Source organism: Phocoena sinus, chromosome 1, assembly GCF_008692025.1.
Source record: "Phocoena sinus isolate mPhoSin1 chromosome 1, mPhoSin1.pri, whole genome shotgun sequence".
NCBI lineage: Eukaryota > Metazoa > Chordata > Mammalia > Artiodactyla > Phocoenidae > Phocoena > Phocoena sinus.
Window position 1 is genome coordinate 21,641,767 of NC_045763.1, and position 117,812 is coordinate 21,759,578.

Genomic DNA, 117,812 nt, shown 5'->3' on the forward strand with positions numbered 1-117,812 from the left:
GGCTGGAATTTTGGTCTGTGCGTTCACGGTACCCTTTGTGTCTAGAATAGTGCCCAACACACAGTAGGCACTGAATCACACTTCTCAGCTGAATGATGAGCGAGCGTTGCATGCTCGGCTAGGTGTGAGAAGTGCGTTATATGTCTGAATTGTGTGTGCGTGTATCTGGGTGTGTGAACAGGTACATTTCGTGTTGTCCGGGAGTGTGAGGTTTTAGGCATGAGTGGCACGTGGACCAAGTGTGTGCACAGGTGCATGTGTGTGTCTAGATCCACACATAACTGTGTACCTGAAGCCGTGCCCCTTAGGCGAGCATTGCGAGTGTTGGGGGACGTGGCTGTGTGCGTGCATGTGCAACGGGGGCGGGAAGGCGCTGGCGGCTTCTCCCAGCCTTCAGCACTCACTCAGCTTCACCCCAGGTCGCCTGCTGCGAAATGTCAGTGGCAGAGAAGCTAAAAATACCCGCTCTCCTCCTCCTGCTCACTGCTTGGGCTGACAGGGCTGTGGGGCCCCAGCAGGCCCCTTGGGCCCTGGCGGGAGGAGGAGCTGCTGGGGGAGGGGCGGGTGTGGGGTAAGATAAGGAGGCCCTCCTCAGCACACTCCCTCCCCCTTTCCTCCTGGGCTCCAAAACCAGGCCCCAGGCTCACCTCTGTCAGGAAGCCCTCCAGAACCCCCCAGGAGCTGCCACATGCTGGTGTGTGTGTCTCTGTGTCTGTCTGTAGTGTCCAGAGCTGCCTGGGAGGGAGACACGGCCTCCGTCAGACCGGACCTCATCTGGGCAGGACAGTGCCTCTTCTGTCAGTCCAGGCAGGGACTGGGGAGGACAGAGCTTCAGACAGGGCCTCCTGGGGATGGGCTGTATCTTTCCCCTCAGTCTGAGGGCTCCCAGGGAAAGAGCTGGTGCTGTTTCCTCCCTAGTGCTGAGGGTACAGCCCAGGCTGTATGGGTTCATCTGGAGCTGGTACTGAAGCCACTAGGGCCCTCTGACCTCAAGGCACATCTGCTGCTCCTCGGGGCTTGTGGGCAGGGAGGAGTCTCCGCTCCGCTCACAGCCTAGGCCGGCATGTGTTTGTGCTACGGGTATTTTGTGTGGGTGCGGGTGGGACATGTCAGGGCCCATGGTCCTTCAGGGACTTGTGTCTCTTCACATGTTGGGCTCCTGGGTGTGTCTTTGCTTACATCTGTGCTGTAGCAACTGCCTGCCTTAAGCATTGTGGGCAATCAATAAAAGTTTGGGGAGTTGTGTGTTTCTCAGTGTGCGTGTGGGTGACTCCACACGTGAGGCTGGGTTTCTTTCATAATGCAGACCTGCAAACTCTAGCTGGAATGAACTGCGTTAGTATGATAGCTGCTGGTGTTACCACATGGGGATTTTGGTGTGTCAGTGTTTTGGAGTGTGTGTCTCTTATCAGATGGTCATTGCCTGTTTGTCTTCTGTATCAAGAGGTCTGTGCGTATGTCTGTGTGTTGGGGTTTCAATCACTTGATTACTGCACTTCTGTGTGTCTACCTGGATGTCATTATGTCAATGGGCATCTCTGTGCCTGTGTGTGTGCCTATGTTAGTTTGATTTCGTGGATCTCTGTGTCCATGTGTCCCTGCAAATGCTGGAGGTGTCTGTGTGGGTTGAAATCTGTGCACAAACTGGGCACCCTCATCCCCCAGCCCTTTCTCAGGGAATTTTTTTTTTTCGGCCATGCCACACGGCTTGCAGGATCTCATTTACCCCACCAGGGATTGAACCTGGGCCACAGCAGTGAAAGCCCAGAACCCTAACCACTAGGCCACCAGGGAACTCCCCCAACCCTTTCTTAGTCTCCCACCATTTCTATGTTGAAGGCCTTGGGTTTTGTGTGTGTGTGTGTGTGTGTGTGTGTGTGTGTGTGTGTGTGTATCAACCGTCCCCAGCCCCAAAGCCTCCAGCTCTGCGTTCTGCCCTCCCACTCTCTCTCCAGTTGGACTTGAGGTAGGAGCTGAAGCAAAGAGGGCAGGCGGGCACCAGGCACGAAGCCCACCACAGCCAGGGGCTGGGGCCAGGCTGCCACCAGGGCACTGCCTCAGCTTTCCTCCAAGCAAGCGGGTAAGCCAGAGCCTCGGTTACATGTAAACACCAGCTGTGTCAAGACAGCGCAGCTTCTTCTAGGTCAACAGACAGCTGTGGGGTTGCTAGGCAACCGCCTGGCTCCCCCCCCATTAACCCCCCCCCACTGCCTCTACCTGCAAACCCTCTGCTGGCTCCCCCAACCCTAGAATACCGCCACGCCCCTCCATGCCAATTAAAACAGCGGGCCTGAGTGGGTAGGGGGTCAAGGCTGTGTGAAAGGGGGGCTCAGGGACTGGGATTAAGGTATGGGGAGTTGTAACCCTTCTGGTGCCAATGCCCCCCTGCCCTCAGTCCTCAGTACACTCCTCCACAGCCCCACCTCACCAGTCAGATGAGCAGAACTGGAGTGACGGTAACTGATTCCCCCCCACCCCCACCCCGCCCCACCGCCACACACACACACCATAGGCCAAGCCAGAACTGGAGAGACGCTGGAAGCAGATGGAAAGTGAGGGGTGTAGACTGTATTAGTGATTGGTCAAGTCCCCTCACTCTCCCCAGCCAAGCCTGGCGAAGACTGGCTGGAGGGACCTCTGGCAACAAAAGGGTTAAATTCCCCCTTTATTTTCCCCCCTCCCAGGATTGCCACCCCGGTTTCCAAGACAGCACCTGCGCTCCCAGCTGCCGTGCCCGTTTGGTGCCCGTGCCCAGGCCGGGCAGCGCCCCAGGCCCTCGGCCGCGCAGCCTTTCACCTGGCCTCCTCCGGGGGTCCCGCAGCCCCGGGCTTCCCGACCGCCCCAGGCCCCAGGCCAGCATGGGGGAGCGGGGGGAGGCTCTCGCCCTCTGAGTCGGGTGCGCGGGCCAAGCCGCGGGACGGGGCGACTCGGGCTGAGCTGGAGGAAGGAGTGGGAGGAGGGAGCGGAGCGGACAGGGGGCAGCGCCAGTGGCCGCCCCATTAGTATGCGGCCGCGCTCTGCGCACCATGGCAACCGCTCCCCCAGTGCCGAGCCGGCCAGGCAGCCCCGGGCGCAGCGCGCACCTCTCCTCCCACAGGTGGCGGCGCGCGCGGGGCGGGCACGCTCGCACGGGTACGCACGCGCGGGCACGCACACTCGGGGCGCCTGGGGCCGCCTGGGGGCGAGCCGAGGGCGCCAGGTGCGCTGGGCCGCCCGGGCCCCGCTCCCACCGCCTGTGGGCGTGTCCCCAGGTGCTCCAGAGTGAGCCCCGAGGGGGGGTGTACCTGAGGATGTTCTTCCTGTGCCTGGGTGTGTCCCTCAGTGTGCCTGTTGTGCCTCCGTCTCTGGTTGTCCTTGAGGCTATTTGCCTGTCTGTGCTCACTTGCCTCCTTACTCCTGACTGTATGTGGCTCTGAATGTGACTGTGCCTCTGTATATTTGTGTCTCAGTGTGTGATTGTGTCTCCTATCTTTTTGCCTGTGTGTCTGTATGTTTCTTAGGGTGTGTGTACGGTTGTGTCCGTGTGCGTGCCCATGGCCCTGGGTTTTCCTCTGGAAGAATGCCCCTGGTGCCTGTGACTGTGTATCCCGGTGTGCCTAGATGAGTATTTGTCTGTGTGTGTGTGTGTGTGTGTGTGTGTGTGTGTGTGATTTCTTTGCACGTGACCCTCGGTGTTTAGCATCCGTGTGTGGGGGGTGCAGCTGTGTGTTGAATTGTGTACCTGTGTGTATGTCCCCGAGGACCCACCTCTCCATGTATGACACTGTGCGTTCCTGTGAGCTCCCTGAGTATGTGTCCTGGAGTGTTGGCTGTGTGTCCAGGGGCTCCTGGCTCTGTGCCCTTCTCAACTTCACTCCCTGCTCCCTGAGCACTGGGGCCCCTCCTCCCACCTGGCAAGGACAAGGAAGGACACGGAGACAGAGGCGGACATAGAGGCAGAGACAGACAGACTTGGAAGGGGACACAGAGAGCCAAGTAGGCTGGAGAGGTGGTGACCCAGAGTCATGTGATCAGCCTCAGAGCCCAAGACCCAGAAGAGAGAAACAGATCCAAGATCCAGACATTAGAGAGAGGGCGACCCAGAGTCACAGAGAGACCCAGAGCACTAAGTCCGGAACTGCTGAAACAGACCAGAGATCAAGGATGTGGCTCCCCAGCCTCCCTCCCTGTCTCTCCCTCCCTCCCTCCCACTCTAGAGTTTCCAGCCCCAGCTGTGCCTCCTCCACACACCCAAAGCAGAATTCTCTTGGCCCTGGGAGTTTGTGCCCTGAGACTGGAACTCAGCCTCCTCTCTGCAGCAGCTGGCTGTGTGTGTGCTTGAGTGTGCATGTGCCACCATCTGTGTGCCGTCCTAGGCTGGTGCCTACTTTGCACACAGCCCTCCCCCATCACCCCCTCCTACACACACACACACCGTTGTCCACACTTTCACTGGCCCAGATCATGCACACCTTTATACACATACCACATAGTCAGCCACACTCATTCAAACCCGGAAACATGCCCTGGGTCTCCCTCTCTCAAACACATCTGCACACAGGGCCAGAAGATCCACCCTGCACGCAGCCCCTCCCAGCCAGCCATTCACCCCTTAGCAACCCCCCAGGGGTTCCCAACCCCTGCCACCCACAGGGAAAGACATAAGACCAAACACTATCAGACCATACACACAAAGGCAGGGACCCCATTTGTCTCGTTCACTGGTGTATCCCCAGGTGCCCAGGACAGTGCGTGGCATCTTATAGATGCTTAAGAAATATCAGTTGGATTAACGTGTTCACGCAGTGTCTCCAACCGTCACTGAGAAGAACCCATGGTAATTTACAACCAGCCACTCGGTGATAACCACTGATGGATACCACAGTGTACACACGAGAAAGCATCTTATGCACACCTAGGACAACTCATTAAAGAGAGATGTGTGCACAGGCGGCTGCTTGTACGCACTCAGCACAACAGCTAGATTAGAGGAACCACCTGGGGAGCTTTTAAAAATCCCCATGCCCAGGCCCCACCCAGACCAATAACATCTCTGGATTGAGGACCACTGATCTAGATGAAGGGACGCGAAAATGTTGACACAAGGATTGTTACCAGGAATGGGGGTAGAGTGGGTTTTCCCCTTGAACAGCATAGTGAAACAGACTCCTGAAGGAGATTGCTTGGGTTTCAACCCTGGTGTCATTATTTACTCACTGAGTGGTCTTTGTAAATTACCTCTCTGCACTTGAGTTTCCTGTCTGTAAAATGGGAATGGTAATCATTACAGTAAAGCCTCATGGGATTGTTGTGGGGATGGAATGAGTCTATATATATGGTTTAGAATAGTAACCAGTACATAGTGTTATATAATTATTTCTTACTCTTATTTCTATCATTTAAAAATTTTATTATAGAATAGATGAATTGAGGGATGAATTTTATAAGCAAGATTTTTTTCCCTTTAAATTGTTATGAAAAAGTAAGGGCTCAGAGCCGGACTCTGGGCCAACCTACTTCTGCCACCTCCTGTGGGATCTTGGACAGGTCACTTACTCCGTGTCTCTGAACCTGTCTTCCCATCTGTAAATGGGGTGAATATTTTTCTCTACCTCAAGGATTGTCTTGAGGAATAAAAACCTCAGGGAAGCGTTTAATAAATGGCGGCAAAACCCAAATATCTAGGAGCCACATTGCCTCGATGTATTCCAGGATCAGGTGTGGGATTGTGGCTGCGAAGGCCCTTCCCCCAGAAGCCCCAGGGCCCAAGGGCCAAGAGAAGCTTCCATCCCAAAGGCTGGGCCCTTGGCCATGGCAGATGTCCCTGAGCCTGCTCTTCAAATACACCTCCGCCCCCCTTAGCCCTCTTCAGCCCAGACTAAGCCACAGACCCTAGACTGAGACCCCTCCCCTTCCTGAGCTCCATTCTCTCCAGGAGCCCTTCCTTAACCTTTCAAGGAGCCCCAGTTCTCACCAAGCCTCCCTCCCATCCCGGAAACCACAAGGCCTTCTCTGGGTTCCATCCCTCTCCAGGTGCCCCTCTCTTTTCAGTGAATCCCCACCCCTCCTACAAAGCCCTCTTCAAGTTACAGAGCCCCCTTGCTGGGCTATAATTTCCTCCCTAAACTCCCATTTCCTTCCTGGGTCACCCATCTCCACCCCCACCCCAATTCCTGGGCACACAAGCCTTCACCGTCCCTCCTCCCCATCTTGCAGAGCTGCAACAATCCCTTCCACGGAATAATCCTCCCACTACCCCTTCCCCACTGCACCTCCATCTCCCAGCCCTCAACCCCCTCACCGGGCCCCACCCTCTACCCAGCCGGCCCCACCTGGACAGCCTTCCCTGATCTCTTCCACTTCCTCAGCAGCCGCTGGCTGAACACACTCATTTTCTCCCTGCGGGCGATTGATTCTTGGGGCTGAAAACAAACTTCTCCTGGCCTCTCCCACCGGTGCCTTTGAAGCCACCCACCCCCTCCAACCAACCTCCCCCCTGCCCAGGGGTGACCTTTCCAAAGCCCTCTCCCCTCCCCAAACACACACAGTGTCTACTCCAAACAGACCTAGCCATGTGTGGCTTCCACCCCCTGCCCTGCTCTTTCCTCCTCTGGGAACTCCCTCATTCTTCTGCCTCGCACCCTGGTCTTGGCCTCCAGGAAACCCTCGCCGGGTCTTACTGCCCCTGCCCTGACTCCCAGCCCCACCCCGGCTGCAGCTTGAGTGAAGTGGATGCCTCCGCCCTCACTGCGCAGGAGGGTAGGAACAACGGCGTCTTCAGCTGAGTCTTGGGGCTGCACAGAGGGGGCTTGGTGGGAGGCTGAACCTTCACATCCAGCACAGAGAATGCAGTCTTAGGGACTGTTACCTGCCCCTGTCTGAACCCGCCAGCGTCCTCTTTCAGACAGGGGTGCCCAGAAGGTGGGTGTCTGTCTCCTGCCTCAGGTGGAGGGCTCCTCTGACCCTCCCAAGGCCTGGGCCTTACCGGTAGGGTCAGGGAGGGGGGCAGGTGGTGTGGAGCTGTCCCTTGGGGTCTCCTTGAGCTTCAGCAGGGAGGGACATAGAGCAGAGCTTTAACGTAAACTGGGTCTATGGGAAAAGCTGCTTGCTAAGGACCAGGCAGCCCAAAGTGGGCGTATTTGGTCAAGGGCAGCCAAGAGCTCCCCAAGGTCAGGGGGTGTGATACAGTTCGGTCCTGCCAGGTCCACCAGAAATAGGCACAGGATTAGCAGTTTTCTTTTTCCAAAGTTTACAAAAGCTGGGAGGAAACACAGACCCGGCATTTGGGGCTCAGAGTGGAAAGAAAGGAGAAGGCAGATGGGTTTGGCCTAGTCAAGCCCTGGAGTTTGCATAGGCAGAGGCAGGTGTGTTGGGATGAAATAGAGGGGGGCCTGGAGACAAAGGAGACCCAGGCCCTGGGGTAGATGGGAGACACACAAACAGGGGATACTCCAGTCTTTGTGGGAAAGGGGGGTGTGCCACAAGGGTTCTTGCACTCAGGATCGATGGAGTGTCTGAAAGACAGGTATCCTGAACCAGAGTACAACGGTGGGGCCCAAAGGCTGAGGGGACACAGGACAAATGAAGGGGCTGGAGTCAGAGACCTGGGACTGAGGATGGAGTAAGGGGGTCTAGAAGCAGGGGAGACCCAAGACCGGATTTGTAATGGGGGTTCCTCAGGGAGAGGAAACCAAGGACTTGGGGGAGAACAGGGGTCTCAGAATCATGGGAGACCCAGGACCTAGGGCAAAAGAAAGGTCTAAAAGGCAGACTCCTTGGACCTGGGACAGAATGCATGGACCAGGGGCCAGGAAACCCCAGGGGCCAGTCTGGGGAGCCCAGAGGCAGGGGAGACCCAGGGCCTGGGGTGGAAAGGGAGGGGCCCAGATGCAAAGGTGACTCAGATCTCAGGCAGAAGGGAGAGCTCTGAGGGAGGGAACGCATGAAGGTATTTCAACACCTCCGGGGACCCAGTGGCTGGTGACGACCCCCAGCTGTCACACCCCTTCCACTCTGTCCACCCTCACTCACCCCCTTTCACAAGACACGAGGTTGTTTTTTTGTTTTTGTTTTTTTTTTTTTTTTTGCTTTTTTTCATTTCTTTTTAATACAAACTTGGATCTTTGGGTGTGTCCTGCCAACAGAAAACAACAACAACAACAGAAGAGAAAACCCAAAAGAGTGAAAAATAAGAAAAAAAAAAAAAAAAAAAAAAAAAAAGCTCCCGCAAGAGGTTCTTCTCCCTCCCCCCCACCATGCGAATTTGCACACCACGGGACCACAGCAGGTTTACAGAATGCAATATACAATCCACGATTTATAATAAAACAGTATATACAATAAATAGGATATTGTTCATTTTTGTCAAACGACCTGTAGATAAATTTCTCAGTGCATACTTGCAGGGGCTCTGGACACCTTGAGGCCCCGCTCACAACCTCTTGCACACGCTCGCGTTCTCTCTCTCTCTCTCTCTCTCTCTCTTTTTTTTGTCTTTTTCTAAAACTGTGTTTTGTTTTTAAGTTTTGTACATTTTTAAAAAGTATTTACAATTGCTGGTTTTGTGCAGAAAGGGCTCACCTTCGGCTTCTGCGTGGAGGAGATGGGCAGGGAGGGGTGGGGTGGGGCGATGGGGCTGCAGGGGGTGCAGGGGAGGTGGGGCGGGAGGCAGAGGGGCAGGCGCCTGCCGGAGGACCATGTGGACGCTGGGAGGGGTCTTGGCGTTGGTTTTCTGAAAGCTGCAGAGAAACACAAGAGAAGAGGCAGAAGTCAGCAGCAGGGACAGACCCTGAGCTCCGGGAACAGGGAGGTTAAAAGCAGGACCTCCACCCGGTTCCTACCAGGATTCTGAGAGAAGGGAACTGCATTGTTCCTTCTCCCAGAAGATTCCAAGCGGCCCCATCCATGAGCCTCCGGACTGCTTCTGGCCTGCTCTGAGCTCACTTTCCCCATCTGTAAAATAGGTGTGTGTCCAAGGCCCACACCACTGAGAGGTAAAGGATGTACTGGATGAGGAGCTGGGATTCCAGGCAGTGCAATCTGTTCAGAACCTGAGCTCCTGAGTCAGACACAGCTGAGTTCAAACGCTAGCACCACCATTTAATAGCTCTATGACCTTGGGCAAGTCAGTGAATCTTTGTGAGCCTCAGTTTACTCATCTGTAAAAAGGGGATAACAGAACTATCCCGTAAATTTGTTGGGAAGGTTCAGTGGTTTGAGGCAGATTAAGCCTGGTCCATAAATGTGTCATAAATGATCCTAATTAGTACTAGTCATTATCTTCATGGGGCCTGGGCCAGCTAGGCTCCCCAAGCCTCGGCTTCCTCACGTAACAGTTCGTTTAGTAATTCCTCCTACCTAGGCTGTTCTGAGGAATGACATAATGCGAAGACGGGGCCTTAGCACAGCACAGGTGTGAACCACTGCTTTAATTTCTTCCAAATCCAACCTTCTCCCCATTCCCTATCAATGTCATTCTGTTCCTTAGAGGGGTGAGGTGATGAGGAAGTCTGTCTGAATAAAGAAATTGCCCAACACAATACCATGTGTGTTTGGCTGCACCCCGCCTTCCTGAAGCTCAGAAAATCTCGAGTCCCCAGTCCCTACAATCACTAGACAATAGAGATCTCAAGTACCCCCTTTCCCTAGACAGTCGGTCCTAATTATGTTTGCAGGGCTCTGGGGACCTGACTCCCTATCCAGACCCCCAGCTTTGCTGGGGTGAGTGGGAAGATGCCCAGTGGGAACGGGGTGGGCTCAGTTATTCTCAAGACCTCCAGTCGTTAGCCTGGCTCTTTCAGAGCTCTGTCCTCTTCTCGGAGCCCTGAAATTCATGTCTCCTACATTGGGTGAGTGACCAACCCACCAAAATTAAGGGGCAAGCGTGGGGGTCCCAAAACCACCTTCTGAGACTCCTCAGCAAGCCAACCACCCTCCCCCACCCCTGCAGGAACCAGGCGGCCACAGAAAGCCTTCCCTCTCTTGTCCTCTTTCTTGGCTTCCCTTCCCAACGGGGCCACATTTAAATTCTGCTCAGCCTTGGCTGCTGTCTGCTGGGCAGTCAGCCCCCGGGAAGACTTTTGTCCCGAGGCTGGACTTGCCAGGACTCCCCTCAGGGAGCCAGGTGGGCTCCTGGGAGGTGGGACAGCACCCCATCCTGGTGCCTCAGCCCAGGTGGCGTGCAGAGGCATGAGGGGGAGGGTAGGAGCTGCATCTTTGTTAAGCTCTCGGGTCTCCTGCTGGTGAGGGGAGGATGGAATATTAGCCATAGGGGTAAGAGGTGTGCTTGTTAGGGCGACAGCTGTATTACAACTGGGGTGATGGGGAGAAAAGCTGTATTGCAACTGGGGTGATTGGGGCAGGGGATACAGTTGGGGTGGGTGTCAGTTCTCCAGTTAGGGTGATGAACAGGGTGGGGGGACAGGTTCAGCTGGAGGGCTGGGGGCATCTATCTGTAGGACAGCTTTACTGCAGTTGAAGAACAGCTGCCAAGCTAAGGAACCTCTGTTGGGGTGACAGATACGGTGTATTGGGGTGACAAGTGAGGGGGAGATTTAGGACGGGCAGCTCCAAACTACTTAGCAAGCGAACTGTGCTGAACCCCAGCCTTCCCTGCTCCCCTTAAGGGCCCCGGGGCAGGCTGGGAGCCTCTGCACAAATCCCTGTCACCCCCGCCCCCTCCAGCCCTTAGCCACTGCCAGTGACCCTCTCCAAGCCAGGTCTCCATGGTGATCTCAGCCCAGCAGGCAGCTCCTGCCAGAACCATTCCCGTGGTGCCCGCGGCCAGGCAGCAGGGAGGCTTTCTCACCCTCTGCTAAGCCACCGCTGTCTCACCTTCCTCCTCACACCGCCCTCCCCAGCTTTCATGACTTGGCCAGAATCTGGGGGGATGGTGGGGGGTGGGGGATGGGGAGAGAATCAAAACCAGAGGTTCCTGAGCCAGGGAGAAAGCAGAATGCTATGGCCATGCAGAACCCTGACTTCACCAGGTTCAACTCGCCACAGAACAGAAGCAGTGCTGCTGGGCCAGGTGGCCCAGTGCTGGGCACTGGAGACAAAGCGGACAGCAAGACGGATCTGGTCTCTGCCCTTGAGGGGCTCACAGAGCACAGAGGGAAGCAAAGCGGACCCCAAACCAGGCGATCACACGCAGGGAGATGGGGGAGTGTCAAGAGGAGCCCTGGGGGACTCAGGGAGCACAGTGGGGGCACCTCACCCAGCTTTGGTGAGAGGGACTGTGGCTCTTCAACACACCGCTGAGCGCGGCGCCGAGCACATGCTGGGGTCAACAAGGTGTGCCAACTGAACGAAAGAGCCGTGACCGGTCCAAGTCTGATCGGCGAGTCAAGGTCCAGGTCAGGTGTTGCACATCTCCGGACGCCTCCTCAGACGCCCTGTTACCATAGCTACCGGGGCACTTATCATTCCCTTCCGTGCTCCTCCTGGGCAGAGACCTGCGTGGGGTACCTCCGTATCCCCGATGCCAGCAGTGGCTGGCGCCCCAGGACACCAGCCATTGTTCACGAGACTTAACCTTTTAGTGCCTCCGTAACGAAGGACTGCACGTTCCAGAGTCTCTTGAAGTGGTCTCTGCCTGTCAGTGGGCGCTGGCGCTGGGGGTGCCAAGGGAGAGCTGAGCAGGGATTTAAAATGCTACAGATCACATATAAGTCAGGTCGTCCAAAGAGAGCTGCTCTCCCCGGCAAAAGGAGCATTCATTCAAGCAACCAGCAGACATGTATTCACAGCCGCTAACTGCCAGGCCATGCGCTAAGGTCTAACCCCACCTTCTAGTCTCTACCCTCCAGAAAGGGGTCTCAACATCAAACAAGGCAGTGGAGCAGAAGGCAAAGAGTGCATGAGGATTTGAGAGACGGATATGCCGTGTGACCTAGGGCAAGTCCTTTCCCTCTCTGGGCTTCAGTTTCTATGTAAAATAAGGGGGTTGAACAGGGAATGGCAGAGATCTTCAGGCACTGAGATAGAGCACCAAAGACAAGGGGTCAGAGACACATCACAGCTGTCCAGGGAGGCTGATCCAGCCTTTCTGATGTCCTCAGGCAGTGTCAGGCTTTTGAGTCCCTTAAATGTGGAGAGGATACTGCTTCCCTGAGGCCCAGACCACACCTGACAGATGGAGATACCCTCTGGACCCAGAGTTCTCTGAGGGATGAAGCTTCCAATTGGGGATGGGTAGGCTGTGGCATGTGGGTGGGTGTGTGGCTCTCCTCCTCACTCCAGGGAAGTTTTTCAAAATCTGTCCACCAGTGACTAGAGGCATTCCTTAAACTCTAGCTCTGCCAGTCATTCATTCCCTCCTTAGAGATCTTCTCCTACCTCCCCCACTGCGGGGCATAGAGAGGGATGCTAGTGGGACCAAATGGGGTTTACTTCCATGGTTGCCCACCAAGCTTGTGTGACCTTGTGCGTATCTCTCATCTCTCAGAGCCTCACGCTCCTTACCTGTCCCGGGAGGAGGCTATACACGCCTCCACCCCGAACACCCACACTCTCCACCCTCCTGATCGGAGATGCCTATATAAGGACAGGCATCTGTCCCACATCTGGGTATGTGTTGGGCATGCAACTGAGTGGAGGCTGAGGAAGTAGCAAGAACATGGAACTGGGTGATCCCCGAGCGACCTTCCTGACTCTACCTTTCCGGGCTTCCCTGCCTGGGTGGCTCTGTGTCTTTGGGCGAGTCCCTCTTCCTCTCTGTAAACTGGAAGGTGCTGAATTTACAGAACTCCAAAAGCCCAGTTAGCCTGAGAGTTGGAACTGGTTTATTTATACACCCCTCCCCTGCCTCATCCTTAGGAGCGCATCTGATAACAGTAGGGTTGAGAGAAACCAGCTCATGCCCCGTTACCCAATGCCTAACCTTTTCTCTCACAATTCTCCCTAGTCTACGTGCCCTTCTTTGACTCCTGGAAAAAAAAAAAATCCTGACCCTTGAAGTGTCCCCGGCATGATGAAACACTGGGGAGACAGGGACAGTGCACAGAGATGAGTAACCAGCCTAAAGGAGCTGATGGCATGGTGAGGAAAACATTCCCGGGAAGGGCTGTCATGGATGCATAAAGGGCTGGAGATTAATTGCGCCTGGGAAGGATCCTGGAACGCTTCTTGGAGGAGGCAGTGTCTGAGTGAAAGATAGGAAATGACAGGTGGGAGATGGATGATGACTAGGAAAGGGCGGCCCAGGCCAGGGAACAGCTAAAGCAAAGACACAGGGCACACTGGGGAAAAGGCCTGGAAAGCTCCCTCCCAATCCCACAGTATGGAGCTGGAAAGGGAGGCTGTGTGAGCAGGAGGTCAGGGCTGAAGAAGCAGCCTTGAATACCCGGAATACCAGGTTAGGAAGTCGGGCCTTTATTTTGGAGGCAAGGAGGCTGGCGAGGGGAGGATGCAATGAAAAGGTGTTAAGCAGGGAAGTCACCAGAGCAGACATGTTTCAGTCAATTCATCCAGTAAATGTTCTGGGGGGGGGGGGGGAGGCTGCTCCAGACACCATGCAACCCAAAATGCTGAGGGACATGCAGCAGCCACAGTGGGGGCTATGGGCTCAGGAAGCGGGGGCAGGTGCCGGGGCAGAGACCTGGCACGCACTGGCTGTGCTGACCCAGGTGGCCGAGCTAGGGCTATAGCTGCCGAGGCCTCAAATTTGTTCAAGACCCATTTTCTGCGCCCCCCCACCTGGCCCCCCCCAGGAAGCTCTTGCTGTCTGCCCTGCCCGTGGTTCGTGGTCTCTGGTATTTCCAGTGGGAGCATTTCAGTCCCTCCCCTGGAGAGTGATGCCCACATGGAGGCTTGTAATGAACACCTGTTTCAAGGCTGTAAACTCCACGAGGGCAGGACACTGCTCGTCTTGTTCAGTGGTACCTTTAGTACCGGATGCGATGCCTGGCCCGGGGCAGGCGCCTGGTTCGTGCTGGTTGAACACAGAATTAACCTACTTCCTCCTGCCCTCCAGCACAAACAGAGGGCACTATGGCAGCAAAAGTTAGGATGACGAGGAGGGCAAATCTGCCGGGAGAGAAATCATGATGTATTACAAAATCAAAAGGCAATCTTCTTTCGGATTATCTGTACCAAAAGAGGGGACTGCTGTGGATAACTGTGTGTGGACAGAGTTTCTAGCTGACCTGGCTCATTTAGGAGTCTGGGTCCTGTTGCCCAACAGGTTTTAGGTCCCTTGGTGTGGGGTCTGTGACTTACCTTGTCTCTGGACCGCCCAGGGAGGACTCAGCCCCACTGTTAAGGCATATAACTAGGTGGTATTTCACAGCCTCCTGCCAAAGGCCCCAAACCCATACTAGAATACAAGCTCCTTCCTAGAAGGGAAGCAGGAAGAGCAGGTGAAGGAGTACTGGCTACAGAGTCCTGAGCTCGGAGGAAAGGGTCAGAGGTGTGTGACGTGCACAGACGGCGGGGAGGTATTTTATTCACCCATCTACCAACCACTGATTACATGCTTCCTGTGTGCCAGGGACAGGCTAAGCGCTTCACGGGTAATCTCATTTAATTCTCACAAGAGATGCAGTGAGGTGACGTGACTCACCAGGTCACCCAGCTGGTAAGGGATGGAACCGGGTTCTGCACGCAGCCCTGCCTGTGCCCACAGGCACGCTCCTAGCCACCACCCTCCAGTTTCAGGGCCTTGCTCCCTTGGGTTCTTCTGGGTCCACAGGGATGTGGGGAGATGGGAGAGGACGAGCGTGAGACGGCATGCTCATGGAGAGATTATATTTCCAGGAAATGAGGGCTCAGCACAAGAAGGCCTGGCCTGAAAATGGCTGCAGGAGAGGCAAGAGATCCGATTGGAGGGAGGAGAGCCCCAGAGAGTGGGAAGAGGAGCCCAGGAGAGGCAGGGCAGGCCTAGCTGACCCCTGACGTGAGGGCCTCTTGCCTAAGGAACAGAGGCAAGATCAGGTGACCTCTTGAGGTTTCAAGACGTGGAGAGACAAAGCCCAGAGCGGCCAGTGCCTGGCCCAGGTCCGGGCATGCCTGCTGACCCTGGCTGGTCGGTGGCCTTGGAAGCCGCCTTCTGCTCCGGTGAGGCCCCAGCTGGTGTAACCTTGGAGGACCTGTGACATTTCTCTTGGCCTCAGGTCCAGGCCTGAGAGGGAATAGGGAGGAGAGGGGGGACTCGAGATCCCTAAACACCTTGGAGGGCCCTTCCCACCCTCCCACCCTTTCCCCAGGGTCTAGAAGGGCTGATCTTCAGCCGTGAGGGCCCAAGGCGGAGCCAGTCTGTCTGGCTCTGCATTCCATCTAAGGGACTAGAAGATGTTTGCGGGGCCCAAGTCTCCCTCACCCTCCCACCCCCACCCCACCCCGGCCCCACTTCCCTCTCTGTCCCATCAACTCAGCTCCCAGACCATTCAGGACCCCCATTCCCCACTCTGGCTCCTCCAAGCTTTCTTCTTCTAATTCACATTGGGATGTGACCTGCCCTGGCTCACGGTTTCCTCGGCCTGGAATGCCCTTCCCCCGCACCCGGTCTCCATCTCCAGGTGTCCAAATCTTGCCTATTCTTCAAGGACGAGCTCAGACGCAGCTTCTTTCACAGAACCTCAAAATCCGTTTAAAATGTCAGACCCAGAAAGGGTTGTAGTGAGCATCCAACCAAGCCGTCATTTTGCGGATGGGGAATCAGGGGCACAGAGTGGAGGGGGAGCAGAGCATCCAGGCTGGGAGGGGGTGCAGTACTGGGTTCAAATCATGACTCTGCCATTTACTACCTATGGATCCCCTGGGCAGGGTTCAGAGCTGTACCTGTTTCCTCAACTCTCTGATGGGGGGGTGAGGGTGAGGACCCGCACCTTCCAGGCTGCTGTGAAGGGTCAGTGAGGCAGTGTTGCACAAAGGGCCCGGCACGAATATATGGCCCTTCTCTCACCAAAGGGGCAGAGAGGTGACTTCTGACCCCATGGCCCACCTTCCTGGTGCACGAGCTTTGCTTCTCCCTGCCACTTCCCAACAGGTGTTTGAGGCTCTCTGTGTGCTTGTTTTAGCTTTTTAGGGGTGGATGGGCACTCTTGAGGACAGGGGCCACGTCTGCTTTGTCTTCCCCGTGTCTGGTCTGGTATCGGGACGGGCATGGAGGGGCTCAAGATGTGAGGCTAAGCTCAGTGACTGCTCCCCCTCTGCCAAGGGTCAAAAAGGCTCAGTGCCTGTTGGTGAATGAGTGTGTCACTGTCCTCCCTGCTTAAGCCCTCAGTTGACAGTGACACTCCCTCTGTTAACTCTTTTTCCTCACTGTTCTCCTTCCCTATATCCCCAAGGCTTCTTCACTCCCACAATGATTGTAATCAGTCCTTGGGCGGGGCGGGGCGGGGCGGGAGCGGCAGGGGGTGGGGGTAGAGTTTGCCCTAGATGAGGGAGTGTTTGGATAAAGAAGGGGGACAGCCCTCCCACCACCATGGTCCAAGCCACCACCACTGCTTGCCTGGGCTACCGCAGCCGGTCTCCCTCCTTCAACACCGGTCCTGCTCCACTGTGGCCCACGACATTCCAGCTGAGAACGCTTCAGTGGTTCCCCATTTGTCTTGGGACAAAGTTCAAACTCCTTCCAATGCCCTGCATGATCTGGCCCTGCCCCCTCACCCCCTCACTCAGTGTTGCTGTCCTCCCATCGGCTCCTCAAAGCTGAGCTGCTTCCTGCCTCAGGGCTTTACCCACTGCTGTTCCCTCTGCCCAGAATGCTCTTCCCACTTCCCATTTGGCTGATGCCCCCTCATCTTTCAGGCATCAGCCTCAGCATCTGGTCAGCTGGCCGCAAGCCCTCATGGCCTCCTAGCTTTTCCCCTCTTGCACAGTCCTTCCTACAGCGATAATTACCAACATTCTGTTTACTGTCTTTCCCGCTAAACTGGAAGCCCCCTGAGGACCAGGACCTCGTTTGAGGTGTTCACTGCTGTGTCCCCAATGCCTGGCATGCAGTGGGTGCCGGACAGACGTCTCTGGCTGGAACAACTGAATGCATCGGTTTGAGGACAGTGCTGTGAACTCCCAGCTCTGAGTGGGGAGCGGGGCCAGAATGTGGGGCTGGATGGCATCCCAGTTCCTCCTGCGTTCAGGGCTCACTGGGTGGTTCCATTATGTATCTCACTGAGCCGTGACCTGCCCAAACACCCAGCCCCCTCACCCGTTTATTTTCCCACCCAGAGCCCAGGAGGAAAGGTTTTCGGATTATTTCACATGTCTGGATTATCCATGAGACATCTCCCCTCCAGTGAGAAGGATCAGGAGTTTGACATTTTAAACCCTAAGCAGCTTCTCCCTGGCCTGCTTCAGATCTGCGGCTCTGCTGCTTGCAATGAGGTGCATGGGGAACGGAAGGCCATTTTTAATCTTGGTCTGGTTTCATCAGGAGGAAATGTATGCTGTCCCCCAAGAAATTCTGGTCCACTGTCTATGCCATGCAGAGTTTTAAGAGCCCAAGAGATTATCAAAATCAACTGCCTTCAACAGATGGGGAAACAGAGGCGGGGATGGGGTGGGGGTGGAGGAGGGGCGAAAGCTTGGTCAAGGGCATGTAGCAAGTTGGCCAGTTGGGGAATGGTCCTTCCCCAGGCCTCTTGACTCCCATGTGCTGCCCTCTGCCATCTTAAGGCACCAAGGGAACCGAGGTCAGGCAGAGAGGGGGTAATAAGTTTCCACTGACATGACTTCAAGACCCTGAGTCACCCTGGCTTCGAACAGCCTTCCCAGAGCAGGGACGGGGCTTTCCAGGAGCCCTGCTATTCATTCTCCAGGAAAAGGCACTCCCAGGAGGCTGCAGTATACTGTAGCAGAGGTCGGGGGGAGTGAGGGGCTCAGAAAGGCCCCCAGCCCACTCCATCACCACCCACCACGTCTGGGTCAATTTTTGTAACAGGTCTGTTCCAAAAGTGGGATCTCATGGGCCAGTTACGGCTGCATTTCTGGAGCAGGTTGTTCACCAAGAAAATGATTCTTCCAGCTCTGTCCCGTTTTACCACTTTGGGGGCATTTCCCCTCTTTTATTTTCCTTTTCCTACACACAAAATCTTAAGAAAACTCAAGGAGGTGACAGTACCTGATAAAACAATATCTGAATACCTAACAATATTTAACGGAATTCTTTTTTTTTTCTTTTTGGCCGCGCAGTGCGGCTTGCAGGATCGCAGGATCTTTGTTCCCCAACCCGGGATCGAACCCACGCCCCCTGCAGTGGAAACGAGGAGTCCTAACCACTGCACTGCCAGGGAGTTCCCTAATGGAATTCTTAAGAAAAGCAATTGGCTTCAGGAAAGGGACTGGCTTTTTCTAGGTAGGAAACATCCTGCCTGGGGATAGACCCGCGCTGGCTACAGGTCCCCAGGCACAGGGAGATCCCAACACCCCTGTTGAAAAATAGCCTTTGGGGTACTCTGGGAGACCAGAAAAGGACATACTGGCCACCCCCTCAGCCTGGCCCTTGCCAGACTGCATCGTGAACTAAATGAAGCTCCCAGGGAGACAAGGAAGCAGGCAGGGTCAGTATCCTGGATGGGCCTCGGCGGATAATTATCCAACCTGCTTCTTTCTCCATCTGTCACATGCAGGGTGATGCAAACGCCCTCCCTTGCTAGAGGTCAAGTGGTGACCGCTTCCTGGGACTCAGGTGGTCCCTGCCCACGACCTAGCATGGATGAGGGAAATGAACGCTTGATGAACCGAACTAGATGGCCCCATCCAGTCTATGGTCCTCCAGCCATTTCAATAACGGGACCCCCCTGAATGCCCAAGCCCCACACTGGGTTCCCCACCCAAGACCCCATCTCCTCCCTAAGACTATTCCCAACATCTAACGCCAGACTCCCTGAATCCCAACTCGGGTCCCCAGTCTTGTCCTCAAATCCTTCCTGCTCGTTGCTATACTTCTTCCCCTTGCCCGAGCTCTAACGTCCTCATCCCCCCACCCCACCCCCACCCCACCCCCAGCTTCTTCCCACTGCACCCACATCCTCAGACTCACCCAGGAACAAAACCTCGAGGTCCAGTCGGCACTTCAGTTGGCACTACAGGGAGGTGACGGTGAATGTGTCCTCAGGGTGAGGTTCCGCCATGGGCCCCAGGAAGCCGCTCTTGGGGCCCCCACCCAGGCCGGGATGCGCCTGCGGCATGAAGCCTGGATACCTGTAGGCGGTATCCTGCAGGGGCAGCAGCGAGTCCCTCGGCACAGGGGACAGGGTTAAGTCACTAAGGAGTGGGCAGCCATAGCCAGCAGCAGCTGCAGCGGGGCCACGGGGTGGGCCGGGCGGCCGGGCCATCTCCAGTGGCTCCTTGTCGGCCTTAGGTGTGGCCGGTGGGCTAGCCAGGTGTGGGGCACTGAGGCACGCGGCCTCCGTCCTGCCCAGGAAGTCAGCCAGCAGCCCTGAACCCACCTTGCCTTCATAGGGCGGGCTGCGGGCAGCTGAGCCTGGCGGGTACCAATATGCCGTACCCTTGCAGCTGGGGGAGTCGTAGTGGGGCTGGCCCAGCGGCAGGTCCCGGCAGCTCAGGTGGGCCTGGGCTGCAGCTGCATGGCTCAGGCTGGCCCCCTGGAGCCCATGCTTGAGGGGCTCACAGGCAGCCAGCTTCGTGGGTGGCGGCCGCAGCTCTTCCTTGAAGCCCAGGGTCGGGGAGCAGGTGGGAGAGTAGGCCTTCTGCAGGCCAGCATCAAACACCGTGGGCGGGTGGGCCAGTGGCGGGAAATGCTTGCCATCCAGCTCAGGGGCGCCGAGGCTGGGCGAGTCGCAGTGGAAGCCTTGGCCGAAGGTGCCGTCCGATGGCGTGGACGGGTTCATGGAGTAGGGTCCCATGAAGTCACAGGGATCTCGCTCGCCCACGCTGAAGGCCCTCGACTGCGAGGGCAGTGGTGACATGCTGCTGTCCCCGCTGTAGTAGTCCAGGCCGAGGTCTGGGCTGTCCTGGAACAGCGGGTTGACCGGCTGGGGCTTGGGGATGAACTTGGCTTTGGCCGCCGCCCCGCCCCGCTCCTTCTTGGCCGAGCAGGCCCCGCCACCCCGTCCACCCCGAGGCTGCCGGGGCCCGGTGCTCCGTTTGGATGGGTAGCCCGCGGCGCTGGCCGAGGCGGTTGACGGGAAGCCCAGATGCGAGGCCTCGAACAGGTCCACCTTCTTCCGCCGTCCGCGGCCCGGCTTGGCGCTGCTCTGGAAGAGGACGCTCTGGTTCCAGTTGTAACCGGGGGCGGACGACGCCTCGTTCCAGTCCATCATCAGTTTCTCCAGGCTGGACAGGCTCGACTGGCCCTCGCTGCTCGAGGCCTCGCTGCTGGCGCGCCGGAAACCGCCGCCGCCGGGCTGGCTGAGCTGGGTGCTGTCGGAGGACGACTCGGAGAAGGTCTCGGACGCGGCCGTCTGCCGCTTCACCTTCTGTGGCGTGTAGTTGGAGATGTCCAGGATCACGTTGGGCTCGCTGACGTGGCAGTCGAAACCGGGAGTGTAGAGCTGACTGAAGGCCTCCGAGGCCCAGTCCAGGCCCCCATAGCCCTGCCGGAAAGGCCACTGAGAAGCCCCCGCAAACTGCCGACAGTTCTCAGGCGAGGGCTGGAAGGAGGAGGACGACGAGGACGCGGCAGAGGCGGCAGAGGCTGTGGTGCCCTTGGGTACCATGTAGCCGCCGGGTGAGACCGTGCTGGCCCGGCTGTCACAGCGCAGGGGTGTGGGGGCCGAACCAGAGAAGGGGCCCCCCTCAGAGCTGTTGAAGAAGGACGCCTTGCTTGGTGGCAGGCAGGGGCCACCGGTAGGCGGTGGGGCGTAGCCAGCGCTGTGGGCGCTGCTGGGTGAGGCAGGGAGGCTGTTGCCACTGCCGTAGGCAAAGCTGCAGTCCTTGCTGTTGGCGCAGTCCTGGCCCGTAAAGGGCTTAGTGGGTGCGAATACACTTTGTCCAGCCCCGTAGCCCCCGTACTGCGGGGGGTAGGTGTTGGTGGGCGGGTGTGCGGTAGGTGAGCGAGCCACGGCAGAAGGCAGAGGGGCCAGCTTCGGGAAGGTCTCGGCTGCCCGGCAGTCTGAAGTGCCGGGGGTCAGCCCATAGCTCGCTGCCCGGCCCGGCGGGAAGGTCTGGCGAGTGGGCAGAACGGGCTGGAAGGAGGGCTCCGCCCCAGCCCCGCTGCTGCCCACTGCCACCGGGCTGGCCTTGGCTCCCCGGCTGGGGAAGGTGGCCAGGCCCCGCTGGGCGGGCAGGGCGCTGCTGGGGGGCCCTGTGTAGGTGCCTGATGCCTTCCGGGACTCAGGGCGAGAGGCTGAGAGGGCAAAGTCCAAGAGGTCGGAGGAGTCATCCGAGTCGAGCAGTGAGCGAAAATAGCCGGTGAAGAGGTTTTGGCGCTCCTGGCTGAGCTCCGTCTGGCCCGCAGGTGCGGCTGTGCTGTAGTAGCTGCCACGGCCCGAAGCCCCGCTCTCTAGCCCAGTGGAGGCAAAGGCCCGGGCCTCGGTCCCCTGGAACCCGCAGTTTCGGCCAGCTTGCCCGCCCGGGTGCCCATGGTGAGGGGCCCAGCCACCACCCTTGTCCCCGGCCCACTCAGTGCCCGCCTCCCCAAAGCCTGGGCCACTGGGCACCTGTTCCGGGAACAGAGTCCCGTTCTTCCGGGACCGCCTCTTGCGTTTGGGCTTCCCAGTCACGGCGTCTACCTCCCCCCGGCCCCGTTTGCGTGGGTGCCCCAACTCAGCGAGGCCAGGGCCCCCGACCCCGGCGGCTGCCACGGCCACCACCTTCTTTTTCTTGCCGATGCCCTCAAAGAAGTCGCTGAAGGAGCATCGGGCCGCCTTGGCCGCGTGGCCCCCACCCCGGCCACCAAAACCGCCTGCCTTGCCACCTCGCCGTCGGAAGCCCTGCACACGGTGCAGGAAGTGGGAGATGCTCTGTGTGTCGGGCGCCTGGTGCACTGACTCGGGCTCACTGGGTGTCCAGCAGCGGGGCGGTGAGCACCGCCCAGCGCACTGGCTCTGGCGGTTCAGGAAGGCCAGCTTGGCGAGGACGTCTGAGTACTCGGCCTTGCTGTCGTTGGCATCTGCTGCGTAGGACGGCTGGGGAGACGCCAGCTTCTGCTTCCGCCGCCGCCGTTTCTTCACCTCCGGCATGGCCATGGTGGCTGCTGCCACAGTGGCTGCCTCGGCCGCCACCACCGCTGGCTCCTTGGGCTTGCCGGGGCCCAGGAGCAGGTTCTTAGGAGGGCGGCCGCGCTTACGCTTGAGAATGATGGGCATCTCGCCGGGTGGGAAGACCACCACCACGTTCCGCCCATTGTTCTTCATCTTCAGTAGCGGGGTGGGCTCTGTGGACACGCGCAGGCCCAGCTCCTTGCCCTCCACGCTCAGGCTGCTGCTCAGAGACGACACCTTGTACGTGGTCTTGTTCCGCCTGCCCAGTGACACGGGGATCTTGGCCATCTTCACCACCATGCGCCGCACGCCCCGGCACTTGCCTCTGCGGGTAGGGACCACTGGGGTCTGGGAGGATTCGGGCTCCAGCTCTGGGACTGGGCCTGGGCCGGGCAGGGTGTGAGGTGGGGGCGGGGGCGGGGGCTCAGCCAGGGCAGCCGCCAGCCCTGTGGGCACAGGCAGGGGCAGCAGACGGCCCTCGGGGCCGGCGTCTGCCTTGCGTCCCCGTCCGGCTTTCCGTCGGCGACACAGGATCTTTGGCCTATCGGTGCGCCGCAAGGCGGATTTGGGGTGACCCTCGGGCCCAGGAGGGCCATGGGGTGAGCACAGGTCCAGGCGCAAGGGCTCAGCCAGCGGGCAGGGTCCCAGGGGCTGCTGGGGCTCCAGGCGGCGGCTAGGGACGTCAAGCAACTTGGGCAGGGGGTCAAGTGCCTGAGGGTCGAGCAGCTGCGACTCCAGGGAGTCGGGCAGGGTTTCTAGGGCCTGCAGAGCCAGGCCCGGCAACCCCAGAGGGTCAGCAAGGGGTTGCAGGGGCGGCAGCTCCAAAGCTTCCCCGAGCGGCTCTAGTGCCTGCGGGTCCAGGAAGCGGGGCTGGGGGTCTAGGAGCTGAGGCTCTGGCTCAGGCGACGGTGGCTCGAGGGCCTGGGCCTCCAGCAGCTGGGCCTCGGGGCAAGTCAGGGAGGCCAGCTCACTCAGGATGTCGGCGTCAGCGAGTTCTGAGTAATCAGGGCCGTCTGGCTCGGGCTCTGGTGGCAGACCGGCGGCCGCGGCCGTGGCTCCGGGACTATGGCCTTGGCCGGGCTGGGGACTGTCCCTAGGCTCAGGCTCAGGCTCATAGAGGGGGTGGCTGGACCGCTCAGACTTGGCATGGGGGGTGGCCCGCTCCTCAGGGCTGCGGATGCTGTTGGCCAGGCTGGGTGAGGAGAAGAAGCTATACTGAAGGTCCCCGGGGGGCGGGGCAGGTGGGCGGCTGAGCCGGAGGCCACCGCAGTCCAGGTGCACGCCGCTGTGCTGAAGGTCCTGGGAGAGCCGGGTCAGGTCCTTCATGATGTCAATCAGCTGGACCACTGGACGCAGGTTCACCCGCCCGTTGTCCCAGCGCCGTCGGGAGCTGCTGCCGTCTCCCGCGGGGGTGGGGCAGCGGGCCTGGGAGACAGGACGGGCCGCCCTCGGGGGCAGCGGGTCGTCCCCCTTGGCAAGGACTGGTGGGCGCCGGGTGCTGGGGTCCCGGCGTGGGGGTGGGCGCGGGTTCTCAGAGAAGGTGTGGGCGAAGGCCTTGTCGGGTGGGCTGGCAGGGGGCCGGGCGGGAAGCAAGGGCCGGGGGGTGGGGGGGCCGCCGGGGTAGTACTTGGGCTCCCGGAGGTAGTCAGGAGAGCTGCACACGGCACTGGAAGTCACCACCAGGCCCTGGGGCTTCACACGCATCCTGACCTTGTCCTCCGCAGGCCGCCGGGCGGGGCCGGGGCTGACATGAGGGTGCGAGAAGCCGGGACCAGGACCTGCCAGGCAGCACAGCCAGGAGGTCCCTCACCGAATGCCTAAGTCCTCATCAGCTTCCCATGTCCTCAGTGATCCCCGGCACCCCTCCCCTGAGTCCCCTCCCGAAGCCCTATCCCCTTGCTAACCCCCAGCTTTTCCTAAACCACCACACGCATCGTGAACCCCCACGGGCCCCAGTTCCACTTATTGACAGCTCACCCACTTTTGTCTAGACTCTGGCTAAGGGCTGGGGGAGAACAGTTCACCCGCTTTGGGGAGGGAAGCCCATCAGCAAGGTGGATCAAACGTCAGGAGAGGGCCAGGCCCGTCAGAGGGCCCGGAGGTCCTATCAAGGACACGGCCTCTTCCTTCTTGTCCCATCCCCAGGGCTCTAGGAGAAGCCCGGCCACTCACCCTCGGCTCTGCCGCCTGGGCTGTCACACTGGAGATCTCTGTGGGCAGCGAGACAGGCAAGAGGAGATCTCAGCGGTCTGCTGGCCACAGCCCAACCACTGCCCACCTGCCCACGGGGCCCGGTCTCCCCCACATACCAACCCCAGCTCCCCCAGTACTCCCTCCAGCGCATGCCCAGCTGACCTGAAAGAGAGAGGGCCCCCGTGCCTGGGGGCTCTGCCAGTCGCTGGCTGTCAGCTGGGGGTGCTGTGGAGCAGCTTCGGCCTGAGCCCAGGCCTCGGGGCGTGGACAGCGCCTGGAAAGGACCACCGCAGCTCAGGTTTAGTGAGCACCTACTGCGCGCCAGGCACTGGGCTGGAAGCTGTCCAGGCATCGTTTCATTTAATTCTTCATACCGATCCTGCGAGGTAGGGGCTATTAATAACCCCATTTTGCAGATGAGGAAATGGAGGCTGAGATGAAGTGACATCATTCACTCATTCATATACTCATTATTTATGGAGTGCCTACTTTGCACAAGAGCTGGGTACACAAACATTTAACAGATTATGGTAAGTGACTTAATTATTAGCGGGATGAGAGCTGCAAAGAAAAACTGAAGAGTGCCTGAGGTCAGAGGTTTAACAATCATACCAGGGCGTCAACAACGACAGAAGCACGTATTCTGGGGACGCTTTCTCTGCTGCCGAACACTGGACTAAGCGCTGTATGTGGATTACCTCATCTGACCCCCCTGCAAACCTGGGATCAATACGATTATCATCCCTGCTTCCACAGTGGAGGAAACCATCCGCCGGAAGGTGGTAAGCACCACGAAGGCAAGGATTTCTGTCCTGCTGACTTCCGTGTGTATCTCCCAACCCCCGGATCAGCACATGGCCCACAAGTGTGCTTCAAAAAATATTTACTGAACGCATGAATGAATGAATGAGGCACACAGAACAATCAGCCCTGCCTTTCCCCCTGAGGCTCTCTCTCTTTCCTCTCCAGACCCAAAAGTGGGACCCAAGTAGGATGTGGAAGGAGGGAAGGAGATTAAGAATGTGAAAAGGGACATTCTCCGCCCTCCATGCCACCTCTAGCCTCCATCCGGCCCCTGCTACATATTTTTAGAGCCCTCTTTGTTTCACCTTCACAGTATTTATCATGACTGCAGTCAATTACTTGTATGACTGGGTGTTCAGTGTGTCTGCTCCCCAAGTATGGGCTCTTCAGGGGCAAGGACTGTGTCTGTCTTGTTTACCGTTGTATCCCCTGACCCCAGGGCCTGGGCTATGGATGCTACATAAATATTTACCGAGTGACTCCCTGAGCTGGTCAGGGCAGAGTTGGGATTTAGATCCAGGCATGTCTGACACCCAAGGGAGCCTGGGGACTCAGGGCCCCGGCTGATCCCCAAGAGCTGGGGTTTGGGGGAGCAAGGAGCTGAATGGTCCTTGACCACTGGGAGGATCGCTTCCCAGGGTTGTTAACTCCACAGGAAGACTGCAGAGCTGACTTGGGGACAGGAGAGTGTGGGCAGGGACACTCGTCCACTCGTCTTTGGTGGGTGGCAATTTGCAATCTATGAAGCACCTCCACATATATGACCCACTGAATCTTCACCGAACCTGGGAGACATGGTTTACTGTCTCCACGTTACAGGGGAAACAGGCTCAGAGCAGTTGTATAACTTGCCTGAAGTCACATAGCTGCTAAGTGGCAAGATTCCTAATTCTGCCAAGTCCAAAGCCTCCTTCCGCTCCCAGCTCCTGCAACTCTCCTTCAGCCACTCCTGAAAGTGCTCCTTCTAGAGCTGTGGCCTCACTTAAAGGCTGCAAGGAACCTTAAAATCATCTAACCCATTGGCTTCCAAACCCTGGGCCTGGGGAAGCTATGTAACCTTGCAGATACCCAGACCCTAGTCCAGGGGAATCTGACTCATAAATCTGAAGGGACATCTGGGAATCTGCATTTTTAATCGGCTCCCCTAGTGGCTATGCTGTTCTAGTGCCACCTCGTGTGCCTCCCATTTTATAGATGAGGAAACTGAGACTGGAAGAGGGAAAGAGACTTTGCCCAAGACCACAAAATGGCATGAGGAGGGCCTCTTTGTTGCTCATCCAGGCAGAACATCCCCTGTCCCTGCAGGTCCCAGGCCTCAGCTGTTCCTCACTGCCCCATTTACTCGATCACTCAGGGTTCTGTTCTTTCTCATGCCTGCCGGCAGACTGTGGCCTGGCCCCTTCTAGGCTAGGCTCTCTCTGCTTCAAGAATCTCACTGTTGCTCTTGCAGGATGGGCTGTGGGTAAGACTCACAAAGGAGCAAAGGGGCTCAGACTCTGTGGAGTCTCCAGGTCAGATTTCCAACAGTACGGTTGATCCACAGTGCTGCCCTCTTTGAGATGCCTACCAGAAGCCATCATCCCTCCCTTACTGAGGGTGGGGCTCACCAACCCTCCCTGCTCTGGAGACCTCCCACTTGGGGCCTGAGGGTGTGATCTTGGCAGAAGAGAGAAACCTCCACTCCAGCGGTTGCTTCTGTTCCACCCACCCGTGAAGACCTTTGGGCACGTCGTCCTGCCAGACCTCCTGACTCTGTCCACTGCTCTCTCGCAGCCTCCAGGATCTGAGGGAAGCAGCTGGCACCCCTCCCCACCACACCCAGGCATCCATTTTCTTGGACCCCTCCCAAGGGCACCACCTATCCCACGTCTGTGAACAAAGTCGAAAAGGTTCTTCTGTCCATCTGTCTGCTTCTGGGTCAGTGTGTCTGAGCCTGCCTATGGGGACACCAGCTGGCTGGGAGGGAAGGGGGCTGGGGGCCCCAACCTGCTGTGCACAGTGCCGGGAAGGGCCAGCCCACATCCTTGAGTCCCCAGCCCCACCCTCCCCCGCTGCGGCTGTGACCACCCCACCCCTTCCCCAGGCAGCCTCCCCTCCCCCACCCACAGCCTCCCCAGGGGAGCCAGGCTGCCAGCCCCAGCTCTCACTTCCGGCCTCATGACCCTCTCTCTAGCCTGCATACTCCTCCCCGCCCCCCAACACCATTTCCCTCCCAGCCCGGACTGAAGCCTCAGGGATGTCCTCAAATGGAAAACTCTGCATCAAAGGGGCTATCACTGCTGCTGTGAAACTTCCCCCATCACCTCCCTTCAGGGCCTTTATCTCCCAGCATCTGCCCCTTCAGGAACTATGCATCACCCCTCTCAGCTTCCTTATCTTCAGCCGCCTCCCAGCCACCCAATTGTACCTGAAGATCTTCTTCCAACCTGACTCCAGACCAAAATCGTAACAAAAATAACAATGATGAAAAAATAATGGCAGCTGTCACTTATTTGGCATGTAAATGGTGGCTCAGAGAGGTTAAGTAATGCCCTTAAGGACAAACAGCCATGACAGGGAAGACCTGGCGCCTGCACTTAGGTTTGTTGGGCTCCTCTAAACCAAACTTCTTCACTGTCCAGAGAGTCAGCCCCCTCCCCTGAAGCTTCCTCTAACTGTCCTAGTCCCAACCACCAGTTCTAATTTTTGACTTCTAATCTACCCCGACCCAGCTTCGGCACCCCTCCCACCTAGGTCATCCCATGCACTACCCTCCCTCACCACTAGGTGTCCCCTTAGAGCCACTGACGCCCCCGAGGGGAGCAAGCCCCGCCCCACCCCCTGGAATCATCAGGGCTCCCCACCACAGCACAGCACACCCCACCCCACCCTACCCCCAGCCACACAGAGCTCCTTTGTGCAGCCCTTGTCCACCCCCTTCCTGCCCGGAGCGGGGCACCTGGCAAGCAGGTCTGCCCCAGGCCCGCCCCCTGCCAGCCCCCAGCCCTGGGTGCCAGGTGTGTGGGCACCAGTGCCAGCTCTGGCTGAACCTGAGGGTCACCCTGCCGGGCAGCCCTCCCTTCCTCTCTCCGAGGTCACCCAGGGACTGTGCTTCCCGCCCTGCTCCGCCCCCATCCCCTCCTGCCCTTGGCCCTTCCAGAATCCTGTCCTTGTCTTTCCTTCTGTCTACTGGAGGACTTCCCTCCTCCAGCCCCACCAGGCCCTCCCCACAGCCTCTCACCACCGCCCACCTCCTTCCCCTGAGAGCTCCTTGTTCTGCCCCCCCCTCCCCGCCCAGGTCTGAAGAACTCCTCCTCCTGGAAAGTTGCTGCTGGAAAGGAAGTGACTTCAGCAATTTGGCCACAAGGCTGGGCACTGCTGAGCCCAGCTCAGCTGAAGGCTTGCCCAGCCCACCTCCAAAGCACCAACGGAGCCACGTGCGCACACCACCCCCAGTGTGCAGCCAGAACCCTGAACACACGCTTCCCCGGTGATACGCGGAAGGATCTTCGTGGACACACCCCACCCCACTGTACTCACATATCACCCCAGTGTGTTCAGATTTTTGTCTACACACCTCTCCAGTGTACACTAGCGCCCTGCACACAGACACCGTCCAGCGTGGCACACACAACACTCCAGTCTCCCCACACCTGCCAAGGACACGCTCTGAATCCTGCACACTCACTCCGATGTACCACATACACAGCCTCTGAATGTCCCCCAGCCCAGTCCACTTTCTCTTGTGTGCAGATCCCTGCACACCTATGGACAGAGTCCTGCATGTGCCTGCTTGCACACAAGCCAGAGGACTTTGCACACGAGATGCTCTATGCATATACAGTCAGGTACATCCAGCTCTGCATCCTCCCACAGCTGAAACTCCCCACCCTTACAATCCCAGGAGGCCCCGCCCCCAGACCTCAGGCCCCAGGAATGCTCTTTTGGAAGTTGGGTGGGGTCCCCAGGCAGGCTGGGCTCTAGGGAGCTTCCTGGAGCCCGAGGCTTGAGGCTTCATGTGTCAGTTCAGGGAGTTGCCTCTGCAGGGCAGGGCAGCCCCACCTGGCCTCTGTGGCTCTTGAGCCTGGGTGGGCTAATTCGGGCCCAGAGTCAGGAGGTGGGTCCTGCCCCCACCCCTGCCCCATCTCATCTCAGGAGGGCAGCCTAGCATACCCGAATTACCCAGGTCCTCTCAGCTTCCACAGACTCTAGAAGGGAGAGGTCCTGTGGGGTCAGCTTCACACATCAGGCATCCTGGTCTCTACCTCTGTCCTGGGTTCTGGTCACTGTCACAACCCCTTTCCCTTCCCAGTTCTCTCAGGTCATCCAGGTGCAGGGAAGAGTCCCCAGACTAGGAGGCAGGACTCCAGGGAACTGCCTGTATATCCATGGACCTCACCTTTCTGGATAATGGGGAGTCTGAGTAAGTTGGGTTAAAATATTTTGATTCTAAAGGGCCTCTTTTTGGCCTAAGCTGGGAGGGGGGAAATCCCTGTTAGGACTGGGAAGGAAGAACCCCTGATCCCCACTTCCTGGGGTGGCCAGTCACAGACCCGGCTTCCCTATACACTGTTACCTGAGCAGGCTGTGCAGACAGGCCCAGCTCAGCAAGAAAGGCCTGTCTTCGCCAGTGGTTCCAGAGTGGTCTCTTCGGCGGCCTGAGAGTCGCCCCAAAGCCGGGGCCCTCTGCACGCACTCAGCTGGGCAGGCTCTGGGGTCCAGGCCAATGGGCAGACAGGCAGGCAAGCTCCCATCTGTGGAAACAAAAACAGCACCGCAGACGTAAGCATGGATACAGGATGAGCCAGAGAGAGGGACCAGGAGGCCATCCTAGATGCGGTCCACTCTTGCACAGGATGAAATTGGCTCCAACTTCATTTCACTGGGGAGTGTGAGCCTATCTCCTGAAACCCCAGGTAGTATCGTCGTGCGGGTAGGTACATGTACGCGTGAACATGAACACACATGCTATGGCGAAAAGAACCTGGCCTTGGGAGTCAGAATGGTCCTTGGCTCAACTCTCACCAACTATGTGATCTTGGGCAAGTCAGTTAACCTGTCTCTCAGTTTTCTCATCTATAAAAAGGGGAGAGCTTATGAATGGGGAGAAGCAGTCTGGGGAAACTATAAATGCTAAGAGCTCACTTACAACGTAGGTGTGAGAGTTGCTGTTCAAAGTGATGGTGAATGCAGATTTTCATGAGAGGTGTATACGCAGCTAGCATTTACCCTTCTCCATCAGCGACTGGTTATATGTCTCTTGTTTTCTTTAATAACCGTGGCCGTCCTTACCCCCCCACCCACCCACCGGCTTCCTGCCCATTTGTCTGCCTCCCTGAGGTCTGTACTGAAGCCGAGAGTGGGTCTGGGAACCAGGCCTCATGGACTGCTTATAGGTTTTGGTTGCCTGGGAATGTGTATGTGTGTGTGTGAGAGAGAGATCCTGTCTGTACAGATGCACGTCTGTGAGCGTCAGCTGTCTGGGCAAATACACCTGTGTGTGGCTTCCTGGGTCTACTTAGCCTTCTGTATGCTTCTCTGGGTGTATTTGTATGTCTATACGAGTATATGTGTAAGAGTGTTACACGCATGGGACTCTGTGTGTGTGTGTGTAAGCTGATACTTGTGTTCAGTGTCTTCAATTATATGTGTGGGTGTGTGCACCTGGGTCTGTTCAGTTCTTTGTGTGTGTCCAGCTGAGCCTATGTTTGCACGCCTGTGGGGACACAGAGGTGTGAGTGTGTACCTAACGTGTGACAAGGTGTGCCCAGCTGTGGTCAGAGGGTGAGTGCCCATGTGTGCACACAACTCTCTGCATCTCACTGCTGTCAGGAGCTGAACCGGCTTCTGCCCATCTCTGACTCTGGGCGTGTGTACTGGGGCGGGGCGTGCGGTGGATCCTCTGCCGTCCCTGCAGGTTTCCAATCTCGAGGCCTGTGACTGTGGGCACTGGTGTCACTGTGGATCAGCGTCGCCTCCCCCCTACCTCTGCCTTTCTCTGGGTTTTCAGGGTCATGGTGTGATGGCATGACTGGTCACAGTGTCCCTGTGGGTCTGTTTCACTGTGGGTCAGTATGTGCTCACGTGTGTAACTCTGCGTGCGTGTACTGTATGACTTTCTCGTTGTGCATCTGTGTATGTCAGTGGGTCCTTGTGCCATGTCATTGTATGTCTGTGTCAATGTCAACATGGGTGAGTCTGTGTGCCATGGTATGCCTGTCAGTAAAACGGTGCCTCAGTGTTTGTGTGGTGCCTTTATGTAACTTGTCAGTGCGTGTGCACACGCGTGTGTGTGTGCATGGGCGACCCTTTGTGAGACAGTGTGTGTCTGTGTCACTGTGTTTGTATGCCTGCTTCCCTCCTCCCTCCCTATCTCCTGCGTTCTCTCTCTCTCTCTCTCTCTCTCTCTCTTTCTGTAGGAGCCAGACAACTCCCCAAGCCTGGATTAGGGACAATTTATCCACAGGCAGAGACGGAGAATTCCAACCTGCCAGAGCCTCCCTCCTCTGATCCGTCCCCCCTTCCCCCCTGGTTGGGTGGGCAGAGAAATGCAGCCGGGCAGCTCCCAAGCCCTTGGGGAGCCCCCACCTCTGCAGCTCCCCAGAGGCCCAGGAGGGCGGAAAAGATGGAAATCTGGGTGGCCCCAGAGCCCTCCAGTGGGGGTGGATTGGCCGCCCCCCACCCAGGCCGCCACAGCTCAGCTCATCTTGGCCCTGTTCTCCTACATATGGTGGTGGTGGGTGGGGGGAGTCTGCATGAGGTCTGCCTGGCCCTGGGGGCTGGGGCGACCTAAGGAGTAAAGCTGCTCCCAACCCCTCCACAGCCTGATACTCCCCAACTGATAAACGCCAGCTCCGACACCCCCGGAAATGTAAATGGCTCGGGAACTTGCGCCTGTGCCCGCACAGGCTGGGGGGATGCTGGGAGGCAGGGGACAGCGTGGTGAGGGGAACGCGGCAAGGGGGGAGCAGGGGCTGAGCTGGGACTAAGGCTCCCTTCACGGTGCTCCAAGCGCAAGGCAGAATCACATGTTTCCCATTAGCTGCTCTGGCCTCCTTGTTCAGGGGGTGTTGGCTGGGGGAGATTTGTTCTGGTTGCAGACACCAGCCGAGACCACACAAGAGAGAGAGTAAAAGACAGAGAGAGAGAGTGAGAGAGTGTGAGAGAGAGAGAGAGAGGAAGAGAGAGAGAGAGAGAGAGAGAGAGAGAGGAGAGATTGAACGCCAGAGGGAGAGGAAAAGACAGAGAGCAAGCGAGAAAGATACACAGAGACACACAGGGAGAGAGACAGAGACAGAGAGACATGAGAGCAGAGACAGGCACACACAAACACAAAAGCAGAGGGACAGAGACGGGTGATGGGAGAGGCTAACAGAGTGGGGGACAGGGAGAGCGACAGGGAAGGCGACTGAAGTGGAGAGAGACGAGTCAGAGGCCGAGGAGCGAGTCAGTGAGGCACAGAGTGCGAGTCAGGCCAGGAGGGACTGAGGGGGCGGAGGGCGGCACTGGAGCCGCAAGCCTGATGGAGGGGACCCGAGGGTGACAGAGCGGGAACCTGCCGTAGGGCCAGGGAGGGCAGGGGCGGTGGGTGGGGATGCGGGTGGGCAGGGGGAGTGGCTGCCCCAGAGCCACCGGGTGGGGCGGCCAGGAGCCTGGAGCCTCCCGCCTCCTGACCCTCGAGCCTGGGAGAGATAACAGGCCGGAATAGTGCTGACTTGCGGTTCAGAAATCCAATATCCTCCGCGGCGCACTAATCGACTACCTGAGCCCCGGTCCGCGCCGCCGCGCGGCCCCGATTAATCCTGCGGCTCCACAGCCTTCATTAGTTTAACAGTTTCAGGGGCAGGAGAGGCAGGCAATAGGGGCTCCCAGACCTGCGGGGACACTGCCTGGTGCCCCACTTCCCCGGTCACACCTGCCCCAGCCCCAGCCCCAGAGGCCCCTTTCCACACCATCTGCAAAACACTGGGTCTTTCCTCCTGGGGGACAGTCCCAAGGGCTGGCACCTGGGTCAGAAGGTAGGTCTTGTGGAACAGAGACTCCCCCATCCCAGCTTGTCCCTGTGCCCGTGGGCCTGGGTGCTTGCTCTGGCCTGCCCTTTGGGGCCCTGCCAACCGTCAGCCCCATACCACTGAGCAACATGTCGTCTCTTTAGGGTGACAGACAAGCTCCCAAGTTACTGACAACCCCCCCAACAGCATGAGATAATCACACATGTCACTCCCCACACCGGCATGAGATAGGCACATGGTGACATCTCACACATACCCAACAGTCAGAGACACAGGAGTACGAGTGAGTGACTACCCTCCTAACAGGATGAGCTAAGCACAGAACCTGTCACTTCCTCCAAAGCCTGAGATGGGCACAGCTGATACCCCCAGACAGTATGAGACAAGAACACAGGTTGTCACCCTCACAATGGTGTAACTGACATACAACCAGGCGCCCCCTCAACCCACTGATAGGATGCGAAATGCACAGAGAGCCTGTCTCTCACTCACTGTCTCTCTCTCTCTCTCACACACACACACACCCCTCCCTCACCTTCCAGGTGTGACAGAGGTTCGGACCCCTCCCCCGAACACACAGAGTATAAGCCAGGGACACTACCTCACCCCTTCCACATCAGTCCTCTCTCCAGACTGCAGGATGGGTAAACGACATGTCACCCTGGCTGCTTTGGACGGGTGACAGCCCACCCCACCCCTCCCCCGTCACTGCCAGCCTGGTGGTGCCGTCCTCTGCCTGCAGAGGCGTCACAGCTCACAGGGCATGAATGTCACCCCAGCACTGCCAGAGCCGGGCCCAGCCACATGTTGCCCCAGTGACAAACACCACTGGCCCCAGGAGGTGGAGGTGCACAGGGCTCTGGGCGTGACCTTGGTCCCTGAACACCAGGAGGGGAGGTGCCGTGGCCTCCCTCCTGGGTAACCCACTGGCCCCGGAGCTGGGGAAGATGAGTGCTGGGAAGAAAGCCACCTGGGCACACAGACAACCTGAAAATGCCACCTCCCCAGGCAGCCACCCCCAGCCCACTTCTAACTGAATGTAGCTGTTATCGAGGGAGGGGGCAGACTGTGTAGTGGAGGGAGGCTGTCAACGAGGCCTGAGGAGCAGTTCCTACAAGACTTCTTAGAGGTGGGGGAGGGTAGGCAGGGTAGGGGTTGCTGTCACCATGCCCTCGGGGCCCAGGACTGAGGGAGTGGGACGATAGCTTCAGACTCCCACTGTGGCCAGGGGAGCCCCTCTTTCTTACAAGGGCCCCCTCTCCAAATTCAGGCCACAGAGCCTGACAAGGAGGCCAAAGTCCGGGGGCATGACTCACCCAGGGAACAGGCCCAGCCTGCTGGCCAGAAAGTGAGGGAGGACAGGAGCCAAGGGGCCTGGGTTCAAGTCTGAACTCCTCCCAGGCCAAGTGCAGTGACCTTGGAGCAGAGGCTCAGTCTCTTTGGCTTTGGGGAGGTGGGGAAGAGGCAGCAGCCAGGGAAGCGCTGAGGCTGCAGACCAGCAAGCAGAGAACTGGGGGCCACGGGAAGGAGGACACAGCGGGTCCAGCCCCTGGCTCCACCGCTTCCTCACCAGGAACCTCAGCTTTCTGTACCTCAGTTTCCTCAGCTGTAAAGCAGGAACGATAACGTCAGCCTCACGAGATAACGCAGCATGATGGGGACAAGTGCTCAGGAAACGGGAGCTTCTTATTGAAGAGGGGAAAAGAGACTAAGAGAGGGCAGGAGACTTGCCCAAGCCACGGATCAAGCCAGTATCGGCTGAACTCGGCCTCCACCTCCAGGCTTCCCACCTGAAGCTGTTTCTTAAGACTGCTTGGAGACTGACTGTGTGTGCACGTGTGTGTCAGGGTGTTGTTGCTTATAGAGCGGGCCTACTGTCCAGTGAGGATCCAGGAAATGGATACGATATAGCCTGACCTTTACCCTAAACCCCACTTGGCCCACCTTCAAACTTTGGACCAGAGGGCCAGCTCTATGGGAGGGAGGCAGCCCACACTCCAGCCCCCATAAGCAGCACCAGCACCTGGTGCTCGGAAGGACTGGGGGACTGGGGGGTCAGTGTCTGGGGCCCTCTCATTGTACAGGAGCTCAGAGAGGGACAGGCCTAGCCTGAGGTCACACAGCATGACAGCAGCAGAGTCCAGAGCCCTGGCCGGGACAGCCTCAGAGCAGAGTTGTCTAGCCCCTAGGGTGGCTGGAGCTGGGGGGCCCTGGGGGACTGAGCAAAACGTGGCGACAGATGGCCTGCCGAGGCAGCGGCGATCTGGGCGGCTGGCAGGCATGCTCGCTCCCGCGCAGGGAAGCGGCTAATTTTAGCTGAGGCCTCGATGCCAGCTTTGTTCCCCCCACCCACCCGCCGAGGGGGCCCAGCATGCCTTGCGTGCAACCCGCCTCCCCCAGGCACCCCTACTCCCCCGCCTGGCCACTTGGTGAGTAGTGCCCAGACCCCAGGGTCCTAGAACTGTCTGTCTGGCCAGGTCTCATCACACCCGGAGGCAAGGGCTGGGCCCTGGAGGCCTGGCATCCCCGCCCCAGGGCCTGCTTCCCATGACGGGAAGCTCATTCTGAAGAGGGGCTGTGGGGAGAAGGGCTAGAGGCCACTGCCCAGACTGGGAGGGAGGGCCTGACAGCAGGGGCTGCCAGTCTTTGCGGGGGTGGGGTGGGGTGGGGGTGGGCATTGTCCTCCACCAGATACTTAAGGAGACAGGACCCTTATTCTACCCCTGCCCTGAGTCCCCCTCCAGCACAGAGTCGTGTCGAGCAAGGGGGTGGGAGTCACTTTACCCTTTCCCTGTTCTTTATAAGCCCGATTTTGCGCCAGGAACTCAAAGTACTTTAAAAAAAAGTCAGAGATAGAGCACGGGTAGTACCCCACCCGCACCCCGTGCCACTGGGGGAAACTGAGGCACAGTCTGAAACAGCTTTCATTGTAGCAGGGGAGGAACAAATCCCAGGAATCAGTGAGGGAAGCCTAAACATGCTCTACTTTGAGTTCTTAGAGCCGGGGGCTTCTTGGGCCAGCTCAGCCCCTAGGACTACCCTCTGCCTCCACCTGGGCTGGTAGAAGGTAAGCTAGATGGATGGAGCCCGTCCTCTGAAACCCTGGGAAGGGAGGCCTGGCATTCTTGGTTCCTGGTACCCCACCCCCTGTTGGCTCTTTGACCTTAGAACCTCCCCTCCTCATCTCAGGTTCAACTACATGTGCCCAATGGGGTGCCAGGACATCTGGCCCCCGCCTGAAAGGGGGACTCCTTCAGGGTGATTCTGGAGGGGCCCCCTCTCCCAGTTCCAACCCAGGGGCCGTGAGGGTAATGGCCAAGTGGGAAATAGATAAAGAAGGCTAGAAAGAAATCTATGTACTAGAAGGAGAGAGTCGGAAGAAGAGAGAGAGAATGAGAAACCAAGGCAAAGAATCAGATTCAGGAAGAGAGAGACGGAAAGAGGGGGAACGTGGGGGCAAGAGAAATGGGGCAGAATGAGGGTGAAGAGGCAGGAAGAGCTGAGAAGGGAAGGGCTGCGGGAGAGACAGAGAAGCAGCCAGAGAAAGGAGAAGAGTGAAAAAGAGACTCAGGAAGAGAGGGACAGAGGAGGAGGAACAAGACAAAGAGACAGAGAGACAGGCAGGATGAGGCAGAGACAAAGACAGAGAGAGAGAGCAAGACACACGCAGAGGGGAAGGAGATGGAGAAGGAGTTGCTGCGGACGGGGCAAGGCTCAGGGAACTGAAGACACCACAGGGAGCTGGAGACACACAGAGGGACTGACACACCCAAAGACCAACAGACACAGAGTGAAAGGGCCAGACGCACTCAAGAGACTGGGGAGGGAGGAAGGGGGAGACACTAAGTGATAAAGTGTGTGTGTGTAGGGGGGCAACAGGAGTAGACAGAGGCAAGGAGGGAGGGGGCCTGAAGAGGAGGAGGGGGAGATGTCGTCGTCAGAGCTGGGGGGGACCGGACAGAAATGGAATGTGGGTCTGGGCATGAGGCTCACAGATGCATCGGCTCCGGTTTCAGCTGGGGCAGTTGGCTGCTGGGGCTGGGGTGGGGGGGTGGGGAGATGGTGATGGTGGGGAGGGAGAAAGGAGCAGAGCTGACAAGGGAGGGGGGCCTGTTGCCATGGCTGCGGGCACGGCAGGGGCACAGTCTGCTGGCACTTGTAGTTCTGGGCATGGTAGGGGGCAGACTGAGGGGGAAAGAGGGCAGTGATGAAGAAGCCTGGCCCCTGCCCTCGGGGCTCCACCAGGAAGAAAGTTTCCAGAGAGAGGATGGGAGACCTTGGGAGCTGAGCAGAGCTCTGGGCCCTGCTCCACTCCATGGGGGGGACCACTCTCTGGGGTGCCTGTGGGCATCCCTGGTTCCCATCCGTGCCTCAGGCTGGGCCCTGGGGATCCTCTTTCTCTGTCCCCTCCAGTCTAGCTGAAGATCCCGCATGCTGCTGCTGCTGCTGCTGTTTCTGCTTGCAGGGGAGCAGCAAGATTGTGAATTCAGGATCTGTAATCCTAACGCAGAGCCCAGGCCTACCGGGCTCCAGTTGCCAAGGCGACGGAGGGTCAGAGGGCAGCGCAGGGCGCCCGCTCCTCCAAGTCAGAATCCCAATTGTTAAAGCCCAAGAATAAACAGCTGAAGCGGCCATGGGGGGGCCGGGAGGGGGGCTGAGGTCTGCATCGGCTCAGTGTGGTGTTGTCAAGCGAGATGTCACTAATTGTCTGAAGGAACGGGCTGAGGCAGCTCTTAACTGCTTCTGTGCCACCGGAGACACCTTGGCTGCCTGGCCCCATCCCCCGGGCCTCGCAGCATTCCACCGGGCCGGCTCGGTGGCGGGGGGAGTGCTGGCCCAGCACAATCCCTGCCTCCCTTGCATTGAACCCCTACATACTTTGGCTCCCAACCCTCCTCCCTGCCCCGCTTGGAACCTCCCACCTGCAAGCGAAATGCTTTATGTCCCCAGAACCAGTACCCTCCAATTACTGGAATCACACTACTCCTTATAAGCCCAGAACTGCCACTCTGGCCTGCAAAAGCCCTCCCAGCTCCTCCAACATCTCTTCTTCCTCATCCTCTCAGAAGTCAGGGATTCTGGTACAAGGTGTGTGGACTGCGGAGGAAAACAGATTTCGGGTTCTTCTGATCTTTGGTGGGGGGAGAAGCCCTCCTACGGGAAGAGGGAAGGTCTGTGGCATCCTCTGTGCAACTCCCTACTCTTAGTCACACACCAGAACTAAAGACCTGAATGGAGCCTGGAAACCTGGTTTCTAGCTTTGATTGTTCTACCTACTTGCTGTGTGACTTTTGCCAGGATATTTTCCCTCCATGAGCCTATCTCCTCATTTACTATCAGCCTATCTCCTCATTTACTATCCATCCTAAACATTTAGTAGTGCCTATTCTGAGCCATGCCATGTCTGGAACCCCTGCCCAGAGGAACTTCCAACCCAGTGGCTGAGAAAGGCTCATAAGACAAGGTAGAAAGCAATCAGAGATCCATCAGGTAAGATATTCAATGAAAAACACGGAGCAGTCTGGTAAATCGTTCAGTGGACGGCTGCTGCTGTTTAGGAGCAGTCAGTACTGGTATCGCCGTTATGACGGAGGGTCGCTAAAAGGGTGTAGGTCATCAGAGAAAAGATTGGGGGGAGGTCGGTTCTGGAAGGCTTCCTGCAGAAAGTGATACCTGGTAGGATTTGGACAGGTGGGCAAGAAGGTAGAGTGCACCAGGAGAGAGATCTTGTAAGCTGCTCTGTACACTCTCAGGGTCGTGTGCTCAGCCCCGCCCAGAGCAGGAAGGGCGAGGCCTTCAATGGTCTCCCCTGCCCCATGGGCCGGCGCTGCCTCCTCCTCCACCTACTGCGCCTCCAGATCTCCGGAGAGCGGAGCCTGGGAGGGGCGGGCCGCCCGTGGGCACGGCTCCCGGAGATTGGTAGCACCTGGAGTGATGTCAGGGGCGGGGTCAGGTCTTCGGACACGCCCCCTGCCCCAGACCCCGCCCCCCCCGCTCCGGGCCGAAGCCTGGGTCCCGAGAGGGGTCGCTCAGGCAGCCTCGCGGCCCCCTCAGGTGGCAGGCGGGGCTGGGGCGCTGTCCGTGGGCAGGGAGCTGGGCGCGGAAACAGGGGATCCTCCAGAGAGGGCCTAGCCCAGCCCCGGGCTGGACTCGTACAAAAGGCGACTTGTTCTTTCTTGGGATGCCTGCGCCTTCTCAAACATACCTAGAGCCACACTCCGGGGAGAGCTACACCCACACATGGCTGCACAAACCCGCCGGGGTGGGGAACAGGGGGCTGTCGCCAGCCCCAGACGTTGGCGTTAAGAACTTGCCCCAGCCACCCCTTGCCACAGACTAAACATCATTCACCTCACCCCATCCTAGCCCAAGTGACCTGGATACTCCCACAGTCTCCTGCAGAGCCCTGGGGACACTGACCCAGTCACATTCTCATAACTATCCTCTCCCTCAGACCAACTCTAGCGGCTCACCAACTCCTCTGGAGCCAGAATGCCAGTTTTAAAGCGGGTGCCACACTAGTGTGTGACCTTGGGACATAATGAGGCTCACTAAGGGTTACTTTTTACTGAGCACTTCTGTGCCAATCTTTACAATTGCCCTTTATGTTGAGTACTATTAGTCCCATTTTGTAGCTGGGGAAACTGAGGCTTAGGTTAAATAGCTTGCCTAAGGCAGAGAGGGAAGGATTTGAACTCAGGTCAAACTTGACTTCATAGCCCACGTTCTTCTGTGTGTTATCTCTGCCTCCCATCACACCATGCTACCCTCTAACACCCCACCACACACAGTAAAGCCATCTCAGAGTTAGGGTGTAATTCTCCACCCCAAACACATCTCAGTGTCACCGTCTAGTATCAGGCAGCTTCTCTCACTAATCAGTGTGTGTTCTGGGGGGTAGTCTCCTACCTTTAAGCTTCCCCAATCCCCAATGTTGGCTATCAGAGTCATAAATGGGACACAGTAGGAGCAAGGCCAGAACAGGCTACCTCTAACCTTTACAGCAAGCTCACCTCCACCTCCCCTGACCTTAGGATGGAAAAGCACTGCCATACTGGCTGGGGCTCCAGGCCTGTAGCTCTCCCTGACCCCTTGGGCCAGGACCTTCCCCTAGCCCCCAGTGCTTGCTGAGAACAAGTCCTCGAAACAAACTCCTTCCTGGGGATGTCAAAGCACCTTTCCTGGGGGAGGCGGCTCTATGATCCCCTGAGCAGGGCTAGGATCCGGTTACTCTTTCCCCAGCTGTGCCTGGACTCCTTGGGGCTGACCTTTCACCTCATCCAGGCCAAGACCCAAAGGGGGCTGGAGTCCAGCCCTCACCTCCTGTTAACCCTCTGCATTCCTCATCTTTCCATTCCAGAGCCCCCGCGGGGAGGGGGTGGTCTCAGGAAGCCCAGCCGGGCATGCCAACCTTTTCCCACCCTCCCATCCTGGGGTCTGGTTTCCCAGAGAGCTTTACAGAATGCTCCTCCCTGCCCCCTGCCCAAGCTGCCCTGCCCTGCTGGGATCAGATACCTCCGCCCAAGCAGCTGAAAATGACCTGGGCTATTTTCGCTCTGGGATCACGTTGCAAACTCCCCCTTGAGCTGGCAGCTTCCCACAATCCCTCCAGACCATTGCCCCCCACTCCTCATCCCTCATCCAGAACCACTAACCAATAGGACAGGAGGGCTGTAAGAGACCACTGGCTTGAGCCCCTCAGATGGGGAGACTGAGACCATGAGGAGTCAGGTACAGGACTGGGCAGAGAACCAGGCTTCCTGGGTCCCCGCCCAGGTCTCTTTCTACTATCTAGCACAGCCTGCTCTGTACCCTAGATCTCAGAGCCTCTGACCCAGCCAAAAACCCAGCCGACCTCCTCCAAGCACCAGAAAGTCACACTGGAGGCTACCCACAAATCTCTGGGCCACCCTGCATGTCAGAAACTGCTTCTGCTACACTCTTTTCTTTGTTTAGAACTGGGACCAGATCTGTACCTGTGTCACAGCTATGTGGACCACGGGAATGTTTGGGGGGTTGCAAACTGGGAGGAAAGACAGGGAGACAGACCCAGAGGAAAAGGAGGCTGATTCAGGCTTCCAGAGGTTTACACTGTACAATCCTTCCATGTTCCCAGCAGCCCCTTGCCCCACCTTCTCGGTACCCACCCCCCCTCCGCCCGGACTCCTACAAACCCAGCCCCCTCCAGGCCCCTGCCCCTCCACCTCAAGCCCTGGTCCTCCTGGGCAGGAATGTGACTGGTCAGGTCTGAGCTGACCACATGAGTGGCTATAAGGCGACAGACCCCCATCCTCCCATCCCCCCAGCCTGGGGGAAGCTCACATACCAAGGTGAGGTGGGAGCTGCTTTAACCCTTTGCAGCCACGCTTCCAGGGTGAAAAAGAGGGGTACTCTACTTCCAATGGCCACTCCCAAACGAGTGCTGCCAGGCTGGGGAGTGCAGGCAGAACCTACTTCCCCCAGTGGGTGGAATGGGGGTACTTGCCCTGCTAGTCCCTGTTCAGAAAAATTATCTTTTGCCACACCAACTGTTTAGTCTCATCTCCCATGACATTTAGATAAACAGTCAAGAACTGGTGCTGAGGGAAGAGAAGGAAAGGAGGTATCATGAACCCCAACCTCGGGAGCCCCTGGTCTGATGTGAGAAATACAACCCTGCCCTGGGGAGTCTGATGGGGGAAACCAGGCACAGAAGCTGGGACAAAGAGCTGAGAGCAGAGAAGAGCATGGAGCCGCACAGAAGTGGGAGGAAGCCAGGGCAGGAGCAGAACAAGCCAGGTGGGGTCAGATCGGGCAGGCTTCCCGGAGGCCCCTCTGCCCACACCCCTCCCCCCAGGCTCTGGAATCTCGGGGGTCAGGGCTGAGGGACAGCCCCGCCCCCTGCTCCCCTCGGGCTTAGGAATTCCACCAGCCAAGGGGGGGGCGGCTGCTTCGGCCTCAGTCCAAGTTGGCTCCCACTGGACCGGGAACTACAGCTCCTCCTCGCACCCCCCCACACACACCCAAGCCCCTGGGCTGGCCCCCGGCCCCCTCCTTCGCCCTCCCAGGCTGGCACGGTGTGTGCCAGGCGCTGGCAGAAAACAAACCCGCCGGGGTGGGTTTGCAGGGAGCGGGGTAACCTTGACACAGTTGCGGCAGTCGCTAATGGCAGACACACACTCCGCCTGTTCTGGGGGGACTGTTGCCGTTGCTAGGAAACCGGCAGCCGCGTGAATGGAAATGGGTCAGTAAACCTGGGGAGAGATAGTGTGACACTCGAACCACTGCAGCTGCTCCAGCCCACACCGAAATCCCTCCTCTTCAATATTTATCACTCCCGCCTGGGCCCTCGGCTCCTGCCAGGCCCTGCACCAGCCTGGCCCTCAGGCCCCCCGCAAGGCTCAGGAGAGGAGGGGGAGAAAAGAGATGTGGGGGCTGCTTATCCGCTCCTAGGGTGGGGGGGAGCCCCAGGAGGGATGGAACTGGTTCTGGAGGAGATTGAACAGGAAACAGTCTAATCCCGTGGCAGGGAAGGGGTTAAAAGGTCAATTCACGCCTGTTCCTGATTTAGGCACCGTGGTAAAATTACTGCGAGTGTGAGCGGGTTGCGACTGCCGGCTTGCCTACCTGCGGAGGGACTGATTAAGACAGGAGACCTCTCTCCCAGTGTGTAAGAGATGGCGGGGTAGGAGGCACCCAAAACATGGCCAGGAATCCCTCACAGCCTGGTAATTCCCCTAATACAGCCCAAGGCTTCCTAACAGCCAGAACTGATGCCCCTCGAACAATCTCAGAGTACCCCAAACGGACAAAAGCTGCCTATTGCCTTACAATGTCGTCCTGTACAGACACTCCCCGCAAACAGCCAGACACTTGCTGTTCAGAAAACCTTGACAACACCCCGGCACAGATACCCCACAATAGAACGTGACAACTGCAATTCAGAACACTGCAGTTCAGCACAGCACCTATAAACAAGCCGTCAAACCTAGGCACAGGCAAAACTGTGTTTGACTGTGTGTTGAATCTTCTGTAACTTCCCCATAAGGCTGGAGCCTCCCCACACAGTCTGCCCTAACCCAAAGCCTGGCTCTGCGGTTCATCTATGTTTTTTCCTCCCTCCCATTGTCAGCCTCCTTGTCTTGCACACACCCCAGTAAACCGCCCCTGTGTTTGCTCTTCTGGACACACCATCCCACAAGCTAGCTGCCTCATGCACCGCACCCCCCATTCCCTGGAGGCTGGCTGGTCACTGACACACACATTCCCTTCCCCTAGAAGCAAGCAGAGTCTCACAGCCCTGCCTGACACAAGCTCTCATTCTTAGGCACAGGCCTCTCTACTGACAACAGGGACCCTGGGAATCAGCAGCACCACTTGGGTGATATGCCCCCTCCACCCATCACAATCTCAGCCAGGATCCCTGGAGGGTGTGTCTTGGGAAGGGAGGCACTCCAGCTTTCTGGAGGAGGGGGGGGATACCTCAACAGGAATCTCCCAGCTGACTCGGTTCTGTGTGCTCCTATCTCCTAGGATACATCAGTCAACACAGGCTCCGAGCCTGTCAGAGCTGGAAGGTGCCTTAGGGAGTCACTAATCCAGCCTCCTCTGCTATGCAGGAGGAAACCGAGGCACAGAGAGGGGAAGTGCCCTGCCCAAAGTCACACAGCCCAACTGCTGCTTCCAGCCCCTTTCTCTTCTACAGTCTCTGAGAGCCCTCCATGATAACTGGGGGTGGGGGACAGTCAGCCTAGGAAGGTTTCTCTGAGGCAGAGCGAGATGGGACTGGATTAGCTAGGAGAGGGAGAGCCTGTAGTCCTAGTTTATGAGAACTGCCCAGCAGTGTATTCAGACACATGGGCACATGGCAGCCCTGGAATCTGGGCCACATAAGCTTCCTCGAATTTGTACTTTGCCAAATTTATCTGGTAGACACTCACCCCCAACCCACTTCCTATCCCAGGGCCCCAGAGAGCTGCCTCCCCAAACCAAAGGTAAAGGGAGGCTGCTCTGTTCCCTATACCTGGCCTAGAATGTACATTCTAGGGAATCCCTGCCTTTTATTATTATTATTAATTTGTTATTATTTTTTGGCCACACCATGTGGCATGTGGGATCTTAGTTCCCTGACCAGGGATTGAACCCATGCCTCCTGCAGTGGAAGCGTGTGGAAGCATGATGTCTTAACCACTGGACTGCCAGGGAAGTCCCCGCCTTTTATTATTCAAATAGTTCTCTGCCAGGGAGCCTCTGGGATGCTGTGAAAGACGTTTTCTGCAAGGTAGTTTTAATTTCAACTCCATTTTGCCGAAAAGCAAAATGAGGCTCACAGAGGTAGTGTAGTTTGTTCAAGTTCACACAGACAACAAATGGAGCCTTGAGTTCCTTCCAGTACACAAGGAGGGCCCATCCAACAGGAAACAGGGAGAACTGGGGGGAGGGTGGGATAGGAGGAGAGGGAAGGGTGGGAGTTGACACAGGCCCAGGCCCAACATCCTGGGCTGAGGGGGAGCCAACAAGCATTTGAATTTGAATCTGGGTATCTGGGTTCCACCCCCCACCCACTCTAGCAGAGGTGGAGTGAAAGGTCAGCAAGGAGATGGGAGGGAGAGGAAAGCAGAAGTCTACCAGCTTCTCAGCCTGCATGGGCCATGCCCCAGGGAGCTGGGCCGGGGGCTGCCCCAACTTCCCAGCCCCAGAGCTGTCTGCCAGCCTCCACCCCCACCTCCACCTCCACCCCCCAACAGCAGAAGGAGCATTGTGAGGAGACCCTGCCTCCTCCCTGGGCCTCAGTTTCTCCATCTGTACTAAGAGCTAGCCTAGCAGGAAGGATTTCTTAAGGGCCCTTCCAACTTTAACAGAATGTGGCGAACAGTCCTAATTCTCAGTCTCCAGCACAAATGTACGTCTCTCCCCCAGACTGGAACTAGCTGAGAACAACCTTAGATATGTATTTAATGAATAAATGAACACTCAACAGAACCAATGTCTTTCCATCTTTCCAAGACCAACTGAGAGGCACTACTTACCTCGGAAGGCCGAATTTCTCGAGGTTGCTGGAAGGGAAGGGGGATTCGAACACTTTGAAGGCTCTGAAGGGGGCTGATACACAGGTGCCCTTTATCTCCTGTCCTGATCATATGCAGACCCTATGGTGATTGCTTTAAATGTTCTTCAACTTCAAGGCCGTGGCCTACCTACTATCATCTAGCTTTTCAAATGAGCAAAGGGACTAAGGAGTGAAGGGACTTGCTCAAGGTCACACAGCCAGTGAGTGGAGGAAAAGGTATTGGAACTGCACCTATCCCCTCTGCTTGTTTCGCATGGTGAGGGTCTGCTGGGTTGGGGCAGGACGTGAAGTTGAACAGGGACCACTGGCAAGGGGAGAGGGGGGTCCACCCCAGGAGGAGGAGGTGCCTGCTGAGTTGCCAAAAGGTTCATCAGTTTGCAGAGCACCAAATGGCACTGGAACTAGCCAAGTGGTGGGAAAGCATCTCTTCCCCTCCCCCACAAAGGGCAGGGTAGACCTCTTTCCCTCCCGCAAGACACCGTGCCCAGAGTGAGCCCTAAGAGGTCACTTACCTACTCCCCTGGATCCCAAGGCTCCTGTAAAAGGAAGCCCCTCCCTCCCGGGAGCCCTTTTCTTGACTCCGGGACCTGCAAGGTGCAGAGCCGCCCCCAAAGAACGCTGCCGCTGCCGTCCAGAAAATTGTCCAGGATTTTTCTGGCACATCCGACCACCATGCGGGAGATGGGGGTTGGGGAGTGGTTGCGAGAAGGTGGCCTCAACTCCCTCCTAGAAGCCCTTAGGCGCCTCCAGCTTGAGCAGGAGGCTCTGGTCCGCAGGCCCAGCCGTTCTCAGGCCCGAACGGTCCGTCTCCGACTTTTCCCGCCGCCGCCTCTCGGGCTACCTGGCAGGCCTGCACAGCCCCCTGATCCCTGCCACCCCCGCCCCCTCCCAGATGAGGCCGCGGAGCTTCTGACTCCTGGAGGAGGTGACGGGCCGAGAGGGAAACCAGGCGGCTGGGGGAGGGGCGCTGCCTGCACCTGGCCCCTCTCCGCCGCCCTGGCCGGGAGGGGCGGGACTGGACCCCCGCCAGACCCGAAAAGCACGGCGGGGGATGGCGGGGTGTGCCGCCTGCCTCGCGTGCAGTATGGGGGGCGGGTCTGGAGATCTCCCCCAAGTACCCTCGCCGCGGGGGCGCCCCCTAGGGTCGGGTTGCAAGGCGCCCCTTCCCGAGCCGCGCGCTCAGCCCGCTCCCCCGGCCGGCCGCGCTCTCCAGCTGCAGGAAATTCCAGAAGCTCTCCATCATCCCGGCGCAGCGCGCAGCCCGGGCTGCCAAGGCTCCCCGAAGGAGAGCCACATGCCGGCCGGCCGCGCGGCCCGCCCTCGCCCCCCCTTCCAACCCGGCCGGGCAGCCACGTCGGGCCGGGCGGGGGCCCGGCCGGCCGCCCCTTCCCGCGCCCCGGGCCCAGCGGAATGCGTGGCAGCCCCGGCTGGGGGCTATTTTGAGCGGGAGGGGAGCGGCCCAGCCTCGGTGTTTTTGGCTTTTTCCTGGCCCCCGGCCCGCCAGCCCGGGCCCTCGGCTGCCCGCGGAGTGGGGGGGGGGGGGGGGTCACGTGGCGGGGGGAAGGGGAGGGCCGCCGCGATCCGTCTGGGGCTCGGGCCCCGGCCCAGGCCCGGGAGGCGCCCGGCGGCGGTCCGGACCTGCGCTCTCGGCCGAGGCCGAGCCGGAGCAGCGGGATTATTAATAGCGCGCCTGGCTCCGGCTGCGGCTCCAGGGCGCCCGCTACCTGCACGCCCCTCCTCCGGTGAGCGTGGGCGGCCAGGGCACTCCCTCCCTAGCTGCGGACTCAGGCCTCACTGGATAGCGCCACTGGGCACCAGTAGCCAATCACCGGCCTCGATTTCCTTACCTGTAAATTGGGGGTGAGCTACCTGGCTTTATACGGTGGGTACCAAATAAAGGTTTTGCTTGCTGTGTGCCTCTCCTTGGCCAAAATGCCTTCTCTTTTGGGGGCCTCAGTTTTCCCGTTTATAAAATGAGGGGGTCCGAGAGGACTCTTAACAGGGGAAGAATCCCTCATATTCGAATAATGCATTTTCACTTACAACCCATTTGAGCTTACGGTCCACCCAATGGCAAGATCCAACACTGGGCACTTGCCCTGTATAATTAGCATGCATCAACTCGCTTGATTATAAAGTTCCCATAAAGTAGGTAATGTTCCTTCTTTACTGATGAGGAAACTGAGGCTCAGGAAGGTTAAGTGACCCACCAAAGGTCACACGGTGGCAGAGGCCAGAATTAGCAAAATTCTGGCTCCAGAGTCTGCATGAACCACTGAACTATAGTACCCTGAGACGAGCAGGACAAACACTGCCCCGTTTTAACAGAAGAGTAAACTGAGGCTCAGAGTGATTTGCTCAAAGTTGCCTTTGGCCAGTTAGTGGCAGAGCTGAGCATCTAACACAGATCTTCCGACTCCTAGTCTAATGCCCTGCTGCAGTCCTCTGAATCTCTTCACCTCCTGCCCTGGGGCAGCTACTGGGGCCCCTAGGATGGGATCTAGAAATGGGCACAGAGCTGTGTCCAGGGCCCTGGAGGATCACCCTCTGCTCCCAAGGGTCAGTCCCAGACTCCACTGGGCCCCCAGGGTTCACTAATCCACCAAATTCTATCTAGGCTTAGCCCAGCCTCAGAGCCATGGGGGTGAGGACACCTAGGGGTAAGGAGAGATGGCATGCAGGGGTAACAGCCTGGGAGAGGGCCAGGAGTTGCTTCCTGTCCCCCCGACCCCTTAGCAAGGAAGCACAAAGGTTGGCAGGCCCCCCACTCTGCCCCGGAAACCTGGCAGTTTATTTCTGTCTCTGGGCCCCCCTGTTTCCACAGAGTCAGTCCAGGAAGGCTGGCAGCAGCTAGCCTGGAGGGGTGGAGCTCCTGCTCCCTCAAGGGTCCAGCTGCTACCCTGCCCCACCCCCACCTGCCAGGCCAGACCAGACTCCAGAGTCAGAGGTGACATTGGGATGAGGGAGGGAGGGGCTGGAGGCCAGTTGGTCAGGACTCCAAGGAAGGGATCCCACCACCACCACTACCACTACCACCTCCCAACCCAGGGCCTAGATGCTCTCCCAGGATAAGCCAGTCTATACCCAGTTCAAGTCTGCTAAGAATATAACCTCTGGTGTGTCCAACTCTATCTACTCCAGATCATCCTGGCTCATGACTCCTCTGGACCCTGGTCCCAAAGAAAAGTCTGCTTCCAAACTGCCCAATGCTGGTAGAATATGCTGCCCACTGTGGTAGAAACTAGGTATTGGGCACTGGGAATGTGGCTAGTTGCAACTGGGATGTGCTGTAAATATAAACTATACACCAGATTTTGAAGTCTAAACATGAAAAAAGAATATAAAATATCTCAATGATTTTTACAATGGCTATGTGTTTAAACGACTATATTTTGGGTATATCGGGTTACATAAGATATTAACACTAATTCATTTCTTTCTTTTTATTTTGTTTAATGTGCTACTAGAAAATTTAGATTACATATGTGGCTCCTATTACATTTCCATTGGACAGTGCTGTTCTAGATCATATGGTGTTCTGGCTTTGGACCAAGACTTTGCCTGCTCTAGATCAATATCTGTGTGGCTTTAGCTCACCCACTTCCCCATATCCAGACCACAGCCTTACGTGTGGGTCTAAATCTCACCATCCCACACCACCTCTCCTCAGCTTTCTGTGAATCTGGCTCAGCCAGAGATTACGGCTTAGTCTGCTTTAAACCACTCTCTAGTACATTTCTTGATCACCAATTCCCAATATCTAGATCCAGCAAGAGTGTGGCTCTAGAGTACCCAGCCTTGCTTGCTTAGATCACTGTCTAGCAATATTTAAGATCTAGACATCTGCAGGAAGAATAAGGTTCTAGATCAGGGATTGGCAAACTATGGCCAGAGGGCCAAATCTAGCCGGCTGTCTGTTTTTATGATTCAAGTATGATTGGACCAGAGCCATGCTCGTTCTTCTTTTTTTATGTGGACCATTTTAAAAGTCTTTATTGAATTTGTTACAATATTGCTTCTGTTTTATATTTTGGTTTTTTGGCTCCAAGGCACATGGGATCTCAGCTCCCCGACCAGGGATTGAACCTGCACCTCCTGCACTGGAAGGCAAAGTCTTTAACCACTGGACTGCCAGGGATGTTCCCACCATGCTCATTCATTCAAGCACCATCTATGAAGGCTTTCAAGGTGCAATGGCAGAGCTGAGTACTCATGACAGAGACCCAATGGTCTACAAAGCCTAAAATTTTTACTATCGGACTATTTACAGAAAGTTTCCAACCCCTGTTCTAGACGACCAACAAGTCCAACCCACCATAAATCTAGATTCCAGCCTGAGACTATGGCCCAGTCTAATCTCGATCACCTCCTCCTAGATGGTACTGCTGATCAGGATCTCAACCAGAACCTAACATGTACCCAATGCTGTTTGGGTTCCAGATCCCACTCTGATCTCAGGACATGGGCCCCAGTACTCTTCTCTGGGATGGAAAGGGTGTCCCCACTTCCAAACTCCCCTAGAGAGATCAAGGCCCACTGGCCCTTGTCAATGGCCTTGGGAAGGGGGAGGAAGGGTAGATTCCAGAGACAGCACTGGAGGCTGAGTCAAAGAGTCAAGGGTAAGCTCTTCCTGCCAAAGGGGCAGAACATAATCAAGCCAAGAAGACAGAGTAGCCCCACCCCTCCCCAGGAGGCTCCAGAGCAGGTCACTTAGCTGAGGGTCATGTGGGACAGATACCAATCTCCTGGAAGCTACACAAGGCGCCTCCAAACAGAATCTTCACCTCCAACCACCTGTGCCTATCACCTCAGGACCGAGCTTGCACCACCATCTGCCCTTCCCACAGTTTCTCTCTAGGTCTCCTTCTCCATGGCTTTCTTTGAAAATTCTCCCACATCTGCCCTCCTCCCTGCCACTTCTCCTTCCTCCATCCTAGAATCCTAGCCTTTAACCATAGCGGTTAAGATCTCAAGCTCTGGAGCTGACACACCCAGGTTTTGATTCCAGCTCTGACTTTGGGCAAGTCACGCTACCTCTCTAGGCCTCCTCAGTTTCCTCAACTCTTAACAGAATGATAATAATGGTACCTACCTCATAGGGTTGTTGAGCCGACGGAACGGGATTATGATGTACAGCACTTTGCCCATAATAAGCATGTTAACGCTAGCTGCTATTTTTACTATTACTGATGATCTACCTTGGTTCCATGAATGGACTTTGACAAGTCTGTAAACCTCACACGATTTTAACTAAAATGTATTTTAGTATTTTTCTGAAGAGAAGGCTCATCATCTCTTCTCAAAATGGATCCTTAGCCCAAAGAGTTAAAAAAAAAAAAAAGCGGGGGGGAAGCCTTTAGTTCAATCCAAATGGGGAAACAGGCACAGAGGAGAAAGGACTAGCCTAAGGTCCCTCAGAAAATGCAAGGTAGGCAGTTCCCTGGTGGTCCAGTGGTTAGGACTTGGCGCTTTCACTGCCGTGGGCCCAGATTCAATCCCTGGTCAGGGAACTAAGATCCCACAAGCCACGAGCTGTGCGCCCAAGGAAAAAAAAAAAAAAGAAAGAAAGAAAAAAGAAAATTCAAGGCAGACCCAAGGGTAGCATCCAGGAGTACCATCTCCTGGGCCCCACTCTTTCCACTAGCCCGAGCTGTCTCTCTGATCTGACCTCATCATCATTTCTTGCATGGTCAACTATGCTAGCCCCCCGGCAGGCTCCCCACTTCCAAATACCTCCCCTAAATCTACCTAGTGCTAGATTCATCTTCCTCAAATCTCATTCTCGGGCTTCCCTGGTGGCGCAGTGGTTGAGAGTCCGCCTGCCGATTCAGCGGATACGGGTTCGTGCCCCGGTCCGGGAAGATCCCACATGCCGCGGAGCGGCTGGGCCCGTGAGCCGTGGCCGCTGAGCCTGCGCGTCCGGAGCCTGTGCTCCGCAACGGGAAAGGCCACAACAGTGAGAGGCCCACGTACCGCCAAAAAAAAAAAAAAATCTCATTCTCATGACACCGTGTCCCTGCTCCAAAAACTTTAATAGCTCCCCACTGCTGACGACAACATCAAGGCCGAGGTCTTTACCCTGATATTCAAGAGCCTGCACAGCCAGCTCTGGCCCACCAACCTCCTCACTGTTCCCTCTTGTCTGGTCAGTCCTCTCCTCAAGTCCCTCCCATATTCTCCATACCACCCACACACTCACTGAGTTCTGGACAGATTCTGCCCCTCTGCTCAATCACGCAGTGTCTCAGGCCCAGCCTGCTGCCCCTGCTCTGCCCTCAGGGTTGCCCCTGGGTCCAGCCACTTCGAACCCACTCTGATCAGGCCACACTGAGGTATGCTGACCTGAGCTCTGGCTCCAGGAAGTAGGCCTCTGCCCCTACTCTCCAGCTCAGCTCTATCCCGAGACACTGACCCACCTTAGCCACTTTCTATATCCTCTCCAATTAGCCTCTCTCTCCTTCTCTCCAGACTTTCAGGAACAACACTCCTCTTGTCACAGGGAGTCAGCCAGTATAGCCTATCCTCGAGTCATGACTCCAAGGTCAGAATCTTCTCTTTGAGCCTCAACGTCCTTATCTATAAAATGGGGACAGAAATACCTACACCTTGAGTGATACCAATGAAGGATAAATGCCTCCTAAACTGGAAGGTGCTTTTTCTACTAAAACCTGTCATACAAATAATGCTATAATACAGCTATACAATAATTCTACACAGTAGCCTCCATTTGTAAGTTTACTTGAAAGTGCAACCACTCTAACCTTGGCACTCCCCAAGCCCTTTCCATGTTTCATTTTTCTCCTTGGCATTTATCGGCATCTAACAAACCATATATTTTACTGATTTTTGTGTTAACTGTTTCACCCTCTAAATGTAAGCTCTTTGAGGGCAGGGATTTTTACCTACTTTGTTTTCTGCTGTGTGCCCTAAAAAAGTGCCTGACACCAAGTGTGCACTTGGTAGCTGAGGAATGAATGAATGAATCAAGTGCTTACTACGTGCCCGGCACTGCACTACACACTCCTCACAGATGGTCTCATCTTAGGAGGGAGGTACTTTCATTACCCCTCATTTTGAAAATGAGACATCAAGTGCCTTGCTCTGATCACACGGTAGGAAGCAGCCTGACTAGAATGTGACTCTAGAACCTGCCCTCTTGTTCACTGTGCTCTATTTCCTGTCCAGATGGGAGGTTATTTCTATTCCTACATTAGCTAGGCCTCTTGATTCTGTCATCCTCCCCATCTCCCTGGGGCTGTCTCTCTCCTTATGCCCCTGAGGCCACCAGCCCTCCCAACCCTCATTCTGACCTCCCTCAGCCATTTCCTCCCACTTCTCAGCCCTACACCACGCTGCTCACTCACCTCAGGGCCTTTGCGGATGCTGTGTGCTCTGCCTGGAATGCACCGGCTCCCCATGTCTTTCAACTGCCTGTTTCTCAAGACCCACCTCTTCTGGGAAGCCTGGCCTCCAGTCTTCACTCGCTCCCTTCCCTGAGCTCATGCCTTGTTGTTTACTGTTGGGAAAACCCACTGGGGGAGCATATGCTGACTTGGTCCATTCCTCACTATTTGCCGAGTTTGGAGGCTTTGCCCACCTCTATCCCTCTCCTGGCCACGTCTCTCCCTCCTTCCTCTGCTGGATCACTGCCCCACCCCATGCCATCTCTTAATCAGGTTTAAAGCTTTGTAATCAAGAGCCTGGCTTTTGAGTCTCTCAAAACCCAGCTCTACCCCCTACTAGCTGTGTTCCTTTGGGCAGGTCACTACACCTCTCTCGACCTGTTTGCTACCTGCAAAACGGGGATGATGTGAGCACCTCATAAGCCTCATAAGCTAACGTGCTGGGAACATGGTAAGCACTCACTAAATATCAGCCTGTGATCAGAATGTCGTTCATCCCCGTTTAGGCAAAGACCCTGAAAAGCCTCAGCTTCCCCTTTGCTCCTCCCTGAACAGTCCCCTGCCTCCTGAAAAGGACTGATGATAACAATAAGATCGCTAACACGTACTGACTATTATCTGCAGTGGGTAGAAATATGTCTGGCACCCAGCAGGTGCTCAATATTGCTTATTTAATAAATGAATTAACTAGTTTAATCCTCACAATACCCAACGATGGTGGTGGTGGGGGTGCACTATTATTATACCCATTTTACAGACAAGGAAATCAAGGCCAGAGAGGGTAAGCGACTCGTCATGGTTGGGATTTAAACCCAAGCAGTCTGACTCCAAAGCCGAGACCCTCATTGGCCTCCTCATCCTCACTATTCCCATTCTGATCTGCTCCAATGCCATCTAGATGGATGCTCACTGGGCCCCTGCTCCAAAGCTCAAATCCTTCACATTTATCTAACTTGAGCCTCACAAAATCCTATGGAGTCAGAGCCATCATTATCTCCCCTTGACAGGTGAGGAAACTGAGGCTGAGAGAGGCATCCAACGGCCACAAAGGATTCCAAGCCCAAACGCTTTCAACGGCCTCGGGTTTTGTGCCGTTTCTCTCCCCGTCTTACACAACTGTTGATAACTGTTCACACACACCTGCCTTGTTTTTCCAGTCAGTCAGAAGGCAAGCTCTCTGACGGCTCCGTCTGAGGCAATGCTTCCGTCAACACTTCTGTGTCCCCGACCCCCTACCATGGCCAGAACTGTGGCCACGGGGCCGTGCTCGAAAGGCTTCCTAACTGCTGATATGCGCCTCCCAGCCAGGCACACCCTGACACTCTGCCAGCTTCCCTCACAAAGCAGCTCTAGATTTGTGGGCTCTGTCTGCCCTATCAGACTTGGGTTTGGTGAGGGTGGGGCTGGAGCTCCCCTTCCACCAAGGCTAGAGGCACCCCAAAGATGCAGTACGTCCTGGGAATTCAGGGCCCTATCTCCCACTTAGAGCATTAAGGGGGCAGGATGGTATGGAGGCTCAGAACTAGGACTATGGATCCCGGTATTCCAAGTTCAAAGGCTGCTCCACCAGGTACTGGCTGTGTGACCTTGGACAAGTTATCCATACTTAACCTTTCTAAGCCTCAGTTTTCTGATACGTAAAATAAAGACGATAATAAGAGGGCTACCATGATGATTAAATGAATATCTATTTACAAAATTAGAAGAGTATCTGGGACGTGGTAAATGCTATGCGTTTAGAGTTCCACCTAGCCATGGAAGGGTCCCCCTGGTAAGGTGCAGTGCAAGTGACAAAGCAAACCCCAGCTCCAAACAGACAACTGAAGGCACCGAGGGAAATGGAAACAGGTGGCAGAGACCTCACATCTCGGGAAGCCCCTTGTGGCAAGGACCCGCTCCTCTCCTCTCCCCACATCCTCGAAAGCCAGACGACCCCATCTCCTGGCCCCATCAGTCTTCTGACCTAATCCCCCTACCCTAAGCCCCAAGCCACTTCCCCTCCCTTCCCTCCAACTGTTAACTCCTTCTATGCAGCCAGATAGATTATAGCCAGAATCCAGACCCTGCTTTCCTTAGTTGCTGTGTGACCTTGGACAAGTCACTTAGCCTCTCTGAACCTCACTTTCTCCTCTCTACAGGGGATAATCCTCCCCTGGAGGTCTGTCCTAGAGATTAACTAATAACTGAAATGACGCCCATGGATGTGTTCACAGGCGTTTGAACATGCTAGTGTCCCATAGGCCTGACCACACCGATGGGTGTGCTGTTTGGGCGCTGGGGTGCGGAAGGGAGCTGCCATTTAAAACTGGCCCCCACTTTATAAGTTTTCCCAACATCTCTTAAGCACCACTTCGGTTGCAAGCCAAGCTCCCTGTCCTTTAATCCACCACCTATGACATTAAAATACAGTTTCTTGGGGGACAGGCAGGGATCTCACGTTGGCCTCTCTTCACCAAGTTACTGCATCTGAGGCCCTGAGGCAGGCCTGAGGGGAGAAGAGGAAGAAGTAGGAGGGGCTACTAGTGAGGGGGGAGGAGAGGGCCCATTTGGAGGAGAACCAGGGAGAGTGGAGAAGACCCTTGGACTGAGGGGCAAAGGGGGAGAGGGTCAGGCCCCCAAGGCCGTCCCGTGCCCCCACTGCTAACTCGGCAATCACCTGGCCTGGCCTTCCACCCTTCTGAAAAGGAAGAGGAGCCAGCCGCAGCAAGTTACGATAGACCATTACCCGCCATTAATTAATTAAAATAAACAGCAAATTAAATACAGCAAAATTAAAATAGCACAGGAAATTAATTCTCTGCCGGCCCCACCTCACAGGTGAGATGCTTAAAGAGCCCTTTGTAGCCAGGATCCCAGGCAGCTGGGGTGTCACCAGGACTTGCCTTAGACCACAACTCCTGGCAACACCAAATATAAATGAACCCAGTTACCCATGGGCGTTTACTTGGCTCTGCCACCCTGAGATTGGCCTCCTGGCTCCTTAACCCCAGGGGACTCTAAGCCCTGGGCCACATTCTTGAACCCAAGCCCTGCTCCTGTCAGTGGGCAGAATAGTCCTGATACCCCCTGGACCAGGGACTGGGCACGTGGCCCACACCTGCCACCACGCGGGGTCAGGGCGAGAGGGAAGAGGGACCTTGACGTTCTCTTCTGGTTTCTCTCTGGAGCTTGGAGTCAGATCCAGGCACAGACCCCTCCCTTCCGTGTGCAGCTCCTGGCCCCTCATTTGCAGCGCCCCAAACCTGCCTCTGGGGAACCCCTCATTTTGCTCCTTTCTTTGGCTGAGGGTGCTCAGGAAGGAAGCACTGCTGAGACCCAGAATCCCAGGCCAGAAGATGCCCAACAAAGTAGGCTAGGCCAACCCCAGGACATGATACCGGAATTCCCTCCTAAACAAGACTAAACTCCAGATGGGGAAACTGAGGTCGAGGAGGGCAACGGCATGTTGTTCACCGTCACCCGATGGCTTACTGGCGGAGCCTGGAGCAGAGTCTCTAATGGACACATTCCAGGTCACCACCAAAACATGGGATTTCTAGAGTGCAGCTCAGCCCGTGCTGACCACCCCCTCTTAGCCTGGCCACCAAGGTCTCGCCTCCATAATCCCATCCCACGACACCCCCTTCCTGTGTCCCACACAACAGCTGGATTAGACCCCTTGCCCTCAGGCTGTCGTTCACAGGGCTCCTTCTCCCCGAAGCTCCTTCTCCCACCTCTGCCTTAACTGCCCAAGTTCAACCAGCCTCTTTAGGGTTCGACTCAATGCCAGCTCCTTCGTGAGCCACCCAGAGCCCTCATGCTCCTCTAACCTTCCGAGGTGCTTTGCCTCCACCCTCACACCCTGTGCTCTGTTGTCCACGTGAGCTGTGGTTACGGTGTGTGAGCTTCCTGAAGCCGCAGATCACCTCCCTCCCCTCTGGGCCCTAGCACCTGGCACAGTACCCAGCACTCAGTAGGTGTTCAGTAAAATCTCCTCCTCATCTGATGCCCTGCCATGTCCTACCGATAACTGACAATAATGGCTACTGTTTATCGAGAATATACCATAAGCCCGGCTCCGGTACTGTCTCCCATCCTCATGTGATGGACCCAGGTCACAGAGGTTGTGTGATTTTCCTGAGGTCACAGCTCTGGAACTGGAACCCCACTGGTTCTTGTGCCTAAAAGAGTCTCCTTTCCTTCCCACTCACCTCTTCTAGGTCAGACCACCATCATTTCCTCACCCTGTCCTGTCACTAAAGACTTCCCATTACTCCTTGTGGCCCACTAGACAAAATCTAAACCCCTGAGCATGGCATCTAAACTCTGTGACATCTGGCTTCTTCCCTCTTTGCAGCTTCTCCTCTAGTCTCTGAGCATCACCTCAGTTTCCAGCCTACTGTACCCTGATTTACTTGTAGGCTCTGCACATACTTTTCCCTCTGCCTAGAACACCCTTCCCCTACTTTTCCTCCTGTGAACTCCTACACATCTCTCAACATCCAAGATCAAGGGTTACCTTCCATTCTAGTCAGATGAGACAAGCAGCAAACGAATTGGACACAAAATTGAGAGCTCTACGAGGGAAGGACCTGTGTCGTCATAGTATCCCCAATGCTTAACCCATAATCAGTGCTCAGTCAACATTCGTTGCATGAATAAACGAATACTCTATATATTCTTGTTGACTAAACGGAGAAATGGCAAAAGAATACAAGGCCACAGTATGCAGGGCTGGAGGTGGAAGGGAAGAGGCTGAGGCCAGGAAGGCCAAGGACGTGGTAGAGTCCAGTGACGAGTACTTCAGGGGCTGCTCTTCAGCAGAGCCACGCTCTTGGCAGAGCGAGTGTTTGTGAGAGACAGAGGAAGGAAAGTGATGGTGTGAGGGAGGCTCTGAAAGTGTGTGTGTGTGTGCACGCACACGCGCATGTGAGAAGGCGGTGGGGATGTATGCGGGGGAGTGTGCGTGTGTGAGTGTGCTGCATTTGTGAATGAGTCTGTGAGAGCGGTGCTGAGGAAGTATGTGAAGGAGCGCGTGTACGTGGCTTGTGGGTCTGTGGCGGAGAGCCCGTGCGTTCTATTTGCGCATGGGGGTCTGCGTGAGAAGGCGACGGTGTGGGCCACGAGGGCTGTGCCGGAGGTTGTGCCTGTCTGCGGGGCGAGGGGGTGGGGACAGTGAGAAAGACAACAAGGAGGGGACACCTGAGGGGGGTGTGAGGGAGAAACCGTAAGTGTGCGGGCGTGGAGGGTGTCGTGAGCACGTGCGGGAGGAGACGGTGTGACCGTGAGTGTGCACGACGCGGAGGGTGAGGTAGGATGTCAGGGCGCTGCTGAGGGTGTGGCTGCGTGGCCTCGGCCACGGGCCGGGAGCCAGAGGTGGGGGCTGGCCCTGGGCCCAGGGTGGGGGGCTCTGACGGAGCAGAAGGTTCCTCAGAGTTCTCGCTGGAGCCACAGGCGCCAGATCACCACGTCCCCAGGCAGAGAGGTCGAGCAGGAGGCCCAGATGTGTGTGTGCGCCTCACATTTTGTCCACAGCAAAACCTCTGGGCATTTATTTGTCTTTGTCTGTGTCCGGGTGTGCACGCCTGTGCTTGTGTGCGTGCTGCCGGCTGTGTGTCTGTGCCTGTCTTTGTCTCTGTATGTTTCTGGGCCTTTGTCTCAGTGTGTGTGGCGGTTGGTCTAGGCTTGCCCACAAGACTGTGTCTGGGGTTGTGTGTGTCTACGTGTATCTGTGCCTGTGGGGCACCGGGCGTCCTTGATCTGTGCATGTCTAAGTAGGGCTGCGAGCATCCCCCTGGACCGCCTGTTTGTATCTCTGTCTGTGTGACCTTAGTGTGAGTGGGAGAACGTTGTGCTTTGGAGACTGTGGGTCTAGATCTCGGTGTATCTTTAAGTGCGAGTGTGTGCTTGTATATCTGCATGTGAGAGTCTGCCATGTGCTGTAGTATGGAAATGCTTATGTGTGCCTGTGGAAGGTGCATTTGTGAGACCAAGGATCTCCGTGTGTCTCTGTGCCTCTGTGTGTGTATGTGTGTTTTGGGTGTGAGGGGTTTGTCACAGACTGGTGAGCAAGTTAATCTCAGACTCCGTGACACGTGGAATAAAATCACGCTCCCATAATGGGATCATTCGTCTTCCTGTCCAAGGAGAGAACCAACTCTTCACCCTCCGCCCTGGGGGAGCCAGTGGGGCCAGGGCCAGGCTTAGGCCCCTATGCAGGTCCCCCTGTGGCCTCAGCACCCTACCCCCACCTCTCCTCTGCCACACCAGGCTCATTCTGCCTCGAGTGCCCCGGTGCCCACTGCTGGCTGGGCTAGGCTCCAGGACATGTGACGGAGCCTTAGAGGCCTGTCCTGGGCCCCCCCAGCCCCACCCACTGCTGAGGAGGGCCCTGCCCCAGATGGGAGGGCGGGTGCAGGAAGGAATCTTTGGGCCCCTCCTCCCGGAGGGGAGGGATGAGCTGCAGGCCCGACCGGGATTTTCCATCTCTCAGCAACAAGATTCCTGGTGAGCAGGCTGCGAGGCTTGGCAGGGCGCCTGCCGGAGACCCGCCCTCACCCGCCAGGACGCCTGGGTCCCCAGGGCCGGGCAGCAGCGGGTTCCCTGGGGAGCTAGGAGGGCCCCAGAACTTCAGGCTACAGCTGCCCGGGACTATGGGAAAGCCAGACCCTTCCAGGCTCCCACCCCCAACCACAGAGGGCTCCTCAGCCCCCCAGGCAAACCGCCACCCTTCTTCTGGCCTCTCCCCAGCCTCGGCCTTTGCTTCAGAAAGCAGATCAGCCACCCAGCACCACCCACTCCCTACCTGAGCCTCAGCGCACACCCAGCCTGAGTTCAAGACCTCACCTCTGGGTGTGAGGGCTCTCAAGGCCAGGACTGTGCTGCTTATCTCAGAATGGGGCTTCTGAGGACAGGGCCATGTGTCCCGCAGCTGTGAAATCCCTCTTGGTCTTAGCACTCCTTCCTGACTGAGCAGTCAGGCACCAGGAGAGGATTTCAAACCCAAGGCTGGGGAAACTGAGGCAGTGAAGCTCTCTGCCCTGCCTACCGTTATGAATCAGAGGCCAAATCCAGTAGTCTAGACACACAAGTTCTTAATTCTGTCCAGCGGCAGTGGCTGCAACTTGTTCTTCCCCATAGGGGGTGCAATTTCGGGGGAGGCATCAGTTGGAGGGAGAGGGGAATGGGCAGGTGGACCCCCCTCAACCCTCAGACTTGGATGAGCAGCCGGAGAGCAGGTTTGGTAGGAGATTAAGGTCGAGGAGAAGAGAACCCAGATGCTCCAAGATTTATGACCCTAATTCTTCTCCCTTAAATTCCCCTCCAAGCCCCCCAGCCCTAGCCTGGTCCCTCCAGGGTCATGCTGTGGCCCCAGGCCAATGTCAAGGCCTTAACCCATCCATCAGCTGTTGCCAGGGAGTTTCCACCCCAATGGGTCCCAAAGGGAGGAGCTCAACTGACACTAGGGGACCAGACTGACGGGGAAGGGGCATGGCCCTAAAGAGGTGGCCAACAGCCCCCTGCACCCTCCCAGGATGTAGGGGCTCACAACCTCCAGGGAAGAAGCTAGGCTGGTGGGTGGGGTCCAGGAGGAGATGACCTCCCAGCTCTGGCACCACTCCCAGCCCCGCCCTTCCAACAGGCCAGGAGACCTGGGATCCCACGGGGCCCTACAGCTCACAGGGTGTGTGGTCTTGGGCCCTTGCTGCTCCTCTCCAGGCCTCAGCCTCCCCACCACGCAATGCAGGAAGTGGTCTGGATACCCCAGGCATCCCCCCTTCAGCTCCGCTCCCTCAGTGCTAAGCCCTGCCCTCTCTCCAGTCCAGGGGTGTCACCTAGAATCTGGGCCAGATGGGGTGAGGCTTTGGCAGTTAACTGGAGGAGCCCCTGAAGCCACCCAAGTCAGAGCTGAAGAGCGTATGGTGCTCACTCCTCCACCGCACACCCGTTTTCCAGAAGAGTGAAACTGAGGCCCTGAGAGAAGGTCGGGGTCTGCACCAAGACCTGAGTTTTACTGGTGGGATGGTTAAGAGCACGGGCTCTGGGGACAGAAAGACTTAAGATTAAAATGTCAGCTGCAACAGAAACTTGTTATGTGAAGTCCCTTGCCTTCTCAGCCTCAGATTCCTCATCCATAAAATGGGCAATAGTGCCTCCCTCCTACAACTGCTGAGTTGAAATAAGAAAACGCATGCAAAGGGCTCGCCCAGCGTAGCAAACGCTCGGACAATGGTAACTATCATGACTGTGGGTAGTAGTAACACAAAGCCAAGTGACCGGGGGGAAGGGTAGGTGGGGTCCCGACCTGGCTCACCCTCCAGACCAGGAGGGCCAGCCAAATTCCTCAAAGCCCCCCAGCTGTCTCCCCTCTTCATTAAAGGCCTCTCATTAGTGAGCCTGGGCACCTGCCCCTCCACACGTAATAAGCCTCATTAGTATCTTAGCCCCAAGCTCTGAGCCCAGAGTCTGTGCATGTACACAAGCATGAGGGTGGGGGGCTGCGACAGGCCACCAGCCAGAAGACAGCATCCCCGCCAACCACACCCCCTGCCTGTCATCAGCAGGGCCCGTCACCACCCAGCTTGTCACCTGCCTGCCTCGCACCCGCACCACCTGTCACCCACCCAGCTCGTCACCCACCCAGCCCATCACCTGCACCACCTGTCACCCACCCAGCTCGTCACCCACCCAGCCCATCACCTGCACCACCTGTCACCCACCGAGCCTGTCACCGGAGCTGCCTGACAGGCCTCTGGGTGGGGGACAGGAGATGGGGAGGAGAAGACCACAGGGGTGTGGAGCTGGGGGCCCCAGAGACCCTGTAGGACCCCCACTTCAGCTCGGCATCCTGCAGCATCGCCATGGCAACGTCTCAGCCGCAACCACTTTCCCAAACATCCCCCGCCCCCCCACCCCCCCCACCCCCCACCCCCCCAGGCCCTGCTCTTAGCTGAGCTGAGGCTGAGAAGAGCCTTGACTGACAGCAGAATGGGACAGGAAGGAGGTGCTCCTCAGCTGGCTGGCCTTGGCCATCCCTGCCCTCTCTGGACTTGGTTACTCCATCTGCAAAATGGAGGGGCTGGAACTGGGGAGGCCCCTGTACAGCGGGTCATCCCTTCCCAGCCTGGATTTGCTGAGCCAGTGGCCAGTTAACCTGTGAAGGCTGGTGGGGGCGGGGTACAAAAGGACAGGGGGTTCTGGGTTCTTCCACACTCCTTTACCCTGGCCCAGCTCACACAGGCTGGGCCTCTGGCCCAAGCTCACACAGCAAAAGAGGAGGAGCAGGCCGGAAGGCAGAGGGGCTCTGCCACAGGACTGCCAGCTGGAGACGATGCCACAGTGGGTGACCCAAGGCTGAGCTGGCCCCCACCTCCAAGCTGCATTATTTATAAAACCCAGAGCTTCTAGCCGAGCAACAGCTGCGGTGCCGCCCCTCCAGGGGGCACAGGCAGCGGTGGAAGGGTGGTGCCTCCCCGGGGGAGCCCCCTGGGGTCCCGGGCTCCCTCCACAGCTGGCCGGGGCAGGGGCTGAGGTGGGAAAGGGGCGGCCGCACCATCCTTCCCCTCCCAGCCCCCTCTCCTCTCCTCTCCTCCAGGCAGGCGGCGATAGGATTACTTCTGCATGACTGCCCGCTCCACAGGGTTCCAGAGACCCTCCTGCCTACAGCAATCTTTAAAATTCCTGTAGCCCGGCCTCTCTCCCTTTCTCCCCACAGTGAATGCTCCAGCTTCTACCGCAGTGTGCCCGCGGCCGCCACCACCACCAGCGAGCTGGCCGGGGCCCCAGGTCCCCGGAGCCACGGGCAAAGGTAGACCCATCCTCGGGGTGTCCCTCGGAACCCTCTGAGGCCCAGGCCCTGGCCCATCCCCTCCGGCCCCTGGTGCCCGTCCAGCCCCACAGGGCAAGGCTCAAGCTGGGGTCGGGCCTGCCAGCTGCACCAAGGAGGACCGGCACATACGTGCAAACACACCTGGTGGGTCCTGGCGTGCCTGGCCACATCCTCTGCTGCCAAAACCTGGATGTCCCCACTTCTGCTCTAACCGCCCGCTCCCTAACCTCACTAATCCTTGCTACCCTGGGGTGGGCAGACAGCTGGGCCAGGCCAGCGCCTGTGGCTCCCCAGGGCACAAGAAGCAGGCAAGAGATCGATCCACTGAATTTTTTAAGGCTCTAATGGAGCCTGCCTCCCCAGACTCGGGGCCTGGGACACAGGCGATCTCTCAGGGGCCCCTCCCTCAGCACTGCAGTTGCTTCCTCCTTCAGGTCTAGGGGGTCAGGGCACCTTTCTAGGAGCCTTTCCCCCAGCAAGAGAAGAGGCACGAGGGGCCCCTGGGAAAGAGATGGGATTGGGGGGCTGTGAGCAATACCAGAGGCCCCCCCAGTCTCCCCAGCCCTAATGCGGGCAGAAGCAGCTCAGCCTCTAAATCACTCCCCTCGTGCTGCCCTCTGAGGCGGATTCTGTGCATCTGTAATTAGGGGGCGGAACAGATGGTGGAGATTCCGTTTAAAATCATGCATCTAGTAAAGTAACCTTCACTGTCGGAACTGACTCCCAGGGAGACCAAGCCCCAAGCCCGGATCTGGGGGGGGCGGGTGGGAGGGGAAGCATGTCAAGCCAGCACCGTCTCCATCTTTTTTCCTGAAGCTCCAGGCTCAATGTCCCCCTCAGGTGAGCCCAAGAAGAGGGGGATTTGGCAAGCACCTGAGAAAGTGCAGGCTGGGGGTAAATCCCCCTGCCCAGGCTGCCCCCACCTCCCACCCATACACGACAGAGTCAGGGCAGGGCTGGGTACTCAGAGTTCTTGGCTGACACACTAGGATGACCAGGTGCCAAGAGCCCCCAAAGAGGCCCCAAACCCCCAAAGCCCAGGCCAGGGTGCCCAGAGCACAGGGTCTTGGGTGGGGCAGCTTTGAACCAGATGCACAGCCTCACTGTCCAGGAATGAAAGGCCTGGGGCAATGAGGGGGGGTGGAGATGCCTCCCCAGGCAGAGGAGGCTCTGGGAAGTGGGGGAGGACCAGGCAGCCGAGAATGAGAGAGAGCACGGAAGAGTGGGCCAGTGTGTCTGCAAGGCTGAGGCTATCTGCGGGGGGGTTTGGGGGAGGGAGGCTGGGGAGGACAAGGTGGGTGGGGGAGCGGTGATGGAGAGCGCTGAGGAGGGAGGCTGTGCTGGAACGTGTGATGGTGGGAGTGCGGCTGCAGGGTGAGGTGTGGGCGCAGGGCGGAGCTGCTCTGAGGGGTGACTGGGCTGGGGCCCTGTGTGTTTGTGTATGAGTGCGGGACTGGGGTTTGCAGAGGGGTGGGGGCCGTCCCTGGGCCCTTGGATGGCTGAGGAAAGTACTGGAGCTGGAGCTTGCTGGGGAACACACAGAGGACTGCTTGTGTGCGGAGGTGCTGGGATCTGGGGGGTGTGTGCGCGTGTGCGGGGTGCGCATGCACGTGCACGGCCTGGAAGGTACGAGAAGCTGAGGGGACGTTACTGTTCAAAGATGCACCGTGTCTGTGTGTTTGAGGTAAATGGTGTGGCTGCAGGGGTGTCCTCCTCTGCGTGGGTGTTGAGGCGGTGTGTGTACTTGTATGTCGCGGGGAGAGTTTGGAAAGGTGTAGGGGGCTGTATCGGTGTGTCTGGGGACGTGATGAGCTGCAGCGGAGGGAAACGCTGGGGCCGTCGGGAGAGTCTGTGGGTGTCTGGTTAGGTGCTGGGACTCTGAGAACCTGTGTGTGTGGAAGGTATTAGGGCTACAGTAGGGTCCTGGGTGTATCTGGGGAGGTGCTGGGATTGGAGGAAGAGTTGATCTGTTTCAGGATGTGGCAGAAGCCTTGTGTGTGTGTTGGGGTGTCTGGGGGTATATTGGGGTCATAAGCATCTGGGTTTTGGTTAAGTACTAGGGCTGTAATAGGTGTTTGGGTGGGCAGGCATGTGGTGGTTGTGTGCTTGGGGGCGTGCTGGGGCTGTGTGTTTAGGGGTGCTGGAGCTGGAGTTGGGCCCCTGTGCCCAGACAGGTGATGGGGCTGCGGGGTGAGGGCGGGTGCCCCTCTGAGGAGGTGAAGGGCAGAGTCCTGGCCTCTGCTCAGGGGCCCACCTGGGGGCTGCCCGCTAGAGCCCCTCTGCCGGTGGTGCCCGCCCACCCCCAGACCCCACGTCCGCGTGTCGAGACAGGCAGTCCATCTGTCTCTTCCTGTGCCCAGGCCGAAGGAGCAGTGCCGCCTCCTCACTCCCTGGGGGGGCGGCAGCAGATCCCAGCCCACCCATCTGCCTTCAGATGGTCGAGGCAGGAGCCTCCACAAAGCTGCCTGGAGGGCATCCCTGCGTTTGAAGAGGCACAGGCTGGGGGGTGGGGGGAACTGCACAGCAAACAGTCCTCGTGGAGGCTCCTTTGAAAACCACTGACGCCAGGAGAGACGAAGAGGGAGGACAGGGGCGGGTATGTCTGTCCTTGTGCGTCTGTGCGGGTCAGCGCCCAACTGTGTGCCTTGGAGCCCCTTCGCATGTGTTCATGCCGGTGGCCTCTGTTCAAGCAGCATCCTTGCCTTGGAGAACAGCCCTCCAACCCAGGCTACGAGCTCACAGCCTCACACAGGCAGCTACCCCCTCATCCGTGCACCCTGCCTACACTACACTCACACGCAAACATCCCCCACACCTTCACATCTGCAGAACACTGCACCCTGGTACACATGCCCCTCAGCCCCAGAGTCCCAGTCCTTCACATGTGTACGCCCATGACACACACCCGCACACTGCAAAGCCAGGTACAGCCACAAGCACCTGTCACATATACATGCCTGCACACAGACATACCCGACAAGTAGCTGTCACACCCACACCCACACACTCCACACACCTTGGGGAGTGGATCTCCCTGTCACACCCAAATCCCACCTCATATGCACTCAGTCTCTCTCATACACATTGTAACAGACACTCACCATCCCTTATACCTGTACATGTGTGCACATGTTTGTACACGTGCATACACACTCTCACCAGCTCTCGGCTCTTTCACACCAGCCAGTTTCTCTGTGTCCAGGCCAGGCCCTGCAGGAAGGCTGCCACCGGCTGAAAGTGTCTCCTGCCTCCCTGCCCTGCCAGCTAGGTCAGAGTGGGGGGCATACCCCCCCATGACACCATGGCTCCCTGGGAACGCTGATCTTCCCCTCCAGAGAGAAAGAGTCCTCTCTCTGCTCTGGGGTGACTGCCACTGTTGTGTGAGAGTGTGACTGTGTATGTGTGTGTATCAACATGTTTTGAGAAGCCACGATGAGGCCTGTGTGTCACTGCCTGTATGGGTAAGAAAGCATAGGGACAAAAAAAAAAAAAAAAAGAAAGCATAGGGACAGGTTCACCGGTTATGTTTGTGAGATTCAGGATGAGCATGAGAGCAGAGACATGTATGCCACAAAATGTGTATTTGTGAGTGTGTGTGAGGCCAGGCCCCTGCGGACAGGCGTGAGTATGGGGGGGCGCACTTACACAAGGAGACACACAGTGAGTGTGAGTGGGGAGTATTCTGGGATATTTTCTGAGACAAGGGGTATGTACATTTGTGAGTAGGGGTCAGGGCTAGGAGAGGCACCCTCCGCAACTCCCTCCCCCTACAAAGAGATCAGGGGAAAGGGGTCTCTGGGATGGGGGGGGAGAGGGGAGGGGGGAGTGTGTGTGTGTGTGTGTGTGTGTGTGTGTGTGTGTGTCTTCCTCTCTCTCTTTCTCCCTGACCTCTTTAGCAGCTGGAAACTGAGCCGGGGGTGGAAGGAATGGAGACTTGGCTGGCCTGGGGGTTTGGGGAGGGAAGCAGGAGAAAACACCTTCCAGATTCTCATCAAATCCTTGTTTGTGGTTTGTAGCCTTCAGTCTCTCCTCTTTCTCTCGGTCTGGGTTTCCCCCTTTCTTTATCTCTTCCTGCCCCTCCCTCTCTCCCCCACATCTCTCCTTCTCCCATCTCAGTCACCTTGTCTCCCCCCTTGGATCTCCCTGTCTCCAAGTCTCTGTCTCTCTCTGTCTGTTTCTCTCTCCCCAGGCCCTTCCATTTTTCTGACTCCTGTCTCTGCCAGCACCTCTGTATGTCCGTCTCTCCCAGTCCTGGTCCATCTGTCTGTCTCTCTCCGTCTGCCTGTGCGTGGGTGTCTCTGTCCATCTGCTCCGCCACCCATCTGTCTGGTTGTCTGTGCTAGTCCTTCTAAGGGTGCCCACTCGCTCACCAAGACACCCTCCCCCAGGTCAGCAAAGGCCTCTCCTGGCTCAGGGGGCGGGGAGGGGGTGCAGAGCTGCAGCTTCTGGAAGCTTCAGTAGCAGCTGGCTGAGCTGGGAGTTCGAGGCCAGCCAGCTGCAGAAGTGGCCCCTCCCCTGGGCTCCCAAGCCAAGGACCCCAGAGCAGAGAGAGGAGAAAACAGGGCCTCACTGCAGCTGAGTCTGTGTGCGTGCATGTCGGGGGAGGCAGGGGGCCTCACTTTGCCTTCACTTCACCATTCCCCCCAAATCCAGGCCCTGTAGGAGAGGAAGCTTCAGTGCCCACCTCCCTCATCCCCTCACCAATGGAAGAGACGCTGGGGATCCAGGAGGGTAGGGCTGGGGGATGCAAGGCCTTGGACGAAGCCATAGCTTCCTGTCAGATGGGTGGGAGGGGGGCTCCTTCCCTCCTCCCTCCCAAGCAGTCCCTGGGGATCCCTCCAGTGCTGGTCCCAGCTCCGGACACGAGGGGCCCCATAGGCAGTTCTCACCAGCTCCCACAGGGACCATTCCTACCTCCCAGCTGCCCCAGAGCCTCTGACCCACAGGGATAAGGTGGAGGGGGGTGGATCACAAGGGTGTCTCCTCCCTCCCCAAATGGAGGTTGGCTCTGGACATCTGGAGTTCGTGGCCCTGTCTACGCCCTGGCCATCCTGAGAGGCCCCAGGCAGTCCACCTACCATTGCCAGCCCAGCACCACACACACACACACACTGCACCCCAGCACTCGTCATCGCCACTCCCTGGCCCAGCAACTCGGAGGGTTCAAGAGGAGCCCTACCGTGGAGGCCTGCACCCTACACTGACTGGTGGCAGCCTCCAGCAGGGCCCCCGGCACAAAGCCAGCAGCTGGAGGAGGTACCCCCCAACACTTCCCAGGAGGCTCTGTTCCTCCCTCTCTAAGAAGAGCTCACAGTCCAAATCCCACAATAGATGGGGAAACTGAGGAAGGGATGGGATGACACAGTCAGTCATTCTTCCTGAGACCCTGGGGTGGGATCATAAATGAGGAATAGGGAATGAAAAGGACGCCGGGAATGAAAAGGACACCGCAGGGGCAGAATCTGGCTCCTTCCTGACCTGCCACGGGCAAAGTCCATGTTGGCTGCACAGCCCTGCACAGGCCTACCGCTGGGCCAGGGCCAGGGGCTGGCTCCCTCCCTCTAGAGCTCTCCTTGCCCCTGGCTGGGCCCCCTCCCTCTCCTCGCTTCTGAGCAGCCCTCCCTGCCCTCTCCCTCCCAGCTCTGGCTCTCTCATCCTCAGCTCTTGGAAGCCTGACTCACTGTTTCCCCTCCTCTCTCCCCTCCCTCCCTCTCTCCCGGCAGCGGCGCCTCCCCCTCCCCTGGGGGGTCTCTGGCCACAAGGGTGCCCGCCTGCTCCTCTCCCCAGGCTCTGGCCCCCTCCGCACCCAGGAGGCCCCCTGCAGCTGTTCCAGCTCTCTAACTACAGAGAGGTGGATGGAAAGAGCCTAGGTCCCAGGCAAGCAAGGGGAGGGGGCCCCTCTAGACTGGATTTCCTCCTGTCAAACAAGGTGGGGGGATCCAACCGGATGACACCCCTGGTGTCTCTAACGGTCCTAATGTTCCCCACTTTTAAAAGCCCGGTGCCTCCTGACACAGAGCGCCCACAACCTGTGGGGCGCTGTACCTGCCTCAGGCTCCGCCTCCAGGTCCAAAGAAGAGGTCGGCTCTGTTCCCAGACATTTGGGGAGAGGGGAGACGCTGCCCTGGGGCAGGAGCATTAGTCAAGTGACCCCTGGAATCCAGCTGTCTCCCCGTTCTCTCTCCTCCTGTGGGAGAGCTTCCTTCTTTCCCTCTCCCACCTGTCCTCCTCTCTTTTCCCAGAGACGTTTGCTTGTCTCTCCTCCAGATACAATCCTAGCAGCATTTGATCTTGGGTGAGAGGCTCTCAGTGCCCGCTCATTTTGGGCTGTGGGGTGGGGAGTGGCACATGCCTAGGCCTTCTTGGTCCCCTGGATGCCATCTCCAGGGGCTGTGATCCTGGCTCTTCTCCTTGACCGTTTTCTCTCTCACCCCCTCATCACTGGCTTCTGTCACCATCTTTTCCTCCTTCCACCTCAAGTCGGGCTCTCTGGGTCTCTTTCCTCCCCACCTCCCCCAGCTCTCTCCCTGGGGGGCCCATCTGCTGACATTAGCAACAATGTTACCGTTGCTCCCCCCCTTCAGTTCCCAGCTCCACCCCATCCTGGCTTCCCCCTCCCTGGCTCTGTCCCAAGAGACCCAGGGGACCCACAGGCAGAGCTGGGCTCCATCCCATAATGGTGAGTCTGCTTGACCTCACTAATCACACCAGAAGTGCCTGGGCATCTGGTATGAAGGCATGGCACCCTGTGGTCTTGGGTGGCTGGCCTGAGGCACAAAGCTCTGTATTCCACAAACCAAAAAAAAAAAAAAAAAAAAAAAGAAGTTGACTTGGGGTGGGGCAGAGAAGAGGGGAAGTGAGGGGGATCAGGTTTGCCTGGAGAAAGCCCCTGTCCAATGGGGAACAGAGGCAAGAGGAGGTAGTGGCTCGAGCCAGCGCTCCAGGCTGACTGAGAACAAGCAATGTCCCTCTGGGGCTCTGCCGGTCCAGATCAGCGCCCCCCTAAAAAAAAAAGGTCTTCTGCCAGGGACAGTTTGCCCCGCAAGCCTCCAGCACAGCCACACCAAGCAGGTAAAGATCCCGTCTCTGTCTCTTAATCTCCTTTAGAATCCAAATCCATCCTCCCTACAGTACACCTCCACTTAGCTCAGCAGGGGGTTCCATAAGCCTCCCTGCCCCAATCTAACCGGGTGGAATGGGAGGGGACAAAGCCCCCCAGCTCCCAAGCCCCCTCACCAAAGGCCCCATCAAGGGCTGGAGAGCAATGCAAAACAATCCAGGAACCCACACACCTCCAAACTGAGAAGCAACCCTGTCCATCCACAGCACCTAGGGGTGCTGGGGCTCCCTGCCCCCACGACCCTGTTCCAGACCCCCCAGCCCAGCAACCATAATAAACAGCAAGCTCTTTTTCTTTATGACACCAAATTCCCCCAAGCCGAACAGCTCCTTCCATCACTACCTCAGCCATAGATCACATTAAAAACTCACAGAGGGCAACTTAAACACATCACATTTGTTTCTCTCTATATTATTTCAAAAGTAACGGCATTAAAAATGGATTTTACTACAGAAAATAAATATCGACACGTGGGCCAGGAGCCCAGGCAGGGGGAGAGAGCCCACCAGGAGAAGGTCCCTGAGGGCTTGGGCACAGCTTAGGCACTGACCAAGGAGGTGGCTGAGAGGACAGACTACACCTGGGGTGGGGTGGGGTGTGGGGGGAATGCCTGGGGAGGGGGCAATGCCCGCCCACCTGGGCACCTGCCCCAATGCCAGACCAAGAGGGACAAGAGTCACTGGTTTGAACTGGTCCCCCAAAGCTCATGCCCTCACTGATCTTTGCAACCTCTGGAGGGTAGGAGCTCTGGGGCAAGAAGGGGTTATTCCAACTATTGACACAGCAGAAGAAAAAAATGAATTCAACTTACTATCCAGTTTGATTTTCCATTACTATAAAAATATACATCTGCTCAAAGGAGGGAGATGGCAAGCTGCAGGCACATGCCACCTGGGGGGTCCCCCCGCAGCTCACCACCACAACCCAGCCTGCCCCTCCAGGCGGCAGGAGTGGGGGCTGTGTGTGGGTGGGGGACAGACCAACTGGTAATCTGTCACCTACAGCCCCAGCTCACACAGCTACACACACCGGGCCACACGGAACAGGAACAAGCCAACAATAGAAACACCCCAAATGCTCCTGGCAGGACTCTGCCCAGGCCCGAGCGCATGCCCCCGCCCCGCCGGCGGCAGCAGCGGACAAAATGTGGCCACCCTGACCCGGAGGCAAAGCTTGTCCTCACACCCTGAGCTCTGCCCAGGGAGCTGGGGCCAAGTCCCGCCTGACACCAACTGGTCCGGCGGGAAACGCCTGCCCAGCCAGACAGGCACAGGCCCCCCAAGGGTCCCTCCTTGTGCTCAGGGCCAGGCTGGTGCAGCCTGGCCCTACCTCCCAGGGTGACGCCTGGGCCCAAATTCAGCTGGCCCTGCCAGTCAGGCACTGGTGCAGAACGGAGGGCACCAGGCTCAGCCCCTCCCAGCCCAGCCCCAGGGCCCCCAAGCTAGCAGGGAGGGGGGACTCCCCACCCCTCCACATCTGGCCCTGGCCCCCAGGGTCTGCGGTAGAGAATTCCCGCCCCCGCTTCTCTCTCTCTCCCTCCTCCCTCTCAGTGCCCGCTGCCCGCCTCAGGGACGGCCCCAGCTCCCGCCTCCGGCCAGCAAGGCCCACATCCTTCCTCCCTCAGCTGGCCCCTTCGCCTGGCAGGAGGCTGGGGGGTCAGGCTGCTGGGGAACCCCTCCAGCTCCCATCAGTCTTCATCCCCAGCCCCCAAACTCTGGGTTGATGTCCCTTTTCCTGTAGAACAGGAAACAAGGTTATTTCCTAGACTCAGAGCCAGCCCCCTGCCCCTCTGGCTCTGCCTGGGGACCAGGACCCAGCAGGGGAATGCGCCCTTAGCCAGAAAGCAGAGGGATTCTGCAATTCACCCCCAGCTACCGGCCCAGGGGGCTGACAGCTGTCACTCAGCACCCCACCCCCTGGGGAAGAGGGGGCCGATTCAATCAGAGCCTCAGAGGAAATGCATTGATAGGCGATTATTTATTTATTTATGCAAAAGTGAGCCGACTTTGTTCGCCAGGTAACCGGGCACGCGGCCCAACCCCTACGGCCCTGGCCGCCCCCAAATCCCTCCTCCGCCCCACACCCCCTCCGGGTCATTAGGTCCCCGCCCCTCAACTCCCAGAGCACCAGCAGAACCTTGGGATTTGGGGGTTGAAGGGGAGGGGCTCCTCCCTCCGCAGTCTCCCCCTTTCCCAGGGCCGTTCCTAAAATCCAGCCTTGTTCTCCGCTCCCACGGTCCCCCCCTTCACCACACCCCCCCCCCCCACATTCTCAGCAAGCTGGAGAGCAAATTGCAGTTTTAAATCCAAAGACGGAGGGAGGGGGAAGGAGGAGGGGGCGCGCGGCAGCGCTGGGCGCGCACCTCGCCCCCGAGCCGGGGGAGCCGCGGGGCGGCCAGGAAACCCGAGAACCCCCCCTCCCCGCCCCCCCTTCTCGTCCACCTCCCCCTCCCCCTTCCCGGCGCTGCCTGCCAGGCTTCGAGCCGAGCCCAGCCGAGCCGCGGGCCCCGGTGGAAACAAAGACCGATCGCACCGCGGGCACCGCAAGCCACGGGGTCCGGCGGACCGGACCCGGGCGCGCGGAGGGGGCGCAGAGCGCCCCCGGTGCGCTGCACAAAAGAGCCCGGCCGCCCGGTCCCCAGCGGGGGTCTAGGGCTGGGGAGGAGGCGCCACTCACCGGAGTGCTGGGCTGCCGGCTCCGTTGGTCCGAGCCAGGCGAGGGGCTTTGGGGGGCCGTCCTGTCTTCCGGCCGCGGCAGCGACGCGGGCGCTTGGCAGCTGGGGAGAGCAGTCGTGGTGGAGCCCTGAGCCGCCCGCCGTTGCTGACAGCATGGCTCGCGCCTCGGCTCACATTCTCCGCCGCTAACTCCACTGGACACGGCCCCCCGCTCCCGCGGCGCCCCCCACCTCTATCACTCCTTCGCTCTCTTGCGCCCCCCCTCTCTCCCCCCACCGCGCACACACTCTCACAGCCCTGGACACCCCCCGCCCCCACCCCCCCCAATTGCAAACCTGGGAGGGAACGCGCCCCGCGTAGTCCTCCTCCTGCTCCTCCTCCTCCGCCCTCCTCCCTCCTGCTCTCTCTGGCTGTCTGTCTGTCTCTCTGACTGTCTCTATCTCTCGCTCCCTCTGCCTTTCTCTGCTCTCAGAGCTGGGTGGGAAAAGGAAATGAGGACAGAAAGCAGACGCTGGCTTTGGGTGGTGGTAGCTGGATTCCCTCTCTCCCTCCCTCCCCCTCCTCCCCTCCCTCCTCCTGCCTTCTGCTCTCTCCGCTGCGAGCGGGGCTGAGCGCAGCCTGGCGGGTGGCTCGCTTTGCCCGCCCGCCCGCCTGTCTGTCTGTCTGGTCTGCCTCGCTCGCTCCCTCCCTCCGTCTCTCCGCCCTCGCCCTGCCTGCCTGACTGCCTCTCTCCGTCTCCGCCGCCGCCGCCGCTGCCTCTGCGAGCTCGCCTTACCTTCGCTGCTCACCATCCGGAACCCCAGGGGGGAGCGCGGCGCGCGGCACGCCGGGACTTGTAGTCCCCGCCTCGGCCGCTCGGCGCGCGGGGCGGGCGGGGCGGTGCCAGCAGCTCCGACGGCGCGGCCGGGACCCTGCAGGGACCCCAGCGCCCGGGCCCCTCCGGCCGGGGCGAGTCCTGTTTTACCAAGGGGTGCTGGTTCTCCCCAAGGATTGGGAACGTTTCCGACGTTCCTAGTCCCCCGCGGGGGCTCTGGCTTGAGCGGAGGTTAGGGGCGGGAGCGAAGGGGCGGGGTCTGCGAAGGGAATGAGAGTAGAATAGGGAATCGAGGGATTAGCTAAAGGGCCTGCTACTTTCTGGGGCATCCCAATTAAATAAGAGAGGAAGAGGAAAGAGGAGAGGACCGGCTCCCTGAATTCGGGGGCATTCTCCCTTTATGAAAAGGTTTCCTACTGAGTAAAGCACAAGGGTTTATGGCAAGAGGGCTGCTCTAGAAGCCTCAAGCCCACCAGCACCTCCTCCTCACTCAGTGACCCCGTCTCAAGTTCTGAGCTCTGGGTTTAGCGACCCCCACCAAAGCTTAGTGTTTCTAGAAGTCCAAGGGCGGCGAGGGCACAAATTCCTGGATAACCCACAGATCTCTCTCTCTCTCTCATCTCCTCTCTCTCTCTCACACACACACACACACACACACACACACACACACACACACACCTTGCCTTCCTGAATTCGACTGAGCTTTTTCCTTGTGTCAGGAAGCAACATTCAGATTCAACAGTTCAGAGCCCCTGCTGTGCCCAGGGGGCTGGACTCAGCACTTTCACCTACCTCCTCTTCAGGTCACATCTGTTATCCAGCCCCTCGCTCTGGGCCCCCTGCCTGGCCTATCCCCACAGATGGAAATGTGCACTGCCAGGCCTGGTTACCGAGGGAGGTATCTGGACAGCCCGGAAAGGAAAACTGCTGCTGCTGCCATTTACTGAACACCGCAGGCTCTTGAGTCTTGCAAAGACCTGGTGAAATGGTATTGTTATCATTTCCATTTTAGAGATGAGGGCACTGAGGCCCAATGACAACCACTGAAGAAGTGGTAGAGCCCAGCCAGACCAAGGATCCGTTTCATTCCAAAGCCCACTACTTAACCTCTGGGCCGTGGCAGGGAGCTTTGACTCTGCAGGTCTCTGTCTGACCTTCTCTCCCAGTGTCTGTGTGTCCTCCCTTGGCACTTCAATTCGACAAATGTTAACTGAGGTATGCAGGGCTCACAGGGGACATGGAGATGAATAATGCATGGTGGCTGCCCAGTGCCTCGGTGTCTACCAGCACCGGCCCTGACTGGTCCTGCGCTAGTCCCACTTCATCTGTGTGTCTGACATTCCTTTGGTCCAGTGTCTGCTGGCTTTTTTCTGTCTTGCCCCATGTCTGAAGTTTCTTCAGCGGTGCCTTTGTCCTTGGCCCACCTGTTTCTGACTCTTCCTTTGGCCCTGCGGGGTGTTGCGAGGTGAGGGCCAGCATGTGACAAAGGCAGGTGGTGTCATTTTGCCAACTGCAGCTCCCTGTCACCACCTTCCCTACACCTCCACCCCTCCAAAGCCCCTCCTCTAGACAGTCTGGAACCCCTAGAGGGCAAAGAGGGGATCTAGGGGGCACTCTCTGGTGGCCCTTCGCGGGGACCGGGGCACAGCAGCCGTGGAGAGGTTTAGGGTCTAAATAGTACACCTATTGATCTGGCATCATGGGGCTGGCATGGCCAGTGGCAGAGGCCCCCCATTTGGGAGCAGCTTCTCCTTGCAGGCAAGCCCTGGGTTCAAAGACTTATTCATTGAATGGGAACAGTTATATGGTCAGATATTAATAAAAGCAGTGGTTAAAGTCATTAGGGGCCCTTTGCACCTCCAAAGCCTGAGTCTAAAGTTATCACAAATAGATGGGACTTTGGCATCTTGCACCAGCTGGTCCCCCACTGGTGAGGACTATCACTGGGGAGCAATAGGAGAGGTCCAGTTTCCCCTTTCTTTAACCCCCTCACAACATCCTTACCTATTAGGCTCTGCCCAAGGGCATGAAGATCCCACCTAAGGTGAATCAAATTTGGGGAGGGAATTGGGTGGGCATACAGGATAGCTTCTGGGAAATAGGGAGCCCCAGGTAGATTGGGATGAAAAGGCATTTGGGAAACGCATGGGAGGGGAGAGGTTAGGTCATAAGGTGCAAGGTTAGTAGGGCCCATGGCTCCACGAGTGAGAGGGGAATAGAAGTTAGGTGGGGTTGTCCATGCATTCCCCTCCCACTCCAGGCTGCTTCAGAGGCCCCCTCCCCAGACAGGATGGGTGCTTAGACCCTAAGGTGTTGGGCATAGCTGGAAACCAAGCATCACAGGGTTTCCCAGTCATTTGGGGGGCTGGTCTTTCTCTTGGAGCCTCTTAAAATTGTGTTGGGTGAGGGGGGGGTGGTCTCCCCAAACTCAAGCTGAGTCTTCCTGTAGGTGGCTGCCTGCCACCTAGTGTCTAATTGACATCTCTGCTTCACCAGCCTAGTCTGAATGGGGGCTACCCAGTCCTCAAAAACAGCATCTGGGGTCACTTCAGGCTGGGCAGGGTAGCTATAAGCTCCCAGAGAAAGCAGACTTGAAGGAGGGAACCCAGGTCCTGGAAGAACCTGCATCATTCTTTCTGGGTTCTGCTCACTCCAGCCTTTTTTTTTTTTTTTTAATTTTTATTTATTTACTTATGGCTGTGTTGGCTCTTCGTTTCTGTGTGAGGGCTCTCTCTAGTTGTGGTGTGCGGGCCTCTCACTACTGCGGCCTCTCTTGTTGCAGAGCGCAGGCTCCAGACACGCAGGCTCAGTAATTGTGGCTCACGGGGCAGGCTGCTCCGCGGCATGTGGGATCTTCCCAGACCAGGGCTCGAACCCATGTCCCCTGCATTGGCAGGCAGACTCCCAACCACTGCGCCACCAGGGAAGCCCACTCCAGCCATTTTTGATTCAATGTAAGCAGAAGGTGGTATAGCTAGACCCCAGGAAATAGAGGTGAGAGTCCAGAGGTAAAGTTGTAGGGCCTAAGGGTTTGGAGGCCATGTGGAATAGGAGCCAGACAGACCTGGTTCTTTTTTTCAGCTGTGCCAAGCGACATGCAGGATCTTAGTTCCCCATCCAGGGATCGAACCTGGGCCCCCTGCAGTGGAAGCGTGGAGTCCTAACCACTGGACTGCCGGGGAATTCCCCAGACCTGGTTCTGATTCTGCTTTTACTTGTGTGTCCTTAAAACTCTCTGAGTCTCAATTTCCACATGTGTAAAGTTGAGGAGTAATCCTTTCTCTGTGTTACAGGCAAAGCTGTTGAGAAGTTTTACTGAACACATGGATGTGAAAGCACTTTGAAAACTGGCACGGGCATGCTGAGGGATTATTAACTCATGATAATAATAATGACAATAACTGAGAGGTCACAGCAGCCTGGAACCAGGCCCCTGGAGCTCCTGGAAAGGGCAGAGTGAAGGGAGCCTTGCCTTCCCTGACTACAGAAGTTCTGGGGTTGGTCCCACTCTTGGAGCTACCTCAGGAAAGGTCTGGATGCTGGAGAGGGATTCATCCCAGTCCACAGAAGGAGAAACTGGGCCAAAAGAGGTTGAGGGCCTGTCCTGAGCCACTGAGCTACTGACCCAGGAGCAAGAGGCCCGTTGGACTGGAGCCATTATGGCCTTGGTTTTCCCCTCCTCTGGATGGGAACGGCTCAGAGCTGGGGCCCAAGAGACCATGGAAGCAGGAAGCCCTCCTTCACTGTGGTACAGTGGGAACCAAGGCCCCCAGGTCCCCATTATCCCTCCTCATGGGCTAGCCTCCCTGTACTCACCCCTCCCAGAAAGTCCTCCCACATTCTTCCAGGCAACAGGAAACCCCAGCTGCAGCCCAGACTTCAAACAGCTCCTCCCTCTGGGCAGGGGGTGTGGGAGGAGAGGCCAAAGGCCAGAGGGCAAAGGTCAGCTTTGTTCCTGCCCGAGGTGGTGAGGGACCCAGGGGGAGAGAGAGGGGGGCAGGGTAGAGCCCTTGACAGCCACACTGCGTGTGTGTGTGTGTGTGTGTGTGTGTGTGTGTGTGTGTGTGTGAGAATTCCTGTGTCCATCAGGGCATGCATGGTTCTCAGTGTCAGCCTGTGTCTGGGGGTAAATGTGTGTTCTTGGTTTCCTTTTGGCTCGAGGACTTGAGTTATATGTCTGAGCGTCTGTCAGTATGTGTTTTTTTTGTCTGGGTGCTCAGCCTGGGGTCCCACTGACATGTCTGTAGGTGTCATCACGTGTGTTGATATGTCTGGTTCACAGGCCTGCCCAAAGCTCTGTTTTCTCCTATGAGTGTGACCTGGTGTGGTTCTTTGTGTCCAAGAAGGTTGTTCCTCTCCCACCTCTTCCCCTCCCATCCTTCCTCCGTGTTGGTCACCACGGGGTTCCTTCTGGAAAGTGAATCTGACTCTGTTATTACCCTGCTCAAAACCCTTCAGTGGCTTCCGTGGCCCAAGGTTTGGAATCCTAGCCCGAGGGCAATGGCAGACAAGACCCCCTGCCTACCTCGTCATCTTCATCTTTAGCCACTGATCCCCCTCAAATTTTTCACTCCAATCACACCTACTTAATTGTAACTCTCTGCACGGTCCCATTTCCTGCCTCTGAGCTACTTAATTCTGTCAAGTCTGGAATGCCCCTCTCTTGCTTGCTTCTTTCTTGCTAGCAAACTTTCACTCCTTTTTCAGGTCTCCGGTGGTGAAGCAACACCTCTAATGAGAAGACTTCCCCCTGCCCAATTGAGTTAGGACCCTCCCCTGTTCTCCTACATCTTCTGCCTGTGCCTGTCTCCTTCACTCTCACTATCATTACATTGTGAGATTTCTGAGAGCAGGAACTGTACTGAATTACTGTCTCTCCCATTCTGATGCATTGGGAGGCTCTGAAGGGACCTGGTCCTCCTGTCTCGGACGAAAGTTTTGGGTGTAGTGCCCAGAGTGACCACTAGAGGGAGTATGGACATCACTGCAAAACCGTCCAGGGGGTGTGTGTGTGTGTGTGTGTGTGTGTGTGTGTGTGTGTGTGTGTGTGTGTGTGTGTGTGTGTGTGTGTGTGGTGTGATGGATGTGGATGGCCGGGTAGAAGGGAGGCTTTGATACTGTACCTGGGAGAGAACTCCTGGAGTGGATAGTGGGTCCACCCAGCTCAGAACTGGAGCAGCAGGATCCAGCACAGACTCATCCCAATAGGTCCTGGGGCACCGACATTTTTTCTCTCTGACTTTTCTCCACAACTCAGGGACCATAAGCCTTGGTTTTCTCACCCTCCTACCTCTTGCCTTGACTTTCCAACCATCTGCTTATATGCCTCATCTTTTCCCTCAACCTTCCCATACATAATTATTTGCTCTTGCCTGACTTGGCCTTGCTCTCCCATACCTCTGGACCTTTGCACATGCCATTCCCTCAGTGGGAGATGATCTCACCCTCTGGCTGCTTCATCAAGCAGACTTTTCTTTCACCTCCTCCAAGAAGTCTCCCTTGGCCTCCAGACTGACCTTGCCCCTAAGTGTTGTAATTGTTTACTGTTCTGTCTCCTGGAAAGGACCAGCCTACAAGAGACATCAGTAGATGTGTGTGAAATTAATAAATGACTTGGCTCTTTTATGAAAACAACCCTCAGCACATATGGGGCTACCCCCGCCCCCTATCCTCCCTGGCCCTGTCTCTGGTTTAGTATTATACTTTCCCATGCTGCTCCATCAAATAAGGCAATGTGACACAGGGGGACGCATAAGACTTTGAAGTCACACAAACCTGTGTTCAAATCCTGACTCTATCATCCAGCTGGATGACCTTGAGCAAGCGTTGTAGTCTTTCAGAGTCTTTGTTTCCACTTTTGTAAAACAGGAATAATGATACTTCTGCACTGCCTCATGGCGAGGCTCAAATTAGACGAGGCCTGTGAAACATCCAGCATTAGTCAATTAGGTGTCCTCCTCCCCCACCATGAACTTGGAAATAAAATTGCCCTCTGAGTCTTAAGCCAGTAAAATCACGCATCACAGAAGAGAAGAGCCAGGTGGGGGAGTGAATGAGACGAGAGATGGTTTTGTAAATGACTGAAGGGTTTTGTGAACGGTGGAAACTGCAATCAAGGTGACCTGCCTGTAATCTCAGGGAGGCGGGGCGAGGATGTGATTGAAATTGAGAAGACAGAGGCCTAATCAACTGCCTTGTGCTCTATCTGAAGGGAACAGAAGGATGCACAGAAACGGGGGTGCAAGGGAGAATTCGTTCCGCTGCACCAGAGGGAGGGACAGGGAACCAGTAGACATAGGGATTCCAGGCTCAGGTGGCTCTGGTCTCTGCTGAGGAGTCATGGGGGCCTGGTGGACTCCAGGTGGCTCACTGCCCTGCTGGGCCTCCATTTAAACTAAATGGACATCCAGGTGCCAGGCAGAGCCCCTTTGGGCAGACAGGAATAGTCTGGTCCCAGGAAAAGACTCTAGATACTGAGAGCACTGATTTTGGAGTCAGAGGACCTGGTTCAAGCCCCTGCTCTGCCATTATGTCTTATAATCTATTTACTTCACTGCGCTTCAGTTTCCTTATTAGTAAAATCAAGATATAATAGCCCTCACCTTATAGGGCTCTGTGCACTTAGTAGGCGGCATGCACTTAGTAGGATGTCTGGCATACGGTAAATGATTTGTAAGTGGTAGTGACAAAGACAGCTAACATGTATTGTGCATTTATTTCCATTTCAAAGATGAAGAAATTGAGGCTTGGAGAGATTAATAGCTTGCACTAAGTGGCACAGCTAGCAAGTGGTAGAGGCAAGATTCACAATACTACACTACAGCTCCAGAACTGTGCTCTTATCTGCTTACTCCATGGCAGGTGGAAACACTAGGCTTCTGGTTTATACATCAGGCTCTTGTGAGTTTGGTTTGCCAGAGACCATGGCCTTCTGGAAGCCTTGGCCCCTGAGAGTTGGAATGTACAGAGCTAAGGCTCCCACTCCTGTGACCACTTCTCTAAGCAGCCACTTGGCCTCTACCCATCTTATCGCTCCTGTTCAGCCATCCCCAGCACAGGGCTGAGCACAGGGAATGCTCCATCTGCACTGGCCACCTCATCCACTTTCCTTTAAGTCACTCAGCTTGGGGGGTTTCCAGGGACTCCTTCTACCAATATTTCGAGAGAGAAGGGTCACCCAGACATCCACCTGGGACAGATAGGATCTTTTCCCAAGGCCCAGGGGCAGCAAGGTCTGGTAGAAAGATCATGGGCCTTGGTGTGAGACCTGGGTTCAAATCCCAGCTCTGTCACGTATATCTGTGTGACCTTGGTACATCATGTAACCCCTGGGCCTCAGTTTCCTCATCTGTAAATGGAGGGGGGCTAATCATAGAAGCAGATTCAGGAATGGGTTAAATGAAAAGATGGATGTAAACACATCCGGCATTCAGCTGACACTTAATAAATGAGTTATTATTATTTCTACCCAGCCTGACTGTGAACTCTTCTAGGACAGGGACAGGTCTTGTTCATTTCTGTGTTCCCAGGGTCCTGCCTAGCAAATGGCCCTTCACAGAGTCAATGCTTAGTCATTGTCTGCCAAGCGTAGCAGTGATTCCCAACCCCCAGACTCTTTCCCCTGGCCATTTCCTTAATAAGTCAGGGGTCAACAGCTTCCTGATGGGAGAGGTGGGAATCCTTATTCCCTGTTCGTCTTTTTTTTTTTTTTTTTTTTTTGCAGTACGCTGGCCTCTCACTGTTGTGGCCTCTCCCATTGCGGAGCACAGGCTCCGGACGCGCAGGCTCAGCGGCCATGGCTCAGGGGCCCAGCCGCTCCGTGGCATGTGGGATCTTCCCGGACCGGGACACGAACCCGTGTCCCCTGCATCCGCAGGCAGACTCTCAACCACTGCGCCACCAGGGAAGCCCTCCCTGTTCGTCTTGTTTCCACCCGGAGGCACATCAGCTGCTGGAGTCTCTCAAAGGGGGAGCCGGCGGGGGGCGACAAATCTTCATTGCAGGGTACATGGCAGGCTGTTAAGCACCCCCCTCCCTGTCCACTACATGCCAGTAGGAGCCCCCAGTCATTGTGACTAACAAAACTGCCTCCAACCGCGGAGCGGCTGGGCCCGTGAGCCATGGCCGCTGAGCCTGTGCGTCCGGAGCCTGTACTCCGTAACGGGAGAGGCCACAACAGTGAGAGGCCCGCGTACCGCAAAAAAAAAATAATAAAAAAAAAAAAAAAAAAAAAAAAAAAAACAAACTGCCTCCAAACCTCTCCAGAAGGCCCCTGGGGGCACAGTTGCCCCAAATGAAATCCAATGAGCTAGACTCTCAGGCCTCTCCCCACCCACCCCTTGTCCCTTCTGGGGAGCTGCAGAGGGTCCACTGTGGTCTTCCCCCTGCCCCACTCGGGGAGGCCTGAGGGTCTTCTGTGGTGCCTGTGATGAACAGTAGATCTGCTGAAATCAAGTAAAGAATTAGCAAAACCACTGCATGCAGATTGAAAGCCACATAAGTAATGAAGGAGATGTTTTGATCTGCAGTTACCTGTCTTCTATATCCAACTCTCAACTCGCCCTAAACTCACAAGGGGATGAGCTTCAGGACTTTGGGGTGTCCTAGGGCACCTTGGGTGCCCTGTGCTTAGTAGGCATTAGGGCGCTCTCTTACCTCCCCTGCCTCCCAGCGGCCAAAGCAACCCCACTCACCTCCCACCGACCACCATCCCTCCCACAGGAAGGGATTTTCACGGCTCAAGGATTCATATTGTCACTTTTCTTATTTACAAAATCAGTAAACACACACATGATTCAGAGAGGGGATGAGCCCTCAGCAACACTCTCCTTCACCCTGGGCTTGGACCTCAGTCCTGGACTACAGAATCCACCCAGCAGGAAAGGGATCCGGCAAAGTCTTTCCCTCTCTTTGTAACTTACAGACATGAGAGAATTGAGTAGGAGGTGAATTCTGGGGGCCAGGACCAGGGTGGGATGACAGGGTAGGAAAGCAGGGACAGGAGATAAGTGAGGGAAAGGATATACAGTTTTATAAATAACTAGACAAGATCTGAGCATTTCTTTTGTGGGGGGAGTGCAGACAGGAAGACTAGAGGCATGCAGGGGCAGAAGTGGGAAGGAGAGAAATAGAGCTTGGGGCCAGAGTTGGTGAGGGGTTATCTCTGAGCCTTGATTTGCCTCATCTTTAAAATGAATGGGTTGCCCTAGATGATGCCAAAAGCAACTTGCTTGCTCTGACATGCTAGGACTCTATAGGGTTCTAGGCCTGCGGGGCTTTGGGACCAGAGCCCTGGCAATTGGAAGGGCTGGTGAGCACCCCCAGAGAGGTGGTTGATGCCCAAACAGGCTATGTCTTATCCCCAGGCTGGTACTGGGGTTCTGTGGAGGTGAAGTAGTCCTCCAGGAAGGACTGCAGGTACTCGAAGGTAGGCCTCTCCTCCGGGTCCAGACGCCAGGTCTGTTCCATGACCTCGTACAGGGATGCTGGGCAGCCTGTGGGGCACGGCATGTGGTAGCCATGCTCCACCTGTTCCAGCACTTCCCGTTTATTCATGCCTGGAGGGTGGGGATCCGTCAGTCAGGGGGCTTAGCCCCTCCTGAAGAGGCAACCAGGAAGAAGCCCTTCCCATGACCACCCTTCCACCTCCCCACCTCCCAGCAAACCTGGGTAGGGGACTCGGCCCTTGGTGATGAGTTCAGTGAGCAGGATCCCAAAGGACCACACATCTGACTTGATGGTGAATCTGCCAAAGAGGGCAGCCTCTGGGGCTGTCCACTTGATGGGGAACTTGGTCCCTGGGGAGATTGGGGGAGAAGGGAGAGTTAGTGCAGAAATCCCTGGGAACAGCTGGATTAAGAGAATGGCATCTTTAGGACTGGAGACCCTAAGCACAGAGGTCTCTGGGCATAACAGAAAAGACCTGGTATCTAGCCAGCACTTGTTACTGTGTCTAGTATAGTACCGGGCACTTTACAAACATTGTAATAATTCTCATCATAATGATAGCTAACACTTGTATAACCTTTACCACGTGCCAGGCACCATTTTAAGCGATTTACGTGCATTAATTCAATTAACTTTCATGAAAACCCTGTGAGTTTTATTACTATTTTTTTTACTATTACTATTATTATCCCCATTGTGCAGAAGAGGAAAAGGTGGCACTGAGTAGTTAATAACTTGCCCAAATCACACAGCTTGTAAGTGTCTAGGATTCATACCCAGGCATTCTGGCTACAGCATTTTCCCTATTACACTCTACGGTCTTTCACTTGAGATTTATAGCAGTGCCTTGCACATAGTAGGTGCTTGATAAATATCTGTTGACTTACTGTTGTCTGAATATTTTCACTGAGAATTTTATTGTGAGAAAAGACAGCTCCCAGAGGGGTTAGGTGACTTGCCCAAGTCCACATGGTTGGTAAGTGGAGGAGCTGGGTTTGAACCCAGAGTTGCCTCTTACACTACATCAGAGTGGGAATGTCCCGGATGGTCTGCGGGAAGGTGGGGCCCCATGGCAGCCCCTTGGTGCACTGGGGAGCTCTTGGAAGGTGGGGTGAGGCAGGGCACCTTGATGGGGGTTGTATTCATCATCCTCGATGAGACGGGCCAGCCCAAAGTCAGCAATCTTGCACAGCAGCCGCTCCCCCACAAGGATGTTGGCTGCCCTCAGGTCTCGGTGGATGTAGTTCATGCGCTCCATGTAGGCCATGCCCTCAGCTACCTGGGGGCGAAGGTATAGAGAGATGGGAACACCATGGCTTGTGTGAGGGATCATTTGAAAAACCCACTTTCCAGACTGGGGCTCAAAGAGAGGGGCAGTGCCCTGCCTCAGGTCGCACGGATGATCCAGGGGGCTGGGGCTGCACTTCCAGGGGTAGGCTAGGCGTTTGAGGACACAGGGATTTGTGGAAAATAATAGGAGGGGCTCTGAGAGTTAAAGGCTGTTGTCCCAGTTTACCTGGGCTGCCATGTCCACCAGTTGGGGCAGCCTCAAATCCCAGCCCTCCCGGTCCTTGAGGAACTCCAGCAAGCTACCTGGGGAGGAGAACTCAAAAAATCAGCATCAAGACACTACTCCCAGCTCCAGGCTTGCCTTCTCTTGCTTGGCCTCGCCCCTCTCCATGACTCCTCTCACATAGTTTGACCCCATCCCTTGCTCCCAGGCCTCTCACCCTAGATCCGCCTCCCCTCAGGATTCTGCCAGGTGCCTCAACCCTTCACAGATCTCGCCCAGGCCCTACTCTCACAGACACCCTGATTCTGCCCACGTCTCATTTCTTCTCTTCCTCCATCTTCCCTAGACAAACCCCCCTAAGACTCTGCCCCAGATCCTTTCTCATCACGGATCCCGCCTTCACTCGCCCAAGCTCCACCCACCAGCTGACCACCCACGAGGCTCCGCCCCCAGGCCGGGCCCGCCCCGTCTAACTTGGCCCCGCCCCCACTCCCAGCGCTCCTGTGTTTTCACTCATTCCGGCCCCTCACTCGGACCCTGCCCATTGTTCCTCACCCCATCCCAAGTCGCCACCCAAGTTCCTCCCCCAGAGACACGCACCTTAACTTCGCCCCAAATCCCGCCCTTCCAGACTCCGCCTCATGACCCCGCCCCTCACCGTGGCACAGGAATTCTGTCACGATGTAGATGGGCTCCTCCGACACGACTGCGTACAGCTGCACCAGCTTGTCATGGCGCAGCAGCTTCATGATCTGCGCCTCCTCCAGGAAGGCCTTCGGGGACATGGTGCCCGGCTTCAGCGTCTTCACCGCCACCTTCGTGCTGCCGTTCCACATGCCTGTCGGGCGGAAAGGCTTGTCAGGACCGGCTCGCCGCCGTCCCAAGCCCTCGCCCCTGCCTCGGGCCCCGGCCCCCGCTCCCAGGACCTCCGTACCCAGCCACACATCCCCGAAGCAGCCGGTACCCAGCCGCCGCTCGAGCGCGATGGAGCTGCGGCTGATCTCCCAGGCGTCCTTGGCCAGGCCCAGCGTCTGCGGCTTCACGGTGGTGCAGGCCGCCGTGAGCAGGTGGCACAGCCCATCGTTCACCTCTGGGCAGTGGGGGATTGGGAGGTTGGAGGTCAAAGGCAGACCAGAATGGCCCACACATTCCTCACCCCACTCCAGCCCCCAAGATCAGTTATAAGGAACTAGGACAGAGCTGCAGTCACAGGCCAGGGCAGAAGGCAACCTGGTCCACTGAGTAGGTGAACATGTTGGTGCCCAGGGAAGGAGGTGGCACCAGAGGGAGAGATGATCCCTGCAAGGATTGGGGGCCTTCGCATAAGAGGTGGCCTCCATCTGGGCCTTCGCATAAGAGGTGGCCTCCAGCTGGGCCTTCCCATAAGAGATGGCCTCCAGCTGGGCCTGACAGGTAGAAATGGATTTGGGAATTCCAGACAAATGTGTGGACATGAAGCCCTCACCCTTCCACGGACCTATCCTTGGCCTAACCAACCAAAGCAGAAACCAGGCATGGATGCTAACCTTCCCCTCAACACCACAGCCCATCCTCCAAGCCAGGCCCACTCGGTCTCCTACCCAGCTCAGACACTAGAGGGCGTCGTTTGGCCATGGACAGCTTCATGCCTCAGTTTCCTCTGGAAACCTACAGAGCAGGATCTTGGGCTGGGAGCCCGGATATTTGGGTTCTAGTTCTGGTCCAGCCACCACTGCTTTGGGAGCCCCTTCTCTGGGCCTCAGTCTCAGCGGACTGGTTCAGGAATCTGAAGCACACGCCAGCCTTGAGGGCTGCCCTCACCAAGGTAGTGCTGCACCAGCTCCTGTACCGAGTCGAACTGAGCCCTCGTGGTGATGTAGTAGCCACCTGTGTCCAGCTTGCGGATCTTGTAATGCTTCACGTGATCGCCTCTGGCCTGGTCCCAATCCCGGATGGACAGGGAGTAGGCGCCTGTGGGCAAGGGTCACCTTTGGGCCAGCTTTCCTCGTCATCCCCAGTCTGGGAGCCCAGAGAGGCCCAAAGGGCTGGGGACTCTGAGGTTGGATGGCCACATCCCCTGAACCCAGTCCCAGTTTTACCTCTGCCCCTCCAACCCTGTCCCAGTCGTGGCCCTGTCCCAAGCCCCACCCCACTGCTCCTAGCCTCCCCCAAATGGCTAGGCTTCCCTGTTGTATGGTCAGTGGCACAGCCCCACCTTTGGTGGTCTCGCTCTCTCGAATGAGAAAGGCCCCCCGGGGGTTCCCTGGGGAGAGCAGCTGCCTCTCTGAGTCCTTCCTCCCGATCTTTCCAAAGTACCACCTGTTGGGAGGGCAGGCAAGAGTCAGATACACCCAGTTCAACCCCCAACTCAGCCTCCTGGGAAAAGTCACCTCAGTAGCCAAGATTCAGCCTGATTCGGAGGATCACAGAGAAGGCGAATGCAGAATACCTGGTACACAGAAGGTGCCCAATAAAGGTTAGACTTCTCTCCACTCTCTGGGTTTCTCTTGAATTTAAATTGCTAGAACCCTGGTCATCAGTGACCTCATCAGGGTCCATCTCACTACCGCTCCTTCCATAGGCTCATTTACAGATGAGGAACTTGAGGCACAGAGAGGGGAACCGACCTGCCCACAGGGCTGGCTGATGAGCTCCACCTGAAATCCTTTGCCACCCACCCTACTTCTTTTTCCACCATCACAGGCAGTCGCTCAGATTCCTCTCCCTGCACACATCTCAAACCCTTTCCTCATTTGTCGTCCAGAATGACACCCCTTCCTGCTTCTCTTCCCCTCCTTTTTTTCCCCCTCGGCTGCACCTCGTGGCTTGTGGGATCTTAATTCCCTGACCAGAGATTGAACCCGGGCCACGACAGCGAAAGCGCCGAGCCCCAACCACTGGACTGACAGGGAACTCCCTCTTCCCTCTTTTTGACGGCTGCTGCCCAGCCCTGACTGCTGCTTTTCCTCCACTCTCTTAAATCTGGATGCTGTTCTAAGTCTCTACTTCAACCTCAGACCTCAAGCATCCCTGCTGTCTCTTGGATATTCTTTCTGGGACTGAACTGTAGCCTGAAACCAACTGTGAGAGTACACTGGGAGAGTCGAGGTGACCGTAGGTGTCATAGAAGACTCAGATGTCGTTTGATCACTAAATTGGCCTGTGACCATCTTGGGCTGAATTAAAAGGAGCATAATTTTCAAATCAAGGGAGGTGGCAGTCTCAGTGAACTCTGGGACTGTCAATCCATACCTGGGTACTACGCACAGTTTGGGGAAGAGGGGAAGGCATTGGCGAATAGCGTGTCCAGGAGGGCAGGCAGGGTGGGAAAGGAGAAACTGTTGAAGAACTACGCAGACAGAACACATTCCCAAGTTTTATCAATGCTCTGCCCCCACTCACACCCATGACATTAGCTACTTCCTTAATAATTGACATAAGCATAACAGCACTTATTTTGTGTCAGGCTCTGCTGTCATACATATATGTATTCATTTAATTCTTATAACAACACTGTGAAGTAGGTACTATTATTAACCCCCGTTAGACAGACGAGAAAATTGAAATGCCTAGTGGTAAAGCAACTTACCCACAGCCACTCGACTCTTAAGCTGTCTGCTCTAGGGCACGCGCTCTTGACCACGACACTGTTCTTAACCATGACACTGCATGGAGTGCCCCTCTGAACTTCACAACACTGCCCCAAACCTCTCGTCTTCTGCCTCATCACCTCTCCTCTCCTCCATGCCTCCTGCCACCCTCTCCAGATGAAGGCCTCATCCCATTTGAGCTCAGGACCCCGTTCACTCCCATCTGCTCAAGGACACCTCTCCCCCACCGACCAGCCCCCATCTGCAGCCTCTCCATCCCACCACCAGCCTCTACATATGCCCACATTTCTTCCTTCCCCAAAGGAAACCGTTCTAAGCTCCATCCTGCCATCAACATTCTGCTATATCTCTCACCTTCCTTCACTTGAAAAAGCACTTCACACTTGGGTCTCTACTTCCTCACCTCCCACTCCCTCCCAGGCTCTGCTGTCTGGCCTCCACCCCCACTTCACATGGAGAGATCTCTCACCAAGGTCACCCCCACTGCCAAATCCAGTGGCAGCCTCTGACACTCCCTCTCTTGTTTCCTGAAACCTCCCCTCCACCCTCTTGGCTGTTCTGACTTAGCCTGGCCTGGTTTTCCAACAGCTCTTTCCAAAGTTGGGTCCTAGGGCCAATCTCTTTCTCACTCTTCTCCCTCTTCCTTCACTCCCCTGTGCAGCTCTATTTATCATCTCCACTCTGAAGAGTCCTGCCACCCCAGCCCAGGTGTGCCCTCTGCAGGAGCCACAGCAAACGAACTAAGGAGGCTTAGTTCCAATGAGAATAAGATGCCCCTTCCTCTGGGCTAATTCAGGGGCATGGCTTGGCATGGGCTGGGCACCTCGCATACAAAGCACAACCTAATCTAATTGCTGGCCGTCTCTTCCATGTGGGTGTTCCTCTCCACGAATTCAACCTAACAAGCTCGCTCATGTATCTGTACCTGCTCCTGTGTTCCCCACTTTAGCAAATGGCACCCACTCAGTTCCTCAAGAAGGTTTTGGGTCACCCTGGATTCCTCCCACTCCCCATAGCCCAATGGCAAATCAGTCACCAAGTCCTGGTGACTCCCATTCTGCCGTCTCTCCAATCTTTACTTTTCCCATATATGTATGTATACGTGAGGCTAGATAAAGAGTTTTTATGAGCCTCAGTTTCCTCATCTGTAAAATGGGACAATAATAACATCCATAGTGTTACTGTGAGAATTAAATGAATCTAGATAGGTAAAGTATCTGCCATAGAATCTCAATTACATCAAGATACTCCATAAATGATACTTGCCTGATTCCTAATAGAATTAATTCTAAGTACTGCCCCCTTCCATCTGTTTAGCACTTTACAATTTTTTTTTAAAGTTCATACACTGCTGTTATCTCCGTGAGGCTATATATATATAATGCTTAGCAAATGTAGCCAGACTATCTGGGTTCAAATACCAGCTCCACCTACTTACTAGCCATGTGAACTGGGCAGGATATTTAATTTCTCTGTACCTCAGTTTCCTCATTTGTAAAATAGGATTCTATTAGTTTCTAACTTTGTTAATGCACAGGGAGCACTTTGAATAGTGTCCAGAACATAGTACATGCTAGATAATACTTACTTACTCTTAGTGCCATCATTATTATCTTTTTATCCTCACAAAGATCTTACAGAATTACAGGTAAGGAGACAGGCTCAGAGTGGAGCTGTGACTTGCCCAAGAGGTGGCCTTGAGTCTGGACTCCAGGGTCCTGTCTGTAAGGCTGGGCCTCCCCCCAACCCCTACTTACTCTTCAGCCTGGATGGAGTCCACAGGGGCCACGTAGTTGCTGGGAATGTAGCCAGTTTGTCCAGAGCTGAGGGACCGAGCCTCCCACCAGTCACCCTCGCTGAAGGCACAGAACAGGCGGCGGCGTTGGCAACCCAGCCCCTGGGGCACCATGGGGCCAGGCAGGGTCACACCGAGGATCAGGTGGACACTGGCCCTGCCAACCCCTCACCTTGGGTACACACCCTCCCCAAGGCTTTCGTCTGTTCTGCCCCCAGCCACTGCAGCTGCCCCGGGAGCTTCTCCCTGCTGAAGGAATATGTTTGGGGACATCTGGGCCTCCTGGCTTTCTTTTCTGGCACTTCAGCTGGGCTGGGGTTTGGGCGGGCAGTGGACAGCTAACTAGGTCACTTCTCCATTAAAAACCCCTCCAATGGCTATATTTCCTTCTTGATAAAATCCAGACTCCTAAAGATGGCTTAAAAAGCCCTGCAGAATCTGCTCCCACCCACCTCTCCAGGATCTGCTCTCTCTGTTCTGCACTTCATACTTTATGGCCCACCTATACCGAACCACTTGGTGGTTTCCAGAAGTCATCATTTAGTTTCGTTCTCTCTAGTTTCATTCTCTCTCGCTCTCTCTTCCTTTTTTCTCACCCCTTCTTTCAATGTCTGTTCATTTTTCTAGTCTCAGCTTAGAAATCACTTCCAGAAAGCCTGCCCTGATCACTACTACCCTGGAGACCATGGCTGGTGTTCTTTCTGTGCCCATAGCTCCTCAGGCTTCCCCTACATAGTAGCAACCACCCCGGCTTGTGGTTGTCAAGTATCCCTCCCCAACTAGGCTAGAGCTTTCTGAGGACAAGGACCAGGTAGGATTCCTCTCTGGGTCCTGCTCCCAGTCTAGGCCGTGTCCTGAGCTGGTGGCCTGATCACTTACATGTTGTTCAGGATGTGGAACTTCTCGCCCTTGGCGAAGGTGAGGTCATCCTCTGTTCGGGCCTCATAGTCATAAAGGGCGATGAACAGGGTCACCCCAGTCCCTGCAGAGTCAGGGCTACTCATCAGGGGGCACCACAGGGGCTGCACCCCCAGAGTCCTGTTCCATAGCCAGGTACTATGCCTCCCCACTGCTGCAGTGCACTGGATCGCAAAGGTCTTTGGAATCCAGTGGATTTCTGCTTTGGACATGGATTCAGGACACACACCTTCAAGCCCATCCCTCCCCGCTTGGGGGCTCCCTGGGGAGTCGCTTCTGCTCTCTCCCACCAAGCAGACTTCCCACCGGCATCTGTCATCAGAGTCCTTCTCTCAGACTGGGAACAGAACTATGTCTCCCCCTCAGACTGGGGTTTCTGAGGGTAGGGCTGTACATACTCCCTCAGACTGTGCGCTAAAAGCAGGGCCGTGTCTCCCAAATCATAATGGAGGCTCCTAAGGGCAAGTCCAAGTGTCTCCGTCCCCTAGGTCCTGCCAGGGTCCGGTCAGTGCCTGACTCCAGCCCATTGGACTCACCTGAGATGGCCCTGACGGTGCCCCCATTGAGGAAGGCGGGGCTGGCGGGCTGAGGGGAGAAGTTGTAGTTGGGGATATGGGCGAAGGAGGACGCAGGCCAGCCCTGAGTAGGGGCAGGGCCACAGCAGTCTGCAGCCCCGTAGCCCCTGAAGTCCTCTTCCAGGCCACCATCCTCCTTGGGCCCCGGCTCCAACTTCTTGCAGGACACACAGCCCATTCCACGTGCCCTGCTACAGAACGGGGGCATGCTTCACTTGGGGCCCCTGCCAGATATGCCACCCTAGGCACACATGCACGCACGCTTGCACACACACACTCACGCAGGCATGCAGCTTCCTCTCTCAGGCCTGGAGTAGGGGGTGTCCTCCCTAGTGAGGGATAAAGGTGGGGCAGGGCCACCGTCGCGTCTTAGTGTGTGTGGAGAGAGTATGCGTCTCCTCCACGGGGCTGGTGTTCTGCTTCACGACGTTGCTGTGTCCGTTTACATACTTTTGCCTCCTAGTGCTTCCATGTGTTGGGTTTCCGTGACTCCGTCAGAGTGCTTGTGTGTGTATCTCTGAGTATTTGTGAGTTTGCTGGTGTGTGTGTGTGTGTGTATGTGTGTGTATGAGTGTGTGTGTTTATGGCATGTGATGACTCTGTGTGTTCATGTCTGTATGAGTATTACGTATGCGTGTGTTTCTGTGCGAGCGTGCATGTGTGTGCCTGTGTGTGTGTGTGTGTGACTGTGCATGCAGGTGTGTGTGTGTGAGTGGGTCCCTCTGTATCTGTGTGTCACGTCTGTGTGCATAGCCCTGAGTGGGAGTATTTGTGCCTGTCTGCGTGTGTGTATCTGTGTGTGTAGGTCTGTGTAAGTAGGTGTGCATGTCTCTGTGGGTTATGTGTGTGTCTCTGTGTGTGTGTGCATGTCTATGTATCAATGTGTGTTCGTGTGTAAGTGTGTGTGAGGGCTGTGTGCCTGCACCTGGAGCTTCCCTGCAGAGGGGGATCAAGGCCATTTCCTGTCGTGGGTCCAGCCTCTGGCCTTTCAAGCTGCCTCATTCCGGCTCCCCCATCTGTTACCTAGCAACAGGGTCCTTGTAGGAGGAGGGGGCTGTGAGGAATTGTGGGGCCCAGAAAGGCCACCCCTACCCCATTTCCTGACCCTGAGAGCCCTCAGTCCCCATTCCTCCCACTCACCCCTCAGGCCCCTACTCCTGGGTCAGTGGGGCTGCGGCATGGTCCTTGGGAGGGGCCAGAGACCTGAAGGCGAGACAGAGGACACGGAAGGTGAAGTCTCTGCCAGTGTTCCTGCAGCCAGATGCCGGCGCCTGTCCTCTCCGGGAAGCCAGGGGGCCCGGGCTCGGCCCTAGCGTGCCTTCTGCCTTCATTTTCCTTCCCACAGCCCCGGCTCACTTATACATCCACTCCCAGACAGGACACGCCACCACACCAGCCCTCTCGCACTCATATCCACCTGACACACCAACACATAGAGTAGCACCCATGGTAGCACACGGTCACACACCAGTACCCACAGCGCACACTTGCATGAGTGTTCTCCCCAGCACTGCCACACACCAACACAACTGACTCTCACACGAGCCCAGGCTCTGATGCATGGTAGCACACACAGGCACACACACGCCACAGGCTGCCTCTCAGGCTAACAGACTCATACACTCACACACTCGTATCTTTGGGTTAGACTCATGTCTCTAATAGGATTTCTGTCAAGCCCTGCTCAGTTCACTACAGGCCTCTGGTCACTGTCTCCTAAAAACAAGCCCAGCCTCCGGGCGCTGCCTCTGTTCCCACCCTGGGCTGGGTAAACCCCGGCAACCCCAGGACTATATCTGGTAGCTGAGTGTAGGTGGACACCTACCTCCAGAGCTTGTTCTTATCCCCACATCAGGGGAAGGCCCAGGTCAGAAGCCAGAGCCACCAGGGTCCCTTGGGGAACCCCTAAGTGAGCCAAGCCTTTGTGTCCTCTGAGCGACACGGCAGGCAGGTCATTGAGCAAGGGCTCTCCACGCCCCTCCAGAAACTCTGCCACTGCAACACTCAGAGAGGAACTGCTGGGGAGAGGGCTCGGTTTCCTCAGATATGAGATATGAGAGGGTTCACCAACCCAGTGAACCCTGATTTCTCCCAGAGGGGCCCAAGGATCCTTGGGACAGGTGCCCGGTCTTGCTTTTCTCAACTCCCAAGTCCAGTTCCCTTTATGGATAGCCTCCCCCCTCTTCTCTATGGGTCCTGCCCCTCCTACCCAGCACTACTCACCTCTTCCAGGAAGCCTTCCTGGATCCACTGGATCCAGCTGCTTAGCTGATGGCTCTGTCACATCAGTGCCCTGACTCCCACTCTAGACCCACCAGCCTGTCTCATGCTCCACCGTAAACATTCTCCCGTGTGTGTGTGTGTGGGGTGACACCCATGTGGTGAGCTGTGAAGCAGGCTGTGGTTTGAGCCCCAAAATAGGCCCTGTTCACCAAGCCATTGCCGAGATCTTCACCTCAGGACCCCTCCCCTGGGGTGAAGCCACTGTCTGAAGGGCTACAGGGCTGGTTAGACTCAGGGAGAGAATAGACGTGGAGGTGGGGGGCATCTAGAGCTAAGGGAGGGGATTTCAGGCACTGAGGAAACAGATGGGGGTAAGATGAAAACAAAGGTTATAGGGTGAGAATGGAGGTCTTCTCACAGGAAGACACATTGCACATCTCAAACAACACAGAGCCCTACACGCAGGTCCACACGGCCCTCCCGACACCTTCTCAGACGCACACACGTCACCTCAGCTACACGCAGCGCCTCACACAGAGACTCTGAGCTCCTCTGTACAGATTCACAGATGCAGACATCTGTGAATACACACACACCTTCAGCCCTCACCCATCTACACACACACGCACACACACACATGCACACACACACAGCCTCTCCCAAAGAATAGCATATGGAGGATTTATAGCACTTCCTCTGTGCCAGCCACTGCATTCAACGCTTTATATATATATTACCTCATTTTATTCTCACGACAACTCTACGAGGTAAGTATTATAATTATTGATAAGGCAACTGAGGCACAGAGAGGTTTAGAAACTTGCCCAAGGTCACACAGATGATGTATCCTGGCGTTTGGTTCCAGGATCTGAACCACTTCTCTCCATTGCCTGGTCACAGACACAGATGATGACAGCCATTCCTGCAAGCATGCACAGGTGCACAGAGCCCCCAGAGGGAAACCCAGAGATATATGTAGCTCCCCCATCCCTGAGTCACAGACCCACACAGAGCTCCCCTCTGTAAGAGATACAAACTTATACAACCTCTTGGGTCCCCACTTAGATACAATGTGGCCACTTCCAACAATGCACAGGTACCTGTTACCACAATGTTTTCAAATCAGCCTAAGGGGAGCCCAGAATTCTGCATGCCTGGAGTGGAACGTGGGTTCAGAAACTGTCAGCTTCCGAGAAGGAGGCGGAAGGCTCTATGGGCTTAGGGAGAGCCCTGGCAAGGCAGCGGGGGCAGGGGTGAGGGTATCCTGGTATACTGACTTAAAAGAAAAGGGGGGGAAAAGGCCCTGATTTGTAGCAGTTGCTGATTTCCATGGTGTAAATATTCCCACCATGGCTGACTTCAAGTTACTGAAGTGACTTCCTGAACGCTGGGCTGGAAAGAGATTCGCAGAATCAGCTCCCAAGAGCCAGTACCAGCTAGCTAGCTCCAGCATATCACTGCCAGAAAGAAACAAAGAGAAGAGACAAACGGAAATGAGAGGTAGAGAGACAGAGAGGGACAGAGACGGAGAAAGAGAGAGGCAGAGACAGAGAACTAAAGAGCTAAAGATAGGAAAAAGAGAAAGGGAGCAGGTAGGGTCCTCTCTGCTTGGCATCTGCATGAAAATAGCCCCCCAGGACTCTGTCCTCACCTAGCTCTGATCTCAACTACCAGCCACCAATTCCTAGGAGGGTAATTTGACTTCCTAAAAGTCTGGGGTGGGGGGGCAATGACTATTAGTTTTAAAATGCTAATTTATTAAACACCTACTCAGTGCCTGACATTGTGCCAAGCAATTCCCATGATTGATCTCATTTAGTGACCCTATGAGGTAGGTTTTATTTTTACCCCTATTTTACAGATAAAGAAGCTGAGTCACAAATGTGTTAAATAACTTCCCTAAGATTAACTACATAGCAAGTAAGGGGAAGCTAAAATGCAACCCCAATCTATTTGGCTCCAAAGCCCGTCATAAGCGATGTTGTATTTTGAAGTCCTTGTGAAAGCAATAACGTATGTACCTTAATGAGCACCTACAGTGTGCCAGGCCCTGTGCTACATGCCCTGAATTCTCATTACAGCCCAGCGAGGGGAAGTGACCTGCCCAGGGTCTCTCAGGCAATCACTGATTTTCATAGCTCTTAGAATCTGAATCCAGGTCTCTCTTTTCTCAGCGCTGATCTAGGCTGCCTGCTAACACCAGAAAGGCACTAGCTCAGAGAACGGCTACAAGTGTTCTGGTCACTGCAGGGAGTTGAGTCTGTTAATAAACATGCCTCTTGAACATCTGGTTGACAGGAGTTGGTTTCCAAAGTCTGATCTGGATCAAAATCAGGTTGTGGATGTCATAGCTGAGGTCCATTCCTGGACCATGTTGTTCCCACCTTCAGCATCTCCCTCTGTGTGGTCCTACCCAGCTCTGGGGCCTTGGGTGAATAATGTGAGCTCTCTGAGCCTCAGTTTTTGCATCTGTACCTTCTGTGCAGTTATTGGGAAGGCTCTTGCCCAGTGTGGCTGAGTGAGGCTGAGAACCATATGCTAGAATGACCCCAGGGACCATTTATCAGTCTACCTCCCTCTTGTGTGTAGGGGGGAAGTCACTTGCTGGAGGTCAAACAGCCAGACAGGGGATTCAAAGCCAGGATTATTAATTTGGGTCCAGAGTTCTGTTCCCGGCTATGCTCTCCAAAGCCTGAGCAGGAGGTCATGCTGTCCCTGACTGGTGAATATCATATTTCCTACCCAGCTCCTGGCCAACTGATCACACCACCCCTGCCATACGGCAGCTGGCCACCCAGCAGGGAACCTGCCTCCCTCCCACCCCTACTCCTGGACATAGGAGCCCCAGGCTCACCCATCTTTCTTGAGGTCCATACTTGCCAATGCCACATCAGGGCTTTGATGTAGACCCAGGACGTCCTGTGGGATCTGAAGACAGATTTCGCCTCAAATTCTACCCTGCCTGACAAGTAACTTGAGACATTGGGCAAGTCAGTTCACTTCTCTCTGAGCTGCAGTTCCTTCGCCTAGAAAATAGGAATCTAAATCTCTACCTCATGGGGTTGCTTCTGCGTATCAACTGTAGTCAAGCCCCTGAAAGCACAGGGCACTCAGTAGTTGCTCAGTGAACTTTCACTTCTGTTCCCTTCCCTTGAGGAAGCCCCCTCCGAGGCTGAAGGAGGAGGAGTGGCAAGGCTGAGAAGAAAGAGAAGTGCTCTGGGTGCGGCGGGAGGGCTGAGCTGACCCAGCTGCCTGGGGGATTTCACCATAAGGGAACTGGGACTGAACAGCAGCAGGAAACCACCATCCAGCAAGAGTTCCGGCTCCTCCTCAGGGCTCTGGGCTGGCGAGGAGCAGGCCCAAGTCTCAGCCCCGCCACACCCCGTCCCTCGCCAAGGCCTGACACCCCTGATGAATGCTTCCACCCCTCACTGGGACCCTCCACCCCTCACTGGCTCTAGTGCCCTTACTGAGCCCCCCATCTCCCTCACTGAGGCCCTCGCCTCTCATAGGACCTCCAACCATCTCGCACCATTCCTGCTTGAGGCCTTACCACCCCCAGCCCTGAACACCCAGGGGCTAAGAGGCCATACCAGAGTCTGACTCTGCCACCCCGGTAGGGCCAGGTACCTACATCGGGGAGAGGGGCCACACTCACTTTCCCCTCCACATGGCCCTGAGGGCGTCAGCTGAATTTTCTCCATTTCTTGTGGGTAAAGGTGGTTTCTCATCTGTTGCTGAAAACCTACCCATTAGCCTCTAAAATAGGAGTCCTGAGGGAATGGAGATTCTTGGGGGATGGGAGCCATGGGTGGTCCAGGGGGAGCTGAGGGAACAGGAGCCTAGATTCCACTGTGTGGCCAGACTTCCCCGGGGTCCCATGGTAGCCCAGCCTGGTCTGCTCTGTGCAGGAAGGGCCCTGGCTCCTCCTTCCCCAGTTCTGGGGTCTCCCTACCCATCCTCCCAAAAGTCTGGCCACTTCCTTTGCCACGTCAGCCCCAGGTGGCTGCAGAGAACACCCAAACACCCACACATATGCTCACATGACCATGCTCATTCACTCAAAGCCCAAAGCACACCCACAGACACTCTCCACCCTCACTCACCACTTCACACCCACTGGGGAGCAGGTGCCAGCCATGAAGCCCAGGAACCCCATACCTTCTTCCATCACGCCCCTCCTCACCCGCTCCCCCCTCCAGAGGGCTACGTGGGATTAGGTAGGGTTCGGGGGGAACGCCGGCCTCATCTCTGGCTACTTCCTTCACCACATCAGGGACGGGATGCCCTGGACTCTGGGTCCCTACTGCTAGCCTGTCAGTCCTTCACTCCCAAACCTCCATCTTCCCATCTTAGAAGTGGGAACAGAGCCCTGCTCTCCCACCACCACACACAGATGGAAGGATGCCAAAGGACTCAGGGATCACTGGTTTCAATAAAATGAAGTTTCCATAAAACTCATATTGAACTTTGTATTATTTGGAATTGAGAACGGCGAAACTTGCTGACAAACCAGTGCTTATACCATGAACATAAACACAAAAAATAGCAAAAAAAGGGGGGGGGGCAGGGGTGTGGGGGACATATCTCAAACCTGCTGACTTTCCCAGTATGGGGCCTCAACAGACCCACAAACATTTATTTCACTAGAAGTCAGCTGTGTGCTGGTTCCTGGAGGCCCTGTCAGGCTTTTTGGTCCCGCTCCATGCTTTTGGGAAAGTGAAGGCGTGATAAGTCTTAACCCCTCCAGCACACTAGGCAAAAACTGCTTTTTGCACCTGGTTCTCATGACTGGGGATATGGTGGGGGATGGGAGCTGGGTAGGGGCAGAGATAATGTCCTACGTAATTCAAATGAGGAAAATGAGGCCCAGAGAAGCCCCATAACTTGCCTAAAGTCACACAGCAATCAAGGTCCCAGTCTGGCTAAGTCCCTGAGAATGCAGATTCCCCACCTCAGGATCCCTGAACACTGAGCATCATTGCCTTACTCCTCCGTCCCGCAGGCCGCCCCCGACTGAGGACCCAAAATGGGGGGGGAGGGGAGGGGACCAAAGGGGGCACCGCGGGCGTTGAGTCCTGCTGCAGCCAAGCGCTGGGCTCGGTCTCTCCGCCCTCTTGTTGCCATGGAGACAGCCCCTCCCTGCAATCGCGGTCAAAGGCAGGATTTCCGTCGGGGCGGCCAGCAATTCCCGGATCCCGAGAGGAACGTGGACCGAGACCGCCACCGCGGGCCAGGAGGGGGCACCCAGAGAGGCCCATCCCTGCCGAGGGCGGGGACTTCCCCAGGAAACGGGAACCCACGCCTCCAGCAAGTTGAAGGAGTCCCCTAGCCAACCGGGACCCGCCCACCTGTGCTGGGCGGGAGAGTCTAGGGGGCTGCAGCGTGGCAGCCTCCCCTCCCTTCCCAGCTACAGACTTCGCCCCCAACTTCTGCCGATTCCGGATAGGGGGACTTTCTGGACCACCGGAATCGCGCCCCACGTTCTGCGTCCTCCAGAAATGGTTCTCCTTGGCCCCTTTCTGGCAAACTCCCTCACCTGATTCTCCCAGGCCCCCCAACTAGCAGTTCCTCTCTTCCAGACCCCTCAGCTTCTCCCCAAATTCTCGCTTTCAAGGTTCCCAGGCCCTTGTGGGGGTCCCCTCAGTTTCCCTCCCCCGACTCAGCCCCTTTCCCAAATTCTATCTCTACAGGTTCCCTCCGTTTTCCCCACCAGACCATTTTTGGGCGTCCTTTTAGTTTACTTTCCCCATATTCCCTCATCCCCCTCCCCAAATTTTACCAGTTTCACTCTCCAGGTCTCCTCAGTTTTCCTTTTCAGGCTCTTTTCAGAGCGGGGTCGCTTTGGCCTTCAACTCCCTCAGCAATCCTCCCCAAGTTCACGTCCCCCCACTCCCCAGCAACCCGGACCCTGGGGCCTAGGGCGGGCTGGGGGCGGGGCACCGCCTGCCCCTCCAGCCCCACCTGACTGCACCTACCTGGTCCCAGGGGACACCGCTTCTGACCGACCCCGGGGCTAGCCAGCCGGGGCTCCCAGCAGCCACAAGTACCGACGGGGGTGGGGGCGAGAAAACTGGGGTGCTGCCCGCCTCTGACCGCCGCCCCCTCTGGGCAGAGAGGAGGAAGCAGCCTCGGACTTCTCTTATTGCAGCCGCAGCGGCGCGGTGGCGGTGGCGATGGGGAGAACTTGCAGTCACGCCCCAGCCCCAAGCCAGCTGCCCGCAGCGGGGAGGGGCCCTCAAATCCCAGGCCCTCCCGCCCCCATTTCCCACCTTCCCCCGGGTTACCGCGGCTCGGCTTTCCCAGGCCTCCCCCTGCACCCTGGCTCCTGTCCCCAGACCTGAACCCCCAGCACAACCTTCCCAAGACCCCCTCCAAAGGGGCAGGTTCCTAACACCCAGAAGCACCTGCTCTTTTAAAATCATGGCATTTGAGGTTAAGAGGGGCTTTTCTCTATCACTGCCCCACCCCCCTTCTGCAGCTGAGAAAACTGAGGACAAGATGCGGACAGACCTTAACCCAAATTCTCACAGTCAGTTGACCTCAGACTGCTGTCACCAGTCACCATACCTTGCCATCCTTGGGGACTGAGCGCCGTGGAGGCAGGGATCTAGGACAGTGGGGAGCAGCAGAAGACCCTTCTCTTAGGAAACTGCTTTTCAGAGGATCAGTCACTGGGCTACACTGAGGAAGCAGGGAGGTGTCAAGCCTCCCCTGACACCCAAGTTTTAGAAAAACTGAGTAGCATCTTCTATCACAGTTCCAGCCTTTCCAAGGTCAGGGAGGACCCTGACCTCCCCTCAACCTGGGGTTCAATCCCCCCCCCCCACCACCACTATTACTTCTTCAGCCTTCAGCCAGGACCAGAAGAATCCCTCCTGTCTGCGGAGGAAGAGATGTGTGTGGGAGGGCTGTTTGGTGGAGAAGTATGTGTGTTGGGATATAGTGGGGAGGCAGGGAGCGTGTGTAAGAACAGGTGTGTGTGTGTGTGTGTGTGAGTGTGTGATTGGAGGCAATGAACGTGATGACTGCAATTTTGGAATCAACAACTGGGACACATTATGCAGGCACATGTGCAGGGATGCGTCTGAATGCCTGTGTGTGTCTGTGCACACGCATGGGCTCACGTGTGTCTCAATATGCTTGCGGGGTGGCAGAGAACAGTGGGGTGCAGGTAAGAATGGCTTTCTCTTAGGATAATGGGAGGAAGGATGGGGGGAGGAAGACACAGGGGAGGAGGTGGAGGTGCAGGGACTTGGGAAGGGTGGCGTCACCCTGGCTGGACATCATCACCTCCACCATCAGGCACTCCCTGGCTGCCTATTGTCCCACCTGTTCAGTTAACAAACAAACATTTATCATTGCCTGTCGGGTGTCAGGCTTCGGGAGCACAGACATGAAAGAGACTGGTCCCATCCCTGGGGATCCCCCAATCTATCAGGCTCTGTCATCCTTCAAGGGCTGGCTTCTTATCCCCAGCTGAGCACTCAGCATCATTTTCCTGGGGTGTGCGGTGTGGGATATGTTTTCCTCAAGGCCAAGGACTAGACCTGGCTCTTGGCCATGCCCCTGGAGCCCAGGCAGGGTCTGGCACAGAGAGGCAGGTTCTCTGGGTACAGGAGTGCATGGATCAATCAAGGAGCAAAGGAATTAATAGGTAAACAAATGAAAGCCCGATGAAGAAATAAACGACTGAATGTAAGAATTAACGAATGAATGAAAATATTCAAGAATCAATGAATAAGCAAATGAACAGAACAGAACTGCTTCTGCTTTTTTTTTGCGGTACGCGGGCCTCTCACTGCTGTGGCCTCTCCCGTTGCGGAGCACAGGCTCCGGACGCTCAGACTCAGCGGCCACGAACCCATGAGCGGGGCACGAACCCATGTCCCCTGCATCGACAGGCGGACTCTCAACCACTGCGCCACCAGGGAAGCCCTGCTTCTGCTTTTAAGATACGAGTCAGACCACATAAGTTCCTTGCTTAAAACTCTCTCACGGCTTACCTCCCATTTTGCTTGGAATAACAAAAATACAATTCAATAATAGGGAAGAATAATAAAATCCAAATGCCTTGCCATGACCTCCCAAGCCTTGCGTACCTGGCCCGTGCCCACCTCTTCAGGTCCATTTGGGCCATCCTCCTTTTCAGCCGCACTGAAATCCTTTTCGGTTCCCAGACTACATTGACTTTTTGCCTCAGGAGCTTCTCACATGCAGTTCCCTCTTCCTAGGACACTCTTTCCTTGGCTTTTCACAGTACTGGCTCCTTTCTATCCTTAACCTGAAGTGCGGCCTCTTCCGAGAAGCCTTCCCTGACCACCTCATCTAAGGAGGTCCCTTTACTCTTGCCCTTGGCACCCAGTTTGTCTCCTTCATGGCAGTTGTCACAATCTAGAACTGAGTATTTCTCAGTTCATTGTTGATCGTCTCGGGGTCTCTCTTGACCAGATCGGGGCTCTGACCTCAAGATATACCTGGCTTCACCCAGGACAGAGATGGGCCGAGTCTATGACTCTCATTCATCCATTCAGAATAACCTGGTGGTTAGGAGCACAGACTCTGGGCTCAGACTGCCTGGTTTGCAGTCCAACTCTGCCTCTTCCTAGCTCTGTGACTTTGGACAAATTATTTTACCTTTCCATGCTTCCGTTTCTTCATCTGTAAAATGGGGAGTCTCTACCTTACAGAAGTCTTGAGAGAAATCGATGAGCTGTTAGACCAGTGCTTGGTACATAGTAAGTGCCATATAAGTGTTCACTATCATTCATTCATTCGTTCAATCATACTCAACCTTCCCTGTCACTAGTCTGTGGCAGGCTGGGTGGTGGAGGCTCAAATAGGAGTCAGGTCCAGTCCTTGCCCTCCATGTGGCACGTGCCCCCCATATGACACAGGAGACAATGGGCACAGGGCAAAGAGGCCACAGGAGGGGCCTCCCCCACTATCCTTAGTGCTCATAGCTCCTGCGCTCGCTCGTGTGTTCCTTTAAATCAGTTCTGAAAACTGATACCAAAACCAAAAATCAAGGCCCAGCAAGCTGCTGAGACCTCCCATCCATTTCTCATCCAGCCATCACTCTCCCACTCTCACTTCTGTTTTCAACTATCTTGGATTCTGTGGTCAGTCGTTATGGTGCCCCTTTGCCAAGCCCCTGCCCTGCCTTGCCGCCCTCCGGTGTGCTTGCCTGGAAAGCCCCAGGCCTGCAGCAATCCAACCATTCACCTTCTCTGGGTGAGGAGGAGAAAGCCACCTGCCAGACAGCCAAGAGTTACAGCTCCCAGATTCAAAGGACGCTAACCAGGCCCAGCAACCCTCCGGTGCATTTCTTAGTAAGCTGGCCCTGTATGTCTGCCCAGATGACCAGTTCACACCCTTTCTTCTGCCCTCCCTTTTCCCACCCTTTTTCCCCCTTCCCCAATTGCACTCTACATCCTCCCACCTTTTTAGGACTTCACGCCTTCTGTAACCTCCTCTCCTGCACCATGTCTTTCCCTCTCCAAAGAATTATCCTCTCAGCATACAAACAGGTTCTAGAATTTCCCATTAAAAAGAAAAAAACCCAAAAACCTTCCCTTAGAGAATTTAACATTTATCCTGTCTTTTTAGGAGGAGCTGCAGTTCATTCCTACTCGATGAAGGAAAGCTTTTCTTTGTAGAAGAATGCCAGCTAATATACTAGAGGGAATGTGAGAACTAGAAAAACTCCATTTTGCAGCCTCAAGTAGATGATAATCAATTGAGGCAAGAATTGTCAATGATGTGTTAGTCACTTGGGCTGCCATACCAAAAGCCATAGACTGGGTGGCTCAAACAACAAACATTTACTTCTTGCAGTTCTGGAAGTTAGCAGTCCCAGATCAAGGTCTGGCAGGGTGGGTTTCTTGTGGGAGCTCTCTTCCTGGCTTGCAGACGGCCGCCTTCTCAATGTGCCCTCACATGGCAGAGACAGAAGGAACTCTCTGGTGTACCTTCTTTCTCTTTCTTTCTTTCTTTCTTTCCTCTCTTTCTTTCTTTCACAATACGTGGGCCCCTCACTGTTGTGGCCTCCTGTTGCGGAGCACAGGCTCCGGACACACAAGCTCAGCGGCCATGGCTCACAGGCCCAGTCGCTCCGCGGCATGTGGGATCTTCCCGGACTGAGGCACGAACCCGTGTCCCCTGCATTGGCAGGCAGACTCTCAACCACTGCGCCACCAGGGAAGCCCTCTTTCTTTCTTTTCTTATGGCTGTGTGGGGCTGTGTGACCTTGAATAAGGGTCTGCCCACCTCTGGACCTCTGTTTCCTGATCTGAACAAGCGCAGGGTGGGACAGGATGCCCTATGAGGCCTATTCAACCTCCAGATGTCTGGCTTGGAGTCTAGTCCTCTTGTCCTCTATGGGACTGGGGTCTCTTGGAGGACAGAGATGGCACTGGCTCCGGCCCCACTGCCAGGACCCCCAGGAACAGACCGGGCTCGTGGAGGGTATCAGGGTGTGGTGCTGCTCTGACTTCTTCCTTGTCAAAGGTAGGATGGACCAAATTTAAGCCCCATAAGTTACTAGCTATGTTTTCTTGGGCCGTGACTTAACAACGCTAAGCTTTCATTTCCACATCAGTAAAACCAGAACTTAATATTTATCTCCCAGGATGAGGAGTAAAGGATATGATGCCTTTGAAAGTACCTCGTACATAGTAGGTGTACAAAAGGCTGTCAGGAGCCAGGGAGGGATGTCTGATCAGGAGTTTTAGAATCTCTCCCACCATCACTGTATACCCTAGTCCCTGCACGCACATAAGCTGATGGATGCAGGGAGAAATAATAAATACTTTATGTCTATGTCTGATGCAGACCTGGCACATAGTAGGCACTCAATAAATACTTGTTAAATGCAAGATTCATTCTCTAACTGCTAGTTCACTGGAGCTTTGAAGCAAACTGGTAAGGGGCAAGAAAAGTATTACTATCTGTTTCAAAGGTAAAGCGACTGCAGCTCAGAGGGGAAAAGTGATTGGCCTAAAGTAACACAACAGAGCTGGCCTTGGAACCTAGCTCCTTCCACTTGCTAACCCATAATTAATATCACCTTCCATGCAGCCACCTCATGGTCAGGGACTTGCTAGGTTCTGGCTACACTCACCCTCACATAAGGGTGACCCAGTGGGTGGCACTTGAATAAGCACATAAAAGGGCAGGTAGCCCCCCAAACCCTCCCCAGGGGCCCAGCTCCTTTCCCTGGTGACTCAGAAGCCCTACTGGGTCACTGTGTTCCTTGAACAGAGACAGCTTGGCCTTGGCCTAACTGCCCTTTTATCTTAGATCCATGGAGCCACAGGACAGGTGTCTCAGAGCAGCACAAGGGGGAAACTGGCCGGGTGCTGGAGCTGACTGAGCCTGTGGGATTATTCTGGGCAGCTGACCCAGCCAGGGGGTTCCTGACAAGTTGACCTGGCAAGTCAGTGGTGTGCTGTCCCACAGGGCCTGGGCGCCACCAACCTTGGGGACTACTATCATGTTTTGTTAGTGGGGCCCTTAACCTGGGTGGGGGTGGGGGGAAGATTTCTAGAAGGGGACTCTGTTTGGCTGGAGGACTGTGAGGAAGCTGGCGGGGTCATCTCACAGCCTCCCCCCAGCAGGGGTGTTGATGCTGCCCTATGCTGATGTCTAGGAGCCATTTGAGGTCCAGGAGGACGTCTGAACCAGCAGGAGCCAGAGCAAGTACTACCTCTCAGTATGTTCTAGGCAGGCCTGGGGGTCCATCTTTGTGGACAGACAGAGCATTACAGAGGTTTGGGGCTATCAGAGTGAGACTGGAGTGTTACTGAAGGGGCTGGAGGATTTTCACTGGGGGTGGAGACTATAATGGGAGGGAGGACTAGAGTATTATGGTGGGGTGAGGAGTATTACGCGTGTTGGCATATTTCAGGGGGACTGGAGTATTGAACTTGGAGCACACATTTAAAGTTGAGCTGCAGGACTTCCCTGGCGGTCCAGTGGTTAAGACTCCGCGCTTCCACTCCAGGGGGCACGGGTTCGATCCCTGGTTGGGGAAGTTCTGCATGCTGTGTGGTGCGGCCTAAATAAATAAATAAAATTAAAAAATAAAGTTGAGGTGCAGCTTAACGGTGGAGTGCTGTTTCAAAGCCGGGGCTGGAGTACTTCAGAGATGATTGGAATATTGTATAGTGAGGGACTACAGAATTTCACTGAGGGCTGGGTTGTTTCAGAAAGTGCTAGAATATTATGGGGAGTGAGGAGGATCTAGAGTATTTCAGAGAGAAGCTGGAATGTTGTAGAGAAGGTTGAAGTCTTCTGGGGGAGGCTGGATTATTTCAGAGGCAACAGGAGTATTTCAGAGGGGGCTGGAGTCTTTCACTGAGTGGGCTGGGATATTTCAGAGGTGAGTGAGAATAGTGGTGGAGACGGTATATGGTCTTGGAGTCTGCCCAGAGAGCACCGTTCAGCCCCGAGTCAGCAGTCCAAGGATTCTGGGGTCCCTGGAAGTCCCATGCTCTCTCCTGCCCCTCAGGGCAGGTCATCAGCCTCCAGTTCAGCCATAAGCAGCCCTTCAGTATGGGCTACAAGGTGATGCTCGTGACCATGGCCTGGGGGGGCCAACATCCGTTGTGGCCTCCAAGTCAGTGGCACCAAGGAGAAGCCAGTCCTTATGCAGCATCCCGTCTGAGCTCTGGGGCTTCCAGATAAGGGTCAGGTTAACTTGGCCATCCCTCTGCCTTTGGGCAGGACTCCTTTCCTTTCCTCAGCAGCCCTTTCTCAAGAATGGGACTCCCAGTTGAAGTGGGGAGCATTGCTGGGCACAGACCCTTCTTCCAAGGGTGTCTCTGCAGTCTACCTGCAGTCCCTCCTACTTTATGGAGGGCTTGCTTATTTCCAGAGTATAGGAGCCCTGTTGGGGTGGAGGAGCTACTCTGCTTCATAGCCTGTGAGACCTGAGGCCCTTGGGGGCCAGGGCGCTCAGTGAGAGGGTGTCAGTAGGTGGTGGGCGGAAGAAAGTGGGCCAGTTTGGGTGGCTCAGGCCCTCAGGGTACAATTCCTATTTGTTCCACCATGCATAGCGTTAGCGACGCACTGGGCTGTCACTTGGACAAGCAGCAGCTGGACTGTGCCAACTTCTCCAGCTGTCGTCCACACAATGTGTTCACCTTCCAGCAGGTAGTAGCCCGGCAGCTCACTCAACATAGGACAGAGCGCCAGCCACGCCCCTGCAGAGCACCAGCCCTTCTACCTCCTGTGTTCACACGCTAGCCACACACACACTGCGCAATGAGGTGACACAATGCTGTGGTTTCTGTGTCAGGCCTGGGGCCAGAATATCCCTTCTCCGACTGGGCTGCTCTCCATCAGCCTGGCGACTATCCCCTAGACCCCAGCAGGCAGAGGCTCCCTGCGAATGGAGTGACCCTGGGAGTGAGGGGTGCTCTCAGCAGTCCCCCAGGCCTTTTCAGTATGGGAGGAGGGAACACAAATATTGTCTCTAAGACAGCTAGGTCAGCCCGCAGGCCTGAAATCCCTACCAGAGCAGGGAGATAAGGAAGGGAGGAGGGAACACCCTTTACTGAGCACCTACTCTATGCCAGGTCTTGTTCTAGACATTCTACCTGCATTATCTCCCTGTGAAGTAGAGTCATTCTTCCTGTTAATAGGGATAGAGGCCAGAGAGTTCCAGAGACTCACCCAAGGTCACACAACTAGTGAATAAGTGAAAAACTGGGGTTTGGCCCAGGGTCTGCTTGAACCGATTAACACTGCTTTCTCCCCATAACCTTGACATTGGCCTCTAGACAAATCCTGACTACTCCATTTACTGACTGGGTAACCTTGAACAAGCTGCTTAAACTCCTTAAGCCTGTCTCCTCATCTGTAAAATGGCTATATTAATAAAATCTGTAATGTGATGAACTGAGACGAGGCATGAGGTGCCCATTGTATTGTGTCACTGAGCACCCTAAATGCACAGTAAGGTCAATCTCACTGTCCTTATTTTACAGATGGGGAAACTGAGGCCCAGGGAGGCTGAGTTACTTGTCCAAGAATATAGTGATTCATTGATAGTTGTTCCTTGGTATCTGTGGAGGATTGGTTCCAGGACCAATGAGAAAACTGGAGCACAGAGAGGCTAAATAACTTTTCCAAGATTACACAGCTTCTAAGTAGCTGTATTACTACTACAGCTTCTAGGGCTGCTATAAGAAATTATCACAAACTGGGTAGCTTAAAACAACAGAAATTTATTCTCTCACAGTTCCGGAGGCTAAAAGTCCAAAATTGAGGTGTCAAAAAGGCTCATTCCTTCCGGTGGCTATAGGGAGAATTTCCGTGCCTCTTTCCTATTTTCAGGTGGTCGCCAGCAATCCTTGTCATTCCTCGACTTGTAGATGCATCACTCTAATCTCTGCCTCTGTCTTCATATGTGTGTGTCTGTCGCTGTGTCCAAATTTTCTTCTTCTTAAAAGGACACCAGTCATACTGGATGTAGGGCCCACCCTAATCAGGGATGACCTCATCTTACCCTGATTACATCTGCAAAGACCTATTTCCAAATAAGGTCACATTCACAGGTTCCAGGTGGACATTTGGTGGGACACTACTGAACCCAGTACGGTACTAGAATGTGTATTTGTACTCAGGCAGTCTGGTTTCTGAGCCTGGGCTCTTAATCACTGGTTGCCCTGCTCCTCAGCAGGAATTTGAATATATAGTTGGCCCTTGAACGACACAGGTGGTTCCACTTATACAGGGATTTTTTTTTCCCCAATATAGTACCTGGATTTTCATTTTACAGATCTTTAATTGTGTGGGGAAAAGTTTGTGTTTGATTAGCGATCACAATCTATGGAATCAAAAGAGTTAGAGTCTGAATCCTGATTCTCTCCAAACTGTTTCCGTTCCTGCCCTCGTGTGAGTCATTTAACAAGTCCTTTGTTTATGAGGCAGAGAGAGCAGTACATGGGTTTTTCCACTGTGCAGGGATTCAGAGCCCCTAACCCCTGCATTGTTCAAGGGTCAACTGTGTATATAATTCTCCCCCCTTTTCCTACGAAAGGTGGGATATCATATATGTTGCTCTGCACTTTGTTTTTTAAACTTAATATCCCTTCCAGATATCCTTTCCCAATCTGGACACACAGATCTCCCTTATTCTCTTTCTTAGTTGCATAGTATCCCATTTTACGGATAGACTGTTCACTTGTGCAAGTATATCCAAAGGATAAATTCCCAGATGTAGAATACCTGGACTCATTTGTAATTTTGATAGATTTTGCCAAAATGTCCTTTTGGGGACCTGTACCAATTTATATTTGCAGGTGTGAGAGTACGGTTTCCTTACAGAAATGCCCACAGAGTATCTTATTAAATTTTTGGATTTTTTGCCAGACTGATAAGAAATGGTATCCTAGTGTGGTTTTCCTGATTTTCATTTCTTTCGAGTGAGTTTGATCTTCTTTCTATATCTTTAAAAGCCATTTGTATTTACTTTTCTGCAAACTGTCAGTTCATATCTTATGCCTATTTCTACAGATCGTTGGCCCTTTTAATGGACTTCTGGGAATTCTTTATAAATTAGAGAGATGACCCTTTATCTGTGATCTGAGATGCAAATATTTTCCTTTAGTCTGTCATTCATCCTATGAGTTGATTTATATGAGTTTTCCATGAAACAGTTTTTAATTTTATATAGTTGACTTTATCAATCTTTTCTTTTTTATTTATTTATGTATTTAGGTTTTCTTTCTTTTTTCTTTTTTTTGGCTGCGTTGGGTCTTCGTTGCTGCGCGTGGGCTTTCTCTAGTTGCGGCGAGCGGGGCCTGCTCTTCGTTGCGGTGCGCAGGCTTCTCGTAGTGGTGGCTTCTCTTGTCGCGGAGCATGGGCTCTAGGTGCGCGGGCTTCAGTACTTGTGGCGTGTGGGCTCAGCAACTGTGGCGCGTGGGCTCTAGAGTGCAGGCTCAGTAGTTGTGGCGCTAGGGCGTAGTCGCTCCGCAGCATGTGGGATCTTCTCTGACCAGGGCTCAAACCCATGTCCCCTGCATTGGCAGGCAGATTCTTTTTTTTTTTTTTTTTTTGCCACCAGGGAAGCCCAATTCCCAACCATTTTTATCACTCTTTACCCCCAAACCCTGTACCTGTTAGCAGTCATTCCCCACTTCTCCTCCTTGTCCCCAGCCCCATGCAATGTGAATCTACTTTCTGTTCCTGTAGGTGGCAAACTCTTCTTAAACTGGGATTTAAACTGTGCCTTCCTTCCCTCAAGGGAAGTTTCCTACTTAAGTCTTGCATTAGTTACTTATGGCTGCAGAACAAATTACCCCAATATTTAGCAGTTTAAAACAACATGCATTCACTTTCTCATAGTTTTTGTGGAGCAGGGGTCCAGGTACAGCTAGGCTGGGTCTTCTGCTTCAGGATCTCTCGTAAGGCAGCAAAGTGTTGGCCAGGGCTGTGGTCTTAACTGAAGGCTCAGCTGGGGAAGTAACTACTCCCAAGCTCACTTATACCATTGCTGGCAGGACTTGGTTCCTTGAGGACTGTTGATCTGAGAGCCTCATTTCCTCACTGGCTGGTGGCTGTAGGAAACCCTGAGTTCCTTGCCATCTGGGCCTTCCTGACATGGCAGCTTACTTCACCAGGCCTAAGGGAAGAGAGCATCTGCTAGCAAAATAGAAATCATATCTTTTGTAACCTAATCATGGAACGGATATTCCCTCAATGTTACTATGTTCTTTTGGTTAGAAGCAAGTTACTCAAGGGTAGGAGACTACACAAGGCTGTGAATGCCAGGAGGTGGGGAGTGTTGGGACCAGCTTGGAGGCTGTGAACAAAAGCCCTATCCTGCAACCTTCCCATGAGTTCTGTAGGCTACTCAACGGCAGGCAGATTCTTAACCACGGCGCCACCAGGGAAGTCCCTATCAATCTTTTCTAATGACTCTTTTTGAGTCATGGTTAGACTTTTCCCACTATGAGATTACAGATTCTCTCCCGTTTTCCTTTAGTGCTTTTATTTTAAATTTATTTATTTATGACAACAAAGTGGCACACAGGCTTAGTTGCTCCGCGACATGTGGGATCTTCCCGAACCAGGGCTCGAACCCGAACTCACGTCCCCTGCATTGGCAGGCGGATCCTTTTTTTTTTGTGAAGGCAGCTCTGTAACTTTGTTGGAGAATCAGCAGTTAGTTCTCATCCACATTAACTGTCTGTAGATTTTTGAAAGTGGTGACAGGTACATAAGTAACCAACGTATAGAGCTTGTTTGGTGAATCTTCATCTTCATTCCGTTTTCTGGACAACCGCACACGGATACGTTATGGGACATTCCTTATTCCTTTGGCTCAGAAAGCTCTGTTGAGCCTGGTGTCAATGCGTACATCTGGAGTTCCCATCTCCTTCATGGCAAACTTCGGTATTTCTTTGAGTGCCCGAGGGGCACGCTTCTTGAAACCCATTCCGTGGATGCGCTTGTGAATGTTGATGGTGTATTCTCTGGTCACCACCTCGTTGATGGCGGACCGGCCCTTCTTCTTCCCGCCACCCTTCTTTGCGGGAGCCATCTTGCCTAGCCGGGGTTAGAAAGGAACGGCAGGTGGATTCTTAACCACTGTGCCGCCAGGGAAGTCCCAGTGCTTTTATTTTATTTTAATATTTTTTAACATTTAAATCTTTGGAGCTTATCCTAATGTTCCACGTGAGGTAGAGATCTCATTTTCCCCCCAGTAGGCTACCTAGTTGTCCTAGAACAATTTACTAGAGAGTCCATTCTCCACTTTGAGATGACACCTTTATCGAACACTAAATCCTCCTGTGCAGTTGGGTCTATTTCTGGACATTCTAGTCCAGCCCATTCCTTTGTCTCTTCCTGCAACCAAAGCAAGTTGTTTTAATTATTGAGGCTTTAAATATAATTATCTATAGTAGTATGGTTAATAGTGTCTTTTCTTTCTTCATAGTTTCCTGATATTCTTTTCTCTTCCCCCCCCCTTTTTTTTTCTCCTGAGGGGTGGGGAACTGTAGGAGATTTCATGGGACTTATACTCCTGTAGGGGAACACACAATAAGCAATACCTGTCATTTGGCAGGGCCAAGAAAAAGATAATAAAGCAGATAAAAAGACAGAAGGCAAGTAGGAAGTAGTATTTAGATGGGCAGTGAGGGAAGCCCTTGGATGAGGTGGAGACATCTGAGTGAAGAGAGGGAGGCCACCTGGATACCTGGGGAAGACATTCCTAGCAGCACCAAGGGCAAATGCAAAGGCTTGAGGCAGAAGCATGCTTGGCAGGTTGAAAAACAGCAAGGCAGCCCGTGCAGCCAGAATAGAGCTCTCAGAGGGGAGAGTGGGAGGCGGTGAGGTAGCTCATGCAGGCCTTGCAGGTCACAGCAAGGACACTGGTTTTTCCTCTGGGCTAGGGAGCCATGGGAGGGGGTTGAGCATAAGAGTGACATGTTCTGACCTCCCTTTTATCAGGCTGGCTCAAGCTGCAGTGTGGAGAGCAGACTGCACCGCTGAGGGCAGAACAGGGGAAGGCAATAGGATTGGGGATGGGTGAATGAATTATAACGTGGTTTCCTTGTCAGTCTCTCCCTTTGCAAGGACCAGCACTGCGCTTATTCAGTGACACAGAGTAGGCATGGATAAACATTTGTGAGAGGAAGAAGGGAGAGAGGACAATAGGAGGAGGCAGGAGAGGCAGGGTCCCTTGGGGAATGGCTCTGCAAAGGCCACAGATAGTAGAGGGAGCAGAGGTGATGAGATCCAGCTCCTCAGCAGAGATGGAGACCAAGCAAATAATTACCTGTCGTTTGGTAGTGCCAAGAAAAAAATAATAAAGCAGATAAAAGGACAGAAGGCAAGTAGGAAGTAGTATTTAGATGGGCAGCAAGGGAAGGCCCTTGGATGAGGTGGAGACACCTGAGTGAAGGCAGAGAGGCCACCTGGATACCTGGGGAAGCTATGCCGTCTCCCACCTGGTGCCTGCCCAACCCAGGATCTGTGACCCCCATGTGCTGCCCAGACACAGCTGCTGAGGCCCCAGTGGGGGTGGGATCCAGCTGTGTGGAACAGGAGCCATGGGACCGTCAGGACTTTATGATGCTTCCGGCAGGATGGGCCTGGTAGCAGGGCAGGTAGACAAGAGACACCAAGCTGAGGGGTAGAAGAAAGAGGTTGGGCTTTGAAGTTTGCCCTGGCTTGGCCACTATCTCACATGTGACCTTAGGTAAAGAGCATCCATCCAGAAACCCCAGTTTGTGCCTCTGTAAAATGGGAACAGCATCTCCTGCGGGGCTGGCATGGGGTCTGAAGGAGGTAGGAGTCCAGTGCTACTCCTTGTCCAGCTCTTTGGGGTCTGAGTTTGGGGTGGGGGGAAGAGGTGAAGCGTGTCCAGAGGTGTGAGGGGGGAGTGTGGGGCTGTGTTTCTGGGACTTTCCTCGCTGAGGTCAGCGGCCCGAAATAGCCGCGCTTCAGTGAGCGCGTCGAGGTTTGGTCACTGGCTCTCTGCCCCGCCCGCTGCGGGCAGCCGTCCAGCCACAGCGCGGGCCCCTTCCACTGTCACATCTCCCTGCAGGATGGCGAGAACCTGGCCAAACGCTCGGCGCTACGTGAACGCGACCTCAGGGTACTCCGATGAGCTGAGGCTGGCGCGGCTCCGGACGGCGTCGCCGAGGTCCACGGGCACGCCTTGCTGCGTTCCCTCGCCTTGGGTCCCACTGCATCTACTCCGACAGCAGTGGCTGTGAGTGCAGCCTGTCGTGGCGCCCGCCAATCAGGGAGCAGAGGCTGACTCCGGGCACGCCTCCCGTGACGTCAATCATCCGGCCCCCCGGAAGCCCCGCCCAGTGGCCTGGCCTGAGAAAGGCCTTGAAGGGCTGGTGGGTGGGGCCTCTAGAAGGATGAAAATAACACCCCTGTGAATCGCGCACTTTATAGCTGACCTGAGAAATACAGGCAGGTGAATAGTTTTATAAGTTTTAAAATATATTTGTTCACTCAGTCACTCGTCCACCCATCCGTCTGTCCATCCAGCTGTCCACCTATCTGTCCACCCACTCAACCAAAGCTATTGAACGCCTCTTGTGTGCCAGGCGCTGAGCTGGGTGCTGGCGGTAAATAACGATGAGTCCTGTGCTTGTGTTCAGAGAGCTCAAGTCTAGTGAGCAGGTCTGACAGTAACAAAATGCTTATACCAATCGTGCTGTTATTACAACCGTGATCAATTCTAGGAACATAAGGTACAGGCTGCTGGAATAACGGAGTGTTTAATTTAGACTGGGGGCTCAGGTCTCTGGATAAGTTACATTCCAGCTGACTCCTGAAGCAACAAGAGTGTTCCAAGCAGAGGAAAGAGCTTGTGGACAGGCACTGAACTTGGCAGGCTCTTGGAGGGTTCTGGGAAGGGAAAAGAGGCCAGTATGGCTGGAAAAGAGTTGGGGGAGGGGAAGGAAGGTGAGATAAGACTCTGGAGATTTAGGGAAGCAGGTTATTAAAGACCTTGAAAGCCAAAGTAAGGAAGTAGAATTTTTTTAAAAAATAAATTTATTTATTTATTTTATTTTTGGCTCTGTTGGGTCCTCGTTGCTGCGCGCGGGCTTTCTTTTAGTTGCGGCGAGCGGGGGCTACTCTTCGTTGTGGTGCGTGGGTTTCTCATTGCGATGACTTCTCTTGTTGCGGAGCACGGGCTCTAGGCACGCAGGCTTCAGCAGTTGTGGCACGCGGGCTTCAGCAGCTGTGGCTCGGGGGCTCTAGAGCACACTCAGTAGTTGTGACACACGGGCTTAGTTGCTCCGCGGCATGTGGGATCTTCCCGGGCCAGGGCTCGAACCCGTGTCCCCTGCACTGGCAGGCAGATTCTTTACCACTGTGCCACCAGGAAAGCCCAGGAAGTAGAATTTTATGCTAAGTGTGGTAGGCAGCCACCGTTGGTTTTGAGGGGGTTGGGGCGGATGTCACTTGATCTACTTTGTTTTCAGATCTTCCTGACTCTATGTGGAGAATAGACAAGAGTGAACACAGGGGGGCAAGAGTGGACACAGGGAGACCCATTAGAAGGACCTTGTAGTTGCCCTCCAGGCCTGAGGGTAGTGAGCTAGATGCTGAGAGGGGGGCCATGTGGGTGGATACACGTGAACAGACTAAAGAAATAATTAGAAAATAGAATCTCCAGGCTGCCTGGTTGCTCAGTTGAATGGGGTTGGATGGGTGAGGCAGAAGGAGATTAAAATTAAGTTCCTTGATTGGACAGTCACTTATAGAGTCCCCTCTGGGTGCCAGGCACCGTCCTGGTGAGGCTGACCGGGTTTGAATCCTGGCCTGTCACTTGCCAGCTGTTTACCTCGGGGAAGTGATTTGACCTCTCTCTGCCTTGATTTCTTTTCTGTAAAGTGAGGATCCTAATAACACCTAAGAAGATTGTGGTAAAGGGACTTCCCTGGTGGTCCAGTGGGTAAGACTCTGCGCTCCCAATGCAGGCGGCCCCGGTTCAATCCCTAGTCGGGGAACTAAGTCCCACATGCATGCCGCAACTAAGAGTTCGCACGCTGCAACGAAGATCCCGCGTGCTGCAACTAAGACCTGGCACAGCCTAAATAAACAAATAAATATTAAAAAAAAAAGAAGATTGTGGTAAGGATTAAATGAGTCGATATATGTAAAACCTTGGATCTGGGTGTTTGGGACTGGGTTCTGAAGCTGAGTACTTGGACTTGAGTATTTGGGGCTGAGGGCTTGGGCCTGCTCCTTGAAGTAACCAAGCCCCATTTCTTTACTGGCCTTATATAGAAAATTGAAACAGGATGATATGCTAGCACAGTGGTTCCCACACTTGCCTGTCTGCACATTAGAATCACCCAGAGATTTTTTTTTTTTAACTTCCAAAGCCCAAGGCTACACCCCAGACCAGTTAAATCACAATCTCTGTGGGTGAGACACAGGTATCTGTATGTTTTGAGGCCTCCAGGTAATTCCCAGCAGCGGATAAGTTTGGGAACCACTCTGGTAGAGAGAACAAGGAGGCTGCTTTAAAGTAGTGGTCAGGGAGGGCTTCTCCGAGTAGGTGACATTTGAGCGGAGACCCCAGAGTGAAGAAGGAACTGTCATTGGAAAGTCATGGGGAAGGCCTTTGTCTTAGCCTCGGTTCCTGCATGCCTGGAGGTGCCTTTGGGCCTACTTCTTTGAGTAACCAAGGTGCCATTTTTTACTGGTCTTGTACAAATGAACTGCCCCTAACCTGACTCTCCTCTCTGTGGCTTCACAGCACATGGGAAAGGTGTGACCCTGCCTGTCTGCACTGTCTGCTTCGTGGAGACCCCAGAGGGAAAGGAAATAGAAGGCTGCCCTGGGCCACTTCCTAGGGTCTTCCTAGGGCCTTCCTCTCCCTCTGAGCCAGGAAGCCCGTGCTCTCTAATCTTCTGCCCCTCCCTCACAGCCATCTGCTTAAAGGAAGTGGCTCTTCAGTTCTTCACAGGAAGCCACAGGCCTCCTCTGCCTCAGCTCCCTCTGGCTACTGCTGACCCAGGCCCTCTGCTGGCCCAGGTCCCCTTCAAGTCTGGGTCCAGGGACGCCCTCTTCCTGGCATCACCACCTGCTGCCCAGACAAGAAATGTTTGTGTGGAATGCTCCTCTCATTGCCTTTAAATCCCTGTGGCTCAGGTCTAGAAACACAGGCTGGAAGTGAGACCTGATTGCAGAGGGTCCTGAATGCTGTGCTCAGGAGATCCCAGCATTGCAGGACTGAGGGTCTGGAAGGAGAGGAAGAGGCAGGCCCTGCAGGGATCCTGAGGGTTGACCACTCCTATGAGCTTCAGGAGCTCCTGCTGCAGAGCAGGCGCAGGGCCTGAATCTTTTTGGTCTCTAACATCTATGGGGGGCCTGGCCCCAGGAGGGCTGTTGATCTTGGTGGAGCTGCTGGAGGATGATTCAGGCTGAGGATTCCAGGCTGGGACTGTATTGCCACCTGGTGGCCACATCCATGCATAGAGCAATGGAATTGTGGGAGGCTTGCCTGGAGAGGGAGTGAGTGGACTTTCAAGGGTCTGGGGGCCAGGGAGGCCCTTAAAGAATAAAAGAAATCTCTAGATAAAGGGATTTTTATCAAAGAGCAAGACACCTCTAACTTGAGCACTTTGGAAAGACATTCTAGGTCTAGAGGAGAGTCCAACACTTCCCTTCCTCTGTTTTATAGACTAGGACACTGAGGTCCAGAGAGAAATGATGATGTCAGAGGACCTCAATGCTGTTTTCCATCAAGTAAGCCACACAGATGGGATCTATTTTTGGGCTTGTGTTAGGGTGCGGTCCCAGAGTGAGGAACTGCCCTGCTAGTTTCTAGCCACCCTCATTTGTGACCAAACAGGCATCTCTCAGCACCATCACCCACCTTAGTCACCAAAGTTGGCACCTCAAGGTGGCTTTTGGTAGCTTCCAAAAATAAAATCTTAGAGGACTGGGACCTGACAGGACCCAGGGGATTCAGAAGTCTGTGCTTCAGGCTCAGCCGTTTTAGAGCAGGAAGCGCTCGGAGACTCTGATGTCCAGCCCCCCTGGTTTTGAAAATGAGGAAGCTGAGACTCAGAGAGGGCAAGTAACCTGCCTGAGTGCCCCCCCCGGAGCTGGGCCGGGACTCAGCATTGTGTCTTTCTGAAGGCCATTGTCAAGGAGAAGTCCAAAGGTGATTAGCATGTCCTGACTTGTTGCACTAGTGAATTCTGCTTTGTATTCATCGTTCTGTCTCATACTTTGTAGACAAGACAGTTGTGGTCCGTGAAAGTTGACAAGGGCCAGGATGGGTGAAAGGAGATGGGGGCGAGGAGGTGGTGACAGGGAGGGAGAAAGGGAGTCATGGATGCTTTGGGGGGCTCCTAGTTTGTACGCTATGGGCTCCAAGTATGTAGGAACTGGGTCTCTTCCACTGCAGTGTCCTTGACACTTGGCACAGTGCCTGACAGAGTGAGTGCCCAGCAAACCTCTGCAGAATGAAAGCAAAGATTTATCCTGCACAGGCCCAAAGGGAGCCTGTGGTAGGCAGAGGATCTCCTTAAAGACGAGTCATTGCCAGTGTCATTCAGCTTGAGAATTGCTGAGGCCTCAGATCTAAAATCTGGGGGCAGAGCTGTCCATTTCTCTCTGGCCTTGACGCTGTTCAAGGCAATATGATGTCTAAGGAGGGTGTTTGCCCCTGGGGCAGGCTGCCCGCCCTTAGGAGGAAGGAAGAACAGGGGCTGTGAGCCCCAGAAAGTAAACCCTGACTCCAAAGTTAGATCATCTCATTCTTGGCTGTTGTTTGGCTCTTTCCTCTTTGCTTTATGCAGGTCCTTAATCATAATAATAACAGACGTTGACTGAGTGCTTACTATGTGCCAGTGTCATGTTAAACTCTTTCTGTTCATTATTTCATCTAATCTCATAACAAAAACCCCACGAGGTAGATGCTATTATCATTCTCAGTTTACAGGGGAGGAAACTGAGGCACAGAGAAGTGAAGGAACTTGTGCCAGGGCATGCAGGTAGGAGATGGCAGGGCAGGTTTGAACCCAGGTCTGTGGGACTCCAGAGGAACATCCCTAACCACTCTGCTCCACTGCCTTATTGAAAACCCAGCCTCATCTGTGCTAGAGAATATTGAATAAAAGGTTAGGGACCTGTGTTTACTTGACCACAGTGTTAAAGGGGGTTGAGGTCCCCTCTCCGAGGCCTGCATGGCAGTGACAGCGGGTATTATCAAGGGCTCCCCAGGGAAAGAACAAGTGGTCCAGTCCCTCCTTCCCATGAAAGCTGGGAAAGGTAAAGGGACAGGTTGATGGGCAGAGACTAACCTCAGG

The 117,812-nt window shown here is 55.6% G+C and overlaps 3 protein-coding genes across 10 annotated transcripts; all 3 read right to left on the reverse strand.

Annotated features, from left to right (window-relative positions):
• Positions 1-8,346: 8,346 nt before the first annotated feature.
• On the reverse strand, positions 8,347-72,930 carry AHDC1 (AT-hook DNA binding motif containing 1). 3 transcript variants are annotated; one of them, XM_032646326.1, is made up of 7 exons: positions 72,904-72,930; positions 72,130-72,229; positions 29,638-29,815; positions 24,441-24,552; positions 24,258-24,295; positions 18,962-23,863; positions 8,347-8,717 (listed from the first exon to the last, which is right to left on the reverse strand). In XM_032646326.1, exon 6 carries the CDS (start codon positions 23,787-23,789, stop codon positions 19,005-19,007), a length of 4,785 nt encoding a protein of 1,594 aa, XP_032502217.1. In that variant the 5' UTR covers positions 23,790-23,863; positions 24,258-24,295; positions 24,441-24,552; positions 29,638-29,815; positions 72,130-72,229; positions 72,904-72,930; the 3' UTR covers positions 8,347-8,717; positions 18,962-19,004. The 3 variants fall into 3 exon arrangements, with proteins under 3 accessions (XP_032502217.1, XP_032502200.1, XP_032502208.1); XM_032646309.1 differs by lacking the exon at positions 72,904-72,930 and adding an exon at positions 72,464-72,664; XM_032646317.1 differs by lacking the exon at positions 72,904-72,930 and adding an exon at positions 72,464-72,664 and having other exon boundaries at positions 24,441-24,657.
• An 8,740-nt stretch (positions 72,931-81,670) lies between these two features.
• FGR (FGR proto-oncogene, Src family tyrosine kinase) lies at positions 81,671-99,156 on the reverse strand. Of its 6 annotated transcripts, none has more exons than XM_032632824.1 (13): positions 98,982-99,156; positions 91,921-91,983; positions 90,742-90,971; positions 90,167-90,269; positions 89,250-89,348; positions 86,097-86,200; positions 85,703-85,852; positions 84,837-84,992; positions 84,561-84,740; positions 83,906-83,982; positions 83,515-83,668; positions 82,608-82,739; positions 81,671-82,499 (listed from the first exon to the last, which is right to left on the reverse strand). In XM_032632824.1, the coding sequence occupies exons 3-13, from the start codon at positions 90,956-90,958 to the stop codon at positions 82,291-82,293; spliced, it is 1,581 nt and encodes a 526-aa protein (XP_032488715.1). In that variant the 5' UTR covers positions 90,959-90,971; positions 91,921-91,983; positions 98,982-99,156; the 3' UTR covers positions 81,671-82,290. The 6 variants fall into 6 exon arrangements, with proteins under 6 accessions (XP_032488715.1, XP_032488733.1, XP_032488724.1 ...); XM_032632842.1 differs by lacking the exon at positions 98,982-99,156 and adding an exon at positions 95,858-95,880; XM_032632833.1 differs by having other exon boundaries at positions 81,688-82,499; positions 90,742-90,968.
• A 10,972-nt stretch (positions 99,157-110,128) lies between these two features.
• On the reverse strand, positions 110,129-110,580 carry LOC116760320 (60S ribosomal protein L31-like). The gene is given in 1 exon segment (XM_032645051.1): positions 110,129-110,580. A coding segment is annotated over 1 exon segment (378 nt). The 5' UTR covers positions 110,555-110,580; the 3' UTR covers positions 110,129-110,176.
• Positions 110,581-117,812: the final 7,232 nt, after the last annotated feature.

Coding starts and splice junctions, on each gene's coding strand:
- AHDC1 (XM_032646326.1), bottom strand. CDS start 23,789: ATGCGTGTGAAGCCCCAGGGCCTGGTGGTGACTTCCAGTGCCGTGTGC.
- FGR (XM_032632824.1), bottom strand. CDS start 90,958: ATGGGCTGTGTGTCCTGCAAGAAGTTGGAGCCGGGGCCCAAGGAGGAT. Junction 86,201..89,249: donor GACTCCATCCAGGCTGAAGA/GTAAGTAGGGGT, acceptor CCCTCCCAACAG/GTGGTACTTTGGAAAGATCG. Junction 83,983..84,560: donor GACAGAATTCCTGTGCCACG/GTGAGGGGCGGG, acceptor TCTCCTCCCCAG/GTAGCTTGCTGGAGTTCCTC.